This window comes from Clavelina lepadiformis, chromosome 8 (genome assembly GCF_947623445.1).
Source record: "Clavelina lepadiformis chromosome 8, kaClaLepa1.1, whole genome shotgun sequence".
In the NCBI taxonomy this organism is placed as follows: domain Eukaryota; kingdom Metazoa; phylum Chordata; class Ascidiacea; order Aplousobranchia; family Clavelinidae; genus Clavelina; species Clavelina lepadiformis.
Genome location: NC_135247.1, coordinates 5373494 through 5513619, shown reverse-complemented (window position 1 = coordinate 5513619; position 140126 = coordinate 5373494). Strand labels below are relative to the sequence as shown.

Here is a 140126-nt window from a genome sequence, read left to right as displayed (position 1 = left end):
TCCAACGTTCTCTCAAGATTTGTACTTCTGCCACTATGCAAAGACCTTAACAGCTAGTCTTTAAAAGTCACGGTCTCTTGAAATTTCTTAGTCTTCCCCAAAGCCAAACCTTAAAAAACCTGACCAGGCCTAGAACTAACTGAAACCTGTTAAATGAGTTAATACACAACAAATTAGGTTATGCCGGGTGCAATTATGCTCGGTCACTTTGCCTTCAAGCAATATAATTGATAAAGAGTTTGGAGCTATGAGGTTCTTTTTTGACAACACGACGATGTCTACATAGACTCAGCTTAAAACCGTTAGGCTTGTCAATATGTTTTGTTGTGGTTATTGTTGACGATTTAACTAAATGCAACTCAACGCCAAAAAACACCCATTCATTTTCGTATATGCAGTTTATATCCTCTTAGAGCTGTTGTGCGGTTCCCTTTAACAAAAACCGAATCAACAACCCGTTTGCACAATAAACGCGGGTCCGTATGAACGTTTTTATTCGAATTGCGTGCTTCGTACGTAGTAAGCGGTGAGTTACGTGTATAGAGTTATTCAACGTATGCACAATGTTGACGACGTCCGGCTGTATCGGGTTGCGAACGATCCCGTCGTATATTATAGAAGCACGTTTCAGAGGAGCGTCAGGGTTTACTTTGCAGAAATGACTAATTAATTGAACGTTTGCATAAGCAATATGGGACCAATGACGTTATAAGTATATACACAAAGGTGGTGAATACAATAGCCCACCATCTAGATTAAGTTGTCTCTAATAGAGCTTGTGCATTGAAAACTATTTCTTACGTTGTGGTGGTTCCCGACATCTAATCAGGAAGGAAGTCAGCTCAGTAAACAGAACATTCCATCTCTTTCAGAGCGTATGTCCCCACGCAAAGAGCTTCAATACGCATAGCTGCAAGTCAGTAAAATGCATGTCAAAAGGCCCGACGAGAAGATTGCGTGTAACGGTGCTGTCCATTATGTAACGACGGCATCGCCGCCCGTTTTCTCGGTTATGTAAAAATAGCAATTCGAGGGCGGGCGGGCCGTCACACGGAAGAACACAAACGTGGGTAGATTCGACTTAGTAATATGTTTACGCGACGATCTCTAACTGGCCTTCGAATTCAGCCGTTATATCGACTGTGTGCTACATTTCAAAAAGATTATCAAAAAGACTTGTTTTCCATATCGGAAACAAAGCTGCGGTCATGGTATCTTATCTTAAAACCATCTGCTGGTTCCATTGATGGCGGCAAGTGCGTCAACCGTTATCTCCTTGCTTTTAACCTGGATGCAATAAAGAGAAAAAGAAAAGCCGAAGTAAGCTGAGTCCGAGTTCAAATCGAACCTTTCTTGTTCATTTCCGATGGCCTTCGATTCATAGCAAGCAATAAATAGATCGGCCTATGGCGTTTAGAATACTTCGGGCATCGAGCGGAAAAGAAAGGCCATGCGGGTGAAGTGACGTGATCGAAGTCCAAAGCTGAAACAAAGAAGGTTGCGGGAACATAAATATGTTTGCATTAGGCCATAGTAACTACAATTGTCCGGGTATCGCGACAAAAGTACACCTATTTCACGTCGTTACTATTAAACGATGTAGGCGTAAGACATAAAATAGTATGTTTGAAGGCAAAAAGCTCTAGCTACCCCGAGTCAGTGAACAACGTAGTCACAATAAATCAACTTCAAATGCCTGGACCAGTTTAGATAATTTTCAGGCGAAGGGATAACGTATTAAGTTATTGGCCATAACTTTTTCCATACAGTTGGTAATTAGGTAAATATTTTCTGTGCAAAGAAATGATAAGATTATTTTTTAAATTTGGTTTACATTAGATACTGGAATGTTTTGGAAATCAGATTTGGAAATGTCACGTTGAGTGGAATCTTATGATTGGACATTTAGAGGTCAAATTTGATCGTTTGTTGAGCACATATGCTTAGTTAAATTTCATGCAGTCTATGTACAATGTAAATCTACTTCAAAGTCGCAGAATCAGAAATTACAGTAAGCGAATTTGTTTTCGAAGCAAAACTGCTGGTTTGCTTAAAATGATAAAGTAAAACAAACACGTACGGAAAGTGCATGATGTGTATTGCGTCACACAAAGGGAGCTTGTTTTTAGCGGTTTAATCAGGGCGACACTTCTGCTGAATGCAAGCTATCGTGTTACGTGTTTCTCGGATAAACTTACGCACTAACTAACGGTTTCAAATAAATAAGGCTTGCATAACTGCTAGGCATCACGCGTTAAAGAAACTTACAAAGTTGCAAGCTGTTTCATAGAACTTGTCGCAATGACCTGTGGCATGTGACAGACCCAAGACGGCGAACATCACGTTGTGAAAATAAGAATATGGCTTCACAAGACTTTGTAAAGGGCTAAAGTTCAATTCTAAATGATTGTTTTCTACGTGAGGATTGGGGCAATAGTTTTAGCTCTGTTGCGCAACATAATTGTTGAGTTTAGTGCAGACGGCCAATTGATTTAGGACATGGCTGTAACTTTTGTTATAATCTATACTTAGGTTTATCTGGGTTATGTTAACCCTCAATGCTACTTTATGTGTTTTCAGCTTGCAGTTACCGTTTTTTATTGTTGCAAATAGTCTTTAAACTGAAGCGTAGATATGTCTTATTTGTCAAGCACTCACCCAGTGACAACTTTTTTGGGATATGACTTCAGCACAGCAGGAAATTTCAACGTTTTTAACGGCACCGAACCCGAATTAAAGTGCAAATGGGATACGTTCAATACAATGCTACTGTGCTTACTCCTGCTGACTTTGATAATGAATGGTTTTGCGTCGGTTGTCCTGTTCAGGGTTCCCTTGGTAAACGTTCGAGGGCGAAGCAACCCAGTGTACCTATGCATACGATTCCTAAATGTTACTGACATACTACAGGTACAGCAAATGTCTTTATTTTTTTAATCTATTGCCATATCAAAATGCTCCTAAACTAAATGCATTAGTTACACCTATAACAACGATGTGAACATAATGTTAATGATGCATAGAAATTCAAAATTACTTGTTATCTTACAATATATGCTTATATGTGATCTGAAACATGTGTCAAACAGTAAGCATCATCATTGTACGTATAGCGCACCAGGAATGTTTGCAAACATTTTTGATAACTGGTTTTACGATGTCTAATGAGCAATAAAGCTGCTTAATGTCATAATACACAAACCGTATAAAAGGTTGTAAATGCGCGCATAGGCGATGCCAGGATGTGGCGAAAGGGGCCATGCCCCCCTCCCCAAATGTTTGTGTCTATAGGCTTCTATATCAGGTGGCGGTGTCTTAAAACAAACACTTTGTAGTTCCCTTGAACTCATGAAGTATTTGGCCACCCACAAATTTTTTTTATGGCTACGCCACTGAATGCGCGTATGACTGGTATCAAGGTAACTGCTGACTACGTGTTAAATCGTACCCATGTTCAACTTCAATATTTTCTTTTTTGTCTTTCGTTTTACTTTTATCGCGAAAAATTATTAAAAAGTGTTGTTGGTTATAGCATACACACTGCACAGCTGTCCGCGTTATTTGCAAACTTCATTCTTACACCCCATTTTTTGCGGAATTTGGCAATGATGTTGCCCATATGGCAAACGCCAAGTTCACATATTGCCAAACATTCATTTTTGTGTCTTTTTATAGACCCTTCTGTTGCTTCTGATGCCAATATTTGCTCGACCGGATTGCGGATGGATAGGAGGAGCAATATCGTGCAGAATCATGGGATTCATGGCTCTTTTCCTTCTCCTTGCGTCACCAGTTTTCACCATCTTGATGGCGTTCGATCGTGTGATAGCTCTTTATCAACCGTTTAAGTATCGCAGTAACCTCGGTTTGAAGGTGGGTTCAATGACGGTCTCTTGTATGAAAGGAAATTCTCCACAAGGTGAACAGTGACAGTGTAATACGCGAGGTAGATAGATTGAGCGTCCTCTGGTTGCGTAATGTCCTATTCAAAGTTGAAATGCTCAGGCGACTTGCACTGGCTGCAAGGGCAATGTTACCCGTAAGCAATTTATGCTGCAAGCCATTCTTTCTCAGCATTAATCGATGTAACAGGGTACGTGTCGCAACAATACATCGATCTGCACTGACGTAACTCCTTACCCCCAGTTAACAATGGCAGGATGACTATCGCTGGGTGTAAATCTAAATAAGCAATGACTAATACGAAATATACGTGAGCAGCGACATCGATCAAACGGAAAGTGCGAATCGCTCATCGTGAATGTTGGGAAGATATCGTCGTGACTGGTAATCGTGAGGCAAGTGTACGATAAAATTATCTGAGCGTAACGGAAGGAAGTCCACCTGATTTTGTTCAGACCGCAGATTTCATTATCTCTCCATCCGCGCAGTAGACTTTAGCTATATTCACAATGCTATCACGCTGGGTTTTAATAAAAAAAAAAACTGCAACAGCCTATTATACACTAAACTTCGTGCAGCGCTTACATCACCATAAAGAACCGGTGTAAGCTGTAAGCATCCTGGACTGACTGTGTCAATACACATGCTTTTTGTGAAAAATTCCTGCACGTACAAATGATGAAAGCGTACAGGGATGTCGTGAGGCACGCCAGACCGTTACGCAGTTTTGCTTTATGCTGTAAGCTGATGATTGTGAACTTGCAACGAATATTATTAACTGCTGCTTGACTCGGAGCATTCTTTGCTTCGGTCGGTGACAGACGTAACGTCACAAACAAGGCGTCTGGTGGCGTGCGAAACTTCTGTACAGAGCGAATGATTCAACGTAGAACTTTCCACTGGAAGCAATTGATTGTCTGGCTAGGGTTAATCATATATACGCTTCCTGAAGTTCTAGGAGAATCTGTGTTTTTTAACGTTTTTAGATTGTTAACGATATAAGTGCTGGTTTTGTGAGTTATGTAAACGAGTTTTTGCCATGTCTTCGTCTAGCCATTTCAAATGCAATCTCTTTTACAGATGTTGAAGATCATGCTACCAATATCTTGCGGTCTGGTTCTCTTCACCACCGTATTGCCAATATTCGGCATCGGAGAGTACCATGTGGTTACTGGTAGACGCTTTTGTCTCCTCGACACAATTACAGGTATTTTGAGTTCATATTTATGCAAAGCGCAAAACCTTACAAGTATAGCTGAATTTGAAACTCTCACGACTATGACTACTTTGGACCGATAGAAAAATGTACCTGGAACTCGGTAAATTATACAAAAAGAGCACGTTTTGTAAATATATACGCAATGTGAACATAAACATGTATTATTTGGGGAAGATGTGTCCATGTGAGCATCGTAACATATAAAAGAGCAAATACAAGCGCTATTTTAGTAAACTACCATTCCGTTCCGAAGCAGCTGTTGGAAACGCAGTGACCCACATGCTTAAAAAAGCTCTTGTTTCTAAATTTATGCGGCAGGAAATCGCTCTGGGCAATCTGACAGAAAAATTGCTTGATGTGGGCGTTGAGTTTCCGAGATAAAATTCTCCTGTTTTTTTTGCAGACGATCCGGTCGATAGGGCTTACGTGGTCGCTATTCACGTAATTATCCTTCTTGCTTTGCTCTTTATGGCTGCCTGCACCGTTACATTCCAGATCAAATTGTGCTGCATGTCGTTTGAGAAAAAGGTAAGAATTTTTCCGTTTTTACCGTAAAGTGCAACGAACATGTGGAATAGGTTAAGTAGTATAGTATAGTCTTTGTATGATATAACTTATAATAATACTCCAGCTATAAGGTAAATATTAGCCTATTTAAATTTTATTACAAAATGCCCAACATTGCAACACAATTTGACCATCCTATAATTTGCCTATATATTTAACACCATTTACTTGAGATTTTAAAATATTGAATCGGTTTAAAAGTTGCCATAATGGCTATAATAGCACGATTTACGCAAATCGTATAAAGTGATATACGAAAGTTATACTACCATGCAATTCTTTTCTGCCTTTCACCATATTTTAGACTCTATGCTTTAAACACGGCAAGATTTGAAGAGTCATTTTCAAACAACGTTACCGTTATATAGATATGCCTAAAGCAATACGAAAAAAGTGTTTTAACACATTTGAGTTTCAATTTGGATTTTGTACTTGATAATGTCATATTAGGGAGTCAATTACGTTACGTAATTCTTACTCCGTGTGAACTGTTATGATTCGCCTGGACTACTTCCTAATTGAGTTTATTGTTGATTATCACGTTTGCCAGTCAGATAATCTTACATTCGTATTCGATTTTAAGGAATTTTTCACGATTATTTACGTAACCCCATTGTATTCGGATGCTGGGCATTAGGTGTGCAATAAGCAACAGGAAATTATGGCCCTTTCACCTAAGCACGTTCCGATAAACAGTAGGAAAGAATGCCATGAGAATTCGTTTGCATGCATATGATTGGCCTACATTGGTTAACGTGTTGATTAATCAATTTTACCAGTAAAATCTTGCTATAGCTTTAGTTTAATCGCCAGTATTACTCCCTTCGCAGAAAAAGGAATTTTGTAGAGATAGCAATGGCAAGTGGCTGTAACGTCAATTGTCCACTAGGTTGCATATGTTCATTGTAATCAAACTTTCAGTTGCAATATTATGTTTTTTGCTCTATCTGTTTGAACTAAGAAATGGACAATACTTATATCAATCGCATATCAACTTTTCGAAAGACAAATTTTTGTGTCGTATTCTTCCAATAAGTGTGTGTTTATTTGTTTGCTAAAGTACCAAAGAGTTGTAATGAACTAATGATACATAATCTACATAGGCCTAACTCTTAATTCAGATCATTCGGCTAGAATAATTTTCAAACGTTTAATAAAATAGACACGTGTGCAAACCATATGTAACTATTTGTTAAAAATTGAAAAGTGGAGAAACACTTTGCTGAAACAAACGCGTCTTGGTATCACAAGAATATTGTTTTCAACAACTTTCTTCTATAGAACAGCTTTTAATAAATTCGTGGAACTCGATGTGTTTTTGCTCGCAATGCAGGTAAAAAAGCAATATCGGAAAAAATACACAAATCAAAAACACGCATGCATCCCATCACTTTAAAACCCATTCAAGCTCAATAGTCAACCGCATTGGACTATAAATCTTATTCTTCAACCAAATTGCGTGCAATACCACTTTATTTTGGTCGACGACTCACTCCACCATGGTCATAATATCTTCCTGACTCGATGTACATTCCCAGGATTGTTTTCATTCCCTGCTCTGCTTTTCTTTTCAACCTATTCAGTGACGTTTGATGACGTGTGTGACGTCAGCAAAGACAAGTTGTAGGTCGTAAGGAAACCACAATAGCACACCGCGTTCTGTTGAATTGATTTCATTGAATGTCTTCATATTATTCCGCGTTCATTAAATGTCTTCGTATTATACCATAAGTATTTGTTTATGCGATGAGGGTGCCGGAATGGAAAGGCCGCGAACGAACCCGCAGCAGTTACGAAAATCCCCTGTTCAAGGGATTATTCCAAGATTTGTGCAATTACATTTGCAGTAATCAGTCTTTGGCATACAACCGCACAGTTTTTTAAAATTTTTGGTTGAACACCATATTGACAGCATGACCTTACAACGTCGGTCTGCAAGCATCATTCTACGAATTTTTAATTATTATTCATATGCGCTATTCAACCGTTCGGGAAACGTTTCGCCCGAACCCGAAAATTTATTAATTAATCCAAATTTATTTAAAGCCCGAGTTAGGCGCAAAAGTTAACTGTCATCATTTTCTGAGTTGCGCTTTGCTTGCTGCAGGAAGTTTTGAGCACTCCGCGTGCCTGCACATTCGTGTAAAGAAAGTGAAATTACGACGCAAATGTGGCAGAGTGTGAGTATAAATTCAGGCCTGATTCAAACTTAAGCACGAGCCCGAACCTGACCCGAAAAGCCCGGCCCGACTTACAACTCTGACGTGGGGACTCGTAACTTGTACAAGAATCTTTTTTGCCGCTGTTATAATCGATTAAATATTGCAATAGTCACTTTTACTGCTTGCCCGATTTGGATGATTAGCTCATTATGAGAATATCACTTCCTCCGATAATCGTCCAACTGCAAGCTAGCTCTTGTCTGCTCTGCCTTTTCCTGTACAAGATAATTTGATTTCGTGTCCAGCTCTCAGGCCAGGAAGCCAAAGACATCGCTATCGCTTGTACGAGCAATCGGCGCCATTTTTAGCACTTTATCAACTTTTGTAAACTGCGCAAACTGAATACAACATCAAGATCAGGCAGCAATGAAAGAAACCGCACAACAAGCACGAAGTGCACTGACGAAGTGTTCATTAACTCATGCGCCAAATTATCCATTATTTTATTGACAAAACTGACAGCGAACGGTAGGGGGATGTTCGCCTTTTTGTCAATTATTTTCCGTTTGGTGAAATGCTTGCATGGTAACCAATCACTATGGCGACATTCGATTAATCCCTATTGGAAAAGAAACGGGATATTAATCAACTACAATACTGCACGTTGCCTGCTCATTATGCACATAATTACTTGCATATAATCCAAACAAATCTCATCATCCGTCTGCGTGGTTTGAGTTGCTTATACATAAAGATTTTGTTTACAGAACCGAGAATATGGACTGAGAATATTATTGTCTAAGTAACGTTACTCACACGTTAAGTCGGTTATGCAACACTTCCTGTAAGCTATAAGTTGTTTTTTGACCTTTATCAAGTAATTCCCGTTGCATTACAAATGACGAAAAACTGAAATGAAGTTATCGAGCTTAAAATACGAGGTTGGCCTGATGCAATTGACACCAAAATCACAGATAATTTTGATGTGACGCTTGCGCTAGCATAAAAATCCTTTGTATTTCGCATGGAGGAATTGCAAAGGAAAATGCGATTATAAGTTTAACTTTATTTAGCTCCAAATATCCAAAGTGCTCCAAGAAGTTGCAGTTTCGACAAAAGCATGATAACTTGTGCTTGGTCAGATGTAATCGGAAAGCAATTGGGATTGGGGATTGTATGGTTTTCAGTTGTCTCCTTCTATAGACATTATTCCCCACGCAGGTTTGATACGACTGCTTGGCGCCTAATTCCTTGCTAGGGTTGCAAAATGGCGTCAGAGAAGACAAACATTTTTGCATTCGTTGACACAAAACCATAAATGACCAGACAAGTTGGAGCAAAGCGTTCCTAATATAGCAAGTTTGCTCATACCACGTGAAACAATGTTTAGTACGCTGCTCACTGCGGACAATAAAACATTGTGCAGAACAACTAGTGCATTACATTGTGCAAAACAACTAGTGCAGAGATTGCAGACTGCATTTTCATTCGAACTGTGGTCACTATAAGTCGTCCTTGCTGAAATTGATGAATTGTTTTGTGGAAATGCATTTTTGATTTTTGTTTCAACAAAATATTGCACCACGTTAAAGTTTTGTACACTTTAAATTGTGTCGAATTGCAATAGCCTTAAGTGGCACGGCGTCAGAGCACATTCAATGAAGTTATAAATTATATTTGCGACAACGTTTTTGCAAAACTTCACTTATCTGAACGCACGCGCATACATCCTTTTAGTTTGACAAAATATCACTCACATCACTTTTCCAATGCCACCGCAGGACCACGGCTTTTTGAAAGTTTTAGCTTTTGGTAATTTTTTTCCATTATAAGATGTTTTTGACAAAACGTTATTGTTTTGTCCGCTTCATGGGGGGGGGAGGGGCGGGGTCCAGTACCAAATTAGTAGCAAAACTTCTTAGCCGCTTGTTGCTTGCGTACAATGGCAGAGTGTTTACGCTCTTATTCGCGCATAGGGTTGGTGAACTCGTTCATTTCTCGTTTTCATTGCAGCACAGAGAATTGCAGAGCAAATCTGCCGCACGGAAAAACGCATCAAGACGACGCACTCGAAACGCGACGATCACAACGATGGCTGTGTGCGGAATATTTATCCTATGCTATTTACCTTACGTGGTAAGCAATTTGTTGTTTTGAAGCTATCGTAAAGCGCGCTTTGTTGTTTTGGTTTACCGAAACACCATCCATCATTACTAGTGAAGTGAGTTTGCGTGCTGCTGGTATACATCCCCTAAAATGACACCATTGCATGAAAACAGCAAGCTTCTGCTTCATTACAAGGTCGCATTGTTACATCTGAGGTCGCTGTAATAGGTGAAATATTGTCGTGGCAAATCCAGTGTGTAATACGAACTTCAAAAAACGTTGTAACGCTCGCGCAGGACGCAAATTGTTTTCTAAAGTTTGCTACGAACCAGAATTTTCTTCATGTTAAGTAAACCGCTCTTCCTTAACATCGCGTGACCATGTCACATTTAAATACTTTTTTGTGTAAACTTGCAATGAATCATATGCGCAATTCTTCTTGCTTTACCACGGAGATGTGTATCCTTTAGGTTAGGACACGCTGACATCGTCAGCCTTTTGCAACGTTTCCTGAACGTCTTTATCACACGTAAGACTATTGTTTTGGGTAGCTGCTCCGCTTTTGAAAGTTAACCAAACGATCATGGGACAAAGGTCGCTGTTTTTGAGTTTTCCGTGTCCTAATGAAATAGGTCGTAGAGGCATTGAACATGTATTCAAATGCCCTATGTACTTCAACCACTGACCTTTATAAGCACGTGCTTGACTATGAAAACAGGAAACAACAACTCTGTCTTGTGAATCTTTTGGCGACGGCCGATTGTTCTCGACGCCTGTTTTAACTTTGCGGCAATCTTACATAGGTAGAATTATAAAACAGGACCTTTTCCTTAAGCTCATAGCACATTGTTGATAACTCTCAACCATCTTGCATTGGACAATACTGGGCGCATATTTTTTGTTTATGATCATTGTTTTCACAGAGCCGTGTTTTGAGTGAGTCCTCATCGGGAAACAAATCCTCCTCTTGGGTGATATGGATTACCTTCGGTCTTGCTTTCACGCAGCCCCTGCTTAATCCTATTGTGTACGTCGCAACTAATGTAAGATATCGGCAAGAAATGCAGGTACAGCCTCATTCTTCACTCAGTAAATGTGTTGAACTATAATCAACATAAAGCCATAAGTGCAAACGTTAAACAACTTGATTGTATACTATATTAGAATCTACTTCGTCGAAAAAAAACGCGAGAGGTTGAGTCCACGGATAGTAACACAGCTACTTCACGTGGTGCTATTAATGGGTTTCGTCGACGCTGGTCAAATTCAGGTATATAGCTCTTGACTAAACCTTTTTTTTGCAATTTGCACCAAATTGTGTAACTGTTGAAACAAGTGATGAAGTTTTCTTATAGCTGTATTATCGTACAGTTTCAGGATCACGCAAAAGTAGTGCTAGAAGCAGTATACAGAAACACAAGGAATATCATTCTAAAAAGGGCCATTTTTCTCCAAGATCGTTGCCTGGCAAAAAGGACAAAGACTACAGTAAAAACAGCGACGTTTTTGATGACGTGAGCTTAACTTTTATTTATTCCATTTAAATTTATAATATTGTTTAAAAGAGCGCGATATCAACACGACAAAAATATATGCCTTATATAAGCAAGCATAATCATTTGCAATAAGGGACGCATGACGGTTATTTGCAGACAGTTGCTTACAAACCGGCTTACGCTAACCTTGAGCAGAGAGCCATAGCGAACGTGATGAGACGTGCTCCTTCCTCCAGCAGTGGAACCCGATCCATTGATAGCCATGAGCGTTTAACTCTTCATCAAAATCATCGTAAATCCGAGCTTCTTTCACATCACACTTTCGGTCGACTCGGAAGAACAAGTGAGGAGGATGTTGATCAGCTGGACTCCGGAAACAGGGAAAGATGTCACACTGTATCCGGAGATGTCTCCCCCGCCGCTTCTATTGCCACAAAAATCCGAGAGCTAAGAGCATCGCAATGCAGCAACAGCGTGCCCCTATTGAACAATGACAAAGTTGGGATCGATGATGCGGCGAATGAGGAGCTAATCGTCGCGTATGACGAAAGTCCGAAGCTGAACAGGCGAGCTCTGGAAAATTCAGGAAACGACAGATCATCAATGAAAAACGTTAGCATCACGACTTTAACAGATATCAAAGCGTTAGATAACGGCGTCATTTTAAGCAACGGTATACACAATCAGGCGACAAACCACACAGACGACGATAAGAATGTAGTCACTAATAACAAGTCCCGTCGAAGTAACGACTTACGAAAGCCAAGTCACCGTGACAGTGGAATGATTGACATCAGTGACCATTCTACTTGAGAGAAACTTGGTCTTAATGCGAAAGTCCAAGATGGAACGCTGCGATAGTACCTTTGCGGCCATATGCACTTAACTGCATTACTGCACTGTGATATGTGCTTGGTGTCGGGAAAATTCCGCAGTGGTTTCAAGTGCTCTTCATGATAGGCCGACAACTTGCCAGAGATTTTGGGTTGATTTTCAAAAATCATTGATTGATGGACATTAATTTCTCAGTACACTTTTACAGAGAGCAATTTTATTTTATATCAACTATTTTGTAAATTTATACTCATCAATTGTCATCATCTTTAAAACATCGGTAAAACCGATAAAGAAAACAACTGGTAAAACCAATACTTAACGTTGCTTTATTAAACTGTTGTCAAATTTTCAGGTGCACATATACAGTACATGTAGCAGCATGTCTGACAAAACTTTCAAATACATTGACTTTATTCGTTATTTCCAATAGGCCTAAACGTATTAGCGATGTACATGGCAAAAGTGTAAGTTATTTTTATCGCGAATAGGCTTGTGAAATAAACATCCACTTTTGTTCTCTTCTGTGCTACCACAACGGTTCGTAACTATAGTCGACCAAAGGATCAAGTCGTATACATTGCCCATACTAAAACAATGGAAAATGCTTGAATGAATGAGATATAACTTGCTAAAATCCGTAAATAATTTCTTAAACCCGTCATTAAAAGTAGGCTACTTCCAAACCCAAATCCAAAAAATTAAGCCCGATATGTATCATTTTGACTCCACAGAACATATAGGCTACCTTCAGAATAATAACATCGACATCATCATGTTGTTGTGTAATGACAATTAAAGGAAAACTATCTGCTTATAAAACTTGAGCTTTCTATAGGCAATATAGGCCTACGTTTTACTTCATATTCGTCTGTTCAAAAATTCAAATGCGATATTGCAAATGCGAATTTAGACTAACGTAAAAATAGCCAAAAAACTGAAAAAAGAAACCCTTTCAATGTTTACATAGTAACGTAATCGTTACTTTTTGTTGTCTTGGGCGCGGAGCAGTTAGAGCGGCCAGCATAACTCGTAAAAATGCAAACAATGTTCGATTCCCAGTTGAGCTACCGTTGTAATATCTTTGAGCAAAGTATGGTTGATGCTTGCTTCTGTTTATAGGTACTGATGAACGCAGTTCCAAATTTGGGTAATATAAAATAGTCAAAATAACAAACAAAAAAATGTGTATCCTCCAGACCTTGCGCAAAGATAATCTCGGTAAGCAGGGTGAGGCTAGAGCGGTGAGGATTCATCGCAGAGATCAAATTCGTGCAGCGGCAATATCTTATATATTTATCCTCAGTCCGTGCGGGTAAAGATTATGATGGGCTTGCTTCGGTCACTATGTTGTACTGAAATGGCTCAGATGGTCAATATCACCATTTACAAAAACGAAAAGAGCATATAAAATAGCTGAAATACTTATAGATATAGATGTGGCTGAGATATTTACTAAAAATACACATTTACGAGCCACGATGATAAAAGCACTTCCTTATCCCAGTCAGCCACGTCTAAAATAATTCATAATCCAGCTGCCTTGTTGTACGTGACACGTCGAATCAATCAGCCGAGGGTGAAAAACAAGTGTACGGTGAAAAGTACGGTGCTTATCGCAAATAAGCAAAGGCGATGAAGCCCCAAGAGTTTGATACGTGTAACATGTATCCTACAATAGTGGTTTTTTGTCCTACAACAGAATTGTGAGATGACATAATTAATAACTCTGCAATCAATGCTCTGCTCTCTTTTGGGTTTGGTAGTTTTCCTAGCTATTAACCTTCCATCGTTATAGCAATAGGGTACTGCATAGTTGACACCCTGCACGTCTTATGCTTTCGGGCTTTACCGCTTTTTTCCCGCTCGTTAATTGTTTGTGAGCATACGTTTTGTAATTTTTCTCGGTGGTCGGACGATTCAACCCACGGACGATTCAACCCCGGACAATTCAACCCACGGACGATTCAACCCAGGACGATTCAACCCCGGACGATTCAACCCACGGACGATTCAACCCACGGACCTTTCAACCCACGGACGATTCAACCCAGGACGATTCAACCCCGGACGATTCAACTCACGGACCTTTCAACCCACGGACGATTCAACCCAGGACGATTCAACCCCGGACTATTCAACCCGCGGACGATTCAACCCACGGACGATTCAACCTCGGACGATTCAACTCCGGACGATTCAACCCACGGACCTTTCAACCCACGGACGATTCAACCCAGGACGATTCAACCCAGGACTATTCAACCCACGGACGATTCAACCCACGGACGATTCAACCCGTTTATAAAAACGTCTACGCAGTCAATGTGTCAATTTGGTCAATCAATATGGTCAATTTTTTTTAACCTGCTCAGAATGCTATCACAAAACAAATTTCAGTCTTGTGCGACGTGTAGTACAGAAGTTATTAGGCTAATATAAAGTCAATGGTTTCGTTAGGTCAAGATACGGTCAATTGTGTCTTTTAGGTCAAAATCTATTAAACTTGTAATTTTGTAATATTATTCTTCCGTTTTTCTCTTTTCTTGTACCGCAAACAATTCCAGTGCCCCAAATTAGAGGCCTACTTGAAACAAAAGCCACCAAGAGAGGGAAGGCCTTTCAGCGCGTCTGGTGACGTCATGGGTTGAATCGTCCGGGGTTGAATCGTCCGTGGGTTGAATCGTCCGCGGGTTGAATAGTCCGGGGTTGAATCGTCCTGGGTTGAATCGTCCGTGGGTTGAAAGGTGCGTGGGTTGAATCGTCCGTGGGTTGAATCGTCCGTGGGTTGAATCGTCCGTGGGTTGAATCGTCCGCGGGTTGAATCGTCCGCGGGTTGAATCGTCCGCGGGTTGAATCGTCCGTGGGTTGAATCGTCCGGGGTTGAATCGTCCTGGGTTGAATCGTCCGTGGGTTGAATCGTCCGGGGTTGAATCGTCCGTGGGTTGAATCGACCTGGAACCGTTTTTTGTGACAATTTCACACGAAGAGTATTTCGAAATTTCTGGTACCATTAAATACATGACGACAGATTGTAGGTTAAAATTTAAGTATGTATAACGTAATATCAAATCACTTAGTAGCCTACTATTGCATGATATACCCACAATTATACGTAAGGGGCTCCTGGCTCAATTTTAACCATGGGTCCCACGCAGTCTAAATCCGACCCTGCTTCCATATCATTTCTATTTCTAAGATTTATTTTTATTTTCGTGGACTGCCGTAGAAATTATTTTTGTCCTTACTTCTAACAAATAACCTTAATTTTGATTTGTTCCTTATTTTGCCTTATTTTTAACAATGTAGCAATTCTAAATGCAAGTATTCTTTCATCTCATATCCCGGCATCTTTAGCATTATCAGCTGATGAGGGGAGTGCTTTGCTTGTTTTGATTTTGATAATATATCCATTGCTTTGCCACCAACATTTTGTGACATCATAAAAAGCATACCGCAAGCAGGACACAAAAAATTATCGTAGGCTATCGTTTATTTTTTGCCATAGATTGTAGGAAGCGAAAAGAATGATGCAAACGTTGTTATAGAGAAAAATGTATAGTAGGCATCATCAAAAATCATGCAATAGTAGGCTACTAAGTGATTTGATATTACGTTATACATACTTAAATTTTAACCTACAATCTGTCGTCATGTATTTAATGGTACCAGAAATTTCGAAATACTCTTCGTGTGAAATTGTCACAAAAAACACCTTTTCAATTTAATCGATCAATCATTCTGGCTGCTGTAAAATGGTTGCAAATAGCTTTAGTGATTTTGTGTAGGCAAGCAAAAAAACAGATTTCTTTAATTCTCCAACAAACTTGAGAAATTATATATATCTGTTTGATTCCTTTGCTCTTCATTAGCTATTTTGTTAAGTTGAAAGTCAGCAGATTCGGATTTGCAGAAATATCAAAACCTATCAAAAATCCAAATTTTTTTCAAATTTGGCACGAGGTTTTATTAATGCTAAAATACTGCGGTGAGTTGCCAATTCTACAAAAGTAAAACTGATTCGTCATCATGTTGTCGGGGTCATAAATTTGAACGACATAGGCCTACAGGCTCTTTGTTTAGAAGCAGTAAGGTATAGACGCAATTTTTCTGTTAAGTAAAGTTGGTAAATTTATCGTACGTCATCCAAATGACATATTAGGATATTATCGGCTTTAGCTCCAGGACTACCAGTAACCCAAGTTAAAACGCAAAACTTAAGTTGTCTGTAAAGACCTTCGATTTGTTTTTGCCAAAATGTTGTTTTTTTGATGCGGAGAATTTTACGACTTAAATCGCAATGGTGTTTAACATTAACCAACAAATACGACAACGTTTTTGTTTAGATCTTAGTTTGACTAATTGGTATTATTATATTTCAAGAATAACTGGGAAAATTGCAAATAATGAATTTGTTTAGAACCAAACAGAAACGTTGGTCATGACGTTAAAACTTTACCTTCATACTAGTCGGCCTTTGAATGTGTGCAGCACTTGATGAGTAGGTACCGTAAAATAAAGAAAGTGACGTAATATTGTCAAGAGAACGGACAAATGTAAGAAAATGACAGATGAATTTTCTCGTAATGAACAGACTCAGACGAAGTCTATTTAACACCAAAATTACGTCATATCTGTGGTTATAAGCACGTGATTTTCAACTTACTGCCCCTTAAAATTTTGACGGCCCCCAGCTGGAGCCTAGTCAGCCACCGCCTCTATCTGTCATTGCATGAAAGCCTTGTGTATAAATACAGTATGTTTCTTCTGGTTTAAATATTTCCAGTTTACTAATTGTTTTGTGTAATTGTTTCTATTTTTTTTGTGTTTGTAAAATTGCAATTTGTCTTGAAGTGAATACTAATCAATGTAATTCAGGTTTATTGCAGAAATAATGAATCATGTTTGAGTTTAAGTGATGCAAGGACTATTGTTGTGCACTATTGCATTGTGGACTATTTTTATTACGTTAGTAAGTGCGCAACAAATGGATTGGTCATTAGGCTACAGGTATAGGTCTATATGACGTGAAAGAATCATTATAAAGAACTTTATAATCTCGTCATTAACATTGTGTAACAATTTGAGAATGTGTAGACTACTGCGCTACTTGACGTATAACAATAACATCCATCAATGTTACATGCCGGATTGGCGGCTTCTGTCATTCTTTACTCGAACGAGATGGACGGTGTAGTTGATGCTGTTTCGCAGCTATTCCTCGATACTGACGAATCTCATCTCAAGGCGTAAATAATCGCTGGTTAATAGTTGTCTTAAGAATGACTTGCATACGTTCAGATAAACACATACTCATTTTCCAGCTGTTTTATTAGTTCGACCGTCAGAGGTAACAAGCGTGGTATGTGTGGTCAATACAAATTACTACATCTTTCACTGTTGAAAACTAGGTGAATCAAGACAGAGATACAATTCTTTTATAAATACAATTTGCCTGAGAATAAATAGTTATGTAAGCAAAAACTGTGACGGTTACGTCACAGTTGTTACCCGTCTCATGTCTGGTTTCTAACCAAGCAATGTTATCTGGTCAAATTATATAGGGCTATGCAGTTAGCCACATCAATCCACAACGAATCAACCGTTTATATACTTTTACTCAAAGTTTTATATACATCATGCAAAATGTATGCCACAAATTGGCTCGGTGCAAAGGCATGTGGTAGCCTCACTAGACTGGGCATTCTGCATTAAAGTTTAGACAAATGCATTTGCTCATAACAAAATGTACAACATGCAGGCATAAGTAAAAACCTACAATTTTGACAACCTAAATTATTATTCAATACTCCTTTTAATTTACTATTTTATCTGTATATATATATAGGCTAGACTATTGGTTATAGGCTATATAGGCTTAGCATTATTATTGATAAACGGACAGATTGGGGAAAATAAGGAATCTGAGAATACCACGCTCAACAACAACGGGGAGTTACGGAATACTGTATTTCATTTTTTTCTTTTTCCGATTTTAATATTCTGTATTAAACCAGGACATTCTAATTAGTAGTCAGCAATGTTTAACAGTTTGTAGGTAAAATCCCAAATAGCAGTTTTAATATGCAAAGCTACCAAAGCTTTTGGCGTTTTCACAAGATAAATTCAGCCTACTTTAGCAATACCCTATTCAAGTATATTCTTATAACCTTGCCCTAATAGATTTTCGGGTTCCTTAGTGATTGCACCCACGAGTGATTGCGCCCAAGGAATCGCACCCACGGATTTGCACCCAACGTAATTGCACCCACAACGAATTACCACATTGTTTTATTAACTGATTAATCTTCTAAGTTATCTTTGCTGCCACACGTGGCGCTGTAGGTTAATGTTATTAGCTTATGTTGTGATGTCAAACAAAGGTTTGTTTTTCGTGCTGGAGGCCTAACTTGGATTCCATAAAAATAGATCTCCAGTCTTCCACGTGGACCACGCTCATGGTGGAATATGTTGTTAGCGTTATGCAAAACTCCAGCAAAAGACCGAATTTTGCTTTCCCTAGCTGTCAAAACTATATTCCCGAAGTTTCATGCCTGATGGTCCGATGCATAGCAGCAGCAGCAGCAGCAGCAGTGAGACAGTTTTTCGGGATCTAATGAAGAAGTGTACAACCAAATGACGTCACAATTTGAGTAGCTGGGGCATAAACTTACTGATTTAGCTTATATTGAGGATCGTTTATTGTTATTTAAAGTAAGAAATGTGATGATTTGTGACCAGAAATCGTACTTGCAGAAAGTCAAATCTGTAGTGGCCTGGGTGGCATTTTTAATACCATTATATCTGATCATTCTTGGGAAAGTGTTTGCCAGTTATTGATTGAAGTTTTGTTTATTGCTAACACTGCAATTGTCGTTTAATATTTGGAAACTTGCTCTAAATAACTTCATGTGAAAACGCCGTTTAGTACGTTACCAGGTGATTTCAAAACGCCCTAGTTTTAACTGAATGTAATCCCCATTGCCAACGCTTTATTTTTATCGTTCGCACGTTCTGAAATGTTCGTGTATTTTACGTCGGATATTTCCGCTCACACCGCTCCACGCTGATATAAGCTCAAACTTCTACGCGAGTAAACGAGCAGACAGAGAGATACAGAGTAGTACGAACGTATTACGTTAGTCGTGTTGATTGCAATTCTTTAGACCTGTTTTAAACGGTGATTAGTGATTACTAAGTTTGTGTGTAATATTCGGAACCTGTACAGTTCCTACAATAAAAGGACCGTTTCTGATAAACTGTATCTGTAATAACGTTAGAGCTTTCGGCTGACAAGAGGTTAGAGAATTCTAACCGCACGCAACCACGGAGTCAGATCATTAATTCAGCAGGCAAATTAAGTCTGCACAACAAGTTAAGACAGATAAGATCAGCATCTGCAATATCAACCTCTGCAAATCTACTTAAGCCTCACATTAGAAAGTTTGCCAATTGTGCGGGGCCATAGTGACATCTACACGCATGAGGTTCATTAACCTTTTAACCAAACTTTTTTACTTTCACGATGATTTGTAATAAATGAAGAAAATATAGAGTCGTCTTTGCACGCCATCACACCAAAATTTTCGGCTTTGAATGCATGAATTCTCATCAAAAACTGCCTCACTTTCTAGTCAGGGCGCTGGGGATAAAAATTTGATAATGGTTATTGTTTCATCTTGATTGCACGGGGGATTTCTCACCCAGAAACAGCAAATTTCCAATCTGGCTTAAAAGCCCATAAGCCTCAATTTTTTATTTGTTTATTGTAAATTGGAATGAATGCGAAAAGGTTAGCATGTAAATTGATCAGTGTTGTGCGTGTGTGCCGCTTTCCATAGCATACTATAGAGTATAGACCATGCAGCGTCATTGCTTAGGCCTATAGTGCAAATGTGCAAAACCACGTGTTCTATAATGAAAAGTGTGACACCTGCATGCACAAGATTCATCAACATTCACGCCACATATTTTGCTCATCACACTGAATTATCATAAATAAACAAAGAGTTGAGGCTTCATCGCACGCCTTCACACTAAAACAAAATTTACTTGTTTGCACGCACAATTTCTCATCGAAAACTGCCGTACTTTCCAGTTGGGCTTGCGATACATTTGTATAACTTAAAACTACGCTTCTGCTACTGTGCTACCCAAATTATGATGTCATTTGGTTTTTCACTTCTGCATTAAACCTCATTTGGCATACCAAACTTTTTTATTCTCATGTCATGTTTTCATGTTTATAATAAACAAAGTTTAAGACCAAGTTCGTGTTTGAAGTTTTTTAAAAAAATGAACGAAGGTTAAAGTATATATATTAGGATGTTTCATTTTTTCACCATTTTGGAATTTAAAAAAGCTTGGGGTTTGCCTAGGCGGTATTTTGTGCACAATGAAAGAATCTAAACTTTTTTTTTATTTATGACGTCATTTTGAGGTTGCACCCCCTTGTTGAAGTTTCAGTGGAGGTGCATTGTTTTAATTTGGCGATATCTTGGTAACCGATTGAGCTAGGGCCATTATCAAGGTGTCAAAAGATGCAGAATGGCTGGTTTCCTATAACCACTCAATACATTTTAATTGCATTTTCGCTCTAGAAAAAAAGTTATTTGAGAAAAACCTAAGTTTTGACATATTTTTTATGCAAATCACAATGTAGTTCCCAACATACAAAATATGTCAAAACTTAGGTTTTTCTTAACTTTTTTTCTAGAGCGAAAATGCAATTAAAATGTATTGAGTGGTTATAGGAAACCAGCCATTCTGCATCTTTTGACATCTTGATAATGGCCCTAGCTCAATCGGTTACCAAGATATCGCCAAATTAAAACAATGCACCTCCACTGAAACTTCAACAAGGGGGTGCAACCTCAAAATGACGTCATAAATAAAAAGAAAGTTTAGATTCTTTCATTGTGCCCAAAATACCGCCTAGGGAGACCCCAAGCTTTTTTAAATTCCAAAATGGTGAAAAAATGAAACATCCTAATATATATACTGAGGTTTAATGGTCATGTGAAAATTTGTGTTTCTGCGTGCATAATTTCTCATTAAAAACTATGATAGCCTATTTTCCAGTCAGGGTCATTATGTTGATGACATCATAGTACATAGCAACAACGAGTGTTTTTATTTTATAGTGCCCAATGTCTGAAGGTTGGATTTTACAGGGTTTGACTGTAATTTATTGTACATGTTTACTTTGTTTTTATTTGTGTGTTTATGTACATAGGCTGTACTCATAAGTAATAACTTGACTACTCATGACATATTACTGATGTACGAATATTGGAAACTGAAAACTAACACTGAGGAATGAACAAAAGACAAGAATCTTATTTTGCACACACAAGCTGAAAATTTCTGACACAATTAACCTTCAGACCTCGTAACACTTCAACAATGAAGAGAGAAGTCATGAATATCAACGACTCCTGTGAAAAATCAGTATCTGGTTTTCAGGACAATAAACCAGTTTATCGAGTTGTGTTGGAAACTTCCACAGTTTCCTGGGAGTTTTTACCAGATGACTGTCTTATAGAAATCTTTCAGTTGCTTAATTACAAGGATTTAGCTCGAGCAGGTTTGTTGAAAAATAAAAATACATGCTTGCCATTTTCAAATATGTCATCCACCTTTTTTTCTACAAGTGCACCCCTTAGCAATGCTGATTTATTATGAGATGTCTATTTTCATAGGTCGAGCTTGTCGCAGATGGAAATCATTTGCAGACCTAGAATTTCTTTGGGAGCGCAGACTAAAACGAGACTACAACGTTAAAATAGAAATTCCATTGAGACCAGGTTAAAACCAAATACCAGTAGATAATTTTTGCTTTGCATGTGTGAAAAACCTTAGAGACTGCTATCAGTTTCAATGTTTCAATTATTTCTATTTATTAGTAAACTAAGCACCAAAATTTCATCTACCAACCTAGGTGCAATATGTTGGAAGGAAGAGTATGAACGATTAGTCGACAGAGTTCCATGTGTGGAGCTTGAGAAAATTGAAGAACATACTGACGAAGTGTTACATGTTTCATTCTCCAACAATGGCATGATGTTCTGCACGTGTTCAAAAGATGCATATGTGAAAGTAAGTATATCTAAAGTACAGTAGGGAGGTCCCAAATTGAACACGAATCCAAATATTATTCCTAAGTGTCAACTGTTTTTGCTCCCAAATCTTACAAGTCGCAACAGTATGAGTTTTCTGTTGTATGATTGCATAAAAAGATAGTAGGATGGTTGCTAGAATTTTCAGGGATTTAGCACTAGCAAAAAACAGAGTGATTTTTTTCTTTCATATACAAAGTAACAAGTTTTCGCACAATTTATTAGCTTGGCAGATAAATTAATTATTATGAAAATATCTAATTTGAATGAATATCAAAATCTATTATTTGCATCAATGTGAATTGTTTTGTTTGGCATAACCTTATCAAAAAGTCTATATATTTATATATTAGAATAGAAGTGAATTTTAAGTTAATTTTTCTAACGTGGAATAAATACGATATGTTTTGTTTTGAAGGTATACAATGCTGATTGGCCTTTTGACACCGTCTTTAGCTCCCACCTGGGTGGGACAAATACTCTGTTTTCATGGGAATACACACAAATGTCTCAGTTTAGTCCATGTGACACGCAGCTTCTGGTTTCTGGACGCTGTGCTGGGTCAGAACAAGGCGGGGAAATAGTTATTTATAATATCTTTGCCGGAACGTTTACAATTCAGGTAATGTTATTGAAATTGAAAAGTTCACGCAAACTTGTTTCAATATCTTTGCTACAAATAATGCTAAAATGATAAACTTGAAATTATATGTACTTAAAATTTATTGCTGTTACTTCCTTAATGATTTTTGTTCAATTGTTTAGGCTCGCGTGCGTATTAGGCCATATGATGTCATGGGCACCTGGTTGAATGAATCACACATCCTATCAGCACGAGCCCATGTTATTTCATACTCAATGCAATGTCTATGTGAAGTAATCCTGAATAAATCAGGGCAGGTAATGAAGGGGGCCAATATGAGTCACATCTTTTAAATGTTAAATGATTCTCTAGCTAGAGTGTAAATTATATCATTTGTGGACTAAGAAATATGTCTGCACCATTTAACAACGTTGGCCTATTTTTTTTCACCTGTGAGTATCCAGATCTTGTTAACTCATAGCTAACTTCTTATTGACGTAAAATCATTTAGATTATACAAGGTGTATGCAGTCAATTCTCTCCCACAGTTTATAATAACAGACGCAATTTAACACTGTTTAGCCACCATACAAAGTTTTCTGTTCAAATGTTCTTTTAAAATTTGAACAGCTATAAAAGTAAAATATCTTAACCAAGCCGTCATAATGCAATTGTGATTGTGCATTAAAATATGGATTGCATGTAATACCATACAGCCGTAAGTAACTACATAGTTTTTGCTACTACGGTGTGCGTTTTTTATAGTAAAACTGTGCTATCTTGGCAAAGTTCATTAATATCACACGTTGATATTTAAAATTGAGTTTTTATATTGCAAAATTTTCGACTGTTTTGGTAGCTTTACTAGAAAAAATTGTTCATTCTATGGAAGAAATTTTCTCCACGGCTCTATATTGTACCTTTAACAGCATAATATGTGATCGACTTTTGTACGAAGCAAACAATCTTCCTCATTTGCTTGTGTATAATGTTATCACTTTGACGGTATCATTACCACATTTTCAATACGTACTGTACATAGTTGATTTATTGTAGAAAAATTGGCTGTAACAAGTGCGACAATGAAGTTACAACAGTTATATTGTAAAGATTCATAAAGTAATGTAATGCAGATATTGATGATAATACACAGTTGATAATCCTTGCTATTTTTTAAAACAATACTTTTTAGGGAGTGACTATTACTCCGAAGTAGGTGGGGCACAGCCCATTGTTAAGTTACGTCAGGGGAATGGATATGCAAAGCATTGATTTAGATTTTAGGGTACATTAAGGTTAGGATTCTGTTCCTATATTATAACAGTCATGTTATTTTAATGAGAAACTGTGAAAATCAGCTTCAAATGTATGATTTTTTCATTGAAATAATGATGACGTAGTTTTTGTCCAAGGATATTTTTTTTAAATTGCATTTCAAACTCGTTTTCTGCCCAGTTTTGGAAAATGACAACGTGGGCTGGGCCATGAGCCGAATGCAGATATTGTAGGCATTTAGTTTTGTTTGCGCAGTACACTCAGACAGATGAAAAATCTAGTTAGCGAAGTTTTGTGTGAATGAAATATACAAGTTCAAAAAGTAAAATATGTGTATCATAACATGATTTATACCACATGTTCATAAAAGTAGCTCTACTATGCATGCTTCGTAATTACTGTCCGATCTGTGCAGCATTAACTCACTCAAGATGTTGTGTTTAGGAAGTTGAAGACCTTCATCAATCCACTGTGACAAGATCATTCTTATTCAGATGTGATAATTTTGCAACTGTTAGTTACCTACATGTTGCAGATCTCACAAAACCATTGCGGCAGGTTGGTGGTGTGAAGAAGATATGTATGAAGTATGGTTGTCTGCTTTAACATAAGATGTTTTGAACACAAATCAGGTTGTCAAAAGAAATGTCTCAAAAGATGTGAAGGACCTATTGCACACTATTCACTATCAGTATCTTCAAAAACTACCACAAAGTTACTCACGGAATCAGCAAGTTCCTTGCACTTCAGAAAATACAAGAGGTTTTTGTAATTGTTTTCTAATTACGGGAGACGGGCGGGTCACATATTTTTAATTTACAATGGTTATTTATTTGTATAGGTTTAGTTTGTGAAGTATGTTCAATACAAGCATCACCAGAGCGGAATGTAAAGCGGATGAAAATGACATCACTTGCAAAACTGAATTCTACAACAAACTGTTTTAGTTTTTGTTCAAAAAGAACTCAGTGCAATTCACAAGATAACCCAGAAGTTGAAGAACATGATCCTAATGGGTTGCTTAAATCATGTGGGATCCAAGGAACAGATACAGACAGCTTCACAGAAATGTCTAATGCTGGAGTCATCAGTAATGCAGTTACAGCCCAGGGTTCATTTTCAACAAACACTTCTGGAACAAGCAATACATCACCTGTGGTACCAGTTTGTGAAATTTGTAAAAAACAACTCCTGCTCAATGGAAAAAATCAGGAGTTAGCAGGCAGTGAAATAGACACAAGGTGTTTATTATTCACAATTTGAGAATGAATCTAGGAAACATCCAGTTGCATAAACTGAAGAAGTATTTTATGCGTCACATAAAATTTCAAATAAACAGCTTTGTATTATGAAGCATTAAGACTTTATTATTTTCTAAACTTAAACAGGTGTATACTCAAGTAAAACGCCTTGTTACTGTAAGTTTATTGACTATATGAATGACACATTGATCATGGCCAGGGATTGCAATTACGATGCTATTTAAAACTCCAGTGACGTGCATTGCTGATAATAGTCATTTCTGCTTTAATCCTAAATATAAAATATTGATACTCCAATCTCATAGTAGATTTGATTGTGTAATTATGCTAATGAACGTTCCTTTTGTACTAAAAGTTCAGCTACAAGCGCAGACGAAGAAGTGACATTTGCTTCCCTTCCTGCTCGTTACAAGTTGTTTTTGTGCTTTACAGGAAGTCGTGTGTGTGTACCACACCAAATAGGTTTGTACAAGCATTACATTCAGTAAATGATTGTTTTATGTTTTATGTAAGTAGAATTAAGACAAGTGTATTGTATTGCAAAATCTTATCCTGTTATACTTCTAAGAGCTTTTTGAATATCATTCGATTATTATTATAATTCAGTACTGGATTACTGAATGAGTCATATTTTGAACCATAACCAGTCATAGACCCAGACTAAATAAAGCACTGTCAGATGCGCAGTTAACAGTCGGAAATTAGTTGGTGGAAGTTATATATAGACTGCATATCAATCATTGCTGTTTACGAATGAGTGTAGTAGTTTCATTTTCTTTGTTGCGTTTGTATCAAAATAACCCATTGACTTGCTTGCTGTCATGCATTGAGTAATAGGTGCTTATAATACTAGCGCCTGATAAATGCACACAAACTTGGTTAACTACTGTATGATATGAGTAATACGAAGTTTCTACAATGTATACAATAACATACTTTTCCTAGGTGTTAAAATACTTCATCAAGAAGAATGCAGCAAAGTTGTTGAAAGAGATATAGGTCAGATGTTATCACACCATGCTCATGATTACAGCAGGTATTACATTTAAATGGTTTTATTGTAATTATTTTGAAAGGTTAGGTTACTACTTTATTAAAAGCGCACATATAAAAGTCACAGTTTTTTAGTTTAACGAAAATATAATATAAAGCACAGTCTGTATAATGCAGACAATGTGGTTTGATTTGGGACCTTGTCTTGAATATGATAGCTTTAAAAGGCAACTAAGTAATGATTATGTGTGAAAAGCGTTCTGTGCAAATCAATACTTAATTTCCCCCATGTCAATTACAGGCCAGAAGTAGATAATTGGGACCATGTGTTGGAATTACATGGCCAGTGTGTAGGAATGACTTTGTCCCCATGCAACAGGTAAATAAAACGTATTTCAATTGCTGCGAAAACGAACATAGCATCTGACTTGCTTTCACGCTTAGGTATTTGTACGTGAACGTGAGAAGGTGGATCGGTCAATCAGAAGTGGACATTTTGCCCGACCAACCACCGCCAATATCGACTAAAATTGAAATGTTCGTTTATGACCTTATAACTATGAACAAGGTAAGTAGAAAGCAATTAGCACCCCATAACCACACTAATCTTTAAATTATCATTTCTTACAAGTCTTTCCACCCGTGACAGTGAATACGCTATGCAAATATAAGAAACACGCCATATGGACCTTCTAGAACCTTTGCGTTACACTGCGTGATATTCTTACATAGCATATTAGGAGTCACGGACCAACACGTACTCATGTTGAGGATCACCTACGCTCCACAATCGTAGCTCGTTAAAGTGGCCCGCGCAGTGTGCTATAGCCTATCGTAAACAAATCAGACATGAATTTTGAAAACAATTATAATGAACTTTTGTTGCTTTATGTTGATAGATTGCTACCCTTACGGGCCACAACGCTGAAAGCGATGTATTTTTTCTTCACCTTAGTAGCAACGATCACTACGTGTCAAGGTAAGCAAATCGGAACAGGTACAATTTCTTGACTAACAGAAGATATGAGCCGCTCCATTTCAACGACAATCGGTTGAATACTTCTGTCCTTGACATATTGAACCATCATCTCTTCTGCGTGCTTGTAGCACTTGAGTAGAACTAGCTTGATTATGGCTAACGAAAAACGAGTCATTTTGCATTTCCTGCTTTTAGTGGTTCTGAAGACGGTAGGGGCTACATATGGGACAGACATTATCATAGCTGCGTTGCTTCACTCTCTCATGACAACGTCGTCAATTGCGTAGCGGTGAACCCGCGTGACTCCTCTATGGCGGTTTCTGTGAGCGACGACAACAAAATCAAAATCTGGCGCTCAAAATCTTTCCACAGGTAAGTGCAGCAAAAGCGTTTGGTACTAACAGCACGCTTCGTTCTCTGTGCGGTCTCCTTGCCATTGACGAAAAGTAATTTGTTTAATTTATTGTTTTTCTTTAGGTTATTTAACGGAGCTCGGGCGAAATCGCGAACGAAATCTCGCATGCATCCAGTAAAACCGACGTCTTTGTAATACCTAGATCCTGTGGGATTGTTTGTCGAGTAGTTGTTCCGCTCCAGTGTTCGATTTCTGTTTTTTGTTTCGTACTTTGTACATTTTGGTGGCTAGTGTTTCCATTTGAATAAAATTATAATGCAAAAATTTGCTTGCAATTTTAAGACGCATCACATTCAACGACCTGAGGTAAGAACGACTATTCTACAGAGTGTGTCATCAAGCACACTGTACTGGCTTTGTGATTTATACAGGCAAAGGTGTTTCGTTTTGCTTAAGCATCTTGTGATTTTGGGTTCTGTACTCGTTTTTCTTGTCGCATCCTTCATTCAATTGTTCATTTTATAGGACATGCATGTTCCAGATAAAGTTAACCAGTACACAGTATACACAGGTCGATGGCTCGCAACGCGCAAACAATACGCAAGAAACTAAAATCCAATACCAACGCATCTGACAGACTAAAGCAAACAGCAATATTCGCTTTATTGAGCACAATGCAACAGCCGACAAGCTCCACATGAGAATGAAATTGCCAAGTCTAAGGTATCTAAACTCGGTCAGAAAGTCAAGCCAAATGTACCAGTCACGCTTCTATAACCTACATTAATCATGATATCGTATTGAGTTATAAGTTATTTTTATCGTTATACGAAATACAGAAGTTTTTAAATTAAATTATCAAACAGCCGCCTTACGCACGTTCTTACGCAACTTATTTTGTAAAGGAAAAGACGTATACTACATACAGGCAGTGATGGTTAACGTCACTAATGTTTTGACCTGGAGTAACCTTTACCGAGAGCATAATAGCGGCAAACATTGCATTTGCAGCAGCATCTTTTATATAAAAACTACCGGTACCGACAAAGTATCAAACTACTTTTTAAAATAGTACCGAATACCTGAACCGTCGGTACACTTTTTGCCAAGTACCGGTACCGACGGTACTTTCAAAATACCGACTGCCCACCTAAGGTTACTTAAGCAAGAGTGTTGTTACTCCCGAAAAAATGTGCTCCACTTCAAGTAGAAGTATTGCTGTTCAAAACTATTCAAGTATAAAGTGGATCATTATAAACTACTCTTTGAAAGTACGAAGTAGTTATCGATCTAAAGTATCAGGTTGTGAAAGCACAAATTACCACAAGCCTGCTGAAAGCAATACAACTGCAAAAAAAGCATAATTTTATGAAACTAACTAGTGTCAGACATACTTTTGTCCTTCGTCAGAGCATTGTTATGTAAAAATCAAGTAGTAGACTGTATATAAACGGTTTGTGCAGATTTGCTTGCGAATGAAAATTACCGCAAATTATCTTCGAACTAAAACACTGACTACTTTATACTTGATAAAACTGCTGTAATTCCGTTACTTTTGCCTAAATACTACAAGTCAAAGTAGAAATATCTATGAAGAAAACGACCTAAGTAGCCAAAGTAGAAGAAATAAACTACTTTAATAAAACTACTTCGTTACTGACTACCACTGCACACAAGCTTATGTGCATACGTATATTGTATAACGTCTTGCATCGGTTGTTTTTGTAATATTCAGCTTCGAAAACATTTTCTTTTTGTGCAATTAAAATAGTTTGCAAAGTTCTTTCAGGTGGGTTGAAAGTTGGCAGTGCACAGCCATTTTAACGTACGCCATGTGTTAAGATTCTTTTTATAATAGTAACATGAAACGAAACGTATAGAACAAAACACGAAATGGGCAGATAACAGCAATTTTTTGGGCATAGTAGAAATCATGGAGTATTAAGGGGTACAAAGAGGAAAGAAAAGATATTCACAAATTGACTGCATCTTCGTAGGTGTTGGCATCGACCAAGCAGTAAGTGACGGACTGAGGTGAGTTCTGTTGCGTTCCTTGTAGGACGAAAAATTTCTGCCCTTCAACCATGACTGAAATCAAGTCCCCGTTGTCGTCCGTCGCCAACACTCCATCCACCATTGCCAAATTTTGCTCTGTGCTGCTCGACTGTGGAGATACATCGTCAACAACCTGACAAGTAGAATGGGTTTTCTCTTCCCCATCTAACTTTACGGGACTCGGCGCTACAGCAGATGTATTTTGAATCGGGTTTAATGGTTTCGTGACGATGCGGCGAACTTTTGGTAAAGGAAGATTATTTTCCCTGACAGAATTTAGTAGTTCTCCTGATGAACCTAAAAGAACAGAAACATTGAGCCTTTCGAACGTCATTACCGTTCCCTTGCGCTAGGAGCACTGTATGCTGAAGAAAATCTTTCTCAGAAAAATCATACATATCATTTCCAATACGTTTAATGATATAACAACCTACTAATCCAGTCTACCTCGTGATACACAGGCTGCCCAACTGTCAAGTCCATGAGCTGACTATCTACAAACTGTCGTCTATCACTACTACTCGAAAAACTTTGGCTGAAATCTGCGTTTAATAGTATGCTTTCACATATCACATTAAAATATCCAACTGATGCCATTCTATTTCTTAGTATTCCTGTAAAAACATTGCACTTTCTAAAATAACTGGTCTAAGACTACTCTGACTGTAATACTGAGTATAAAACTTGACGCGAGATTTCTGTTTTGATGAAGTAAGCTCCTAGGATTTATTCATCTTAACGACATTAAACCGTTTGCGTTATTAGCAACTACTTACACTAACTTCGTATCTACCTAAACTATAAAACCGCTAAAAATTAAGTACTAGCACATCGCTATCAACAGTACTACTTTTGTGGACAAAAATTGAGTAAGATCAACAATAACTGCTCACCGTGATCTACCGCAGGAAGACTTAACGTTTTCATACTTGCAAAAGTGATGGAGCTGCATATTTAAAACACGAGGTTATTTGGTGAAGCTAAGTATTAAATCACTAGTCAGCAAAGTTTGCACGATGAGTACCTGGTACCAGGATTAGAATCGACTATTACTTGACTTTTTTTCTTCGAACGTGTTCTTCTGCTTCTCTGAGGCATTGCTTTAGGTTTGTTTTTTCCTTGAAAGCAATTGGTTTCAATACATACAAAATTGAAATGGAAAATAAGAGACCTTACAAGGTGTGTAGGAGGTTTATAGTCAACAAACAACTAGTGTTGTGTGTTCTGATATTTACTTACTACGAGCTTTTTGAATAAGCAATGATGCAGACCGAGTGGTGATTGTCGAACCACCTAACGGTTTGGTGGAAATTTGCTTTTTCTTTTGTGCAGTGCTCTTAGATCTGGTCGAAGGCACTTGCAGAGTACGTATCTCAGCTTCAGCGCTGTGACAATGAGACCGGTGAACTTTCAATTAAAGTAGAACTCACTATGCGACATTTACTATAGAGGTTGACTAGATCGGAATAAAAAGATAACTGCTTAATACTGACCTAGTAGTTTGGTCTTCAACCATCAGTTCTTCAGTAAGTTCAACACTTTCGAATCTAAATGTTTGCAGTCGAAACAGACCATCATCACATTCTTTGTATCTGTAATACAGAATGTCAAACCCATTTGAAGTGGCGTAGCATACCATAATGCTACTTTAGTAATAACAAAAATCAGTACAGTCCACACAGTGATTCACAACGTAAGCACAAAGCCTTATGGCACAGGTTCCCAACGTGTTTGACGATCTCAGACTATGCCACATTTGCCTGATTAGGCTTTACCAGCACAGTAGCCTACTCCGCAAAATAAGTGAACCTACACTTGTATGACAAATACTAATGTGCGATTTATGCGAGTTCCACGTTTTCAAAATTTGTATTTCCAATGCTTTTTTAAAATTTTCGTTAATGCAATTTCTGTTCAGGTACATTCAGCAATTCCAACTGAACACCTCATGAAACGTTGTTTTCACGTTCTTATTCTGATTGCAAAGTTGATCTTTTTGGGAAGACAATGGAGCATTTGTTGTACAGTTACGATTTAAAGTATTCTATGTGCAAACGTTACAAATATGATACTGACCAAATAAGTTATCCGTAACAATCGACCAAACCATCATTCTGAATTATCCAGACATTAGCTAACTAGATGTCTTGTGGACAATGCAGCGTATGCAAAAGATTCGTATCTGCAAAGTTTTTCTTTTTTGTTTGTTGGTACAAAATCATTCGTGTTTTGAAATGAAACAATCCATTACTTTCTTTTGTCCCATAACGACAAAAAACACATTGCAAAAGGTTTACTTTCAAGCGGAGTTGCCTGTTTCAAAGTTTAAAAAAATCGTTGCTTTTTGCTTACTTTTTTCCACTATTAAATGACTAAAAGTGCCATATTCATGCAGATAAAACTTTTTAATGAACTTCATATATCAACTGCAATTTCCATCACTAGAATATGATTTATACGCAGAGTAACCCTCGATAATCAAAACATGAACAGGTCAAAAGCGACCTGTGATTTGTTTGGGACCGCACATCATGCGGTAGCTTGGTTCCGTTTTAAAACCCCAACGTAGTGTATTTTCAATATCAATCTATTTGCCTCCCCCTCATTGATAGAAACCGTGTTTGGAGAACATATCGTTAGCAGAAATATTTATAGTCGTCACCTTGATAATCTTATGAACAGCGTTAGCGCGTCGCTAGTTAATAGTTTGGGAACTACTGCCTAAGGGAAAAATTACTGCTACACAATACTTCTACTTGGAGAATAACTGATCCCACTTACTTAAATCGAGAATGACCAGGTGGCCATTGAAAGCTGTGTGCTGTGCGAAGGTGATGTGTTAGTTGAAATCCCACTCCATATCGTTTACTGCAGAGGTGGCAAGCATAACACTTTCCTTTACCAACCTAGAAACAGAAGTGCAGCATCCCTTTGAAATGATATAGATTGTAGATCGTTATAATATAAAAAAAAAAATTTTTGACATGTTGTCTTGGACGTCAGTAACACTTACTACATGCTTTGTTCTAAAATGATATCGCAGGTTTTGTAATGACCTAACAGCGTAATCACAACCTTCTATGTGACATCTGTAAGACAGATCACTTTGGTGGAAAGTCATGTGTACTTGAAGGTCATAAGCCGTTTTTGATCTACACAAAATACATGTGAAAAATTTACATATTGCCCAACTGATGACATGGCAGTTGGCAATATGGGAAAGCATTAGATATACTCACAAATCTATGAATCAATGGCTACCACTTAACCAACCGATTTATTAAATTATGCACTGCTCTACTGGTCAACGTACAATCATGTTTAGTGGTAATATATGTTACTCTGCAAAGAAGTAAAATAGCCTTACCTGTATGGGCAGTATTGACAAGAAAATGGCCTTTCATCAGAGTGCTTATAACGCATGTGATGCTTCAAGCCAGACGGATTGGGACAGGTCATTGCACACTTTGGACACTTGTAGTGGTTGACTGTGTAAAAATTATACCTCACAATCATAAAAATTTAGTCTGTTAAAAGCAGTTTCAGAACTCTCTCAACCTTTCAAGATAATGAAAAACTTTTAATGGCAATGAAAAGTATAGTCACCATGATGTCTCATGTGATCCTTAAGAAGTCGTTCAGTGGCAAAGGTTCTTGAGCAATGAGTACATTGAAAACAGTGACCTAAGAAATAGGCAACTGATATGAGCAGAGTAGAGCAGTATCACTTCCAAAGAGTCATTTGACGTATTTATATGTAACAAATCTTTTTTTAGTGATGTTATAGGTAAATGTTAACCCAATGACCCTAGAGTTAGAAAAATTTTTGAAAAACTTGCAAGCACTTACTTCCAACACTTATCTGTCGATTTAAATGATCGGCAAACTTTGTCCGATTGACGTACAGATTGCCACACCAAGGACAGGCGTAGCAACGTTCTTTGGTGTGTGTTCGCAAATGTTCTCTCAGCTTGAAACGTCCCGTACTGACTTTTCCATTTGCACGAGTTTCATATGTATAGTTACAACCTAAAATTTGAAAGGTCTAAGGTAATACTAAACATACTTAAAACTAAACAGTTCAAGTAATGAAACGTATCTATATCTGCAATACCTTCCCAGTGACAAACATAACCCATTGCACCATTTGGCAATGGTTCTTCTTCAGCGAAAAGAGCATGCTCATATACATGCATATAAAACTGGTCTGGGATATCACAAAGCTGGAACAAAATAAAATGCAATGTTAGACACAATGAACTGAATGAAGAAATTTTTTTTCAAATACAGTATATTGACAAGTCATAGCAATGACAGAAATGTATTGAAGTATGAAGAAGTACACTGTCCATCCTTCATAGACCGAACCATACCATCATGCAATCAGTCCATTCACACTGAAAGCCATCAGGTAGCTCAGGGATGATGTTGCGACTATGCAAGGCTCGACATTCCCCCAGTTTTTCCTCTTGCTGGCATAACAATCCCCACCATTTCACCTGCCAAGGACCATAAAAAAGCAGACTTATAATGACAGTGATCCTATTATACATCAGTTTATAACGGCTAACAATAAAATTTATGCTATATGGTATGGTATGCTACCAGACAAGAATATTTATCCCTGGACCCAGAAATGTCTTTGCATGACTTCAACTCAACGAATAATATTCATGGAGCTTGCTTGCATGCAATGTTTTAATTCAGATTTTTAATTTTTGTGGTCTTGTTTGTATTTGGAACTAGTCATTAGAATTACTGAACAAAACCTAGCACCACAAATGCATTGCCAAAGAGAACTACAATGATAATGTCACACCGACAAATTTGTATCAAACCTGGTACGCATATTCGCAAGTCCGACACTTTCAACATTACACTACCAAGTCAACTTTGTTTCACCTTAGTATGATAACCATGAAAATACATGTGCCGTAGCATATCTTCTCGCGACTGTGTGACATAGGTACACTCATTCCACTGACATGCCAAATCACCATCTTAACAAGGATAGTCATTTTAATAAGAAAATTAAATTTATAGCTTTAGATTGTGCTTATTCCTTGAGTATCAATACTAAAAACCAACAAACTAAAATACAATGTATAGAAAATGCTTTTTGTTTTTCCCGTGTGGAATGACATGCTTACTTGTCAGCGTTCTTACAGCAAGCAATACATATCTACGCTTTACCTTTGTCCTCATAATGGCTATTAAGGTGACCATAAAATTCTCCCAAATCGTTATAGATATCACGACACTTAGCCCATTCACATTGCAATTTCAATTCTTCGTTCTTCACACATTTTCTTCCCCCCATTGGAAACTAATACCTCATCACAGTTAAGCTTAAAGAAACGAGATAATTGAGCACTTTAAATACAATTAAAGCTTTTATATACGCCCATAAAATCTTTATGCCTAAACCTTTTGGTATTATCTAAAAGAAATTTTGTACCGGTAATTCATTATTTTAGCACCTGGAAATAAAATATCTACTGGATAGAGTGGACATTGTAAGACATAGTAACAAAAGTTGACATTGTAAGAGCCATACAATAGTTCATGGTTGTCATTGAGGCTTTTAATAAACAAAACAATACGTTAACATAGTAAAAAAAGGTGGTGATATCACCTGCTGGTTTTTACTTCACATGTATTGTGTCATTTTCATACAAAGGACCTCACTTACAGAAAATATAACGATGCATGTGTATCAGAAATTAAGATTTATCTGATTTTGTTAGATGCTTACATAGGCCTTTAAAAATCCTATGTCGGCCAATCAAAGAGCTTTATGGTAGGTGTTGTTTTTTAGTGTGGAAAGTCACCTACCAGCTGGCATGCTTCAAAGTTCCAGGTCGCGTGCATACAGTGTTTGAAAACTGGGTTTGAAAATAGGCAAAATCAGGTTTTTACATCAAAAAATCTACTTCGAGTTTAGGCATGTGTTGCAAGAATTTAGAAAATGAAAATTTAGTCTTATTTCAGTATGATATACCCCCAGGCTTGCTTAATCCATATTCAGAATTTCAGGAAGCCCCATCCAACATTTTTCCAGTAATTGCATTTTTAATAAATTCCATATACAGAGAAATAAACAAGGAAATTGGCATTTTTTTTCTGACCCACAAGCCCCTTATGACAAATAATAGTATAAGTCTCGTCTGGATGATTTCCATTTCTTATTTAGAACAATTTATCCTTGAATATAATGTATGGATCCGTTATCACACCATACAAAGCATTTAAAATTTCTGGTCTCTTTGGAATACAATAATGCAAAATACCGTAGAGCCCCGGTAAGTCGACTACTAGTGGGACCGTAGTGAAATGGTTATGTTAGCGGGGTGGTCCTGTTATTGGATTTCGCACTGAACTATGATGTCACAATTGTACACAGGACCATATTACTTATATAGCGTAGCCTACGCCCCTAAAGTGCTAAGCGTGTTTTGGTGATCCTGTTGTGTGTGACATTAATTTAATACGCAATAGTAGGCATTATTGCACCACACATCTAATAAATGTGACAAGGGATTAATCATTTTGTATTGTGCTTTAAGAATTATTTGATAGATGTATGACATATAGAGGTATGAAAATCGACAGTGAAACAAACATTAAATATAATAATGACCTCAGTAACTATGTTTGCATTAAGCATGCTCACAAGATATAAATTTCTCAGAACATGTCATAATTTCTAAGCAGCCAGCAAACAATTTCCTATTCAATGTTTGTAGCTTGCGTTTCGTGTCGCTCTTGCGTTTATTTCTTTACGACGTGTTTTGCTGTGCTAATTGACGCGACCCAATGCTGCTATGGATTAACATCTAATGTCTTCAATACAATTACTATTCTGCAAAGACCCAGTCAAGAAGACATTGTTATTTTGCTGACTCAACAATATGCTGCGTTTCATCATGTTTCACCAATGAAGAATCAACATAATCAAAACAAATTGAAGTGAACATTTATGCTTATTGATTTCAATTTAATTAGATATTTCATAACCGGCTATAGCGGTTTACCGAAGTAACTTTTTTTCAAATTCCGTAACCGGCAGCCAATGAAATAGACACTGTCTTATTTTTAGCCCCCTCCCCCGCACTTAGCAAACATTCCAATTTGACCAAAATCCAGGGACGGCCGGCAAGTTAAGCTAACGCCACTACGCCACTATGTGTGTATAAAATGTCATGTTAGCAAAATACTGAACTATTTCAAATTACTGGTAATGCAGTAAGAGCATTGACCTGACTTGACCCGAGTCATATTTTATTAAAGCTTACTTGATTCAAATAGTCTAAGTTAGTCATACTTGGCAGGGTTGCCATATTGGCTCTTTTGACGCCAAATTCTTCGAAATTGGCTCTTTTTATTACTGTTTGGCTCCCAAAATTTTGCTTTGGCTCTTTGGCGTTTTTTGGCTCTTTTAATGAAAATTGAATTTAATTGCATAAATAATAATCCCTAATTTAGGAAGTGTGAAATATATAATTATCTTATTACTTATAATATTCTTGTTGGTTATTTCTTTAGTAGCCAATTAATATTTTCAAACCTATCATAACAAACTTTACAACAAATTGGTTTTTTGATTTTAATATAGGTTTTACAGATGTTGAGAATATAGTGTTAAAGATGATGTACAGTTGACTGTATAGTGTTAGGTGCATATTTTGGCTTCGGAATTCATTATTTCTTGCTTTTAAACCCATCATCATGCCGAAGTGGAAACCATCATACGATGGCAAACGAAAATATAACATTGGATGGGAAAAAACATTTGTGTGGCTCAGTAAATCAACTGATCCCTCGAATTTAGCATATTGTAAACTGTGTAGATGCACTATTGTGCCAAGACTTTCAAATCTTACTAAACATGAGGAAACAGAAAAACACAGAAAGAATACTCCGTCTTCTTCCCAAAAAACACTCTCAGTGTTGAAAAGGAGTGCAAAAACTGATGATAAAATTAAAATAGCCGAGCTACAAATTGCTGTTAGCATATCTTGCCATAGCGCCATAAGCACCATTGATCACATGAGTGAAATAATGGTAGCCCATGGAATTGGCAGCACCCTTGGTCAGATAAAATTGCACAGGACAAAGTGTATAGCACTAATTAAAAATGTTATTTCACCAGAAATAAAATCTGATTTGATTCAAGATCTTCAAAACAAGAAGTACACACTTATCGTTGATGAATCTACTGACGTTTCAACTCAAAAATATTTGTGTATTTTAGTTAGGTACCTCAGTGATAAAACAAATGAAATTACTACCAGTTTTCTCAGTTTGGTTCTGGTTCAGGAAGCCACTGGAAATAACATATTCAATTTGATAAAAAATGAGATAGAAAGCTGTAATCAAGACTTGAAAAATTGCATTGGTTTTGCATCAGATGGTGCTTCAAACATGGTTGGATGCAACAATTCTGTTTGGACCAGAATTAGAGATTTATCCCCTTCATGTATACAATATAAGTGTGTGTGTCATTCACTGGCTTTGTGCATCAAATACGCAGTTTCAAAATTACCTTCAAACATTGGATTTTTGTTGACAGAGATACCAAATTGGTTTCGACATAGCAATCTAAGACGAGAAGCATTTAAAATGTTGTTTAAAATTATGAACTCTGCAACAGAATTTCAGCCAGCTAGAACGGCACCACTACCATTTGAAAAAACTTCTTCAACACGTTGGCTTATCCGAGGAAAAGTGATGTTTAACATCTTAATGAATTGGGAAGAGCTCAAAGCGTACTTCATTTCAGCTGAATTAGCTCAAGATAACTTTGACACTAAATATAAGGCAAGAGTTATAAAGGAAATGCTTTTAGATCAAACAAATTATCTATACTTTCATTTTGCAACCCCTTGTGTGCAAGAATTTGAGAGATTGAACGCCCTCTTCCAGAAAACTAAGGCAGATCCACACGAACTACATGATGAGCTATTAATGCACTATAAGACTCTTAATAGTAGGATATATGATACTGGTCACAAGAAAAAAGATATTCATAATGTTGATTTTGGCACTAAATTTCTGTCAGAGTGTGATAACTACATCCAAAAAAATTTGAACAACTTTAATTGCCAACAAGTAATCATGGAAGTTAAACAAAGATGTTTATCCATGCTGGAGGAAGCCCACGATCAAGTTAAGAAGCGACTTCCTGAAGCTAGAAATTTATTTAAGGATCTGATCAATTACAGCCCTGCAATAATTTTAAACCAAGTTTCAAGACCAATATTTTCAAAATTACCCTTTTTGCACTTGGCTGGGAAACATCAGACTATTATTGAAGATCAGTACCGAAAATTGCCCTTTATTGATTGGAGGGAACAAAAACAATTTAAAGAAAATGGGATACCCCAAGACACAGAGCAGTTTTGGAAGGGAGTAATGCAGCATCCACAATTTAAAGAACTTGCTACATTTGCTCTTACTTGCCTTATAACACCTATAAGCAATGCCGTAGTGGAGAGGGTGTTCTCTCTATTAACTTGCATAAAAACTAAAGCAAAAAATAGACTTCAGCTGTCTCTATTGGAAGCAATAATTAGAATTAGAGCAGAACTCTTGACTTCTAATAAGTGCTGTAAGGAATTTGTTCCTTCAACCAAAATGTTGAGTAGATTCAAAGCTGATATTTTATATTCGAAGAAATTCTCTACTGAGTCTGTCAACAATGAAGAGGACAACCGTTTTGAAGAAGAAATTTTTATGTAATTTATGTGTAACTTGTGGTTAACCCTAGAACTACCAGAATCTTTTTATACGAGAATTACCAAAAGGGTCAATTGACCCTTGCATTTAATATGACTGCAATTTTCGGAAATAACACCATTTTTCTCATATCTCTTTTGTGGAAATTAATTGGACTGTGTGACCTTTGTCTGATTTGACGTCACACTGTTTTACTTGTTTCTCTTTGCATATGCACAGTTATAATATCATTGTGTGAAGTCACTGCTTTCTGGATTGAAATAGTTCGTTTATTTTGTGGAATGCCTACCGTGATTTAGAGAGAAATTCAGTAACTTTTTGACACCGCAAACTTTTGTACATTCATACATTCTGTAGCTATTTGTCTCAGACACAGGTTTTTGTTTCAGATTTTAGTGCTATTGCTACTGTTAGGGCAAAAGCTATAGTGTAATTTGTAGTGTGCAGTTATCTACTATGTCTAGGTTTACAGCAGATAGAAGGTACAATCCACAAGAAGTTCTTCGAATTCTTCGAGTTGACGAAGACTCAGATGAAGAAGACTTTGATGAGCCAGAACCAAGCATACGTGAAATTGACAAAGAGTTTGACATAGAGCAAGATGTTGTACAAGAAGAAAGCAGTTCGGAAAATGATGTCCCTACTTCGCCAAACAGAGAGCAGATAGTCAGTAGAGATGGTACCGTTTGGGCACCTGAGTTTCCACCTCAAAATGGACGTGCAAGTAAACGAAATATAATTAAAACAAGGCCAGGTACTAAACAGTTTATTCTCGCACTATGAAAAGAAAATTGCAAAAGGGTCAATTGACCCCTCTGGTAGTTCTAGGGTTGAATTGTAATTTTGTGGTTAGTAAAATTATTTGGCTCTTTTTGGCTCTTTTTTATTGTCATCTTGGCTTTATTTGATCACTGGGATCTGGCAACCCTGATACTTGGCCCGGCTGGAAAGTATGGCAGTTTACGATGAGAAATCGTGCGTGCAAAGAGGCAACTTTTGAGGTAATGGCGTGCACTGAAGTCTCAATTCATAGTTTATATAGGCTAATATAAACTGGTGTTCAAACAACCAGCTTTTCTTTGTTTGTTTCTTATAATTTGGCGTGCAGATAAAAAATTCGGCGTACTCGTTGATGAATCTTGTGCGTGCAGCCTGCAGGTACTATACTTTCCACTATGGATAGCCTTCAAGCAGACTACTAGATAAGTTAAAAAAGGGTATGTGGGCCACCGTATCAAAGTTTTTCCCCTATATCCGTATGAAATTTCTATGACCTTTTTTGTATGTAAGAGTTTGGTTTAACCATCGACAACTATAAAATTTACAGTTCAAAAGTTTAAAATTAGCCTATATTTTTTAATTTCAAACTTTTGCTTCTCTAGGTTTTGACTTGTTACTAAGCGGGGGAATTCCCCAGAGTTTTGTCTCGTGACAATATACCATAGACATCGTGTGTATAAGAAAATCTAAATACACGATTTCTACGCAATAGAGTTGCGCCAATGACACTTTATACACATGTATGTGTATACATGTGTCCATAATATCACGGCTTTCACAAAACATAACCAAAAACTTTGCTGCAGTTTCCTTCCATAGTAATAACCAAATATATTTTAAAAGGTGTAGTTTTCTATCTTTCCAAAATACCACAATGGTACTGCAACACAAAAGTAACAAAAAAATTCGCAATGATGTGAATGATGCAAATCGTGAACATTACAATTAATTTTTTGTTCGTGGTTGACATGGGCGAACACGGTATTGAAAATAACAACGTTTTGTCATTGCGAAATATTTTTCCTTTAACAAAAATTTTAAAACTAATTTTTTAAGGCAATGCAGAAATAACTGCATTGCCTAAACCTTTTCGTGGCTATACCGGTAAGCCTAGGTTATTTTCGCTAGAACAGTAGTAAAACAATTTTTTGACACTAACCAGCATTTCCACTTTGAAATACATTCGTGTGAATCAAAGTCTTTATATATTAACTATAAAGACTCTAGTGTGAATCAAGCTTGTCTCCAATAAAATGTTGACAATGATTCTTGTGACGTTTTTTCCCTCAACCCTGTGGGAAAGACCTTTTGCATCATAGAGATTACATTAACCACTAGAATTAAGATGTAAGTCACGTGTTATTTTTTGATGACACAACCAAAGAAAGAATCGATTTCTCGTCGTAAACTGCTATACTTTCCAGTTGAGCGCTATATCACCGACTACTAGTAGTCTGGTAGCTACTAACACGTCGGCTAGTTTTAATTTTGCAGCGCTTTAAACCCCACGACGTTACGTACGGTGACGTGCAGCATGCGACGTAAAAAGCTTAGGAATTTGCGTGGCATTAACTGCGCGTTTGGGCTACGCTTAGTTGCGAATTGCACGTTTACTACACTTGTCTTCAAACAAAATTTTTAGTGAAATCTTTGATATTACGTGACCAGCAGATAATTATCTGCTAATTATTTATTATAATGTTTGGAAATACTGTTTGTCTATTCAAACTGTTTTGCAAAGTTTTGAGAGTTAACGAATTATGAATTTGCTTTAATCATTGAAGTCTAATAAAAAGAGAGGAATGAACCAAAGAGCTGGTAAGCTGTTCCATGACTTAATACAGTATAAGTTACAGTAGGCTATGTTTTTTGCGTTTACCTCTGCATTGTGGCCTTTGGGAGGTAATGCCTTTATGCTTAAAGGTCGAAGTAGGCATATAAAGAAAATGTTGTGTAACACCAATAACATATCAAAATCAATGCCAATTAAAGCAGACGTAATACACATTTTTCTAGGACTGTGTAGGTTTGTGATTGTAGGAAAAACAAATAGTGCACAACTGCACATACACGAACCATATAGCCTACCGTAGGCTATAAGGCAGGGGTGTCCAAAGGAAAAGCCAAAGGACCACATGCGATTTAGGAATGATTGCTCGGGCCACTTGTGTGTTTACTGCTAATTTCTAATTAAAACCCTCACACCAAATTTCTGATCTTAAATATAAATTGTGATGCAATAAAATTATCTCGAACAATTGTGCACCCCTGCACTAAAGACAAAAGTATATTATCTATCTATTGCTCTTTTATCTATTATTTCTACCAACTATTGCTCTATAGTCTATACTCTATAGTATAGACTATAGAGCAATAGACAAAGAAAGCAAACAATAAATGCCAATTTCTCGGAAGGTAAGTTCGCCATAAATTACGTAGGCGATTCAGTTGATAATATAAGTCATTTCGAAAAATACCGCGCGGGCCACTCAGAACCTTCCCGCGGGCTGGACACCCCTGCTATGGGACATAAACCAACAACGGTTTAAGAAAAAAATAATACTTGTTACAGAAACAAACGCTGATAAAAAAAATAGTGAATAATAGTGGCAAACAGTGAAAAATAATATAACAGTGAAATCAGGTTAATTTAAAATAAAATAGTGCGGTTTGCTTGCTGGTTTGTGCGGTAACTTCAACTCAATCCAAGATGATGATCGTTAGGTTCCTGATGGGATAACCCACGAAGACGTTTATGAATTCTTCGGTCTTTGCAGGTATATTGTAAATTTGACAATAGTGAAAAATAGCTTAAACTACAGCCTTACGCCATAAAACCATAACCAACGAATTGGTTGATACAATATCAAAATCGAGTGTTTAAACGCGTGTGAAAACGTTCTGTGACAGATCTATAGCCGCTATTATAGACTATACTCATTATGACAGATAAAAAAAATTACGATCTTCATATGTTTATATGTATTTATCATATAGCTAATAGCCTATACAAGTTAAGTTTTTGTAAGATTTTTAGAGCTTATATCTCCATTTTATAATAGCTCATTGTAAAACCCGGTAAACTAGTCGTTTTGACTATAAACACTGAACAGGCTTATATTTTCTTCCTGTAATGTCTTGCTATTTGGACACAGTTCACTTTTTATTATTCCTAATCGCAGTTTGGAACCGTTCTCTTAGTTATGAAATTTTAATGCCAATAGGCTACTACATAGAATTTACATGGCCACGTGACATATAAGCTGACAGCAAAGGTTATCTCGAAAATATCAGCTGTCCATAGGGAAGATTATACATAACAATCTGCAGCTTAGGTTTGCATTTTCCCCTTTAATTCTATCGTTAAGGGAATTGGCGATGGTGCTAAATATCCCAATGGCGAAGACCGTTAGTTCATCAACAATAGGATCGAGAAAAACAGTATAGGGCTATAGGCTATGCTAATGATCATATGAGAAGTGAAAGCTAAAATTGAGAAGAAGCGTAATTCATGGTATAGGGGCTATAGACTATATGATTACAAAATATAGCACGAAGTAATTTACCGTACAATTAGACCATTGATTGAGTAGGAAATATATTTAGGCCTTATAATGTAAATATTTGCAAAAGATTTGTGTTGTCAATTCTTATGACAATTCCGTATAGGCTGTCATAGAACAGGGAAAACATCGCTGGGTGCAAATATTATCATGCCGAAAGCTGATAAACTCACTTCAACTCCAACCTATTTATTGAGTCAATTTATTTAATGAGCAATATCACTCGTAATGTGTTTTGTTCCTTACGCATTTATATTGCGTATCGAAGTGGTTTTTAATGTAAATCGATAATGCATTAGCACATAAACATCGATTGGATAGAAAATTGCAAATCGACGATCAATAATAATAGCCCAATGCTACTGTAGACGTTGTATGAACGTCATATAACGTACTTCAGTGGAAACAGGATAGCTGATTACACTACAGCAGCCGTTAGAAGCGAATCCATCACCATGTGGTTTGTGAGAAAGTTGTTTATTGCGTACCGTCTATAGATGGTTGCTTGTCGCATGAGACGCACGCAGATGGAAGGTACAGTGATGTAAGATAAGACGACCAATGATATACTTATCTTTTTGTTACTAGTAAGAATGGTAAAATAAAAGAATGCTCGTAACAGATTTATTATTTAATGTAATTATAATTAATTTAAAATTATGAAATAGCCAAATAGCCTGCGCTGACTTCATTAAGGACAAAAGATGGTTTCACTAATGTAGAAACTACGGTCACCGTGCTCTCTGTTTCCGTTTGTGTCCAGGTGTCTCATTGAAAAAAGTGTATGAAAAAAAATAGTATAACGTAGGAAGAGTAGAAGTCGACTTTAAAAACCACAAAGCTTCAAACAAAGCAACTAGCGCAGAAAACATAAATTTTTAACAATGTACGATAACTAACATGTTTCGGACATGAACATATGTTCTTCATCAGAGTAAGAAACAGATGTCAATGTTAAAATGAAAATTGTTTAAAGATTCATAACGACTCCGTACGGATGCTGTAATGAAAAAGGACGCGAAATTTAGAGTTTACAGACAATACGATACAGTAAACGATATAATTAATAGGTGCAAAAGCATTATTTAAAATAACAAGCTACAGTGATAGCAGAGGTTGCGAAATACATTGACTTAAATTACAAAGAAAAATTTAAAATTTTACGTAAATGCAAAACAGATTAGGAATGCAAGATTGACGAAGCGCTTTTTATTAAGCAATTGGATCCCACCCTTAATAAACAAGCCTATGAAAATGGTTCATCGTTTTTATTAAAAGTTTATAACAAATCTGCCTATCCTACGTCCGTAATTACTTGTGTGTTCACTATTTCCACCGTCATTCGATCAGTCAATGCTATTTTTGCATCTTGCCTTTTGCAATGTCACCACAACTTGTTATTTTTATTAATGCTTTTGCACCTACATTTAATATATTGTCTTGTCTGTAAACTCTAAATCTCCTTTTTCTTTACAGCTACTACCGTAACGAGCCGTTATAAATATTTACAAAACTTTGATTTTAACATTCACATCTGTTTCTTACTCTGATGAAGGACATATATTCATGTCGGAAAGATGTTAGTTGTCGTACATTGTTAATTATAAAGTTGCTTTACAAAAAACAGTATTACAAAATTTTAATTTCTTTAAATTTAATCAATTGGATGATGTATATGTAGCTTCACATAAGACATGAACTTAAGCATGTTTCGGAAAGATGTGCTTCTTGAAGTTTTGGTTAATGACTACCAGACATCATTCAAAAATGGTCGGTCAAAATGGTCGGTTTTCTTCCAAGTGTTTTTCTACTTAATTTGCTTTGAAGCAGCGATTGTCAAGGCAAGCGCGTATTATTGCATCAATCACACCTGTATATGCACGAAAACAACTGAGACTATTGATGGTAGAAGTGAAAGTCTTTTGTTTGTTGATTGCCATGATCGTAATATCTATGGGTTTCCCAAAAAACTGCTGATGAAGGATGTTTTGGATGCTACAACGGTGGACCTCAGTGAAAACATGATAACTTCGTTGCCAAAAAATATGCTCTTCGACCAAATATATCTAAAGCGATTTATATTATATAATACCACTTTAGATAAAGTAGACGAAGCCTGTTTCAACGTGTCTCGAGGACAAAGATCGCCTATGAGTTCTCCGTTGCAACACATTGATCTAAGAGGTAGACTGTAAGAGTATAAGTATAACGTTATGCACTGTGTATTCGGATTCGGAAATGTTTGATAGTTTTAAGTAGTTTTGTATCAGCTAAGGATTATCTATAATTTGACTTGTTTGTCAATCAATAATCAAATTAAACAACTTTTAAATGTATTGTTTAGCAAAAAAACGGACCATATTATAACAAATTTTCCATTATTTTAATTTTGCACTTGCAGACAATAACTTGAATGCAATACCTTCTTGCTTTGGGGAACGTAGTAGGTCCGACAGTATTTCTACAATGGAAAACGTGAAAACATTACTATTAGGCGGAAATTTCTATCTATCTGGCATGAGTGATCAATCGTTAGCAGGTGTTAGGTAGCTTATACACGATCCTTATTCAAAACACTTTTGCAAAAAGGATTGATTTTTTTCTTAATTATATGTTATATCAAACCAGGAATATCCAAAGACTTGATTTATCGAGAAGTTCAATTCGAATTTTACCTCACTTACTGCTGAAATTTCACGTCCAACTTGTAGATGTTGATCTCTCTCACAATGCCCTAAAATCAATTCCAAATGTTTTCTTCGTCCGAAATACAAAATTACTTTTGGTTAGGTAAGGGTTCGTTGTAGTAAGCCCTACAAATTAATCGCTGCAAGGAATCATGGTCTAAGATGGAGTAAAAGTAAGAAGAAGTAGGAGTAAGATGGTCCAGTAGGTTGATTGTAGAAAAACAAGAAAACTAACGTCGCAATATAATTGATGCATAAGAATTAAGTTAGAACAAATGCTACAGTAGAAAACTGTATAGAAAAAGACAGTAGACTAAATTTGCCAAAATTTGATTTAGATATATTATAGGTTATAGGTAAAACATTTAATCTATTTTGGCAATATAAACTTTATTCTCCTTTAGAATCGTTCCTTGCATAATTTTTAGAATGGCGTTTAATTTTTAGGTTATAATGTTACACGTTTCAGTGGTTTCAGATATGTTCCACATTTCCTCTCGAAGATGTAATGTAATTACATTAAGAAGATTATTTCTTGCAGGTTGAATGCCAATTTATTACGGAGAATCCCTAGCAAGCTCCCTAAAGGTTTGGAGGAGTTACTACTGGCTTTAAATAAAATTACTTTTGTAAATACGCAAGATGTAGTTGCCCTGCAACGCTTGCAAAGGTTAAAGATTCTCGATCTAAGTCAAAATGGAATACAGTTCATCGCTTCTAGCGCATTTTACAAACAGATTGAGTTGGTGTACTTGGATTTATCTCAAAACGCTCTTGATTCTATCGGTATGTCAACATTTGATGGAGCTAACAAACTAGAATTTTTATTTTTGGAAAATAACAAGCGATTGTCCTTTGTTGCGAAAACAACCTTTTCTGTTTTGCCTCGGCTTCAATTCTTGTTTATCTTTGGATGCTCTTTGACAACACTTAATTTGATCGAAGAAACTGAAATTGAAAAGGTTTCACCATTAAAAAGTATCTGGTTTTTTGACAATCCTGTTATCTGTAACTGTAAAATTATTCCTTTTATTCGTCACCTAAAAAACAATAAAATTGAACTCGACAAGCCAATCTCGGGGATAAACATTAGTGTTACAAATCCCCGAGTAAAAATGGCCGTAATGGCAAAATTGAAAGATTATTCATTTAAGATTTCTCCCTCTGTCTGCATAAGCCCCACAAACAGATTTAAAACTGTTGTTGGTCGTAAGATTTTAGAAATTCCAGAGAACTACATGACATGCCCGGACGAACCATTTTATGTAATTGTTTCAATACTTTTAGGGATAGCCTCTTTTGCTTTTGTTATTCCTTTGATGTACATATTGATTGCATTGTATTTGTTTATAATAAAATTAGGAAAAAAGCACTTCGGTTGGACCTTGCACGAGAAAGAAGACTAAGTTTTCTCAGAAGATATTTTTGCCAAATCAAAAATGCCATGTTTTTTTAATAAAGAGATTTCTTACTACTGTACTGTATTTATTTATGACTGTTATACAAGTTTGTTGTTTTATAAATTTCATGGTGGTGTTTTTGTCTTTTGAAGTCCACGTCTTTTCTATTAAACCATTTTACTTCATAGAAATAAAATAGTTCGTAAACGTTTCCTCTATAATGGTAAAGTCCCTCCACCAAGACTAGTTGGGTTGAGTCAGGACTTCCTGGAGTTCACATCACATTGATCACCTGCTGGAAAGTTTGTATGAAGCGCCAGATTTCTCCACCCAGAAGTGTTGGTTTGCCCTATACTCTATGTTATAAATATTACGTTAGCGTGGGGAAAATTTTGGTATTACATTTTTGGGGCATTTATCCGACGCACTGAAAGCATTACTTTCCAATAGGACATCACTCTTTGTCTTTTAGCTAAAAATGAATTGCGTGAACCTGTTGATTGGGAATGTGGTAGAAGAAGCAATAAGTCTGAGAAAGGGTGCAAGTTAAAATTTAGGCTATAGCCCATTCATCAGGAAAGTAAGACAGCTTCAAGAATTGAACATCTTGAGTAGCATGGCTTAGAAGACATGTATAATGTATAGAGGTATGAAGATAGTGAAACAAATGTCAAGTAAAATTATGTAACTTCAGTAACTAAGTTTGTGTCACTCGCAAAACATAATTTTCTCAGAACATAAGTTGTAATCCATCAACGACCTGCAAACGATTTCCTGTTGAACGTTTTCACCACATGTGGTTTTGCTCACTTGTATGTGTGTTTTGTTGTGACCTGTTTTCCTGCTAACCAAGAAAAAAGCAGTTGCATATCCCTGTGACACCCAGAATTTTTCATTATTGTTCAAAAATGACCCAATTGAGAAGACGTTAATATCTTGGTTGTCTCGACTCAATGTTATGTTTTTACCATGTTTAACCAATGAAGAATCAAAATAATTAAGAAAAATCGAAGTGAACAATTGTACTTATTAATGCTGCAACAATTAGACCGCAACTAGCGATGGTTGTATAGGATTCAATGCCGAACTGATTGTGTAAACGGCCAAGCTTACATAGGCAGTCAAATTACGAACAAACTGAAGTGACTATGCTACGAAAATGTAATCAGGCAAGAATAATGCAGCATGATCAGTTTTCACAATGTTCTGGTTGTGAACAGTGTGCGCTACCTTGGTGGCTCACAATCGATAAACCAGAAATCACAATGAACTTCCTACTGCAATTTTATGACTTCATGATGTGTACAACAAGAAGTTATAATTTATAACTATAACACTCCACCAATCGTCATACATGAATCACAAGTTATATTTGGCAAAAAAGGAAGAGCAAGGTAGCCAAACATTAATATATCTAATTCAAACTGCAGAGTGGCAGTTTTTGCCAAGATCCGGGTGTGCAGAAACAAAATTATGATGTGCAGGTGTGCACTGCGCCTCGTGGCTCAAGACTGCCCAGCATCTGTGCAGGCAAGGTGCACAAATGGGTTGGGAATGTTTATTGCTATATGATAGAAATTGGGGGGAAAATCCGTGTTTCCTGTTTTTTTAGAGATATCGGTTTTAAACACGAATATTGCAATATAAATCGAAGCAAAAGTTAGTATCTCCTGTTTTTTTTTGGATACACCAGTTTGCTGTGGTGTTCAGTGCTGTTTTACAAAATAAATCCGGATGTGCTCTTGCCTACTCTGCTGACTGATCTCTAATGACTGCCATTTATTATGTAAAAGCATAAAATGTAACGCATGAAAAGATGAGAAAGTGTTTTGTTTAGAGCAGTGGATCTTAAACTGGGGAGCGCGTCTCCCTTAGGGGGCGTGTAAGATTCATAAAGGGGGCGCGAAAGATGACAAACTGTCTATTATATGAGCTATGTCTAAACATGCTTTCTTGACTTTCGCTATAGGTTCATTTTTACTAAAATTTTAAAGTGTGTCACGATGGCAATTGTATTTTTGAAATTTGGATTCTGAAATACGTCAATTGTTACGTCATAAGATTTGGTGTCTCTCCGCATTGAAGCGTATTGTTTTCGTTTACTCATTCAAGCACTCCTAGCTTGACTAACTGTTCTCTTGTGTTCTCTTTTTGGGGTGACCTATTTTTTTCTCACAACGGGGGGCGGCGTAACAAGAAAAACTTTTACAAATGTATCACTTGTAGAAATATTTAATTTACACTAAATTGGTGTTTTTAGTCAAACTGTGTTTTGTCACCATGACAGTAAGCATGTTACTAAATTTAGCTATTACGTTTTTTCCAACCAAATCGCAATCGGCATTTCAAATACTGCCACTTTATGCTACTGGTGGCAGAAACAATCACTGAAGGTGTGTTTTATATTAGCATTGATCAAGCGATATCAATTTAACAATGTCTTAATTTTTTAGGATTAAGTTGTAATTTTATCTGATCAACTTTATGTTATATTGTCATTATTTCTGTAAAGAATACAGATACAACAAATGCAAGAAGTAGACCAAGTGACACGAAAGCGAACCAATATTGTCCAGTTGTTGCAAAAAGATGGTCCAACAAAGATATGTGCTCCAATGGTTAGATATTCCAAACTACAGTTTAGAACTTTAGTTAGAAAATATGGTTGTGACATAGCTTATACACCTATGGTAGTATCAGATTCTTTTGTCCAATCTGAGGAATGCAGAAAGGTGGAATTTATTACAAATGAGAATGACAAACCTCTAATAGTACAGTTTGCTGCCAACAATCCTGAAGATTTTGCCTCAGCTACAGAAATGGTGTTCCCCTATTGTGATGGTGTTGGCCTTAATTGTGGCTGCCCACAAAGATGGGCAATGGCAAAAGGATATGGGGCTAAGTTGTTAAGAAACCCCGAACAACTGGTTGATTATATAAGGTTTACTCGAAGCCGTTTGCAAGATCCAGACTTTTCCATATCAACTAAAATAAGACTTCATGCAGACCCGCATAAAACTGTTGAAATGTGCAGAAGATTGGAAAATGTTGGAGTTTCTTTTATTTCTGTACATGGCAGGACTACTAAAGAACGTCACCAACCTGTACATTATGATCAAATTAAATTGATAAAAGATGCAGTGTCTGTTCCTGTTGTTGCCAATGGTGATGTCAAGTCACTTACAGATGTTTATAAAGTCTATGAGGAAACAGGTAACCTATATCCTGTTACATTAAGGGCCGTTTGTATAATTTAATGAGTTGTTTCTAATTTAACGAGTTGTATTTTTTACATTTCCTCAATCATTTAATTACGAGGAGGCACCATGCTATATGCAGACTGAAAAAATAAAGCTGATAAAAATAATTCCCAGGAACAGGGATCAAAATGGTTTGCTAGCAAATTCCAAGTATTCCTTCTTGATAAAAATGTTCAACTTATTAATGTTCATTGTTTTGAATTCAACCAATAATAGATAATAAGTGATTGTTTTGAGGACAGATTTAGCTACATATAAAAAGGATAATTACATTCTTGGTGTGTAGGTGCAGATGGAATCATGGTTGCGCGTGGAATTTTGAAAAATCCTGCCATGTTTGAAGGATATGACAGAACACCAATGAAATGCGTACAAGACTGGTTAAACATATGTTCTCGGCATGAAACATCATTTACATGTTTTCATAACCATCTTATATACATGTTAGAGAAACGTGCAACAAAAGAAGATAAACAGATATTTAATAATCTGCGGTCAATACCTGCTGTTATTGAATATCTGGATAAATATAAAGATGATGAGGAATCTGTCATAGATGAAACATTTTCTAACATGAAGAATCTTGATGTATCATAATGAAAACACGAACATTCAATGAAGGATTCAGTTTGGAATAAGTTGCCATGTTAAACATTAGTTCAAGAACGCAATTTTTATTCTGGTTTTGTTAAAAATAACCATTTTGTGTCTGCACAAAGTGATTTGTTTGATAAATGATGTTCACTCTTTCAGCATAAAGCATAGCACTTTTCAGGAATAATATTTTAGCAACTGTTCATTTTACTGTAGTAAAATTAAAATTGCAAACCCTACCATAATATGAAAGCATGTGTGGTTAGTGAGCAATGCTGTTGGCACAAAGGAGTGACCTACTTCGAAAAAAATTTGATGTTTTTACTTATCGTTGTGGCGGTCATTATAGTAGCCTAATTGCAATAATTTATATAATTGGCATTTTAAGCGTGTGTGCTCTCCAGTCAGATGTAAATTGAATATTTAAACAAGTGTATTATTCTTGCTTAGTTTCTTATTCAAGCAATCAAAGTTCAAACCAACGTACTGACCTATAGTTGAAGTGTTTCAAGTAGCAGTGTGTTTCACGGCGTAAAGTTTGATGGTACTTTGGTGAAAAGCTCGGTGATGTAAAATGACATATTTATACGTAGTAATGAAATAACGTGTATTTTGCTGATTGGCTGGTATGTTTCGATATAAAAGCTTAAGCTTGGTTAAAATCCGGGGCTAGTCTCTTCAATTCGAATGTGAAATGGTGATGGAATTGTTTCTGATGTGACCACACCAATATATTTCGGACAATCTAAACATATAGACTTTATGAAAGTTGTGTCACCACAGCGTGATGCATACAGAAATAGATCTATCAAGGAAAAGAATAACTACAAGCAGTTAAAGAACATTTCGATTTTTGTACATAGGCCCTTAATGTTAAAATTAGCTATACCTGGTCCATAACTGAGGTTAACTTGGGATCTAGTATACAAGTGCACAACCAGATGACGTCACAATTTCAGTAGCTGGGGTCTAGTATACAAAGGAATCCTGTGGTTGTGCACTTGTTATACTATATTGTTATATACGAATATGTTCACTCGGTGGCTGAGTAGCCAGATTATAGCGTTGGGTTTCGCAATAAAGCGGCCCGTGTTCAAAGCCGGTGGCGCTGCGGTTTAACCGCTGTAATGCCCTTGGGCAAGGTTCACTGGACCTGGTGGACAGGTACGATGTAAATCAAAATCCAAATAAAAACATGTGTGACAATCAGAACCTGACAAACGGTCAATAACTGGGGACGTCTGGGGTACAAGCTATGAGAAATCATCCATAGAAAAAAACTAAAGCATTTGATTTCTATGACACATGTTATTCAAATTTCCATAGAAACTTGAGGACGCGTCCACAACGCAGTTGATTGTAGTGGTCGTTTAGTATGCCTTATTAGGTTTTTATAAACATTTATTTACGTAAACGTTTTTATTTACGACTGAAGAGAATAACTATTTTATTTATAATAACAATTCAGCATTATAGCTTATAATAAGCCATGTAATTCAAATATTGTTTTCTTAAGACAGGCTTAATCTAAAATGGCTGAACTACCGGTACTTAATGAAAATTTGGCAAAACTTCGGTTTGCAAACGATCTGGCCAATAACCTGCTTCAAAACAAATCAAAACCTTCAGTACTTCCGAAAAATGTTAATGCACACAAATCTGGTAAGTTTATCATCGTTTGCTAGCAATGTTTGGATTTGTAGGTTAGGCTACTTATCATAGCCTACCATATCTGGGCTTAGTAGGCCTATACAAGTGTACAACCACAGAATGGTTTTATATATTAGACCCCAGCTAATCAAATTGTGACGTCATTTACTTGTGCATTTGTATACTAGATCATGATATTTAACGCTCTAACAAAGCTTTGGTTCCTGGAGCTTAGTCTGTAGGCCTATAGACCTAGCCTATAGCTATGGGTATATGATACTGGGATCCTGCAATAAAATTTCACCATCACATCGAAATGTGCTTTAACAATAGACTGAGGAAAGTCCAAGTCATTGCACAACACAACTTGGTGATGAAACCTCATCACTCAAACTTTAGCTATCGAGCTAGTCTGTGTACATTTTCCAGTAAATGCATTTCTTGTTAGAGTTTTTGTATGATTTTGCTTGACTTTTAACTGGTCGGTATAGGACTACTGAACAGGAGAAAGTATTGCTGTCAGATAAACTGTTCTCCTTCAAATGCATGTTCAACCTTTTAAATTATTCCACAAATGCATGGTGAATCATTTCTTTAGTTTGACGGTGAATTTATTGCTAACAGTCTGTTAGTTTTAATCTAATAAATTTATTTGTTTTGTAATTAGAACATCTAACTAGCACTGATCGAGGCCAACATTAATTGTTATGACAGCTCTGGTCCTGTTAAATTTATGAACAGTGTCATGAACAACAATTTTCTCAGTCCAAGGATATGTCAGTCCCATACAAGTGTTGTAGAGTGGTTTTAAGTGTTGCTAAAAACTGTTCTATTGTTGCAGAGAAAACATTACTTACCGACAATGACTCAAACCAATGTGATGACAAAAGCTCATACAAACCACTCTTGTTTACAAATGATATGTGGGGAGCGGGCGAATATTTAAAGAATGATAGCCGGTTTGATTTTGTAACAGACTATCTAAAGCAAAGTGAAGAGCTTGAAACCATGCGAAGTTGTATCAAAGCTTTATCTACACCATCATCTTATGAAGTTGTAGACTCTACTACTGATCTTCTAAAAGTCTCATTCCAACCTTCAAAGGAAGATAAACTTGTTAATTTTTCCCACCAAAATTTTATGCCAGATAATAGCCAATCATTGGAAGAAAAATATGGTTCCGCAAACTTCTGTGTTTTATCTTCTTCACAAACTAGTACAGATCAAGTCGTTGAAGCAAAACATGATTATTATAATGAACTATCTCTTCAAACTCATCGACCAGCCATTGAAGAAGAAGCAGAATTAGAAGTGTTTTCCAATTCTGACCACTTTAGCTGTCCCAATGTTAGAAAAGTCTTTGATTGTGGAAATAATAGTTTTAAAAAAGTTGCAGGTTATCATATTGACTCCCCTACTGCAAAAATAGACCATTTTAAATCAGAAAACAGTCCGAAGGAATTCAATAACCAACGTACTACTAAGCAGCATGTAAAAACAAGTTATTCTTCACTTAAAAGCGTTGGTAGTTCAAGCAAAAAATCTATAGAAAGCATAATAAATGACGAAAGAAGCAAAAGTCCTGTATGTGATGGTGAAGTGTTGGATGACAATAATGATTTCAGTACATGGAAACTTTTTCCATTAAAATCTACTAATCCATCTGTCACAAACACAACCACAAATGGTCTCACAAAAACCGCCAGTATGCCATTAGTAACCATGCTGATGGAAAGCATACCTTCATTATCTACCACTTCTCAACTTGATGTAATTTATAAGAGACAAAAATGGGACAATGGGAAATGTGGACGAAATTCTGATAAAATATGTGAATTTTTTGTTGAAACAGCCGAAGAAAAATTTGAAAAACTACAAGATGATGTGGAAAAGGTTGTTTTCAATGAGGACATAGTTGAGTTAATGGATATTACGCACATTGACTCTAATGCTGATGAAAGTGACAAACATATATCAAGTTTTATACCAAAACTGCAACTCAGCGATGATATTGAAGAGGTTGAGGTCACTCCAATATGTAAAGAAAAAAGAAAAACCAATAAAAAATTTTCAACCATGAAAAAGGCCCGCCCTTTTAGTGCTGGCCGTTTTGATAAAAGAAGACCAATTTCACCAGTTCGCAGACACTTAGTAAAATCAAATATTATCCCAATGTCTCTTTCTGATGGGGTGGATCCAAAACCCAGTGAAAAATCACCAAAAAAGAGAAGACCAGCTAGTGCTGGCAAAATATCGGAGGGTTTAAAGTCTTCTGAAAAAATTCATACTAGTCCAAAGCGTGTGTGGGAAAAGTCAAGTATTGCTTGGGACTCCTACGGACCAAATCAGCTAAGGACCTGGACATCAGTCAAGCAACCATCCTCACCGAAAAAAACAATCAGTAAACATTCCATTGAAAAGATATCTGCTGTTGCTTCCAGACCAATACCATTACCAAACAAATTCGGTACGCATTTCTCTGAAAATGTTCTAAATTCTCAAAGGTTTTTTGAAAATATGTGGACAAGTCTGCCAGATGAGATTTTGATTCATATATTTGCATTTTTGGATGCGAAGGACTTGACAAATGTTGCCCTGGTTTGTCATAAATTCCATTGTGTAGCAGAGGACTGTCATCTTTGGAAAGATCTAAATGCTAATGCAGTAACTTTGTCTGACTATTGGTTAGAAGCAATGGGAAGAAGGACACCAAAATCTGTAAATTTTGTCAATTGCAATGGAAAAGAAGTTTCTAATAAAGGTTTACGAGTTTTCTTCCGAAGCTGTAAAAATTTACAAAGTTTGCACATTAGCAAATGCACAGGAGAAATTTTATCAGGTGATTCAGTTCTTCTACATGCTTCCTGTCATTGTAAAAACTTGAACAAAATTAAAGTTCCATGGAGTAAAACCACAGACAATGGACTTACTGCCATTTGCCTTGGCGTAGTAAATATTGATAGTCTTAATATAAATGGGAATACATCGATTACTGATGAAGCTTTTGATGTTTTGACACAAAGGCACTGCGCCACATTACTTGAACTTGAAATGGCAGGTTGTTTTGCTGTTTCATGCGGTAGTTTATTGTCCTTGCTCCAAAAGACCGAAAATCTTACGTCACTAAATGTTGGTTTATGCAGCAAAATTACTTCTGATTGTGTTAGGGATTTCTGTAAATATTTGAAAAACTTGCGACATCTTGATATGCACGGTGTAAAATCGGTGACTAACAATTGTTTACATGAAATTGCTAATAGCTGTCAACAACTTTGTACACTTATATTGTCAAACTGTACCATGGTGTCTGATATTGGCATTGCTGAAATAGCTACTTATCTGCCAACTCTAATTCATTTAGATATATGCGGTTGTTCTCAAGTAACTGATCAAGGCATACACAATTTTGTTTCAGTGTCCAAGAAGATTCAGTATTTGGACATTAGTCACACAGGTGCCACACACTTGAGTATTGACATTATTACACAGTGTTGCATTGCAAGTTTGCATACTTTGAAAGTGAGTTTTTGCCACAATATTACGCAGAAATCTGTTGAGGATATGCTTCGAGCCGCAGTTTCCTTGAAGTCCTTATACTTGTATGGCTGCAAAAGGCTAAAACTGTCAGAATTAATGAAATTGAACAATAATGTTGTAATTGAAATGTAACTGCTTGTTAATCAATGTTATTATTCTGATATTTATTTGCACTTTTTCTGACCTGTTTTTGATCATTGCTGTCTAAACTATTTATCTATGCATAAGCTCCAAGTCATATATGTGATTTACATTGGAATTTTTGTGCAATATTTTCACACGTAGTAGTAGATATTCACAATAAAATGTTTTTAGGAAGCCCAGCAACATCTTGTTTAGAGAACTAGTCATAACAAAAATTAGGTACCCTAGCTTTTCTAAATTAGTACCTTTTTGATATTAGTCGTAAAAATAGAAAAGTTATTAGTTTCTTTGAACAACATTGTGTAGCATGCCTACTCGTTGTAAGTAGGTTAAAGGTGCAGATTAGTGGAGCATGAAATAAGGGTTGAAGTGAGTGTAGTCCTTTCTGAAACAAAGCCGTAAATCCTTATTGGAAAGTTTGCTTTCAGTGCACTGGATTTTGCTGGCGCATCGCACAAATCTTTCCAGCAGGGCCCGAAATTTAAAAAAAAAAACAAGAATTAAATGCACACTGACACAAGAATATGCAAGAATAGCCTACATGGTATTATTACAATGTTTCTGTAAGCGATGTGTTTTTTGTTAACTTTTAAATTCTAAGGTTATCCTTTTACGGAAATCAGGAGGTTCAATGAACGGGTAGTAAAAAATGGGTTTAGCATGCCTGTAAAGGCTAAAAACTACTGTTAGAGACGCTCAGAAATACACCTTTTTTGTATTAATTGGTACATATTTAGTACACTTCAGTATATTTTCATAAATTTGCGGGTGGTCATTATATAATACGCTTGCTTGACATAATCATCATCGGTAAAATGCTTTTCAATCCCCAAAAAATGTGGGCGTGGTTTGCATCATAACATGTTTTTAAACAGTAATGTTTGCAAAGTGGCAGTTTACTTGGATCTGAAGACACGATTTAAAGTGAGGCAGGATAAACACTTATCGAAATTTAACAGTTAAATTTTGTGGAGATGGGACAGCAGCTCCAAGACGCCTTTCTTCACAGCTTGGTATTCTTGCCCAGTCGAAGGTGGTGTATTGCATGACTGAATGCCTGGACTGCAAATTCATTTCACGTCTAATGGTCTGTCAATACAAATCAGTGCTTATTTAATTAAAATAATGCAAGTCATAAATAATCCCTATAAAAAGAAGGAATATACTGGTGACCAATTAACCTGCACATTGTACTTTGCAGGAGTAATGGTGGATCTTGATGGTTGATATCTGTTTAGAGTATGCAACAGTGAAGGATTTATGTCAGCTCGCCTTCCAAATGCAATAGAAGCTTTCACTGCTTCCCTGTTTGCTTCGTAAATTTCCCTGGCTTGTTTTTTCTCTTTAGCAGTGACTTCTAAAGTAGACAATGGCGCTTACTGGCATTTCAGTATACTGCGGTTCCAAATATTTCCTCTAACATCTGATTATAGCATCGGATACATGCATGTGTTGATTATTATAAGACAATTTCTGTTAATGATACTGTACCTCGTCTATCTAATCGTTCAACTGATGGAAGTGTGTGTACAAGAAGAAGCCTGTATCCAGGTTCTTGAGCCAAAGGATTATCAAATAAATCTAATAGTAAAACAATTAACTCAGTATTAGCACGTACATGAAATATACATATATAGCATAAAACAATTATGGAAACTGCACTATAAACAAGCTGTTATTAAGCTATATTATGTTTTTTTTAACATCAAAACCTACTGCTCACTGAGAACGTGTAGTGCCTGTAAAGGAAAGAGCTCTTGCAAAACCTCATTCAAATTGGCTAATTGGTTTTTCTGCAGCATAAGAACTTGGAGATAGCGCAAGTGTGAAAGAGTTCCTCTTATTTCACATAATTCATTATTTTGCAAATGGAGTTCTGTTATCCTGTACAAAAAGATGTTTTGGAGTATGTTATAAAAGTAAGCAAAAATATGATGTACTGGTATAAATTATTATACAAAATAGGGTAGGTTAGCATGAATATCAGTGACAACAGATTGCCAAGTTTGTAGTGTGCGCAAAGGATATTTCTTGCCACAGTTTTACCTATCAGTTTTCGTGGGCATACTTAACAACTGGTATCCTACCATTTGTCACATATATTTTAATTAAATGGTTTGTGTTTGAACAGCAAAGTTTTCAGTTGATCAAAAAATAAACTAGAATACTTTGAAAAAGTTGGTATTCCACGCACATTTTGCATAGTTAGTACTTATTCTAACATCTGATTATGACATTAAATAATATACATAACAGTTTGCTGCTGAGACATACCTGAAATTGTGATGAAGAAAACAGTGTTGTGTTAATGGCGATAGCAAGTTTCTCAATTTGTTTGAATTTAACCAAAGCCTTTGAAGCATTCGAAATCGCCGCAGCGAGTTTACTGAAGTTAGACTTTGCTTACCCAAGTAAAGCTCTATTACATTTATATCTTGTTTTATATTCTGCCTTTTCATAAGGTTATTTACAACCTGTAAGATATAATATCTTGATCACTGTAAATTAAATTGTAGGCTTAATAGGCCTATCTCACTGTAAATTTTACAAGTTATACCAGACAAAAATTTCATATTAATAACTAAATATTACCTCATCGGAATCCATCGCGTTCCACAGTGACAAGAGTAGGAAAGCAACTTATTGTTTTTACCGTAAACCAAACTCATGAAACTTCTGGCCTTTTAAAAGACCTGATGGAGATGGATGCATTACCGTTGTTACGGCAACGCGTTCGATGAAGCGTAATAAACCATAGAGACATCTTAAACTACTAGATGTTCATCAAATACAAGGAACTACTAGGAAGCACAGAAATTTATTTCTGCCAACTCATTCTGGCTATGTTTTAGTTTCATCAGGGTTTATGTACTACATCTTCATCGAGATTTACTAGATGCTCAGTTTATTTCCTCCAGTGCATTTATGAAGGACGGGCTGTAGAGCTTCCAGCTACGGTTCTCTTGCACTATTTTGATATTCCTCCTTGGACAGCATATTCTATTTTTTATTCCATGCTCTTGACATTACAAACACAACCATAAAAAGTGACACATAAAATTCTAGTGACCGAAAAACACTTAAAGCATTTTTTTGCCAAATTATATTCTGTGATTTCTGCAGGAGCAATATTGAATCTAAGACCTGCGGCACTCAGAAAGTTATAACTCCGTGATAACGAGTACGAAAGGTTGCGTTTCTTCTCATTCAGCACGTCCCGAGTGTAGCCTACTAGTAAACAATTCCAATTCTAAAACCCAACTTGTATTGTTGATATTGTCTGCCAAAAAACTGGTACGCACCATATATATATATAGCGAGCAAATACCACTCAGAGCAGTAATCAACGCAGACACGATTTAAAGGAATATGTCTAAACAAAGAAAACAGAATCACCGCGTGTTGTCACCATAAGCGCCACAGATCTAAATTGCACTTATTGCGCAACTGCATGGTAAACAGCAACTACATTTTGATTTCAAAGGAAATTCTTCTTATTTCACCTACAATCAATCTATCCTTGAAACCATGCAATACATCTAGACTCTAGAGAGTGCGAGATCCCATAAATTAAAAGATGTGCTAAAATCGCTCATCATAATAATCATCTGGGTTGCGTTGTTGATGGTTCGACTCCATACCAGTTCTACTTTTGGAAAAGAGTGGCATCATCGCTTCTTTTAACGAATTAAATAAACGTGGATGAAGTATTTCTTGCGATGCTAACAGCTGCTTCATTCTGTGACGCTCCTATTTAAAATCATAGCAACTTTGGAGCAAGTAAAACACCAGTGCAGAATTACTAAACAAATTGTAAAATTCTTAACAGAAAACTAAAAAGGAAATACCTAAACAGAAAATTAAGAAACTGGTCATATTCAAACAGGAGAAGAACAACTTGTATAATTTCTAACAACATTTTGCCACACAACCTTTTTGACAACTTTGAAGTGGGGTTTGTTTGATATGAATTTTTCCGGTTTTGCATTTTTCGATTTGGTTAATCCTGTACTATAATTTTCTCGCTTTTACAACCTTTGTTGACAAATTTTATCTATTTGTAAACAATGTTTTTGCAGCAAAGAAAAAAACCAATGCCAGAAACGTTTTCCACTTTAGATCACTAAGTCTAACAACTGACCTTGGGTGCTTCGAAGCAAGCTGGACAATTTTCAGGAATTACTGGAAGCTTTGCTTGTTGGGCAAATTGTCTTGTATCAGTCTCTCTGACGTAAATAAAAGGTCGTATCACTCGAAGATCGCCTTCCCTGAAATGCAATGGTAAAAATTGGTCATCAATATATAGTGGACATCACTATTTGAATACAGATATTGTAACATATTTAAGACAATGTAAAAAATTGGAAAATGTTGAAATCATACTTTACGGTGTAGTTCGCCTTCATGGTCCTCAGAAAACCATTATGGAAGGCTGACATCAAGAAACTCTCTGCTAAATCATCTAGATGTTGTCCAAAAGCTAGAACGTTCCAGCCTTCACGACGAGCGCAAGCGTACAAACGACCTCTTTTCATTCGAGAACAGAAAGAACAAATGGAAGATGCTGAGATTTCTAATGCTTGGTCGAGAATACCTACACCATACCGAACAAGTAACACAAAAGTATAGCTTGTTACTTCGAAAATGTTTCAACGACATTGTATGCCACAGACAGGCCTAAAACTTTGCCGTTAGCCTGATTATGCCAGTTACCACCTTGTTTTTCATAGAAGTAAGGAACCTCTAGCTCTTTCAGGTATGGTATGAGAGGTGACGGATCATATGATGATGTCATGGGATCGACAGTAACCGCTCCAAGCTCAAAACCAACACCATTCTTCTTCGCGTAATACTGGTATTGACGAAGAACGTGCAGAAGGGATAAGGAATCCTGCAACACGACGGAAAGTGTTAACTGTCACATAAAAGTTTATCCCGCACACAAAGAAACGTTTCGAGAGGTGGACTGAAATCAAACTGAATTAAAATATAATAACGCTAAATGTACAAGTATATCTGTAGGCATGACGTAGAGCTTACTTTTCCGCCAGAGAGACAAACAAGTATGCGATCTTCATTTTGTATCATCTTTAACTCTTCTATTGCTTGAGCTGTCAACTTAAAAAGTTTCTTTGGCGGCGACTTAAAACTAAATCCTTGTGAAATATTTGTTAAAGCGCCTTGTAACCGTGATTTATTATCAACGCAAGACAATGTACAGTTGGCTGAGCAAGACTCATCCATGGGAGGCAGGTCAATGTCCTTTACCAATGAAGGTGATGAATTTGCGTTGTTTGATGTTTTACTTTCATCAGTAGATTTTAAATAGTTCTCTGAAGCAGAGCCTTCCCCTATGGTAGAACTCGAACATTTTTCTGTGTTTTGGAGGTTTAACGATTTTAACTTTGAAATTATATCCAGCACATGTTTTGGAATTTTAACAAGTCTTTGCATTTGCTTGTGAGATAGCTCGGGGGCATTTTGGCGAACTGAAATAGCACATTTAGGAACTGTAGGCGCAGGGTTTTTTCCTGAGATATGGAAGCTCGCTTCAGATGGTACAGCAAACCATCTTAAATCACGAACATTATCTACAAACATAAGACTGTGATCTGGGAGCTTCAATTCACCACTCTGAAAAATGTAAAAGTTGTCAAAATTATAGAAAATTTCGTTCACGTAGGACTTTATAAGAAAAGGCTGGTAACAGCTTAAAGTTCTGACCTTGAGTGGGGTAAGGAAAATATCACAGGCTATTTCGAGAAGATCTTCATAATCTTTTGGTGTTACATCATTATGTTTGACTGGTTGTCTAATATCCAAACCATTTTCAGTGAAATCAACATTTCCCAGCCAGCTCCTGCCTTCAAATACCTTAAAAACGGACAATTACAATTGTACTATTGTAAACAGAAACAATTTTTTCCCATGCAGAAATAAATACTTATAAATTTTGCGAGATAGTTACTCTGTGTTGTGTATGCCTCCATTCTCCAGTCTCTGAATTAAACATGTATTTGGGAAGCATTCTCCAGCCATCTCTTGCAACCAAATCAACGGCCTTGATGACAAAATCAACTTCTTCATCACTCATAAAATATGGAAAATTCAGTCGAACAAATCCAGGTCTAAGAACTTCCTGGGCAGAGTATTCGGTCTTTCGACGCAGGTGAATACGATCAAGGCGACTACAAAATATCAAGTTTAAGCAACCACTATTTTGTACATCACTTTATTGATTCAAGTAACATATGCAATATTATTCATTTTGTACCTATCTTCAAGTAGTGCTTCTTCAAATTTTAAAGCAGTTTCTTCATCAATCCCAAGAAGATCTTGGGCATATGGCCCAGCGCAAGCACAGCCTCCTCTTGCCTACAATTTTATGTTACAAAAAGTGAGTAAAGTGTTTCTTACAAGTTACATATAAACTGAGAAAAATATTTTTCAAAGATATTGGCTAAAAAAGAAGACATGATTTGACTTCAACCTGAACAAAAATACCTGGATTCCAAACATATCGTTCAAGAGGGCAGCTACAAAATTATGATGAAGATACAAGTTTGATCCTGGATAGGAAATAACAAATGAAAAAATGGCCAAGTGATGTTGCGCTTTATTCCCGGCTGCAGATGAGTGATTTCCAAGAAGATGAAGATTTGGACAATCTTTCCAACATTTTATGGCTTTCTTGTAAAGTTCATCTTCACGCGCCATGATCACCTCTATTCCAACAGACTACATAAACTTAAGTAAATAGGCTACAAATAACAAAACATTCTCAGTTGAAATAAATACTTCAGATCGAATACAAGCAAACTGTAAATCAGAAGGTTACGTCAAGCCACTACTACATTTACTTTATTTCACTCATTTAGTTACTTTTAAAATATGAAGATACCTGTTTTAATTTCATGGCTAAAGCCGCCCTCACGATCCCAACCACACGAGGTGTACCACCTTCCTCCCTCATCTCTTCATCCTGTAAGTAGCGGTGGTCTTTACGTGTAACAAAGAACACTGATCCCCCTCCTCCTCCACATTGAGGAACTTTGTTGCTGAAAAGAGAGCGTTTTGCAACGAGCACACCTGCACAACATTATCTCATTGCTTATTCCGAAGTAGTTTTTTATGAAATGTGTGGAGAAATTAGGTCACCAAGCGGCCACCCATTATTGTTAGAGTCAAAAGATAATAAATATTAAAGAAAGTAACTCTCTTTGGGCTAACTCTAACTGAATTTTTTGTTACCAAACTGCAAATTTTATTGTGACAAATAGAACAAAAATTATTGAAGTAAATGATGTTTGGATCTATGATTAAAATAGACGTTTGAATAAATCTACTATTCAAATCTAATCCAAATTCTACAAATTGTTTTATTCACCTGGAGAATCAACGCCTCCTACAAACTTGTGCATTGAAAAAAACATTGCATCCATGGATGCCATGCTATTAGAGTTTGGATGCATATCAATATTAAGATATGGTCCAGCAGTTGCATAATCCCAAAACCCCAATGCATTGTACTGATGCAGGAGTTCATTTACAGATTCAGCATTGGTTACAACACCTGAGCCAAAATCATACATGATAACTGTTAATTATATTCAGTTATGCAAGCATAACTTTATCGTGATCAAAAATTTCACATTTTTGATTTTTAACGAAGTGATATACTTTTTATATTTCATTATACCTGTCACATTTGAAGCAGCAGAAAAGCATCCAATCAGTTGAAAACCAGCTGAAGACCATTCCTTTAAAGCTAGCTCCAAATGAACTAAATTTACACCACCACTGTCCTTTTCACTTATGGGTATTATCTGTAAAAACAATTGGATAGTTTTAATCAGGAAAGTCAAATTACTTTAGTTCAAGGACAGTATGCAGACTATTTGAAATTTATCGAGTTGGTCTAGCAACTTTATAACTTTTACTGTGGCAACTTTAAATTAACATATGAGATTTATACTTCAATTAAGGAGTTAAGGCTACAAGAACCTGAAATAAATCATACAGTCATTGCATATTACAACATCACAATAGTTACCTTACTTGAAGGTAAATTTTTCAAAAGCAAAAATTTGACAATAGCATGAGTTAGTTTAATAAAGCAACCCTTTTGGATACAAAACAAGTTTTCCATTAATATTGCTACATTGAAACACGCTGAGCCTTATTCAAAAACTGGTGCTTTTAAAAGCAAAAGGAAACAATAATAGTCCAATCTAATCACATGTAATTGGGACAACTTGCAATTACCAACCAAGCAAAAGTTAGAAGCCCAGGCCCTAACTAACTTTTTAAGTCAAGACATATAGTATGCCTACGACTAAAAATCAAAGTGCATGGTAACTTGAAATAATGCTCCAACTTTCACGTAAGCAACCGCGGAACTTATTACAAGTAAAATTTTTTTCCCTAAAGACAATTTATTTACCTAGACATATCTACTATGTCATAAATGTAATTCACAACATTTACTTCCATGCAATGTTTTCTGACCATGGCTACAAAAGTTCAATTAAAATAGTACATAGTTACTAACACAACTACAAAAATTGTGTTTCTGTGATGTCTTCAACATTAAGTTAAATCATTCCGTGAGAAGGATCCGGCCTGCAGACCACATGTTTGATACCCATGGGCCCTGGTGTAAATGTTTGTAATAAGTTAAACACGTAAAATACAAATGTAAACTTACATGAACGGCAATATTTCGCCAAGGAAGCAAATTTGAATGGTGCTCGTAGGGTCCAACAAAAACTACAGGTGGCCGTTTAAAGTCTAAAGCATTAATTAACTTGTGGATGGCACCAGTTGTTCCATTCCCAGTAAATATCACAGCATCATATTCACTTGCTCTAACTGCATTTCGTATGTTCATCCTGCAATATGTTTAAAATAACTCTCAATTTTTCTATGGTAAAAATGATCAAAAGACCATAAAATAAGATGTTGTTCACGTGTTATATAACAAATATATATATCAATTTTGGTATAGATAAGCCCATGTAAATTAAATCTCACCGGGCCTCCTCAACAAATAATGATGACTGCAGAGAAGTGACAGTTGTGGATGTGTGAGTATTCCCATATAGAGGAAGAACATTTTGAACAATATAGGATTCAATTGAGTTCATTGCTCGACCAGAAGCAATGTAATCACAATAAACCACCTTGCGCGAACCAAAAGGTCCAGAGAACACCGCATCCTTGCCAATTACATTTCGTGAAATGAATTTCAACATTTTATCTGCACCATCTGGGTCCATATTTTTGGTTTTACTGAAAGTGCTTTGTGATTCAATAGGCATTTCATAAAACTTTCTTCTTCCATGTGATTTCTTGCTAACATCATTGACAGCCATCTAACACCGTTATTTTTAAACTTATAAAACTCAAATGCTCTTTGGAAATAGTAAATATTTATATTAATTTGTAATGTGTAAGATATTAATACATTACATATTCAATTCAATGCATCTCAAACATGCGTATAACAGTGGAAATATATAAATCCGAATTTTAAATAAATAAATAAAAATAAATCTAACTTTAATAAAAATTTATAAGATCTGTTAATGCGGATAACATTGTATTTGTACATATACAACTATTCAACTTGCCATAAGGTTTATTTAATATCAAAATACCAGGACTAAATGCATATCATATCATATGCATATCATGTACGTTTCACTCAATTGGTTTGATGACCATTGTTGTTTACAAACTTCGTTCTAACTCTGCATTTACTAAATACTAACGATAGAAATGTGGCTTTGCTTAAAATAAAACCAAGCATGGTGGCATGTGTATCAAGAAGACACTTACAGAATTTTAAGAATCAAAAGGCAACATGCACATAAAACTCACAATCTTCACATTTCACTGAAAACGTTAATACGTTTGTCTGCATATCGTGTGCACACACATGTATTTACTTTTTTTCATCATTGGTGCAGTAAGGATAACAAACAGGGTATTAACAGTTAACATTTCATCATCACACATCATGTGCTAATGCAAGATGAAAAAGAGATAAACCCTTAAAATATGCATGATAAAAATGATGGTATTGATTTGCTGATGATAACTAGCACTGTAATTAACTAAAACAAAAAATCTTTGTAGTGAAAAAGGAGTACAACATTGATTATGTTTTAATTGGTGATTTTATATATTTTTCTGAAAAGTATCATTCTACAACTATTGTTACTACTTTCCTTCACAAAAATATCAGCTAATAGCAAATCAAAGTTTAAGATTTGGGAGTTTATTCAAACTCACATTTGATGGTAGTTTTCCCTCAGTATGTAGGTCAGGCTATGTCAACAAACCACCTCTACATTACACACAGCATCCAAGTAACAAGTTAATTATCAAGATCGTCCACATATGGACCTCACTGGAAAGCTTTGTATGAGAGATTCTTTTTACCTTACGACCTTAAGATAACTCTCTTATACTCTACCAGCAGAATTCTTTAAAAACAGTATAAATCAGTCACTCACAATATAAACTTTCCGATCAAGCTTAAAGCTACTACTGCTACAACATACCATAGTTTTATGTCACTGAAATTGATTGCTAATCGCTTAAGCATTGGAACTTGAAAGGTACCATTACGAACAATGGATCAATCATATAATCAACGATTTATAAACGAAGTTGTTTTCATTGCAGTTTAAAACAGTTGTACTCACGACTGAGTATGAACATATTATCTCCATTGTTGCATGAAATAATTAATCTTGATAATTCCAGCAATGTATTAATAACCTTAAATAACTACAAATAATAGAGTTAATTTTCACAATTTAGGCATATGAGACCAAGGTTTGGTACAATGAGTGAATTATTGTATACAGTGAATTACCCAATCTAAAGTTAAAAAAAACATTTGGTAAAAATTCGCGATAATCAATATAACGAAATGATCTAAAAGTTTTCTTTTCGTAGCAAAATGATACATGATGCAGAGTTTAGCTTTTCGTTCCGAAAATAATTTACTGATTTTGTTACTAACTAAAAGTGTTTAAACATTTTTGATTATTTCTCGGTGCTTCTTTAGGTTTATTCAAAATTTGTTTCAAAACTTTTTGTTCCCAGGTTGCTAATGGTACACAGTGAATCAAGCCACATTGGATCAATGGCGGCTATTAGTCATCATACAGACAATTCATATGTTAAGCAGACCTGAAATAAACTTTTTTTTGAAACTTGTTTTTGCTCAATTTCTTTGATTATTATCTTTTGTTTATTTCAATTTGTTAATTATTTTTACTGTAAATAATAGAATGCAACGTGCTTTGTTTCTTGTAAATGACGCCATTTATTTATTATTCATTGAGTATAGAGGCATAAAAGTTTTTTACCTTAAAAAAATAGCCAAGTTGCGAAAATGAATGATCCAGCAAATCTATCCAAGGTAAGCAGATGACAAAAAGCAAAGCTGCAAAAGAGATTTACAAAACTACGAAAATAATTGTGCTCGTATTCATACTGTATGTATTGCTTGCATTGAAACACTTTCCTAACCAATAGACCTTTTCCAAGTTACGGTCGCCATTTTCTTGGGGTGGCAAGATAGTTTCGATCGCCTGTAGCTATTGAATACAAAGTTGACGTTGTCTGAACCGTGTTAACTAGATTTCAAAGTAAAATAAAAAACAGAATATAGTTTGGCACTCTGAAGGTTAAATTCATATTTTTCGACACGAGCTTTCGCAGGCATAAGCTTGCGTCTTTAGGTGTACTGCGAAATGAACATATATATTATATTGAATAGAAATCGTTGGCCTCCTTTCATTATTTTTTAAATTAAAAGCGTTCTTGACATAAAGATCCTGGAAATTCATTACCGAATTTACGTCGCATGCTTCGTTAATTACGAATGGAGACGTCATATCGAACAAATTTAATGCGTAATACGCAAACGGCTGTAAAATAAGATACTGTATACATAAGATATAAAATATTTTTTCAAAATTGTTTCTTTATTACGTTGTGACGGTTACGTCACGAGTCATGAGTTGTTTTCGAAATGCTTGAATTTTATTTTGAGATCTTGCAATTCAGTTGTTGACCAGACTTGAATTCTCCTTAATGACGTCAGATAATTTCCTCGATTCAACTTGTGTGTCACATATAAATACTGATGTAATGTGTGCAATCTTTCCTTTTTACCGTTCTCACATGTTACCAAGCACAATGTAACATTCAGTAAGCTTTGCCCGAAGGTGAAAGCCTTCGTGTCTGATAATAAATAAAATGGAAACTTTATTATTTAGTAATATGTATAGACAGAAGTAAGCAACTAACAGCATAGTCACGCCGTTTGAGAAATGAGAACTCATATCATCGAAGCAGAAGTAAAACAAGTTATCAACCATCAACCGTCCTCGCTCATATTCAAACAATTACCGCCAGCTTACGCGGTCATTATGACAGATGAGTTTGTTGTGTAATACTTCACACAAGTAATACACAAGCGAACTAAAATTTGTCATAACGTAAAGGAATTCACATGCTACCCACCACCTGAGCGAAATATTTACAATCCGATGCCTAAAACGTTTGTAATTTAAAAAATAATCAACTTGAGTCGACAATTTCCATTGTTATAAGCAGCCTATGGCGATAGGGCGATCAGAAAAATCTTGGCCAGCAGACCCAGACAGTGGACACGGAAAGAAACCATACTGCGCATGTCGAATAGGGAAGTCCCTAAAAAGGTACATTAACAGAAAAATCATTAATTGTTATGATTATAAAATTGTTTTAATTTAGCTAATCAAAATTTTTGTCTTAATCAATATATGTACGCACACTAACTTCATTTTAGCATTAAACATGAGACAAATCGATAATATTCCTTTTAAGATACAATACTTTACTTGCTACGATTGATTTTATCACGTAAGCGTCCCAAGTTGCAGTTTTAACTGAGCCCATCCTAAAATTGTCTTGAAAAGTAGCCTGCTGTTTTGTACATTCCACTGTTTGCACCATTTCTGGAAGATATCTTTTTGAGCTGCCAATACCCAGTAATGATAAAGTTGAGTTAACTGATAGCTCCCAGTTAGCTTTTCAGCCTAGGCCACACGTTAATTGTTTTGTAATGAAAAGTGGTATATGGTACCTTAACCTGTAAGGTTTGCCCACTTCCTTACAAAGTCTGTTTACTTGTGTATATCTTAATAGTGAACTTTGATAGACTTCAGCAATAATGACACAGGAATGACAACTGTATAATCTGATTATATTTGAAGCTTCTTTGAACGAATACATTTAGATAGAACATTGGGACAGCTACATAATAAAGTCGACCACTTTCTAGGGTTAACTACGTAGACTGTGACGCATTGAACAACTATGAATAACAACACACGCAATGCAGGCATGCACGACATTTTTGTCACGACTTAATACGATAAACAGAGAGTAATTGATTACGTAACGCAATGCTTTGCTTTGCCGATTTCCGTAAACAAGAATTCTATGCAGCATTCGATTTGCAAGCAATTTTATATTATCATCACAGTTTGATTGGGTGAATTTGATTTTTTTGTTAATGTTCGTGAACAGTACAAACAAGACGGAACAAAAAGAAGAATATGCATGTTTGTTTTTTACAAAATTTAAATTTTGAAATGAAAAACCTATGCAGTTTCGCGTTTAAAACAGATAGATTTACGAGCACGTCAGCGCACCAGACTGCAGAGTTTGGCATGGGGCCAGTGAAAGCTGTTTTTCATTGGCTTCAGTGCATAGATTGCATTTAATGCTCCGAAAAAACTTCCGCGCACTCAATTTTTAATTGATTTGGAGATTGAATTAGTCAAACATTGTACCCCAAGTACGTCAAAGCATTTTTGTGCATCCGCTTTTGTCATTTTTGGTTGTTTGGTGTAAACAAAGATCTTGCTGAAAACGGCCATACCCTGCAGTTCGATCAGCGATTCAGGTCTGAATGCGATTTGGCATTTGTCTGCGCACAAAATCTGTCCATGGATAAAGATTGTAAACTCAAGATACCATGGTACACTGTATATGTATGTATGTTAAGTTGTAAGTAGGCCTATGTAGCGGAAGTGGTCCTCGCCAACTGTCAACTGACAAATAGGGTATAGGTCCCAAAGGGTGAAGGCTTATTAAATGAAAAATATTTGCTTTACACACTTAACTTACGGTTGCAATAGGGCGTTTGACTATGTACCGGTAAGCCAGTCAGCAGAGTACCGGTATGACCGTTTTCAGCAAGATATTGGATGAGCCAAACAATTAAAAATGACAAGCGCGATGAACAAAAATGCTCAGATTCAATGAAAGTTAAGTGCGCAGTTACACTGTATTGTACACAGTTTGACTTATTCAAACTTTAAATCAATTGAAAACTGAGTGCACAGAAGTTCTGTACAAGTCCTTAAGTGCAAAATATCTCATCTTAAGTACGACACTTGAAGATTATGAAATACAGTAGGCCTACTGCGTGCGTCTATTATGCCAAACTCTGCAGTCTAGTCCGTAGACCTACCTAGATTCTTTGTAATCTAAATAAATTATCACCATCAACGACTTTGTTGTTATAAAAGGAAAATAAACATTAAGCAGCTAATTTTTTTCTCATTTTTGACATAAGACTACCCTCGCAGCCATCTTTTTTCCAATAGACTCTTTCTGAATTACCACCACCATTTTTTTTGGTGGCAAAATTTTTTTGATTGTCTATACTTAATAATAGAACTTGTTGACCCACTTTGATTCTTTTTTAAAATTACAAACGTTCTGTTCGTTGGATTAATTAACGATTTCACTCAGCTAAGTTGCATATGAATTGCAAAGATTTCGCTCACGTAGGTATCATATGAATTTTTTACACAGTAAAACGAAATCCAGGACAAGTTGTCGGTTATTATTTTGCAGCGCTTTGAATCCTACACATTCGACATGAGATCATGATGCTTAGTTAGCATAGCATGTGATGTGAAATGCATAAACGTTTGCGTGGTTTATTCAAAATTGCATTTCAAGCAAGGTTTAAAAATTAGACTAGTAGTAAGTACAAACTGAATTATATTTATTACAAGCACGGCAGAAACCACACAAACTCTTATGCATTTTACGTCGCAAGGTTATATCCAGATCATATGGCGCAGACAAGAAATTCTTCTTTTAAAAGTACCATTGCTCGTACAATTTAACGTGAAATGCGGTTTTTACTGAATTTATTGTGTGAACATTGAGTTTGCAACGTCTTCTTTCTGTGTTTAGCTAATTTACTGGTAAGTGTACTGTATCATATTATGCACATTATGGTCGTTTTTTATAAAATGAGTGCATTTGCTTTCATATTCGTTACTTTGTTTGTGAAAACAACCACTGCAGCTCTGATCAATGATTTGCCTGGTCTGCAAACTCCTGTCAATTTCAAGCAATATTCTGGTTATATTACGGTTGATCCTAAAAATGGCACTAGGTTATTTTACTGGTATGTCGAGTCTCAGAATGATACAGTCAATGATCCGCTTGTTTTGTGGTTGAATGGTGGCCCAGGCTGTTCATCACTGGGTGGGTTTTTGGGAGAGTTGGGTCCCTTTTATGTAAAGCCGGATGGCAATCTTGGATTAAACAATTATAGCTGGAATAGAATTGCTAATGTGCTTTTTCTCGAATCACCTGCCGGTGTTGGGTTTTCAAAAACAGATAAACCTATTCCATATAATGATGAGAAAACTGCAAGTGACTCTTTCGTGTTTCTTCAAAAATTTTTTGAAATGTAAGTTTTTGTGTCCCGACAAATTTTATTAAGATTAAAATGACACATACATTTTACTGTGGTATGGTTGTTTTAATTTATTAATAAATTATTTTAATTTGTTGTGATGGTATTTATAATACACTAGAAAGTATTGTTTTGTAGTTATCTATGTTTTTGATACGAAATGAAATTTACAATCTCAGGTACCCTCACTTGCAAGACAGAAAGTTTTGGATAACTGGGGAATCCTATGCTGGACATTACATTCCAACACTTGCCACAAAAATTGTTGAACACAACAAGAAACTTCACTTTGGCACTAATACGATTAATTTGCAAGGGTTAATGATAGGTTTGTTTCCTGAATTAATCTATTAGGCCTAAATATATAATCGGCGTTTTTCTTAATCCATTTAAATGTTTTTTACAGGAAATCCTTTAACTGTTGCGTCAATCAATGCTGGTGGTACGGCAGACTATTTATTTGACCATGACCTTATATCAAATGAAACGCATGAGGGCATCAGACGCTACTGTAACTATACATTTCCTGATGTAAAGTCAAAAGAGATTAACATAGAAAAATGCAATCAGTATGAAGACTCTTCCACAAAAGACATGGGAAACATCAACCCATATGATATATATGCTGATGTGTGTCTTGCTGACAGTAACAAACTCAAAACCGATGGAGAAGCATTGCTGCATCATATTGCCAACTCCAAAGGCTTACAATCGGTCTATGCAAACAACATTTTGCGAAATTCCAAGCCTGCTCGTGCTAGAAATTTAAAGTCTCCTTATTATCCATGCCAAGATAACTTTGACCAGACATACTTAAATAGACCTGATGTGCAAGTACGTGGTTCAGAAGTTACAGCGAGTTTGATTTGTATGGTTGTAGATTTTTCAAATAAAAAGAATAGTTGTGTTATTTAGAAAGCAATTCATGCTGAAACAACCAAGTGGGCTGACTGCAGTGATGAAATTAATGTGAAGTACTCTAAAGAGGATTTTGCTGCATCCATGCTTCCATATTATACTAACCATCTTCTGGGAAATGGATTAAAAGTATTGATTTATTCAGGGGATGTTGATTCAGTTGTACCGGCCACAAGTAAGTCGTTTTCTTGCTATTCATAATTCAAACTATGCTTGCTATCAAATTATCCATACACAGCATATACCACAACTAACATGGTACCACCCGTTAGCTATGTTTATTTTTGTTTGGCAGCATTCCTAATTTTCTGTTAAAAGTCATGTGAAGGTATTGCGTGCAAACAATAATGATTTGGCGAATTTTTCATCCAGCTAACTTGTTTTTCAAAAGATATGTTGCTAAACAGTCAGTAATTTACTGTACTTTGTAGCCAGGTTTGTTGTTTAAATCAATGCCTTATTAGCTTCAGGAAATGTAGCATTTATACAAAGCAAAGTTGCACTTTGCCGGCATGACAGTTGTTGGCAGAGTTACAATCTCTCGATTGGTGTTTACCTTTGATTTGCTTAAAATACTGTGAAACAACTTCAAAATTTACCTGAGTAAACATTTGTTTAATTTCAAACTTAATGCTACTTTATGACTTAAAACTGATTAAGATGTAATCATTAAAGGTATCATATATAACAGGTACACGTCGCTGGTTAGCAAAGCTGAACTTAACCAAGCGGCACTCTTGGAGACCGTGGACAGATTCACGTGGCCAAGTGAGTTTTAGAAATACAGCTTTTTTAAATTAAATAACTTAAATCTAAATTATTTAATATAAGTAAAATATCCTTAGTTATGGCTTCACTTGTAATTATTAAGCAATAACATCAGAAGAAGTTTACAGATATGTCAAATAATTTATTTTAGTATGATTGTAGATATATATTTTGTGTACAACGCCATCATCAGTATAGATATATATTTATAGGAGTAAGTACAGAAACAACAAATATTTCAATCATTTTATTTTCATCGAAAGTGCGGTGAAATACAAAAAAATCAGGCCTGTTGTTATTAGTCCAATGAACGGGAAAATTGACAAAACCTAAAAGGATTAAAACGTTCTCAAAACTATTTAAGGTGATGATTCCTGGTAACAGCTAGCACGGCCACTAAACCCACACATATATATATATAGTGCAGATATCTTAGATAACACTGTAAAATAAACTAGTTAATAGATCCGTAAATTTCTTCTGACATTATTGTTAAATTACGTTGATGATAAACAACACCAAATCAGTACAGTAGTAGTTTTCAGATAGGTATCATAAATTGTGATCAGGATTCCGTATTTTGATAGATATAGATGTAACTTGAATATATGTAGAATATTACAACCTTTACATGAAATATAACATTTTAAGTTTGCAATGCTGACTGTATGTATCTAGGTTGGTGGTCACTGGGTGGTTTATGATGAGCTAGTTTATTCAACCGTAAGAAATGCTGGTCATGAAGTTCCTGCGTTTCAACCCCAAAGGGCTTATGACATGTTCTCAAATTTTCTTCGGTTTCAAGATTGACAAGTTTATCAGGAATATATTTCAAATAAATTCGTGAATATGCTATTCAAACTTTGTAAATATAGGAAATTAGAAGTACATTCATTATTCTTCTTGGTGTTTTAAACTTTTTATTTTGATGTTAAGTTTATGATTTGTGAATTTTATTTTGCTTTCTGAGCTAATTTGTTGGCAACTTGACTTTAATAGATTACCGAGTGTAACAGGCCTGTGGTTTAGTACAAAAGCCTCAATATTGACTCAGACTCCAGTATTGCAATGAATATTGTTGCCTCCAACGTTACAACTTTGAAATGTAATTTTATCATATAGATATGAGATCTGTATATAATCTATTGAGGATCATCTTGAAAAAGAATCTACACCTCAAAATGTTTTATTGTGTCTCATCATGTTTTTATCAGTCAGATATTCAATGTATTACCTTATGATTTGTCAATCTCTTCCAATAGTTTGTGTGATGTTTAAGCATTATTAAACATCAATTTACATCACCCATGCTTATCATCTCAACCATTTAAGTTTCATCATACTTGTGCTTGTAGATTTCTACTTTACACGTCAGATCAACTTTTGATATGTACTGGAATATTCTCTCCAAATTTCTGGATTTTATTTTACTTCATGACCTCAAATTTGTTTTTGACTTTTTTCTTTGATTTGTTCACCCTGAATCTGAGTTTAAGTAGCAAAAGTATTGGTAGTTTTTCCCATGTATTTTTTTGGCTAAACAATGGTATAAAATGTGTATAAACTGTAACGAGATTTTTGTAAAAATATTTTACATTCATATCCACATTTATCTGTAGCATACAACATATTTATTGTCATTTATTTGGCAGTTGTATAAGCATGTATTTCTTTTGTTTAATGTAAAGATAAACTCAATAGTAGTCAGTTAATTTGAGATAAACTTAATTGATATGTTGAGTCAATGCTAAAGTGTTATTTTTGGTTATATTGTGGCACATTACAAAAGTGTAACTAAAATTTTCTTGTTAGTATTAGGGTGATTAGTATTACTGTATTGCAATAAAGCTTTATTTGTGCTTACAGGTACTAAGTGTTATATATGAGAAATGCATTGACTTCGTTTCGTTTCAGTGATGCTTGTAAATATAAGCAATTTTGCTGAATTCCTGGGTTGGTTTGGTATTGTACTCTTCTCAGTTGGACAAAGGCAAGTCCATGCTCAGCCTAACCTTGGTAATGATTTCTCATTGGCCAAACCCCAGTCAAGAAGCTTGTCAATCAGCAATGACTTAATAACCTCGTTGCCTGGACTGGAGACTCCTGCGAATTTTAAACAATACTCTGGTTACATCTCAGTTGACCCCGATAAAAACTCGAGATTGTTTTATTGGTATGTGGAATCACAGAACAACCCTCGTAAAGATCCTGTTATCTTGTGGTTAAATGGAGGCCCAGGATGTTCTTCAGTTGCTGACTTGCTTGGAGAACTTGGACCGTTTTACGTTCAATCTGATTCTACGTTAGCAGTAAACAAATACAGCTGGAATAGGATAGCGAATGTGCTTTTTCTTGAGATGCCTGCTGGTGTTGGATTTTCAAAGTCAGATCCGATCGAACACAATGACGATAAAACCACCAATAATTCTTTAACGTTTCTCGTCGAGTTTTTTAAACTGTAAGACCACTATCTCAAGTAGTTAAAGAAAGTTAATGAAATGGTTTACTACAAATCAATTTCCAGTCTCTTTTTGGTATCATAGCCATCCTTTGCAGTTTTTTTTTGTAATAACAGATACCCTCATCTGAAGTCATTGCCATTTTGGATAACTGGAGAGTCATATGCCGGGCATTACATACCAATACTGGCTACCAAAGTTCTTCAGCATAATGATAAACTTCACTTTGGCGAAGAGAGAATCAATTTGCAGGGATTGATGCTGGGTAGGATCTGGATAATAATTTAATCAGTTACAGAACCTAATATTTGTTATGAGTTGTGCACTTTTCCTGCAGCCAGTTGTTTTTTTTACAGTATTATATGTAAAAATCAAGCGATTATTATAAATCAGCATGGTAACTGATTGTGGTAGGCATTGGATTAATAGTCGTATGCCTCTCAACAGATAACCCACTTACGGATTTCCAAATTGATGCTGGTGGAACGGTAGATTCAGCATATTCCCGTCAACTCATATCTGAAGAAACACACAAGGCTTTACGCGATTTTTGTAACTATACTTTTCCAGGGTTATCGCAAAATAGATCCACCCTGAATGCTGAAAAATGCTTGCTCTATGAGGCAAAAGTGTCTCAAGAGATGGGAAATATAAATAAGTACAACATATACGTTGATGTTTGCCTCAATAAATCAGAAAATCATTTCCCATCTAAAAATGACAACATCGAGTCACCATACTTTGCATGCCAAGAAAATTACATCATTAATTATCTCAATAGACCTGATGTGCAGGTTAGTTACTTAGGAAATTTTATGTCACCCACAATGCAAATACGTTTTCATGTAGTGTCGACTGTGTCGTGGCGTTTTATAGGTGCTGTGTTTTTCAGAAAGCGATTCATGCTGAAAGTACTGATTGGACCGTTTGCAGTGGTTATGTGCAGTCAAAGTATTCCAAACAAGACTTTTTGGCATCGATGATTCCTTATTACAAAAATAATCTTCTAAAACATGGATTGAAAATCCTCATATTTTCTGGGGATGTTGATTCCCTTGTACCTCCAACAAGTGTGTAAACGGTAGAGAAAGATTTCGTTGGCGTTAAGTGGCGTTCTATAGCAGTTTCATGTTGGATGGACATATATGTTAGCAGACCGAAGTATAGTATTGAGTTTATCTTTGGAAAGTTACTGAGTTTTTACTTGCATTAGGTACTCGTCGTTGGCTGCCACTACTTGGCTTGAAAGTGAAAGAAACTTGGAAGCCGTGGCTGGATTCAAACCACCAGGTTTGACGAATAGCATCGACAAATGTTTATCATTTATAGGGTGTGATGTCAAATTTATTATGCACCATTGAAATGCTTTGTATACTTATTTTGTGTTTTGCAGGTTGGGGGATATGCAGTCGTTTATAAAGGCCTTACTTTTACAACTGTGCGTAACGCGGGACATGAAGCCGCCACGTACCAGTCACTGAGGGCATATGACGTCTTCTCGCGATTTCTCTTCACGGGATCGCTGTCGAGTCCGCAGCACTAACTTGACTGATTTTTATATCTCAGGAAACCTTTGGAAATGATTTTTGCTCTAATTGCTTCAAAGCACTTAACTTTTATTTTCATCTTCCATAAACCTAATGTTGATCGTAGAAAATTTGCCGCATTTCTTTGTGTATATGTGCCTGAGTGTGTTACTCACATGTTGTCGGTATTTTACTGCAAACTGTGCAAATAATATGCCGCCTTTGGAATTACAATATACTTAATTAATTTTTGTGCTATTCTATTTATTTCTTTGTTAAATGTAGCGGCTCTAGGTGTCGCTAAAGAGTTTGTTTTGCGCACCAGTAGTGGAGAGAAAAAGGTCGCCCAATGGTGGCATATTATACATTTTCCCGCCTAAAGTAAGTTGTTTTCGACTAAGCCGATTTTCTGAATGAGTAGTAACTTATTTATAAACCATAAAAGTTGATTTCCTGTTTCTTTCGTTTCGTTGATTCCTTTCGTTTACCGGACGTTTATTTGATTTTTGTTGTCTTTCTTACACAACGCGCCCGGATCCATTGTAATTAACCAAAGAAAGGATGATAGACATGCGCTTTATCTTTGTTCGTCACACTATGTGCTAGTTTTGTTTCCTGCATCGAGACATTGTATTGTAGAGAGACTATTGCGTATGAACAAGACTCAACTACTCAATTGCCAAAACGTCTCGGCAGTGCGTACTTTATGCATCGATGCACGGAGCTTATTAATAAACAATCATTGACATTCGTGTCTGACATTCCGAACAGTTAAGGATGCTACTTCAAGTTAAGCAAAAAGTAATCATTTTGACATAGTAATTAAGTCCTTACATTCTTTCACTGATCAAGCCCAGCAAAACTTATCGCCAAGCAAACAAGATTGTCCGCTGTAAGATGTGTGGCGGCTTGGCTGGCTTTTGTAAAATCATTACGCCATTCTTAGAAATGTGTTTTCCAGAACAATTGGAGTTTTTAAACTTTCAGTTCCGCCACACCATTCTTAGGAAAGTGTTTTCCAGCTAGTAATTGGAGTTTATAAAACTTGCCTTTTCAAAACACTGCAATTATCGTTGGTATATTTTGAAAACTTGCTCTGAATAACTTCGTGTGAAAACTCCTTTTAGTACTTTACCAGGCTTGTTCCAAGAAACTATTTCTAGCTTTAACTGAATATAATTTGCATTGCAAACGCACTGTTTTTCACGCCCACACGCCTTGAAATGCTCATGCCTTTTTTTGTCATATATTTCCGCCACAGATGAATGATCGTTGTCTGTCGTCCATGATTGCTGGGTCACAGTTGAATTCGTGTCTGTACCGACTTTGCACTTGAATAACCTATGCCAGGTTTAGCTAATTAAACGGCTCACAAAATACATTCGATAAAATCGAAGTCGGTATAATGGGCCACGCCTGCAACCGTCGTTTGACTATGAAGCTCATAAAATAAGACTGCACTGTAAAATTAACGACCACACCTCAGCTTATAGCTAAAATGAAGCGTGAATAAGCGTTGGCGCATGCAGCTCAATTTTAATTACATTTTCTAGGCTATGATTTCAGTCAATTTCGTTACACCTAATTTAATAAGCTAGTTGTTGAAACCGCAGCGCAAACTGGATCTGTGAAAGTAAAGTAATAAACTATAACTGCTGCAAACATATAGGTTATTTAAACGTTTTCTTTGTCTCTGATCAGTTTCAATTTAACTATCTGTGATTTCATGCAACTGCGTATGCATAAAAGCAATACTTTTCTACGCAGAGAGGAATGTTTTCTTACATTCCTTACTTAGTTACTTATTCTTATTTGCAGTAAATGTCGACTATCTGTAAGTTGATTTGCTACCTGTAGTAAAAGTCATGATGTTAACCCTATCTACACTATGTTGTGGCTGTTCCTGCATACAGTCACAGCAAAACGTGGCGTAGCCTACAGTTGCACTTTTGCTGTAGAAACTTGAAATTTCGTGAGTTTTCCTAAAAAAGGTTCAGTTATCTTTCCACGTTTGTTTTATAAAATTTGATTTTGTAATTTTTGAAATACTGTCATATTTTTATAATTTTGCTCTCTCTCCGCATTGAAGCGTATCGTTTTCGTTTACTCATTTACAAACAACTAACTTGTCTTTGTGTTCTCTTCTCTCGGTCAGCTTGTTTTCTGCACAGCGGAGCGCGGCGTAACAAGAAAAACTTCTAGAAATGTATCACTTGTAGAAATACTTAATTTACACCAAATGCACTTTCTTTAGTTTTACAATTATGATGTATGCAGGAAGCCAGATAGTTTTGCTACTAACCTGTACAAATCCGATCAGTTTACGACTTATAGTTTTTGAGTAATTAACGATTGAAAATATGTGTGCACTGTCAGCCACACCTAGTTAAAATAGTAACGTCGCGCACCCGGTTTAGATAAGGTTAAATTTAATCCATTCAAATCAGAGTGATTTTAGTAAATTAAAACAAGTTCAAGAAAAATCATACACGTTTTACTAAATTATTTTAATTTGGGATGCTAAATAAAAAAGTATAAAAATTAAAATAGTTTTCAACAAATTAAAAAATTAATATAAACTCAAATCAATTCCAATAAATTTATGTAAGAAATAACGTCAATAAAAATCAAAAGAAATACATTTACAAAATTCAAAAAATTGTATACAAAGTCAAAAACATTCATACGAATTTAAGTGAATTTCAATAATTCCATACAAATTGAAAGCATTTTATGCAATATAAAAATATCTTAAAACTTCAAATATATGTGTTCGGGTTAATTTAAATTTAATTACATTTATATAAACTAAAGTTGCACTAAATATAAGACAGATAACCGGGCCGATTAGTCAAACATATTTGGTAGAATCAACCGATACAAATTAATCGATTTCCAATTATAACTAAATTATATTAATTATTAATCCAATTATAACTAAGCCTAAATGAAGTCAGTTTGTTATGGAAATAATTTAAAACATATATACTAGGTAAATTTTAAAATTTTTATATAAATTATTGACGATTTTCATAAACTTATTGAAATTTACCAAAATTCGTCTGAATGTATTTGACTTGTAAAATCGGTTGGCTATTTGACTTTGTATAAATATCAAAGTTTTAGTTGATCGTAGTCTACAACAAAAACATTTGCACCAAAAACCCAGCAAATTCGCAAAGTTAAGAATGTTTCTCTGCTTTGTGTAAATTTTTGTGTTAACTTCGTCACAACTCAAACGAGATTTAAAAAAGAAAACACTGTAAAAGAAATGTTATAAGCATGATGAAAAATCGTCCTGGAATGTCCTTTCATGATGGTTATTAGATCACAGTTGAATAGTTCTGCACTGAATCATCCGGAAAAGCTTGTTTTCGTAGATTTTTGGCTCAATTACTTCAAGAGAAAGTTAAAAATCTCGTATTTTATAACATTGTTCGAAGTGATACCACCTCATTTGCATACCGCAGAGAGACTCATTTTATGCTTGTTACCTCTGATAACTACCGTTTCAGAGCTCATCTATGTAAGCTACAGACTTTAACAACTTACTATATCAGCAAATTATTTCTGACCTTGGACGGTAAGGTTGTCTTGTGGGTTGGGTTTCGACAGCAGTGCGTGACTTCTCTTTGATATTCGAAAGGGAAACATTTGATGAGGTAAAGGGAATATCAGCACCGTTGGCAACACTTTTTGATGTTTCTTTCTGCATGTAACGTAAAATGAATAAACGTTCAGAAACGCAATTGCCTTTTAATGGGACAAGCCAATTATTCCTGAACTCTGCAACTGACCGTATCGATGTCGATCTGTCGCACTTGTAATTTGAATGGTCAATGTAAACCTAATTTACATGTCGTAAATTACGTAACGAAAAGGTCAATCTAAGTTACATGACCCATTGCGAAAATCGCTTCATACCGTATTCAATGATTTTTATCATGGAACGTACATAGGCAATTATACGTAAGTATTATTAAAAAATTCGATCACGTTTTCTTGTTTTGGTTTCATATTCCGATTGCTTAAGTTGCTGCACTCGTGGTAGTTATAACTATATAACATTATAGAACATTATAATGATATTCGCAAAACTGCATCCAAGAAACTCGACATTTTTTCCTTTGAAATTGTAGAACATTTTCGTCATGGTTCTGACGTACTACTTCTTTGTTGCGCTTCCAAAATAACTAAAAACAAAACCAAACCAACAAATTTTTCATCTTTGTAAAATACAACACAAAGAATTACTGGTCGCTGCAAGATGGATTACCAAATATGGAAACAAATATCAGTTTTTGACTCTAGGCAACAGGAATCAGTGATGCTGCAATACATTTGAAACAAAACGTCTTGGCATAAACGAGGCGGCGCAGTGTAATTGACCTGAAGTGATCTTCAAGCATATCAGTCAGGCAAATCACACTTTACGGTCGCTGAACTACGTCGTAAATGAAATATTGTTTATCAAGACGAGTTAAGCTGTTCCTGAACAGATAATAAGACATATTTATAGAGCAAATACTGCAACAAATGGCTTCCTCATCAAGCTGTGAATAACAAAAAAATAGGAGTATTTTCCTTGATCGGAGTTTAATTGATTTGTAAGTTTTTTTATTGACAACTGTGAATAAATGCTCGCTTTCTATTGCAGTGTCACACTGTCGAGGTTTATTAGATTTTCAAATTTAACGTTTTCAGCGAGTTATGATTTCGATAAGTCAATTATTGCACATGTTTTCACCTGAACTTGATTTAAGAATATTACCGAGTACCATCGCAATTGTGTTCATGCTGTGTATGACAAACGAGTGAATAAAGGTGCCAACGCTTGTACTGGAATGTCTGTTAAATGGTCAATAGTTTAAATATTTTGACCTTAGCGAATCACTCCCAATGTGTGACCAAATTGGGCGTTTGACAAATTTATTTGCCAGGTTACTTGTGCAAGCGTGGTGTTATCTGGGTAAATGTTGTGGTGTGGTATCTACCAGCAACACGTGTGGAGGCATATGCTGTGGTTACTTCATGTTTGTTGCTAAAAATTAGCCAAAGCTGGTTTAAGATCGCTATATTTCGGTTTTTTCGGAGTTTTGCTTGCAATTATGTTGTTTAATAAACCATAAAATTGGAGAGATTTTGCGCTTATGTCACAGGTGTTGGCTGTCGCAGGGAGTATTTTTTAAACATCGTTTGTCTAATACGGAAGATTATTTCTGTGTGTAAGTGTGTCAGTGATTTGCCAATATTTCTTTTGAAAAGTTCCTTTTTTTGTAACGTCGAAAAGTTTTGTCCAACGCACGATTGCTACTGCGCGTAAGTTAACAATCTAACAGGCTTTTCGAAACCGAAAAAAGCAGTAGGCTATATGGTTGCAAGAAAAAGCTTTTTGTCCAGAATCTAAGTTTATTGAGCATATAGAGAGCGCGAAGATACACGGTTCAGTTTCGATAACATTGCTGAGTTTGTTTTTTGATAACGTTGTTATACAGACTATCATATTCCTCCTTGACTGTAGGGAGATCCTAAATAAAACTAGAAGTTGAATTTAACCAATACGAAGAAGAACGTTTTTTTTTAACTTCAGAATCTTATCTGGTGTGTAAACATATAACGGTGTGTACGTAAACCGTTCAAACAACATAGCTTGTTGTTATGAGAGGGCCAGCAATACTGGAAAATCACTGACATTTACCGCGTTTATATTTTCAGCCACAAACTCCATGTGTTTTCGGGATACATTGGCAAAAGGGCTAGGGTTGTCACGGTTGGCGGTCCAATTCTTAAACGCGGCGTGAATATTATAAACGTGGACCGTTTTACGTTCAACAAATGCATCCCCCTGAACCTCTGAACAATGAAGCAATCTCCTTGCTTCCAAGTATATCTTTCCCTCCCCAAAATGGGGCAGCAGGGAACCTGATATCTGATGACTAATGAGATCTGCTTTGACATGCTTTATGCTTTCATGAACAAGGTAAATTTTCTCATCGTGGTCGAGTAATATGTTCCATGACTGCACGAAAAAGCTGTGATAGGCAGTGAAGAAAAATAATTTTGTGTAGATACATAGCAACTACACTTTACTGTTAAATTACACAGATCTTTAGGCATGGGCGCATATAATCAATTTTAACTTCAGTTTTACGATGTTGGTCTATTTTCTACATTTTATTCAGATAAAATCCGACCATGGTATTTAAAGTGTAAACAGAACCAATGTATGGATGCACTCTAATACAGTTGTACGTATGAAGATGAATTGTTGATCTCTTCAAGATTTCGTAAAACTTTTCTGTACCAGTCCGTCAAGGTTTACCACCTCAAGGGTTTGATATCATTGCGTATACGTAAAGGCATTGTTCCGCAAACATATGCCTACCCACTACAGCATAAGCAAATGCTGAGCGTGCTCAAATGCTCAAAATGTGCTGAGCCGAACCTTCCAAGTCTGCTTGGTTTAAAAACAAAGTTGTTTGCTTTGTGATATGTTTTGATCTTGACTTTTAGAACTCAGAGTTTATTTTTGACTTGAGCAGGTTTCAACGAATGTGTTGCTTTGTGGTCGTCAGCGGAGAAGGATGGTGTCTCTGCAAGCTCGGAACGGATCATCAACATCGTGGGGAGCGTTTGGAAAACACCTGACCGGATGCTTTTACGACTGATGTCACTGTGAGGGAAGGGCGATGTGAACCTCCGCTGCATGATTGCCAGATATCGAGGTGTACTTGACTCAAACAGATTTTGCGTGTCTTTCTTTAATGAAGCAATTTCGACAAGATGAATTTATCAACACGTACAATCGTACATACGTCGTTATTGCACAGACATAAAATCTAACTAAATAAAAGTAATGAATGGACGGAAAACGACTAGAAACAGCTGGTTATAAAAAATAAGAAATATAGTTAACGGAGGGAACGTAAAGTGTTCGACGAAGAGAAGGGTGAAGGGTGAAATGCGCTATAGAGTCGTGCTTCTTTGTACCACAGCTTCTCCCACGCGGCAAACTTAATTTATCGCTTTTGTTGTTCCCGACCAATCACCTGTGTCTGGGCAAACAAACAATAATTTTGCTTAATCGTTTGTTGTAATGGTTTGTTGATGCTTAGAAGATGTTTATGAGTGAAAAGTTAACTTTTTGTTGTACTAGCCCTTTTCAAACGTTTTCTGTAGAAACATGATTAATCTTGATCATAGCCGACAACAGGAACGTCTTTTTCCAAAGCTTATCTCAAGTTATAACACAAGTAAAGCAGCAAACCCTGGTCACGCAGCAATGAAATTATTTGCTTACTCTGTGAAAACTGTAACAATAACTTTCTCACAACATAAACCAAGATTTACAGCAAAATACAGGGCGCAGTGAATGATGTGATTAAAAGTTAATGCAAAATTGTTTGGAATGCCGCTGCATTGTTAAAAAATCACAGTCAAATAGTTCTGCATTGACTCACCAGAGTGTTTTTACGAAAATTACATTGTCTGTAACATTGTCCGAAGAGATACCGCTTTTATATTTGCATACAACATAATACTCGTATCGGGATATACAGTATCTTCACAATTGGTAACCTGAGATACACTTTTAACCGTTTCGGGGCTCCTTCTCCATAGGCTATACTTACCAGCAAATCATTTCTGACCTTGGGCAGAAAGGTTGATTTAATTTCAACCGCAGTATACGTGACTCTTTGCGGCATTTGAAAGGGAAACATTGAATGAGATAAGAAAAATATTCCACGTTTGCAGCTCGATGTATTCAGACATTTTTTTATTTCTTCCTGGATAACGTGAACTAAACGTTCAAAGGTACTTGAGGTTCAAAAGGTATGGCGGATCTCGAAAATCACCGTACCATCGAGACGTTAAACGTGTTGGCAGGATTTTTAATACATATAGGTATCGATTTAATTACAAAAAAATGTCCAAAAATTTCATCGCGTTGCTTGGTTTCTTATTCCGTTTGCTTAATTTGCTGCACACGTTGAAGTTAGGTGATATCTGCGAAAATGCGTCGAAGTAACTCGTCATTTTCCTTTGAAATTGTCTGCATAACATTTTCTAAATGCAACTGAGATATGATGGCGTTTGTAACGCTCTGGAAATAAATTTAATTAAAGAAAAATTTTTACAAAACAAATTTAGAGCATTTTTCGACTTTTGTACAGTACGTAGCAACAAAATAAATTACTGTTCGCTGCAAGATGGATTACCAAATATGGAAACAATAATCACTTTTTGACTCTAAGCAACAGGAATCAATGATGCTGCAATACATTTGAAACAATACGTCTTGGCATAAACGAGGCGGCGCAGTGTAATTGACCTGAAGTGATCTTCAAGCATATCAGTCAAGCAAATTGCTCTCCACGGTCGTTGACCCAAGTCGTGAATGACATATCCTTTGTCAAGACGAGTTAAGCCGTTAATAAAAATAATAAACAAAGCACCAGATTGCTTTTTTAAGTTTATGAATAAATCAAACTGAAGCACTTTCATTGTCTTTACGGTGAGTGCTGTATTTCTACGAGCAGAAGCCGCTGCTACTATTCTTTATTTTTGATCATTTTGCATGGCTTCTACTTTTTAATTCGATCTGACCAAAAAGGTTACTTATGGCGGAAGCTCGTGCGTGTGAGCGACTGTCAATGGAGTTATACTTAGCATCATTCGTAGCGGCTTTTATTCTACGAAATATGGTATATACTTGATTTGTTTCATTTACAGACAAATGTAAACACATGCTACTTTTCTATAGCACTGACTATACCTATACCTTCTAAAACTACCGAGTTTAATTCAATTTTCAAACTTTGAATTTTCCGTCATGTCAGAAAAACGATATTTATTGCACATATTTTCAATCGAAATTAATTCAGAAGAATATTATCAGACATCTACATGCAATATTGCGCTCATCGTGTATACAACAAACAATAACAATCAATAACGACACCAAAGTTATCTTGAAGTCTTTAATTCGTTGATGCACTAAAAGGCATTCAATTAGTAAAGAAATGCAACTTGAGTTTTTGATAAAGGCGGATAAACAAGATACAGAAAGGATTTGAAACTTTAAACATTGGCATGGAAACGAATTGCATCCTTTACCAGGGAAGATTTGCAGTTAAACGAGCTTACTACGTTAGCATTATCTTAATTAATTGGTAAGTGAATCACTCACGTGCTGTACTTGAATGTCTGTTAAATACTGATTAGTTTGAATACATTTTGGCACTATATGCAAAGTATTTCGTCCTTTTTGAAACACTACCAATGCATAGCAATCCCCTACGGACACTGCTGTCCAATAAAGCGCTTGATAGACAATTCATTTGTCGAGTGTTTCTTATCTTGATGAATGCTGTTGTGTGGTTTTGACCCACGCGTGTGGCCACATATGCTTCACAGTCACTTTATGTAGGTAGTTCAAAGTACGCTAACACTGGGCTATGATCAGAAATATTTCGTGTCTCCGTCAGAGTTTTGCTAGCAATCACGTTCAATCCGCGATAGAATATGTGGTCCACGATTGCCCTTCTGTTTCTGAGTGTGGAAGGGTGGTCCATGCTGGAGTTGAAATGCAGGGCACATTTCAAACCCAACGTTTCGCGCATAATTTCCAGTTCTGACTCAAATGGGTTCAAATTGAAATCGCCCATGACAATGACAGGATCACTGGCATTTAACGTGTTTACTTTTTCAGCGACAAACTCCATGTGTTTTCGGGATACATTGGCAAAAGGGCTAGGGTTGTCATCGTTGGCGGTCCAATTCTTAAACACGGCGTGAATATTAAAAACGTGGACCGTTTTGCTTTCGACACGTACATCCACCTGAACCACTGAATAATGAGGCAATCTCCCCGCATCGTCTTCGGGAAGAATATTAGCTTCGTGATAAGTTACATTCATCTCGGTTAAAATTCCGACTCCTAAATTGGAGTCCAAAGGAGGAACACCGTGGTAAGATGTCAAAGCTCCCCTCGAAAAGCCCTCCAAATATCCCAGTATATCTTTCCCTCCCCAAAATGGTGGCAGGGCATCTGACTCCTGAAAACCAATCAGGTCTGCCTTGACATGCTTGAGTGTTTCCCGTAAGCATGGTAAATTGTCTCTTCCGTTCATGTCGTGGCCAAGCAATACGTTCCATGATAACACGGAGAAAGTTCTTGAGTTGAAACTAATTTCACGGCTTTTAGCGTAGTTGAGAATTTCAGATAGCGGCTCCTTGTGTGTTGTAAAGCATTGATTAGGGGTATAAGTTGGTCCCACGACGAGTCCCACAGCTAAGCAAAATATTGTCAAGAAACTGAGGGTTACAGGCCGTTTGTAAGGCTCGATTTTGCGCTGGACACATCCAATGCAGGACGACGGGCCCTTTAGGTTGCTGGGTTCCTCTTTGTTGTCTTTGATTTCTTTCAGTGACCACCCAGTGAGCAAGAATGCGAACAATGATAAGGAGGCGATGGCAAGTTGGGTTGATAAAATGATATCCATTCTTCCGAGGAATACCGAAAGGATTTGGGGGTTGATGAACATAACATAGAATAGATAAAAACAAAAGAAAGCGCAAGCGCCTGTGAAAGCAACTGCGCCTGGCAGTATTGTTAAGCACGTGCTTGTTGCCTGAGCAGTAAATTTGGCGATGATTGTAACTGCGTGGAAGTTGGTGGTAAGCATAAAAGGCAAAATAACACAGAGCATGCTGGCTCCCGCAAGTCTCAATGACGAAGTCGTCCCTCCCACAAGAAAATATACTGAAGTTGCGGCTGCACCAACGATTATCGTTATTATAACCGTCTGAAACACCATCTTCCAAGTCACCTGAAGGCATGGAAAAGAGGAAAATTAGAAACCGACCTAAGATATTTAACTCTAAATTATAAACAGCATTAAAATAATACAGCTTATTTTGCAAGGTAGGTGTAACTTAGGCACGACCGTTTATTTTACACACCGTCAATTATTACAATTTAATCAAAAGTTAGGCGGCTATGTAGCTTACATGTCTTGCCAATTTTGTTGTGTGCGGTGCTTTATTGCTCTTTACTTTCTCCCAAGATGGCGGTTGAAACGCTGATATGACCACGCCGACAGCATAGAAAACAAGTATGAGAGCCACAAACGGGTCTGGTGACACTCCTGACCAACGACATAACAAAACTGGTGTACTAAAGACCCAAAGAAAGAGCGCCAATAATGTTCCGATGCTCAGTCCATGGATTATTCCACAAAACCATAACACGACGTATTGCTTTGTACTTATGAGCAGCGGTGTCGCTTTTCTCGATGTTATTGGCGTAGGGGTGCTTTTGATGTCATTTGGCGATTGTCTTATTATTGACTCTTCGTTTCTCGAGTCGTGCATCAGGAGTGGAGGCGAAGGATTTACGGAGTCCAAGCTATGCTGTAAATCTAACGTTTCTGTCTCGTCCTGATGACTAATTACAGTTACGTTTACTTCATTTACAACAAGACATGGCTCGGGTGAGCAATCCACACTCACAACGGTGGATGCGGTAGACTTCCTGGACGCGCTGCTTTCCAGATACTTCTTTTTCGTCAATTCCATGGCAAATCGGATGACGGCATAACTAAACACGCATAAAAGCAAGACCAACGAGGCCTCCCACGTTTCGTATAGAAGATTCACCGTAGATGCACACCATCTTATCGTCATCGATAAGGACACAGCTATTAAAAACTCGACACCAGGATGCGAGAAGGAAACTCTTTCGCTATTCATCAAATCGTTATTGCTGTCAGCCTGCAGGTAAGCTGCTGAGCCAAGAGATCGTGTCTTGTTGTTACCAAAATCAAGAGGTTCGCTTGATGCATAACAACAGCAACAATTCGTCGATCGTCGAATCATGCAGCTTTCTGGTTGAGTCAAAAGCAGCCAACAAACGACTAGTGGCATAATGAAAACCCCGACAGCCAATAACCCGGTACGTGCAGCAGGTGAAGTGGTTAACCAAGGTAATGATGCGAAGAACAAAATGAACGGAGAGAACATGGTAAACACCAAAGCAGGCGCAGGTGGAAGCTGCACCTCCCGTACGGCCTTGGAAAACAATAGGAAAGGTGAAAGTAGAAACGTGATGAGTAACCCTGCCGCTGCCGGAATATTGATACCAGTGTTGGCTGGATCGGTGAAATGCCACCAGTTTGCTTCTATGAAAGACGATAGTATTGTCCAACTTGTCAAAATAATCAATATTTTACCAACAGCGTTGCAGAATTCGGACAGTACGCTTCGGTTCTTCGGTTTAGCTTCCATCTTGACGTAATACTTATAGTAACTTTTAAATTCACTTTGGTCGTCTTTTTACTCTGGAAATAGAGGAACAGAGTTTGATCGTTGCCAATTTAATGTCATAAACATTTCATACAAAGTTTATTTCTAATTTTTTTACGCGTTGTCTGAAAGCTGACACGGCCAAGTTGAATTTACTACTATTTTATCACAGGGCAGATATTTGTGTTAGGTCATAATCGCTTTGTTATTGTTTACTTAGTTTGTGGTCAACTGAACCCAATTAGCTTGACGTGATAAGCTTGAGAAATATTTCGTCATTCTTTGTTCTTTAACCTGAACAGTTTTTAACATAATGTTTACCTATCTATTTCAAATCAAACTTGTGCTTGTGCAGAAACCCCTATAAGAGTAAATGCTGTAAATTTTGCAGTAATGACGCATTTAGCGCGAACGTTAATTTTTGCGCTTATAAAAACCCTAAACAAACTGACCGGCGCGCTATGTACCAACTTTGTTTCACCAAAAAACAGATCTAGCTCCGAGCGCGTTTTCCATTAAAACATGTCATTATGAGATCTATCACTGATATTATCTTAAGTTTAAAAGGGTTTAAGAACACCCAGAAGCAAAGTTATCTTTTCGCGCCTAGAACAGGTCTTCAACCAATTACAGTCCATGTGACCTGATCATGAATGCAGATGCCTAAAACAACCGACCGCTGTCGACCTATTATACTGCTATTACACAAAAGATTGACTAAATGCTGTATCCGTTTTGGACTCCAATTCTTCTGTTTTGGAAAAAATCGTGACAAGCAGCAAAAGTACTTCACTGTGCAGCAGATTTTCTCCATATTTTTCGTTCGTCAAACCACGTTGTTCGTGCCAAAGGTCAAATACTGCAATTGCCCTGTGCAGCTAGCGTTAACTTTGTAATACGGGAAGGGAAGGCAGCGTATCTTGCCGCCAAAATTACTTTTAAAGGCCGTATCTGTCATTTATATTAGTAGTGGTTTTCCACTTTTTGCAAAAGCGACCTTTTATATAACAGGCGCGTATACTTGACGTTGCAAGCGCTTCCAAATCGTCAAACTGCAACGTAACACGGAAATTATTAAACTCACTTAAACAAGAAAATTGATACCGGATTTTAAAACGATCGACAACCTGGCACCAATGGGTTGCTTCATAGTTTTTCTCGGTACTTGACCCAAGTAAAGTCTTTTCTGGGAACTGCATATATTACTTTCACCGATTAATTAATACACTCTGCAACAGCACAAAGTTTATAGACTATACCGTCTACTTTAATGAAGCCTCAAGGTACAGTAGCTAATCATTTTAGCCGTTTCCACGACTCTAAATCAAAAGTTTAAATAAAATGATATCATGTTTTGGATATCGCTTTCTTTGTTATACTTCTACATGTCAGGCATTGCCCGAAGCGGCCATAAATGTTTTCATTGCATAGATGGGTTGTTATCTTTCTCGTCGTTAAGAAGCGTTGTGTCCTATGATAATCCATGCCGAAAGAAAGAGATCGATTACAAGGCATTGAGCCACATTATCACGGATTTCACAATTCACCACGCTACATCGCCATCTGGATACTTTTGCTCACCTTTGCAACAGCTTTGCAAACGGGCAATCCGGTCTGCATTTAGCTGGCTTTCTGTAGAACTAATTCTCTGGCTACACCACACGCACTTATCTAACATATAGATCAGTATATTTTCCTCTTTGATCAGACAACCGCAAACAGCGATAGATTTTCCCGAAATGTGTTGACCATCTTGACTTTGGCATGCCTTAACGTGATAATTAAAGACGAGAATTTCGTCAATTGTAAAATGTCATCATTTTTCCACGTCAATACTAACTAAGCGTGACGGGACCACATATTTTCGGCAGAAATGAGAGTACATCTTTATGCGTTGCTGCAAAGCCTGTTGCGGGTCCCAACATATTTACGTCTCTCACTGGTTTCAATTACACGGGCTTAGAACATATCAACTTCAAAATGTGTTTCTTTGTAATTTGTAACAGTTGGGGCATCGTGGCGTTATACTTCGTTCTACGCAAATAAAAAAATAATTCATCCCGTGATAGGCATGTAGCCTGAGAGCTGAAAGATGAAGCATACACAAAACTCATGAGAACGTGATATTCACCGGCATAGACCAGAAATGACGTCACCATGGAATCTTTATCTCCCAATTAATAGCCTAAACGTTAACGTCCAAAGTGAAATAACTCACAACTGACGTGGTGCTTGACACGTGTACCGCTATACGGTAATCACCTAACAAAAACACACCCTGACAGTTAATCAAATAATCGTACCGTAACTAAAACAGCAAAAGAAGGGGTAGTGCATGTTTTGTCATTAGCAGCTGCATGTGCAGCTAAACCGTTGCCAATCTATCAATAGGTAGATTAGACAGGTTCAAAATCTGTGTATATTTCTCGCAACGTACTTAACCACTAATACGGTTCTGCAATCACAACACAGTAACTCGCTTTGCGGCAAATCTGAAGAATTTAATGGGCCCTAGGCTGCTAAAGTTTTTATGCATTGACCTCTTCGCAAACAATCACGGTAGATTGGGACCACCACCACGAACGGACTTTTATTGGCGGAAAAATTGACTGAAGTATAGGCAAGTATTTAGTAGGAAGACCAAATCGATTTTAATAAGGTCAAAAGTTTTCCTGCTTCACATAGATGCGAAATAACCAAGCCAAATAAAGCAAAAACTTTGCTAGCGTTACTACTAGGCCGTATCAAAACTAAGACCAGCGATTTTCAACGTCATCAATATTCTTTTTCGGTGACGTGACAATCTATATGTTCACCTTTTTGACCATAGCTATAATTATAAAATACAAAACTGACCAGTTGTTATTACAAAATTTCATCAAGGCTATTGTTGCTGTGACAGTCAATAGATGTTCTTTGCCACAACTACCTCACGGCAAGACTTAATTCTACCTTGTTATTTAAAGTAAACTATGAATTTATTTGGTATCTTTGATTTTGGTCAAGTAATCATCAACATATATCATGCTTTCATGTTTTCAACAGTTTTAGCCAACATTGTCTCACTTAACCCATTCACTGTTGTATATATGGTCCAAACCGAACAAATATTTACAATTGTCAACGGTTTCCTTCGCTTATATATATGACCAACCGCTCAGCGAAACAGCAATTCCTACATTGCTTTTGTAGGTGCCGTGTTTTCTTTTCGCTATAGTTTTCTTCACAAAAGATCAAGACAAATACCTAGTTAGCAATCGCATTAGTTTTTTGTTCTCGTTGCTCTGTTATCCTTCTGGTAAAAAACATACGCTAGGATATTTTCTACAACAGTGCTCACCCAGTTCTACCGCTGTTTAGTGCTTGTGATTTCACACCGCTGTTGCTGCTAGCTGCATTTGATTTCGGGTAGCGATACCACGTGTCGGTATGATTTCCGTATTACGAGTTGCGCGTAACCTAGCACTGAAAACAATTGTGGAGATTGCGGTATGCGCTTGTCTGCTTCATGCGGTTCAAAGTGCGCAGTCAAATACTACTGAAGAAGGCGACGATACTTCAAAAAGCTTGCGCTGCTCTTTTCTTCTGCACATATCACTCACAAATTGATAAAACCAGTTGGTGGTATACCTACCCTCTGAAAATCGGGAGCGTACATTTAACACTTATCTATGTGGTTGGAAACAAAAATTTAATCTCGGGTTAATACGTGTATTCTGTCAAGAGTGTCTTTGATGCAGACGCGACCAAAACATAAGTGGGTAATAATGTAATGTCCGAACTTGTCTGCTTGTCTAGCCTACGCTATAATAATTGTTTGTCATGGAGACAGTACCTAACCCTTATTCATCTTCTACCTACACTCACTTTTATTTTACTAACATAAGTATTAAACCGTACCTGTTCATATTTTGTCCTTGATCTAACTTGCTTATCTTCAACAATGCAGTGTCTTAAACAAATAACCTATTCGACATGGAATTGAATTAAACGGTCAATATTTTGAAAAGTTACGTTTTTCAACGTGAGTGTTGTTACCATGAAACATGAATCACTAAGCTTGTTCAATGATTTAAACTTTCTTTGAATCCTAATGTATATTTTGATTGTTTTAGATTCAACTTAACCTGAGTTCACTACAACTTCCGGGGCTATAGAAATATACTTATGCTACAGTTTTCTTAAACAATAGGCGGATGTGTTCCTATTGTGCTTAGCTTAGTCCAGCTATCAACTCCGACTGAAAGCTACAACTGCAACGCAGTAAGGCACGACCCAATTGTAGTTTAACAAGCACTACTTAAATCAGCAATCAATTTCAACGTTTATAAACAGGGATTTCCGCGTTAGTCTAAAACGGGTTGATTGCACTATTTTAACAATCTTGTGATGTTGATTGTTCTTTATAAACGTGCAAGACGATATGCGTCGTAAAGACTAAATATAGTTAAAAAAGTAAATCATTGGCACTCTCGTGCATTGCGATTTGATTAACATAGGGAAAGTGAATCTTATGACAAAATATTAATGACGTAAAATATCCCAGCATTCACTTCCGGGATATCACGCCACTGAATCAACTGCTATTAATAAAGAAAAGCTCTGCTTATTAAGAAAAACTTTGTGTACACCAACAATTGATATACGTAGACGAAGACATCTTCTGTGAGAAATTTTTACGATATTTCATTCAAGTTTCTTACCTGACACGGAACTACCCATCGAAACTTAGAAGCTAATCGCTGTAATCTTTCATCACCTGCTTTCACGCAAAGTTTTTGGAATACTGGTGAAAGTACTGTATTCTTTTCCTATGCAAGAAGGAAGTGGTGATTTTTAGTCTATCCTTTTTTGAAACTTTGTTCTCTGGGTACGCGCGAATCGTACTATAGTCTGTAATATATCTTTGGTTTGAATCATGATTGCTAAATGTTTAATTCTTTAATTCTTTAAAGGATTAATTCCGAGAGACATAGACTAAACAGGCATAGCATACTGTACTTTTAAACTTGGTATAACGCTCCTACAAAAAAGCTTTTTGTGACTACGTGGTTCTTTTTTTATTTGCATTTTCTTCATTTATATTTTCAGGCGAAAAAATCCAGATAAAATTATCTCTAGTCTAATGCACAAAATATAGCAAATACGTGATTAGAGTAAATGTTAAATCATGATATGGGATTTCCACGATCTGAGACCCAATTTGCGTCATATTTCATCCGGGCCTTAAGGCACCAAATGCCGCTATGCATCATTTCGAACACGTTCCGGTACCTCGATGGTGTCTGAGGTCCCGGTGCCTTGTGTTCATGTGTTCCGATTAATGACATTTAGCCTTTAGCGATGGGCAAAGTCTGCATATTTCAACTTGCGGTGTCATTGACAAGAACAAAGGATATCGATAACGCGCAAGCCTATAATAAGACTGTAATCTGCTACTTTACGGGATTCTGTAGAGATGATCGATTTCTGAAAGTGTGTTTATTCAATCTGAAATGGCAAAGAATTTTAAAAGAAATTCTCGATAAACAGTAAAATGTGTATAAGACAATTCATGTGGTTCTTTTGTCTTCTTGTATTTTTTTGATCGAATAATTGCGATACAATATAATATATCCAAAAATATAAGGTTTTACGAAAGATAAACACATACTGGTCCATAGGATGTATTTTTTTCTTATCTGTCTACTATTCTTCTTTATTCAATCCCGAAGGGTGTCCATGCAAACAAGCCTGTTAAACAAACAAGGTTTTTAACAACGAACACCGCATTGCAGTGAACTCAAGACCATATCTTGAAATTATGCAGGGAAAGTGCATCAACACATTGTCCATACATATAACGCGTTGTTATCGCTTCGTACCGCAAATGCCGTTAGCCCAATTCAAAGTGTATATGGTTAGCCGATCCCAAAAATGGCTTCTCACGATATTCTAGAAAAAAGGTAATTGTAGTGTATATGTTCTTTAAAGTATACCTGACCCATTGTTTTATGACAATTGTGTTTAGAAATTATTGAGTTACTGTTATAGTAACAAAACTAAATGAACTAACTTGATTGGCTGGTAACTAATTGCTAGACAAATATATCTACTAGGCTCCAGCTGAACTACATCAATGACGAATGACTATAAACATCCTTGTCAAACTACAGATTCCGTTTATGATTTATAAACTGTGTGCACAGCGACAATGACGAGTTAAACTGAAATGTTTCTATATGCTGACGTCATTGGTTTCTGTGAAAGCATTCGATGGAAATGTCAGTCATTGTGCTTATGTGTCCTGCTCCACTGCTATATACCTGTAAGCTAATCTAACACCAATTTCACTGATAGAATGTGTTATACTGAACAAACATACTGTATTGAGAAGAAATTGGAAAGCGATTTTAATACACCAAAATTGAAATTTATTTTAACGTCTGACTTTAGTGACTTACTGGGCTAAAGGTTTAGCAAATAATCGCATTTGATGAATAAGTTCTTGGTGGTTCTTGGTGTGAAACAAACGCAACACGGTACATGCTGCAATCAGTTACAAGCGGATGAGAACAAAATCAGCCATTTCCGTAGGTACGGCAGCAGGTTGTATTATTTTGCTGGTCGTCAGTTCGACAAGTGTTGTATTGCTATTGAGGTATTTGTAAGTTATGACGATTGTGGTGTCCTCTAAACGCATTTCAAGCTAATATTTATATGAGGTCCGATTTTTGCAATGACGTGTATCTATTTGCGCAATTTTTCAGAAATTTGAAAGTAATTACAATGAATGTTAATGAACACAAGATATTGAAATATGTAGACAGCCAAAAAATATTTACCAGCAGCAACTCTGAGTGCTCAGAAAATAATGAAGCAAAGCCGAGCCCCCGCGAAACAAGGATTTCTACGTCGAGTTCTGAAACGAATGAGAGTGACGCTGTGACTTTGGGAACGTACAAACGAAGATGGGCCGTTCTTACAATCACTACTTATTTTCTAATCACCGTTGGCTACAATCGAGCGTGTTTTGGAGTTGTTGAAAACGTGTATGCGCATTATTTCAAAGTAACCGTTGAAGCCGTTGATTGGCTTACTCTCAGCATGAGCGCTGTTAGCGTTATTGGATGTGTAGGTCTGCTTCTCATTTTGCCGTTCCGTGACCTTGGATTTCGCTCTTACTGCCTTGCCACGTCATTGTTCATTGTAGTGACACACGGCTGTCACCTAGCGGGCTCGTTTCACTGGAAACTTTTCCCAATTTGCGTGGTAGGTCAAATCACAATGGGAATTGTTAACACTATCGCCCTAGTCTTGATACCTCTAACAGCAGCTTTGTGGTTCCCCAAAGAAGAAATCGCAACAGCAGTTGGCATCTCCTTAGGAGGTATTGCTGTAGGCAATGTCCTTGGGTTCAACGTTCCCGCCCATTTTTTGGATAATAAAGATAGCTTGCCTGATGACGAGTGGTTCACGTTGGTTCGCAGTCGACTTATTGCGATATTTTTGAGTTTGCTGGTCATAAGCGTTTTGGTGTTTTTTGCAACTGGTTTTATTGTCCGCGACAAACCGGAACTGCCTCCAAGTTTGTCGGAAGCTGCAAAGAGAAAATTGAAGCTCTACGACGAGATCATGGCAATTCAATCTCTATGGTGTCGAATGGCGTACTATTTGAAGATAGTATTCTACGAAAAAACATTTTTTGCTTTAGTAGTTTGTTTTGGAGTGGTGGAAACATGCTACATGCTCGAAGTGTTGATGATGGCCGATATTCTACGTGAAACCCGCTCAGAACTGAAGAATTCAACGCAAAGCAACGTTTTAGCCGCGCTGTTTTTGTCGCTTTATGCTGCTGGGGCCATCGGAGGCGGGGTAGTCAGCGGAATAATTTTGGATAGGACAAAGAGATTTAAAGCAGTCGCGATTATCACTGGGCTTTTAATGGTCGTTTTTGCTAGTCTCTTTTCGCTAATGATATATCACGACAACATTAATGGAGGCCTCGCTTCCAATTTCTTTTATGGCTTTTTCAATGCGGCTTGCTACACCGCCCTCTACGAAATAATAGTACAGCACATGTATCCTTGCAGCGAGATGGCACTAGGCTCTTGGATTACCCTGTTTGTGAACATAGCCGCATTATTTGTACCTTGGTTTGGCCGATTTATTTATAACACGTTGTCAGCAATTGGTGTGCTAGTATTGCAGGCCGTTGTGCTTTTGCTTGCAGCAATAACAATTGCCTGCTTAAAACCAAGATACGAAAGGTATTCCATCAACAAAGAGGAAAGGGAAACGTCTTCTCTTACCACCCCACTTGTACAAACAAAGGAACAAGGAAGGGTAATCAAGTAAAGACATGATTATCTCGATTTATGGAGTAGTTCAGTATTGTGTTGTCTTTTGGATACCTTAGTTTATTCAAGTATTACTGTATATACCGTCATATTCGTTCGTTGCATTAGAATTGGGAATACATCTACAGAAAATCAAGATCCTGTTTTGTAAGGATTTAGCACAAGCGTAACGTAACTCTGTTTAACTGTAACGCTTTTAACGCACCATTCAGAAGACGAAAACAGAAGTGCCTTCTTCAGAAAGGTGGAAAAAACCATCATGCTTGCCGGCCTATAGGTTTAAAATCATTCGATTGTACGCAAGCAAACTTTTTCTCTTGCGCCTTCTGAATGGTGTGTAAAGGGCTTTCCAATCATACGCCAACGTGTACTTCGCATTAAAGAGGACTTTCAACCCTTGGCTTTGTTTGCAAGCGGCGAGAAAGTGAAACGTTTGCTATCTTACACCTTTATTTTTCGAAAATTATAACACTTGCTAAAGAGGTGTATGTAGATATACATATATAGGTAAAATAATCTTATAGAACACAGTTCACGTTAGTGTAGCGACGGCAGGTAATAACGAGATAACACAATAAAAACGTAAAATGCTCTGTGGCCAGCAACATAATAAATTTCGTTACGATTTTCCTGATAAATGCAGAATGCTTCGGTATAATTGGTGGGATGAATTTAATTGCGAATGCCACAGAAACATATTAACAAGCAGCAATTTAAAAGATTAAAGATTCTAACTGTTTTATATAACAACCCTCATAGCAGAATCCACGGCAATACATGTAGCTCTAAATCAGTGACATAAAAAAGGTTTCAATGTAATTAATATGCCGATTACACGGAATCACACTCGTGCAAATTTCTGCTGCAGTACAAATTGTCGAGGTCAGTCACAAGACAGTGTTGATAAAAGTTGCTGTGACATGTCACACCTTCCAAAGTAATCATGAGATCACCTTACTTCGACTTCAGTTTAGCAAGAATCTTGACTGACAAATGTGTCATTTTTATATGTGTGAGATAAAAATACATTGCTTGTCCCGTTTATCGTCAACCCAAGTATTTGGCAAATGAAAAACGTAAGTAACACGTACCAATAAGCACCTTTCGCATCACCTTTTTTTCGTTTAGCGTTAACCTCGGACATGAATGTGGAAACTGTCGTGAGACAAGCGGCAAAACCACTGGAAAATGCTGTAGCAACGCCTTGCCCCGCACAGTTAAGCTGACCCCACATTTGCAAAACGTGAGTCAATGCGACTAAAGTTGATCCCAAGGCATTGACAAGTAGTGTGCCCAATGGCAGCTTGTGGCGCTGATTTATCGGTGATAAAGCAAATCGCAGTCCTGCACCAAAAGGTGCAAAAAGAATTGAGAGCATAACTGCAAATGCTGTTTTATTGCTTGCTCCGATAAAAGCAGCAACAAATGCGCATAATGTGCACATCAGCATAACTAAAGTCAGTGTCAACGGTAACGTGCTTTTGATCGGTTTAGTTCTTGCCACTCGCTCGATACTTTCACATTCTAATGCTACATCGCAATTGTGTTCCTGGCTCATAGAAACGGTTTCGATGGAGCGACGTCCTCTGGCTGCAAAACGTTTTGTTAACATTTTCATGACATCGTTTCCAAATGTCAAAGAAGCCGCGGTCGTTGCTAATCCCACAACCATTGATACAATAGCGACCACTTGCGGGGTGCTTGATGCAGATGCTTTTGTCAAGAAGAGCAATGAAACGTGTTGATTCCATCTAGAGTAAGTTGTAATGGATCCACAGAGACCTGAAAACCAAGGTAATCAACGTTATACCACATACACTACGTGAAAATTGAAAACAATGCGCATATTGAGTTTTGAATTATTTTTGAATGGTCTAAAATTAGAATAAGATAGCAGCTTTAAAACATGATGTAGAATCCCTTTGTGTTCACCATAACTGTAACCACCTGTCGAAATCCCTGTATGAAGGACGGTGTATCTTCCACCTTTGGTAAGGGGAGAAGCAGTTAACATTCCAAGGCAGAAACAACCGAACATATTTGCGAAGAAGGACACAAAGATCACCGATGAAAAATTCTCTAGCCCTGCGGCATCCTTACCCATCATGAAGTCCACGCCGAGTCGAATCAAACAGCCGAACATTGCAAATAAACTGATGTGGACGTATAATGAAAACCGCTCCGTTTTCGTCCATGTTTGCCTCTTAATGAAGGACATGCATGCGCCTCCGTGATGTGACTGGCCGTTGGCATCACGGATAGGCTCCATTCTTATATTATATTACCTGGTAAATATGAAGCTGGATTCGTATGTCTCAGAAAAGAAGTGCATACCATTCACTTTTTAGCATCATTGAATAAGTCAAATAAACTTATTACCTAAAAAGAATGTTTATTGCCCATAGATTAACCTTCAAGACAACTTTACTTACTTAAATCATAGCAATTAATAAACTTACTGAAATTCCTGCAGTTTTAAGTGCTAGAAAGATTAGCCTTATCACGTTATACGTCATATCACGTCATTGCATGAAAATCACTAAAAGACTATGAATAAGCGTCTGCCGTCTGCTAACAAACTGCCTAAAGCACTCTTATTACAGTTTAAACAATGGTTTACTTCTACCACCGTGAAATCTTTTTATACTTTTTACTTCTGACTACAACAATCACCAAACATTTGTACATTGAAACAAATAGTTTTCTCTGAGTAAACTCCCTTTAAAAATGGTAATCCTAAAGCTAAAAGCCTTCTAAGCTACAGGCAGTCAGTTGTAAGAGCGTTTACTTTAGGCAAGATGAACGCGCTACTCTACTGTACTGTGTGTAGCTGGAACAGTCGTGTACAACCTCATTCAAAACCACTTTAACAATCACCCGCTCGATACAATTCAGCCGCTTGCTTCAATTCACTTCCTTTATAGCCATTGCGTACAGCGTATATAACTCGCCAGTGCCAGCCTCACAGGCTACAGCATGGGCATCGTTCTGTAAACGACACTATGCTGTAGGAACTATGATGAATAATTGATTGGCGTGGGTTCATTTTCCGATTATTATGCACGTAATAGGCGGAATATATAATTGATTTTCCAGTCAATATTCTACTAGATTTCTTGTACTGGCTTTCGTTTTGTCGTTAAAACAAAGGAAACAGCTGAAACCAGACCGTCATAACCTTCAAACCAAATACCTCAAGTCGTATTACAGCATTAGCGTTCTTCGCTTTATAAATCTTAACAGTTATCGATTGAAATAATGACGTCTTGTTAGGGCAGACTCCGCGTTTCAAATGTCAGGCCATAGAAGCTGTGGCAATTATCGTTGTTTTTATGGTACAAATAAAGAGAACAACAACTCCCTGCGGATCTGTAAAACTGTTTTTTGTTGGAAGGTTTTATTATTTTGTAGACCGCGGGAGTGGTCGTCAGAAATTTGGTGATATATCATTACAATAGCGTTGTCAGTTTGTCACCACATTTTGCGCCGATCACCATTGTACTGTGTGCACGCTTCATTGTTCCAATTTAGATGAAAAGTCGTTTTTGATTGTCCACTGTCGAAAATATTGTATTGGCAAACAACTTTACCCGATATACACTACCGAGTTTAATTGAATGCTCTAATATAGCCTAATACAATGGTAACGTCATATTCTAATAATTGCTTGTCTAAAGAAACACAATTGTCATAATATGTACCTGATGGAAGGGAGGTGTAAAACGATAAATATTGATCTTTACGTCTATTCCATAAATATTCAATGCAGACAATCAAAACAACGCTATCAATACATTGCAAGGGTGAATACAATAACTTTTTTTCGATTGCAGCGTCGTTTATTCAAACAAACTCTGATTTCTTGTTGGCGTATAGATAACAAGTTCGGTTTTGGTATGAGATGTCTTTATTCTAAATCACTAAACTGGTTTCGCAAGGTTTATGGTTACACTTGTTAGATAGTGTGTTTACACGCACTGGAACGAAAGTTTCTTTTTTTTTCGGAAAGAAATCGTATGACGATATCTTGCAATAACAGAACGTTTTTGTTTTCTTGTATTCGTCGCGGCAATTTTAGTGATAAAATCTAATCATGCTGTTAATGTAAGACTTTCGTGACAATGAACTTCTAACTGCAACCATTATGACTATCCTTTTACAAACACAAGGTTACAACCACGTCTGTTTGCCATGTAATAGGGTTTTAAGTGGTAATAATCTTATTTAAGCTGTGGTTCAAGTAGATATCTGAAAGCTGTTTTACGTGTAAGATTTGCAGATAGAGATTTGTACTAGATACAGTATCATAAATGTCACAGAGGTTGTCAAAAAAGGCATGTGCTGTGCGTCACCTTTACCGTTGTACACGTCATTACTGTTGCTCAACTAATTTGCGATAAAGGTTACGACTTTTTCGAAGTTATAGTTTTGCGAAAATCTTTTTGGGTATAAGAAAACCATTGACATCACCTTGTATAGCAGCGCTTGGTAAGTTACTTGGTGAAAGCGTAGTTAATAGAAGATTATGGCAGTTGCTCAAATCGCTGGAAGATTTTGCGTCTCTTGATAATGACTTACCAGACAGCATAAAGGCATTATCAGAAAGTTTTGAAAAAAAGTTAAAAAATATTTGTTTTAGCGATCCATAGCTTTTTCGTTTTACTACATTCAATCTTTTTTTCATTGATAGATCCAGAAGCTGTAAAAGCTAACCGCTTTGTCGACACACATTACAGACGTCTTATTTATGCTTTATACGATTTTACCTTGTTTCTTATAGACCTCCAGCAATAACTAATGAGTGTGGAATCGGCAGTGTCAGCTTACGGTTTTGCTTATTGCAAAAGTTATAACTTCACCTTTTCTATTGAAAGTTAGAAAATTACTTATAAAGCCTAAGGATAATTCAGTCTGTTTGATTACAACCAGCCCTGAGCTGAAGTTCAACTATTTATAAGCTTGGTTTAACAGTGTTAAAGTACAACTGATGTAGCCTTAGAAACAGGTACAACCACTTTCTAAATGTTATATGAACGTAAGACTGGAAATAAAGCATTAACTTCAGACAAAAAGCATCAAGTTCAGATTTAGTCACCGATAACAAATTTCTTTATAACGTCAACAGTAAAAACCAAGAATTTAGTACTAAAATTTATTTAACCAAGAATTTAATACTTGCAGTAACTGACTGTATTGTGAGGCGAAAAAGTGATTAATTTTGCTTTCACCAGCAGTGTAGTATTCAAAATCTGCAACAAATTTTAACTTGCTATTTCAGAAACCTATACATAATGAAAGCACTGTTTTGTTTGTTGTTTTTTGCCGGTTTCGTTAGCTTCCGAGCGGTTGCAGGAAATAGATGCCGTCGAGGAATTCAGTTCTGTGCTGTGAACAATACTGAGACCGGTGAAATAGAAGACGTCCAATATGACGATTGTGTACAATTTTGTTGCGGTGAGTTGCAATGCACAAACACAAATAAAGTGATTTTTGGGGACATATTTTGACATAAAATCCGGCTCACTTTGGCTGATCTTTTTTTTTTACTTTTAAACTTAACAAGTTTTTGTTTTAGGTGGCGTTCTATACGAACGAGATATTTATTTTGAATGTTGTGGAGACAAGGAAGCAGGTGTCCCGTACAGCAGAAATACTCAGCTCTGTTGTTCATGGCCAGCAGGAAATGAATTTGCCATCTATGACCAAGTGGAGAGTGTATGTTTTTGTCACAGTCTTGATCTTTTAATTGCGTTAAACAGATTACATATTTATTGATTATCCGATTACATCATGCAGGGTGTGGTTTTATCATGACTTATGTGGTAGCCTGTACATGTGATGAGTCAAAAAATCGTTTCAACCAAAAACATGCCGTTAAATAAGAAGTGTTAATTAAAAATAAATTGACATCTGCTTGCTTGTAATTCAGTGTTTATATGATGGTTTTAACTCCGTCTGGCAATTAAAGTTTTCTTTTTCTGGGATAGTTGCTCTGTTAGTGAAAATGTCTCTGCTTTATTTAATGCTAAAAATCTATAATACGCATTATATTTTTTGCTTCTTCACACTACACAGAATACACTGTCAATATATAGCCTAACCGTTAATTTTAACAAGGTGAACGCCGCAGGCCATCATAACGGGAACTGTACAGCTCATTTGTTTCTAGCTTTGAGATGAATTGCTAAGTTTTATAGATAATAATTAATCAGACAAGGCGTAAGTCTTTACCTTTTCAATGCCAAGATGATTATGATTTTAAAACATGGTGTTACGGTAAAGAACGTCATATTATTGTAGGTTGGCGCGTATTGCTGTGGAACTTCATTGATGCGTCAAAATATGTCTAGCACACATTCTTGTTGTAACAGTTACCAAAACCGACCGCAAACCTTTAATCATCGAACCGAAATGTGCTGCAATGGGAACGTTGCTTTTGCAGGTATGTCCAGAAAATCATCGCGTATTTTGTGTTGAGTATGTTTTGCTGTACTGAGCACAGCTGATTTCTTTATATTAGCCGATACCGCTTACACTTCTTGCTGCGGTAATACCTCGTATGATCGTCGCGTGGCGTCGTGTCCGTGCCACAATGGTGTTGTCGGTATTGGTATCCCGAAGGTACATGCCGTTTGCTGCAGCAGTCCAGACCATCGCGTTAGAAATCCCTATAACTTTCTTACGCAAAGCTGCTGCAACGGTTTTCCTTATTTTGAAGAAACGCAGTTTTGCTGTGATGGACAAGTCGGAACCTCTTCAACTGAGGTAAAGGATTGCCCGTATTTTTGAAACTCTTAAAAGAAATTGGATTCCAGTTCTTTTTTATAAGACGATGCTCTCATCGAGTATTACTTCATTTAGATATTAGATAATTGCATGCGCTGAATTGATAGAACGTATTTGTTGTTGATATGACTTCATAGAGATATCTTAGCGTCATTGTTTTGCGTCAGGTGTGCTGCGGCAGCACAATTGTTTCAAGATCTACCGACTTCCTTGATGCAGAGGTTGCTTGCTGTGAGTTACTGGATGAATCAAACGTTGTATACGACGTGCAGACAAGCGTTTGCTGTGCCGGTGCCCTATCCCAAAGAGATCAAGGCGTATGTGTCATTGATTTCTGCTTAAAAAAAAACTTGTGTATACTACTTGTTTAAATGGTTATCTATATGATCTAGCTTCTCGGCGATGTTATCTGTTGTGGAGACACAATATACAACGTATCAGAGTCGGGAGACGCTTGTTGTGGTGACGTACCCTATTCCATCGCCGGTAGTGTTTGCTGCAATGGCCTTGAGTTTGTAAGTTGAGAAAATAACTGTTCCTGTTGAACCGGATTTTTTCCTGCTTGGACCCAGAATAATTACGGTGACTTTTTTTCTAGCCCGGGGACGAGTGTTGTGCTGGAGAAGGTTTTTCTTCTGCTGGACAGCTTTGTTGCGCTGAAGGCGTTGTTGTAAGTTAACAAACTTCTATATTTTACATGTACTTTTACTATACTTGTGTTTGTCCTTCTTTGAATACGAAAATACTTTCATGAATTACTTTTAGTCGCACAACTTTGAAAAGCCAGGATGTTGCTACAACGAAAGCTTTAACGCTGTAGCCCAAACTTGTTGTGGTTTCACCGTTTTTGAAAATCCTCAAGTTCAAAACGAACTGGTAAATTTTGCTATATATGTGCGAAGTACATCTGTACCACTGACGTTTATGCATGCACGTTGTTAATAACTGTTGAAGTGTTGCTCAATTCGCTAACGAATGTTTACCTTCTACCTCAGGGAGTTTTTGAAACTAGCCGGCATACGAGATGCTGTGGTGATTTTTCGGATAGTTCAACTCTGATACCGTACGACTACTTCACGCAAACGTGCTGTGCAGGAGTAGTTGTTGATTTAGGTAAGTTTGATTTTTCTGTGCAAACCCAGCACCATGTTGCGAACATACAAAATATATAAAATAGTATGGGGGAATTGGGAAAGGTGTTTATAAAATTACACATAAACCTTGAAAAGGTGAGTTATCGAAACTATTAGTCTTATTCATCACGCTGACCCATATGTGAAATGACAACAAAATCTTCAAGGAACAATTCATGATGTTACGTTTTTTAAAACAAACATTGCTATCATTTGCGTGCAGTAACACTTATAGCCTTCGAAAAAATTGTTATACAGGCGATATTCCATGGTCTAGCGCGCAATGCTGTGGCGAGGAATTGCAAGACAACGATCTGTACACCTGTTGTGATGGCAACCGGCGCATTGAAAATATTTTTGGAAGTGCCACAGAGTGCTGTGGCATCGACGCCATTAACGTCACTAGTAGCATCTGCTGTAACGGGGTCGGAGTGTCACGCACCGGTGGCACCGAAGATGAATGTTGCGGTGAGTCAAAGGACTCACTTTTATGTTTGTATAACTTATTTGCGACGTAGCTCACGCATCGATAGTTATAGCCTATACAGTCACGTTATCAAGTCAATATTCCGTTGAAGAAAAGAATTTATAAAATGAAGTCCTGTCGAATAGATAAATATTCTTAACAAAACAGGTTATAATACCTGTAGTTATCTTATCTTATCGTAGATAGTTTACTTGTATTATATTGCCAATGCGTGCAAAATCGAAGCTTGCACCGGTACATAAACTTGTTTTACCAATTTACGGCAGGGCCAGCGGCAATTAATCCGAACGTTGACATATGTTGCGATGGAGTTCCGCGCTCATTAAATGGTGTTTCTCGTGAAAATGCTATCTGTTGCGGTGACGGCTGCATCGATGGAATGCTCTACTGGTGTTGTGACGGAAAGCAATATAGAAAGGGTTCATCCGACGGCATTGACGTCAGTAACCTTGAGTGTACTGACCTCTTTCCTACGGTTGAATAAAACCTTCTGCTTTTGATGAAACACTTTGGCACATTTTTCTTTTATTCGCCAGTGCATTCCCAGCAATGCTAAATCCTTTAAAACTGAAACTTCATTAAACTTTTATCTACCGGGCAATTTCTTATGTTTGTTGCTATTTTCACTAACGTACTGTGTTTTGTCCAAAAGGTCAGCAATTGATAGTTTAATTCTCGAAGATAATCAAACTTTTGATTTTTTTCATTTGAATTAAGCAGGCTATGGCGATACGGTAAAACAATGCACTCAATAAAAAATGTTTGACGAATTTGAGATTGCTGGAAAGCGCAGTTATCTTAAACGTGAAACCAGAGTCGTAACCGAGTCATCAAACTCGAGTCTCAAATCAAATCGTTTACATTTAAATCAAGTATAGAGTCTTTTGGCAAATATGACTAACGTCAATCGATATCTGAAACCAAGCCATATACTAATGACTTCGATCTCGACATATAGTTTCTAAATAACCGTAAGTATTTTCTAAAAATATTTAGATATAGCTCACTAGGAAGCCATTTTATTTTCTCTCTGGGGTTACTTTTTCATGTACCAAGAAGTTGCTCGTTACATTAGTGTTTCCCGGTTACACGTTACCATTCTGGAACAGTATATTGTAATAGTGTTTTACCAAAAAGAATTTAGAAGATTAACCAAAATGATGGTCGGTTCAGTAGTCATGCAGTGGCGTAGTAGCCATTGCGCAGCAGCATCACGTTTGGACACGTTATAAGCACCACGTAGTGTCAACCAAGCGTCTATTAAAGTGCAATAGGCCTACTTGTGGAAAGACAAAATTAATATTTGTCAAATTTCTGTAATTTACTTCAGAGTACCACAAAACATCAATTAAATAATGAAAAATACTGCATTCACTCGCTGACGTCACCTTTGCTGCAGAAAACATGACATTTTTGATCAAAGTATTCTTGTGTGATGTTTCATGAACCAAGTTCAAACAAAAGATCTTGTTACTTAGGCAAATCGTTTTTCGTTTACGTGAATTAGTTATGGAAAGTCAACATAGTCTTAAATAAAATCTTCAAAGTGATTACCAGGAACGTGTAGGAAACATTTTGATCGCTTGCGGGTGTTTCCTAGTCAGAAAACTATTTAAAATAATTGAAAACCAGTTGTTGGTTTGTTTGTTGTTTGCTTTTAACGTAAGCTTGATAACAAGTCCCTTGTCCTTATGCATGTATGATAACATTTTCTTAAGTTCACTAGATGAGTCAATTACCTTATGTATATATTTTCTAGTTTATTAGCAGCTCTTTCTTTTTGCAATCCAAGAAATGTTACAGTGTGTAGATTTTGGACCTTTTTCTTAGAGACTTCAGATCAAATTATCTTTAGACAAAGGATCGTTTTAACCTACTAATTTCATTATTTGCAAATACCAGAGTTGCGATTTTTTAATATTTCTGTGAATGAAATCTTCAGCGAATAAAAAACTGCCTCGACTCTTTAACTCTCCGTAACACGTGCTTTGTACCATTTATCGTCTAAGTATTTCGTTACGTTTGTTGAAACTTTAGTGGATGGGCTTTATGCTTTGTCTTTTAAGTATAATGAGCCATGCCATATATAGCTAAGTCATATCGTTAACGAACAGCAGATGGTAAAACTTCATTTGGTTAATCATTTATGGATTAAGTTATAGTGTCACTGGCAAAAAAATCAGAAAATATCAAAATAAAACTGAAACGCGATGTTGTTGACTTTTTGGAAGTTCAAGCATTGATCTCAAGCAGCACATGACTGTTTCAGTGTTGAAATTAATAAAAGAAAACGCCTTATGCTGATCTTTGCACATCGTTGTTTAAACCAATGTTTATCGGCCACTCGAACACTGTATGTACTGATGGTAGAGCATTGAAGAGATTTTCAATCAGCTGTTGCTTGAACACACCACTAGCTCGTCTGCTTATTTTCGCTTTTTTCAACTTATGTTTTGTAGATTTAACTAATTATGGGTTTAGTGGCCGTTCTAGTTGTTACCAGCAATTATTACTTTAATTATGTTTGAGCACGTTTTAAACTTTTTCGGCTTTGTCACTTTTTCCCGTTCATTGGCATGTGCTAGTAGCAACTGGCTTGATTTTTCATTTCCACCCCGCTTTTGAAGAAAACTAAAATGATTGATTGATAAATAGCGTATGTTTGTGTCTTCATTGCACAGGTTACAGCTCTGCTAAAACCACTTTTATAAATACTAGTGTTATAGGGTCTAAGACTCCTTTCACTCTAAACTTAGTACTACTAACACTAATCTTTAATTGATTTTAGAAAATAGGGATCTTTTGGTGGCTATTGTTTAGTTCATTTTTGGTAAGAAAAGACAATGTTATTTAATTGAGCATTCGTACATAATGTACAATATTTGGTTTCAACTTGATCATGAGATATTGCGCTCGTTTGATTCGGCAGCGTCTGGTTTTGACTGACAAGAGAAGTCATTACTGTTGGGATTATGCAGTGAATAGTATCTAGCAGGCGTGTGAGTTACAGCAAGTTACATTTCTTCTTTATAGCGTTGACTGGTATTGGCTTGTACTGCACTACATAAGGAAGCCAGTAAGCCCTTTTCAACCATTCTCCGTGTTACGGTCTTCCTTTTACATTGTACTTTCGTACATTCTCCAGTGTTTCTTCAGTTTACCCATTGTTGAGGCTTAATACGTTGACGTTCTTGGTTATACCACATGTATATTTTTAGTGTAACTCAAAAATAAAACAATTAGATTGATTTTAACTTTTATTTTATCTTTAGCAAACGTCGGTTGTAATTACATGTACTTTTAGACGTAGCATTCAGATTCAATGAGAAGCATTTTGGTTATGTTGTTGCCCAAGCCACCATGCTTTCAACGTTGCAACCGTGTTGTGAGCTTTTTGTCGGACATTTTGTTGAAAAATTAATACTTCTTCAGGAAGAGGATGTCCTTGAGCAAAGTTGTTGAAATATTCCCTTCAAAATGTAAGTTTATTAGTTACAAATAATAGATACTATAAAGAAGTTCTCTTCGCGTTTTACGTTTAGGTTTAAATCAATTTTGAAAATTTTGCTTACTTTTGTTGTCGGTACTTCTTTTGAGCTTTTCCACACAGTTTGCTCCAGTATCCTTGTGTGTTGTTATCATTATCTTCTCCAATCGGATGAGCGTTGACGTACACAACGAGAATCAGAATGAAGGCGACCACAGCAAGTTTCATGTTTAATTTAGTTGGTACAAAATTTGTCAAGACTTAGCCCACGAGTTTCAAACAAAGAACAAGGTTTAAATGATATTGGCGAAATAGAACTTCTTTTGCAACGTTAGGATTAAGTTAAAGCGGATGAAATAAAAAGACATAACCAACAATAAAACATTTCAAGAAAAAAAAATATCTAAGATTTTCATTGAAACATTAGCATGGTGAAATATATGCTGTTAACTTTTGCTGAAAATACTAAGTTACCTAAAATTGTATGACTACTTCTAATACCAGAAATTTCATCTGTAAAATAAAACTAAATTACAGTTTGGTTACAGTGAAATTTTTCTCATATTACAAAAACATGCCACTGCTGAAACGTGCGACTGCTCCCCTTTCTTATCACTTCTTCTGTCGTGCAAAGTTCTGTTACGGGATATAAATAGTGCCTTGTCGCTAATTTGCTGCTGCATGCATAACCATTTGACCAAAGTCCGTGCTTGTCGTTGTTAGTTAAACTGAGTAAGCAAGTTTGGTCAAACAAACATATTGCTGTGGCCCACGTCCTGTATTTATCTACTTCAAATGTTGTGGAAGGTAATAAGCGTTTTAAAGTAATTTAAAGTTTAATACCAATATAGGAAATAGTTATGGTTCTTTTGCAAACTGTGCAAAATTTCTGAAGATTAGGAAAAACGATCGCTGCCTTTATTGGCTTTTGGGCGTATATGCTTGAAAACAATTTTGTTGCGCTTTTGTGCAAGGATTGTGTTTATGGCCATGTTCCTCAGGAAATCAATGATTTATTATTTATCAGGAGAGTTGTTTCGGCAATCAAGGCTTGACAAAATCATGTTGTTACAGTAATTTCTGCGTGAAGAGCATGACCAGAAGACGTTAATATTGGACAATGTGAATTTCTCAATAGCTTTTGTTTATTCACTTGTCGTTGTTGTTGTGTTCCATTACCTGTTTCCATGGATGTTTCTGCTTTTTAGTTTGATCCAATTGTCCTACGCCACGTATACAGAAATCACTTATTGCAAAGATTATTCTCATAGCAGACATGACAAAAACTTCATTCCTATCAGCGTGATTATCAAATTTTTACATTTAACTTTTTTATCACTGGTTTATCGTCTGTAATGGAATAGAGCAATGTATTTACTAGATTTGAATCAAACCCGAGGTTTCGGTGGTGCGTATTTACAGCACGACTTAATCATACTTTTCATACATTCGTACTGTTATTTACTGTAATAAAAGTGTATTACACTTGTGTAGCGCCTTATGTACTCATGTAACCAAACTTTTTCTCAGCCAGGAACTTCCCGCTCGACAGCTAGTCAATTAGCTCTGTTTGCTTTAATAACTTTTAATAGCATTTTCTTAGGTAAAAACAATCATCTTCTTGCTATAAAACCCAAACGTAACTAAACCTCCACTCCATACCCAAGCGCAACACCACACCAAAACAAATTCCACGCAATCATAGAATCAACGTGGGACGCTAAACACCAATTAGGCCCTAGGGGTCGCGATGCGAGACGTCACAAAAGGTCGACTAAAAACACGTGTACAAATAAATAAGTAAAATACAGCATCACGTGAGCAAACCTAAAACCTGACAAGCATGCATACAAAAGACACAACGCGAATAAAAATAAGAGCTGACTCACACATTTAACTAGATTAAAATATAGGAGTGGTGCGAACAAACGATACGGTGGCTATAAAACGGGTGCATAAAATAATCCCGTGACATCTCCCCCCAACGCGCATTCTTTCCGTCCCGGAAAGCTATTCAGCGTCTGGGTAAAAACGTGTCCGCCTACGGACTCGCCGCGGCGGCAGATTTCCCTCTGTCATGGTTGAAGTGGTCTCGTTGGGAATGGGGTCGTTATCTTCGAGGGCAGCTTGGCTTGTCTCTATTGTCTCGTTATTGCCTTCCTCTGTGATCCTAGGTTGCCCTCCTGTCGATTCTTCCAGTCCCTGTTTATTGGATGATTGCACAGTCGTGCTTGTATCGAATGGTGTAGACTCGGATTCTCCGGCGACGACACCGGTTGAATTTAGTGGCATGAATACCAAACCTTCAAAAGGAGAACACTGGTTAATGCCATTATCCGAAACATGACTGTGCGGAAGTCGATTATCGCGTTTATCATCACTATGAGCCCTTAATTTCATTCTGTTGTAGTGAACCGTTTGTTCTTTGCCGGTTTTGTCTTTTATATCATATGTGGGATGTCTCGCGTTCACTACCGTGAAGGGGCCCTTGTAAGGAAGATGAAATTTACGGTATTCTCCCGGTGGGATCACTGGATCTTTCAGCCATACTTCTTTTCCCACTTCAATTGGGAGTCCCCTTTGTCGTTGGTTGTAAAGATCAGCCATTTTTGTTCGTTGTTTTCGTAGCGTTTCCCGAACCGTCTTTTCTGCAATCTTCAACCGTGTTTGTAAGTCCTGAATAACCGACGTTTTCAACACTCCACCGGTCGGTGTGCCCAATAAATCCGCAGGTAAACGAAGCGTACGACCCGTTAATAAAAAATGTGGCGATACACCTGTGCTCTTATGAACACTAGCGTTATAGGCGGCCACGACGGCTGACAAAGCTTGATCCCAACTACGTTGATCTTCCTGTACGTAGTTTCGTAACATAGTGATAATAGTCTTGTTGTTTCTCTCAACTCCCCCGTTCCCTTGTGGGTGATAACTTGTGGTCCTTGTTTTCGAACAACCCATCAGTCGTATCAGCTCTTTGAAGACCTCACTTTCAAAATTCCCACCTCGGTCGCTGTGGATAACATCTGGTACACCATGAACTGTGAACCATCGGTGGAACAATACGTCCGCTGTGATTTTTGCTGTTTGATTACGCATGGGCCAGGCCCTTACATACTTGGTAAATAAATCGCACGCCACCAATATGTATTGAAAACCTGATGATGTCATAGGTAGGGGTCCCACGACGTCTATTTCTACTCTTTGCATTGCCCTATCCTCTGTGGACGGGACTAAACTCGCCCTTGGTTCGGCCGATGGTTTCTTGTTTCGTTGACATAAATCGCAGTTCCGGCAATATTTTTCAGTGTCCTGTCTCCAACCAGGCCAATAAAATCTTTCTTCTACTTTTTGGCAAGTCTTCGTCAACCCTAAGTGCGCCCCGCCAAGAACGCAATCGTGTAGCGACTGCAAAACAGACAAACGCATAGATTCTGGAGTTATAAGCCGATAACAGTGGGTTCCCGGTAAACTGCGATTACTATTTACCCAATATACTGGGCCGTCAAGAGTGCATAAACTTCCAAATTGAGCCCATAGATGCTTAGTCATTCTTGACAAGTTTTTAACGTGTTTGTACGAAGGTCTTTTCCCCAACTTTAGCCATCCCAAGGCGGGAGCAATCTCTGCGTCCGCTTCCTGGAATTTCAGTACTTCATTCGGAAGAAACCCGATGTTGCCTCTAAGATCTATGTTGTTCACTGTTTGTTTGGAATCTTCGAGGCTGGTGGTAATCCGTTGATCATACAATTTGTACGGGAGGTCCACCTGTGTATCTTCGTTAGGGCGTCGACTCAATGCGTCGGCGTTTTTGTGTTTTTGTCCTGGTCGATGGAGTAACTCAAAATTGTACTCGGCAAGGTGTTCCACTCACCGGGCGCATTGTCCATACAACTCTTTCGACTGCCATAACCAACGCAACGATGCATGGTCCGTCCTCAATAAAAACCTTTGACCTAGTAGGTGACACCTATTCAATTTTGTGGCCCAGACGACTGCCAGGAGCTCTTTTCGAGTCGTGGAGTAGTTCTTTTCGGCTTTTCCTAAAGATCTACTACAATACGAGATCACACATTCTCTGTTATCTGTGACTTGTGACAGCACAGCGCCAATAGAGCTATCGGATGCATCGGTGTCGAGAATAAACGGCTTGTTGTAGTCTGGGTACGACAGCACTGGCGCGGTACACAGCAAACGCTTCAAAGTAGTGAAAGCGTCCTGGTGTTCTTCGGTCCACTGGAATGTCTTGTTCTTCTCAGTGAGTTTGTACAACGGCGAGGCAATTTTGGCGTAATTTGGAATAAATTTCCTGTAATATGATGTTAAACCCACGAACTGTCGAACGTGTTTCACGTTACGAGGTATAGGCCAATTCGCGACTCTACTTTCTCAGCGTCACACATCACGCCTTCCCTAGAAATTGTGTGCCCTAAAAACTTCACTGATTCTTGAAAAAGAGAGCATTTGGACGGTTTCAAGGTTAAACCAGCTTCTTCCAGTCGACTTAAAACATCGCTTAAACGAGACATGTGTTCTCCAAATGTGCGACCATACACTATCACATCGTCTAAATATGCTAAAGCGCCGCGCCACTCCAATCCATTTAGAACGATGTGCATCAACCGTTGAAATGTGGCTGCAGAATTGCTAAGACCCATTGGCATAACATTCCATTCATACAACCCCATGTGGGTGGTAAAAGCTGTAACCTCGCGGGACTTGTTGTTCATTGGTATTTGCCAATACCCTGAACGCAGATCCAGAGTAGAAAAATAAATGTTACTCGACAATTCGTCCAGGCTCTCGTCGACACGTGGGATTGGGAAACTGTTCTTTTTCATCAGCTCATTTACCCGTCTGTAGTCAACACAAAACCTCACCTCACCAGATTTTTTTCGTACGAGAACAATGGCGCTGGACCAAGGGGATGTGGATGTGCGAATCAAGCCTTGCTTTTCCATTTCGGTAAGGATTTCTTCTACCTTACCCTTGTCTCGAGGGGGTATTCGGCGATGAGGCTGCCTCACTGGGGCGCTAGACCCAACATCGACATGGTGTTCTATCAAGTCGGTTTTGCCTAAATCGAGTTGACTGGTCGAAAAACACTTCCAATACCTCGATAATAAATCCAGTACTTCGCGACGTTCACTCCCCGACAGCTTCGCCCCCAAACCTACTCCTTCAATTGCTTGCAAGTGTTCACGTCGGGATATAAAACTATGTTCTTCTACTGACGCTACAGCGCATCTTTGCTTGGAGTTCATAATGCATCGGTTATTATTGCAGTCACACGTGGAATTTAATTTCGAAACTAACGCGCACGTGCCGGGCTGGCAAACATCATCTCCGCCAATCATAGAAACTGGATACAGGGTAGCGACCCTGGTTCCGTTGACTAACCTGACTTCGTCATCGCTAAAATTAGCCAATCGAATGGGGACTTTTCCGTTACGAACTTGTGCGAGATAGTTACCCGCTAGTACACCATATTTATCATTCAAACGGGGATTACCTTCAACTAATGCCGGAAAATCAACGCCGGACATTTTAAACATCGGATCTCTACAAAATAAGCCCAAAGTACACACCTCGGTGGAAGCGGGGACGATCAGGTCTTCAACGATGTAGACTTCGTTCCGCTGTAAGGTCACTTTCTCATCAAGTAGGGGTGTCGACGACGACCCAGCTTCTAGAATTTTGTCTTTGTAGCAAATCCGACATTGATGATGTTGGACGAAATCCAAACCAATGATGAAATTTTCTGCGAGTTGATTGACGACGTAGATTTCACACTCTGTGATCAAACCAGCCACTTGAACTGATAACGTGACAAGGCCTAACACCTGTAGTGCCGTCCCACTAGCCGTTGTTAATTGTATGTCCAACATGTGGGTCAGTGTAGTACTCGGATTTTTGGACAAAACTTTATCGAACAAAGTCTTAGACATGAGTGATACGCTGGCTCCCGTGTCTACCAGAGCACAAATGGGCATAGAACACAACATTATATTTACATATTTGCATAACCTTTTCCGGTATTGTTGTTGAGATGATGTTGCGGTGACTGGAGTGGTCGGACGCGATCGATTCCAGCTTAACTTTGATCTGTTTACATCAAATGATTTAGTCCGAGGGTTATGATTCTTAACTAGGCTTTGACGGTTTAAACAATCCCGCCTAAATGAATCATGTTTAGAAAAATGTGTACTTAAACGTCGGTTGTCTCGGACCCCGTGTGCTTTGTCAGATGGGAACTTACAGTTTCGGTACCGTTGGTTTCTACCGTCAGACGGGCCTTGGGCACGTGGTTCCCAGTGGAGGAGATCCACGTCTCGTTGTAAAGTGTTCATCTGTGTTTTCACCGAAGTAAGAGTTTCGTCCATAATGGAAATCCGGCCTTGGATACCGTCGTTAAACGATTTGATTTCGCCACTTATCTTTACAAGTTCATTCTTCATCGAAACCGTCGCTTGGTCCTGGCGGCTTTCGTTTCTGTGTGGAAGCTGAGTGACGGCGAACACGTCTGAACACGGAGTCTTTCCAGAGATGTCCAGGGCAATGGCTCGGGCGCTGGTAGAGAAGAAGTCTCTGCCGGTCTCTAGGTCTGCGGCTAACGTTTCCGATATTTGGCGGTTTTTCAAACCCCGGATCAACGCCAAATAGAGTACCTCATTTTTCACAGGTGATTGATCGGCACCGATGTACGCCATGTCGCCCTGCTTCCGTAAAGCGTAGACAAATGATCGTGTAGATTCATCGTGTCCTTGCACCCTATCCAAAATGCTGTTTTTCAATCTGCTGATTTCGGCCTTTGATTTTCCCGCTTCTGAAGCCCTTTTCACCAGCTCGTCGAACTCTAAGTCGTAGATGGAGGCATCTTTTCCTTGAATTTCCCAGACAAAATCCTTATCGAAACTTTCGATGAGGAGGTGCTTCTTAAAATCTTGATTCGCATTAACGCTGGCGCAGTAAGATTTAAAAACTTTGAGAAAGTCCTGAAAGTCTTCATCGGACTTATATCTCGGTTGAGTCAACGTCACATTCAAAGCCATACTGTTAAATAATCTCTTGATACCTTTTTGACTGCGGGATCCTGGCGCGCTCGCCAATTGTAACCAAACTTTTTCTCAGCCAGGAACTTCCCGCTCGACAGCTAGTCAATTAATTAGCTCTGTTTGCTTTAATAACTTTTAATAGCATTTTCTTAGGTAAAAAAAATCATCTTCTTGCTATAAAACCCAAACGTAACTAAACCTCCACTCCATACCCGAGCGCAACACCACACCAAAACAAATTCCACGCAATCATAGAATCAACGTGGGACGCTAAACACCAATTAGGCCCTAGGGGTCGCGATGCGAGACGTCACAAAAGATTGACTAAAAACACGTGTACAAATAAATAAGTAAAATACAGCATCACGTGAGCAAACCTAAAACCTGACAAGCATGCATACAAAAGACACAACGCGAATAAAAATAAGAGCTGACTCACACATTTAACTAGATTAAAATATAGGAGTGGTGCGAACAAACGATACGGTGGCTATAAAACGGGTGCATAAAATAATCCCGTGACACTCACGACCTTTTTATCCATCTTTGGTGCGCAGAATGCCTTGGTCAAGTTGTTTTAAGATGTTTTTGCCTTATCATTTTGTATTTAAAAATGTTGTTTTTTGTAGATCAATGGATTCCCTTTAGCTGTCACTAGGTATTGGCTGATACTAACCCAAACACGAATTCAATTCGACGAATATCGTCTTTGAGGAAAATTCGAGCAAATACAAACAATAGCGAATCTGAATTCATTATGACTTATAAATTTACTGACTTTGGCAAAAAATAACGATCCACTTTTTCCTTAAAATAACTAAAATAGAGTGAACAGTAGGCTACTTACAATGAAGGACATTTTCTTTATGATTTTGTTTTTTCAATGGATTTTCAAACATTATTTTTGGAGCAAAGCGATTTATTTAGCGATTTCATCTTGTTAAAAGCATGATTTGACAACTTTTGGATGAATGTTTTTGCTTGGCTTTAATACAAATAGATTCTGGATCCGTTCGCGTCGAACTTCATGTTATTCGGGTTCGCACGAGCCAAAAAAACTTTCTTGCCGCACATCCCTACTTGTCACATTACTCTTTTCTCGAGCTATTGCGACTTTGTGTGTGCTTGATCAATTGTGGTTGGAATAATAACGAGAGTATTTTAATTTGTTTTTAACCTCTCCGCTTGTCGCTATAATGGGTACCACAAATGAGAAGTTTCCTCAAAAGATCACTTAATAAATGCACGACTGCTTACATTTTTTGAGGCGTGAGTTGGTCACAAGTGTTTTGGGTTACAACATGCCAACGGCTGGCGAGGATCAATCCCGCTACAAACTTAATTCATCATAACCAATAGATACATAGACAAATAATTTCAATGGAATCATTTCAACTGCTTTCAAACATCTACTGGTTATAGAAATTGTTGTTATTAGTAAGCTACATGTCCCAGTTTTCTGTGTAGTCACTTTCCATCGGCTACGTAATTATTAATGTTTGTATTAAAAGTGTAGCCCATATCTATAGAAAAACTACAATGCTGACATTCTACCACATTAGTTGGCAAATATTGTCAAAAACGCACCGCAGAACGACGTGCTTATGCGGAAGTTGAAAAATGTGAGTTTTATTAATTGTTGACGTCGTGTAACATTCACGGAAAACGTTATTTCAAGACAACACGAATATGTATATATGCTGAGTATACAATCGTTCGGTGTTCGAACTGCACTTTGATGTTGTCTGTATAACATTTCTTGGACACTATATTTCATCAGCTATCTTAAATGTGAAACCAGAGTCGTAACCGAGTCATCAAACTCGAGTCCCAAGTCAAATCGTTTTTATTTAAATCAAGTATAGAGTCTTTGGCAAATTTGGCTCAAGTAAATCGATATCCATATAGTAATGACTTCGATCTCCACATATAGTCTCTAAATAGTCGTAAGTGTTTTCTAAAGATATTTAGATATAGTTCACTAGGAAGCCATTTTATTTTCTCTCTGGAGCTACTTTTTCATGTATCAAGAAGTTGCTCGTTACATTAGTGTTTTCCAGTTACACGTTACCATTCTGGAACAGTAAACAATAATAGTATTTTACCAAAAGGAATTTTGAAGATTTACCAAAATGTTGGTCGGTTGAGTAGTCATGCAGTGACGTTGTAGCCATTGCGCAGCAGCATTACGTTTGGCCACGTTATAAGCACCACGTAGTGTCAACCAAGCGTCTATTAAAGTGCAATAGGCCTTCTTGTAGAAAGACAAAATTAATATTTGTCAAATTTCTGTAAATTACTTCAGAGTACCAAAAAACATCAATTATATAATAAAAAATACTGCATTCATTGGCTGACGTCACCTTTGCTGTAGAAAACATGACATTTTTGACCAAAGTATTCTTGTGTGATGTTTCATGAACCAAGTTCAAACAAAAGATCTTGTTACTTAGGCAAATCGTTTTTCGTTTACGTGAATTCGTTATGGAAAGTCAACATAATCTTAAATAAAATCTTCAAAGCGATTACCAGGAACATGTAGGAAACATTTTGATCGCTTGCGGGTGTTTCCCATTCAGAAAACTATTTCAAAGAATTCAAAACCAGTTCTTGGTTTGTTTGTTGTTTGCTTTTAACGTAAGCTTGATAACAAGTCTCTTGCCCTTATGCATGTATGATAACATTTCCTTGAGTTCACTAGATGAGTCAATTACCTTATGTATATATTTTCTAGTTTATTAGCAGCTCTTTCTTTTTGCAATCCAAGAAATGTTACAGTGTGTAGATTTCGGATCTCTTTATTTGAGACTTTAGAGTTCAGACCAAATTATCTTTAGACAAAGGATCGTTTTAACCTACTAATTTCATTATTTGCAAATGCCAGAGTTGCGATTTTTTAATATTTGTGTGAATGAAATCTTCAGCGAATGAAAAACTGCCTAGACTCTTTAACTCTCCGTAACATCTACTTTGTACCATTTATCGACTAAGTATTTCGTCACGTTTGTTGAAACTTTAGTGGATGGGATTTATGCTTTGTCTTTTAAGTATAATGAGCCATGCCATATATAGCTAAGTTATATCGTTAACGTACAGCAGATGGTAAAACTTCATTTGGTTTAATCATTTATGGATGTTATAGTGTCACTGGCAAAAAAAATCAGAAAATATCAAAATAAAACTGAAACGCGATGTTGTTGACTTTTTGGAAGTTCAAGCATTGATCTCAAGCAGCACAAGACTGTTTCAGTCTTAAAATTAATAAAAGAAAACGCCTTATGCTGATCTTTGCACATCGTTGTTTAAGCCAATTTTTATCGGCCACTCGAACACTGTATGTACTGATGGTAGAGCATTGAAGAGATTTTCAATCAGCTGTTGCTTGGACACACCACCTGCTCGTCTGCTTATTTTCGCTTTTTTCAACTTATGTTTTGTGGATTTAACTAATTCTGGGTTTAGTGGCCGTTCTAGTAGTTACCAGCAATTATTATTTTAATTATGTTTGAGCACGTTTTAAACTTTTTCGCTTTGTCACTTTTTCCTGTTCATTGGCGCATGCTAGTAGCAACTGGCTTGATTTTTCTTTTCCACCCCGCTTTTGAGGAAAACTAAAAGATTTATTGATAGATGGCATATGTTTGTGTCTTCATTGCACAGATTACTACTCTGCTAAAACTACTTTTCTAAATACTAGTATTATAAATTTATAATGTCTAAGACTCCTTTCACTCTAAACTTAGTACTACTAACACTAATCTTTAATTGGTTGTAGAAAAGAGTGATCTTTCGATGGCTATGGTCTAGTTCATTTTTGGTTAGAAAAGACAATGTTATTTAATTGAACATTCGTACATACTGTGCAATATTTGGTTTCAACTTAATCATGAGATATTGCGCTCGTTTGATTCGGCAGTGTCTGGTTTTGACTGACAAGAGAAGTCATTACTGTTGGGATTATGCAGTGAATAGTATCTAGCAGGCGTGTGAGTTACAGCAAGTTACATTTCTTCTGTATAGCGTTGACTGGTATTGGCTTGTACTGCACTACATAAGGAAGCCAGTAAGCTCTTTTCAACCATTCTCCGTGTTACGGTCTTCTTTCTACATTGTACTTTTGTACATTCTCCAGTGTTTCTTCAGTTTACCCATTGTTGTCACTTAATACGTTGACGTTCTTGGTTATACCATATGTATATTTGTAGTGTAACTCAAAAATACAACAATTTTATTGATTGTAACTTTTATTTTATCATTAGCAAACGCCAGTTGTAATTACATGTACTTTTAGACGTAGCATTCAGATTCAATGAGAAGCATTTTCATTATGTTGTTGCCCATTCCACCATGCTTTCAACGTTGCAACCGTGTTGTGAGCTTTTTGTGAGGCACTTTGTTGCAAATTTAATATTTTTTCAGGAAGATGATGTTCTCGAGCATAGTTGTTGAACCATTCCCTTCAAAATGTAAGCTTATTAGTTACAAATAATTAATAGATACTATAAAGAAATTCTCCTCTCGTTTTACGTTTAGCTTTAAATCAATTTTGAAAATTTTGCTTACTTTTGTTGTCGGTACTTCTTTTGAGCTTTTCCAAACAGTTTGCTCCAGTATCCTTGTGTGTTGTTATCATTATCTTCTCCAATCGGATGAGCGTTGACGTACACAACAAGAATCAGAACGAAGGCGACCACAGCAAGTTTCATGTTTAAGTTAGTTGATACAAAATTTGTCAAGACTTAGCCCACGAGTTTCAAATAAAGAACAAGGTTTAAATGATATTGGCAAAATAAAACTTCTTTTGCAACGTTAGGATTAAGTTAAAGCGACTGAAATAAAAAGACATAACCAACAATAAAACATTTCAAGAGAAAAAAAAATTATCCAAGTTTTTCATTGAAACATTAGTATGGTGAAATATATGCTGTTAACATTTGCTGAGAATCCTAAGTTACATAAAATTGCATGACTACTTCTAATACCAGAATTTTCATCTTTAAAATAAAACTAAATTACAGTTTGGTTACAGTGAAAATTTTCTCGTATTACAAAAACATGCCACTGCTGAAAACTGCGACTGCTCCCCTTTCTTATCACTTCTTCTGTCGTGCAAAGCTCTGTTACGGGATATAAATAGTGCCCTGTCGCTAATTTGCTGCTTTATGCATTACCATTTGACCAAAGTCCGTGCTTGTCTTTTGTTAGTTAAACGGAGTAAGCAAGTTTGGTCAAACAAACATATTGCTGTGGCCCACTTCCTGTATTTATCTACTTCAAATGTTGTGGAGGGTAATAAGCGTTTTAAAACAATTTAAAGTTTAATACCAATATAGGAAATAGTTATGGTTCTTTTGCAAACTGTGCAAAATTTCTGAAGATTAGTAAAAACGATCGCTGCCTTTATTGGCTTTTGGGCGTTTATGCTTGAAAACATGTTTGTTGCGTTTTTGTGCAAGGTTTGTGTTTATGGCCATGTTCCTCAGCAAAATCAATGATTTATTATTTATCAGGAGAGTTGTTTCGGTAATCAAGGCTTGGCAAAATCATGTTGTTACAGTAATTTCTGCGTGAAAGGCACGATCAGGAGACGTTAATATTGGACAATGTGAATTTCTCAATAGCTTTTGTTTATTCACTTGTCGATGTTGTTGTGTTCCATTACCTGTTTTCATGAATGCTTTTGCTTTTTACTTTGATCCAATTATCCTACGCCACGTATACAGAAATCACTTATTGCAAAGATTGTTCTTATAGTAGACATGACAAAAAATTCATCACTATCACCGTGATTATCAAATTTTTACATTTCACTTTTTCATCACTGGTTTATTGACTGTAATGGAATAAAGCAATGTATTTACTAGATTTGAATCAAACCCGAGGTTTCGGTTGTGCGTATTTACAGCACGGCTTAATCATACTTTTCATATATTCGTACTGTATTTACTGTAAAAAAAGTGTATAACACTTCTATAACGCGTTATGTACTCACGACATTTTTATCTATCGATAGATCTTTGGTGCGCAGAATGCCTTGGTCAAGTTGTTTTAAGATGTTTTTGCCTTTTCATTTTGTATTTGAAAATGTTGTTTTTTGTAGATCAATTGATTCCTTTTAGCTGTCACTAGGTATTGGCTGATACTAACCCAAACACGAATTAAATTCGACGAATATCGTCTTTGAGGAAGATTCGAGCAAATAAAAACAATGGCAAATCTGAAGACATTATAACTTATAAATTTACTGACTTTGGCAAAAAATAACGATCTAGTTTTTCCTTAAAATAACTAAAATAGAGTGAACAGTAGGCTACTTACAATGAAGGACATTTTCTTGATGATTTTGTTTTTTCAATGGCTTTTTAAACATTATTTTTGGAGCAAAGCGATTTATTTAGCGATTTCATCTTGTTAAAAGCAACATTTGGCAACTTTTGGATGAAATGTTTTTGCTTGGCTTTAACACGAATAGATTCTGGATCCGCTCAAGTCGTACTTCATGTTATTCGGGTTCGCACAAACCAAATAAACTTTTTTGACGCACATCCCTATACTTGTTACATTACTCTTTTCTTGAGCTATTGCGACTTTGTTTGTGCTTGGTGAATTGCGTGCTAGTTGTGTGTACTTTGCAAAGCTTGGTGTCAGCGGTACATTCATTCCTGTTTTTTTTGTTATGCAGTAAAGATAATTTTTGTATGCTCTTGACATCTCGGCTTTATCAAGGTCGTGCCTTCTATACAGGTTATGTAATTTGTGGCGTTTGTGACGGCTTTTACGGATGCCTCGTCTCAACAATGGAAGCAAAATCAGACTTGCAAACTGATCTTATTTTTCAGAAAGATATCCTGGCAATATCAAACATACTACCAATCCACATCAGTCCTCAACATGCTGGTCAACATAAACTAAAATCCTTGTCTACGTTTTAGTGTTGGTCATTTACAGCGTCATTGGGAACTATTCAAACCATACGTTTTGCTTAACAACGAGATATGTTTCTGACCCATATCTAAAATTTCTTCTGGCAAAACGTGCTTATTCTGGACACATATTTCATCAAAGAATTAGTTCGTAACGAGATCAAATTGTGAAATAAATAAGAATAAATACATATGTGGTTGGAATAATAACGAGAGTATTTTAATTTGTTTTTAACCGCTCCGCTTGTCGCTATAATTGGTACCACAAATGAGAAGTCAAAAACGCACCGCAGAATGACGTGCTTATGCGGAAGTTGGAAAATGTGAGTTTTATTAATTGTTGACGTCGTGTAACATTCACTGAAAACGTTATTTGAAGAAAACACGAATATGTATATATGCTGAGTATACAATCGTTCGGTGTTCGAACTGCACATTGATGTTGTCTGTACAAGATTTCTTGGACACTATATTTCATCAGGCTGACAAGCGTTGCATGAGAGAGGACAGATTCTTTTTAGGTATACGCTTCTGTTACAAAAGGACTTTAAAACGGTACATTCAGGTATTTGGTCACAACAATCTGGAATAAAAAAGAGTTTTTAGCATATCACATACATTATATATATATACATTAGTTGAAATAAGTTACGACGGAAAATTTCATAACGACAAATAAGTAGTACGAGAAAGCCAACGGTTTAACAATTAAATGTAGATTTATGGTGTTGAACGACTACAGGTGTGAAAGGTGATCAACGCGAATTTTGGTAGTTAATTAGTTACAAATGTGCTTAATGACGTATGCTACTTTCCTCATTGACGCTTGCCACTTTCGTCACTTTATTAATCACAGTTAAACGTTAAACTAAAATAAAGTAAACTGCAATTCATTGATGCACCTTGTTTTATTTGTCTTATACCTGAATATTTGTGGCAACTTGCGCAACAGTCATCAATCATTTCCGACAGGTTTATATCACATTGGCAGAGCCTGGCTTTTGTTTCACAATCATCAAGGTTGTCTTCACAAATGGTGTCCGGTCCTCTTAGCTCTCTACATTTGTAGACAGCGTTGATTTGATTTATGTCTTGATCGGAGAGGTTAGCACTTTGTGAACAACAAAATTTTAAACCAGCACATAATGTACACGTTACACGACTTCATAAAAAACGAGGGGATAACTGATGACAAATGAACCGGATTTATTAACATTAGGCTAATTTCAACGGTGGATCTGTATTTAAACTATCCACTAAGCATTCCAAACAATTGAACATCATTAACACTTTGATAACTATACTTATCTACAAGTAAAATAAAATCTTTGAACGAAATTATTTCATAAGTAGGCAAACCTTTCTTATGACATTGTATCTTTCATATTTTTATACTTGCAAGCTATTGTAGGCTTATTATAACAATTATAGTGCTTAAATGCTTATGCCAACCTGTGTAGCAAGTAGGCTGCCATTCTTGTCAGTAATGGTAGGTAGGCCGTTTTTGGAATAAGCGTACGAATCGTAATGCATTATAGATTGTACATCAAACGGAGTTGTTAACTTCTTTTTATCCTCACGAACCATCAAGAAGTTGTGTAGCTCATCTGGAAAAGTTACAAAATGTTTTAGGTTTAATGCGGATCACGTTTGATGCAGCTCGGTCGTTGCTGACTGCTACCAGGCTCAGGATGAAAATAGAGGCGAGTCGGGAGACAACTTAGAGCCGCTCAGCCCGAAAAAACAAAACACCCGACCCCATACCACACTAACTTGATTGAAAAGTGCCCTTCATCAGAAAGCACATTTAATAAGATAAGATTTTGCTAAAACGTTTCTGTACTAGAAGACCAGTGGCGTACGATTTTGAAGTGTAAAACCATTGTTTTGCCTAAGACTCAAAGAAGCGAACGTAACTACCTTAGCACATAACTACTGATTAACAGGATAAGCAACACTATAATTGTAGTGCATATGCAGTACGCGCGATGATTTTCTAAAAGAAATAAAAGCCGTTACTTCTATTAGAATAAATACGATATCTGCATAGGGTCAAAAGCGATGTAACAGCTATACAACAGCTATCCCAAGAAGGCTATATCCCAACATGATTTTTCTGTTTTTGAACATACTGTAGGCAATACTTTAATATCTATAATTATACAGTAAGAGAGCTATTTTCTCTAAACCTTATAGCTCATATATATATATATATATATATATGTATATACATGCAGTAGCCTACATATAAACATACGAAGTCTTGCAACTACACCACCGCTTAGTTTACCATTTGCTATGTTGTGCCAATGGATGCTTATATACTGGTCACGATCAGGGCGCCAATGCTGATGCAAGAAACCAAGAGCGTGCATCAGTAAGTGTAAGATATGTCCTTTAGTTTTGCAGCCGAATGTAATTGATATCTAAAACAAAAATAACGTCATCGATTTAACGTTAAGGTGCGGTTCTTTAATTTAGCCTAGTTTTAACATTGTGTACCTCTTGTCGTCCACCCTTTCTTCCTAAGTAAGAATTACAACGTCCTTTGTTCACAAAATGTAAGTAATCTTGCTCTTCCGGTTGCATCATCATAAATGTTATGCAGCTATTCACTTCTATATCATTGATGGCAGCATATATTTCTTCTTTGGAGGCATCGTCTTCACACAGTGTTAAGATATTTTTTATAGTTTGCACGTTATTTAAAAGACACAGTTTTTTTGAATAAACATGACAATCAATTACAGCATTTGATTTTCGTTTATATTGTAAGAGAAAGAAATCAAGTGCTACGTAATTATACATAAGTATAAAATTATGAAAACAAGCTTGCGTTTACCAATATCTGGGGAGATTGCGTATGGAATTACGTGGTTTAAGTCATTTTGTTTATTGTCCCAAAGCGATAGTTTCCATTTAATGATTTTGCTTCTCATCCCGCTATTTTGCAATAAATAATTCTCCGATTCGTTAGTCAGCTTAATGTCGCCAAAATCTGTTAATTGGACAACTTTTTGTTCAACAAACTACTTTAGAATTTGATGATAACGTCAAAATACTATATATTTCTTACCACCACATTCACAATAACACAATTTGTTTTTCTTAGATCCAAATGAACACCACGCACTGTTGCAATGCACGGGAGGACAACTATACTGAATTTCTTTATCTAAATGTGCAGTTTAAAATAGAATGCTCAATTTGATGATTATATGATCAAAGATTGCTCTTATTATGAAATTCTTTATTAGGTTGTTATGTTTCTAAAAAGTATACCCGCGCATATATTCACTTCTTCTATGGAAAAACTTTTGTTCGGCTGCATCATCAGCTCTGCACAAATTATCCCAGAACCTCTTGCTGGGGACATATCGCTACAACTATTTGTGACAAGCACAAATAATCCTAACATAAGAGAATTTTGTCAAAAGTTGTGTATTTAAATATATTTTCGACTTCCCGATTTATGATACATACCGAAAACTGTCACCAGCATATTTTGTTGTTCTGTGTTGTCACAGCAGTTGCTATCACCAGGTAGGCTATAGGTTAGTCTACAATTTTATGCAACCTCTCTAACTCTGATAAAGCTATGGTTTCTCGCTTTCAATAATCATTTGATTGAATGTTATGATTTCCGATTTGCTGAGTAATATCTTTATATAATGACAACTAAACATGGTCAGCATCCGGCCGCAAACACGTGACTATTGTTGTAGGCTATATTGCTTCTAAACATTGCCGGGGAGGAGTTAATACACGCAGAATGCCGCCGAATTGATTAATTAATAATGTGGCATGAGTAGGTTAGCTTCTATAAATAATCTATCTGACTCTTTAGAGTTTAGAAGGGCGTCCACCCCAACTCACAGGCGGCTTTAAATAGAGTAAGTCGAAATAGATAACCTATGCTGTTACCATGAGTGTGAATAGCCTGTGTAATGGGTATATGTCATGTCCTCTGTAATTGCGCGACGCATACAATCAAGGCGCATTCCAGTTGAGTCAAAATTACACAACGCACAAGAACATCTTACAATATAAAACTAAAACTGATAGGTCGATGTACGCTATTATGTCGTCACTCGCAAAATATTGCAGCGATTTGTTTCTAAAAGTCACAACCAACCATTTGCTAAATTCTTTTATGATGGTGCATTATATTAAGCGTGGCTATTTACATGAAAAAAAACTTTTCTGCCTTTTTAAGTGGTACAAAAATGAATTTGATATGTCTATTGCAACCATCAATTGATAAATCACTTAGCCTAATTACAAGTTTTCTGGAAATTTGACCAAGATCAATCCAGCTTGTTCCCGAACATCTTGTGCTTTTTATTTTGGCGCCACCTGTGGTTGAAACTTTAATTGTTATGGCAACGAGGGGGAATCACCTTCAGTAGCTGTATCAATGAAATAAGTTAAGCCTAGTTCCTGTACAATTCACTAAAAGGCCTAGAATTGTAAAACCCACTCCATCACAAACTTTTTTTTAATGTCACTAATACAATGCAGTGAATTTCTGGTATCCCGATACCAGTTACTAGACGAGTTGAAACTTGAAATGGTTACGCTTTGGTATTTTAATTAAATTATTAAAGTTTGAGCATGAAGTTTGAGCTGATGTACAAGTAGCCTAGGCTAGCCTAAATGGATTAGGTTATCTTGACTTAAGTTGTAGGTTATCCAACTTATGGTAACTTATCAGCTACCATACATCAAAAAACAGTTTTAATGTATTTTACAACCCTAAGGTAGCCTATAGCCATTTAACCAACTGTTTTGATTAAACAGTTTGGTAAATAGACCGCTTTGACCTATTTATTGTTTATTCTATTTATTTTTTATTTGTTATTCTTAGAAACGTAGCTAGGCTAATTTATGCCCAAAGGCAAAAGGTTGGGTTTATTTTTAGGTTGTTTTGTAGGTTTGTTGTCATTGATTTATGCTTTCTTAACATCCCCATAACCATTAAGGACACAGGTACAGACTATATAATAATAAACCCTAACCACTGCCACAATTTGACAATGTTCAGCGTTTTATGAAACTTTGTTTAGCTATTGGTTCAAAACTATTAGGTACCAGAATACCAGTTTTAGGTTTAATTATGCCATCATTAGATGATGATAACGTTTGTGAAAATGAACAACCTGAAGTAATTGATGGTGGAAATATTGTGTTCCATTGCACTTTACATGGGGATCATGAACGCTTGTCAAAGTATGTTAGCAAATGAGTTTGTATTTGGAATTTATGTAACCTACAATGTTTGTTCTTGTTATGAAAAAACCTTTAGTTATAAACTTTTGCCAAAAAAAAATGTCCAAAATTGTTATATGAACTTATTATAGTGTTCAAACTCAGAACAAAATGTAGGATGACTATTGAAAGATGACTATTATGAAATAAATATAAAACATACATTTTAACATAAATTTTAAAGAGTTTTTGATGATGGTGAAGATCAGCAACATGAAAATGCAACATCAACATTGAATGAAAAAAATTATATAGGCAAAACACCTATCCAACTTGCTTGCATATTGGGAAGAGTCGATGTTTTAAAGGAATTGTTAAAGCGCGGATGTGACATTCAACAATCAAATTCCTCAGGTATCAATCTGCTTCAAAGTTTTTTTTGCATTTGTATCTACGACATTCGTCTATGGTTTACCCAACTGAAATGTCAGAGGTGAAATCTAAACTGCACCTTAGGTTACACCTTAATGCATTTTGCTGCCTGCTGGAATAAACGGGCGTGCCTTGAAGTTCTGTTTGAAGCTGGTGCAAAAATTGATTGCAGGACTGAGAATGGAGAATCAGTCAAACAACTTGCACTGAGGTATAACCATCAGGACTGTGTTGACTTTATGGATTGGGCAGGTAAGTTTTTACTTCGACGTATCACTGCTTTGTTTATTGTAGGTCCTTGTTAACCGAGCAAAACAGACTACAGCATCACACCATTCCTTGATTGTTAGGAAAGCATTGTATATTTTTTACTTTCCCCAGAGGTAGAGCAAGAGTATGAAATGCAAAAAAAGGCCAATAGAAGAAAGAGTGTAAAGAAGTGGTAGCCATGTCACAAGTTAAACTATTAAGAGAGCGAGGGAGAGGGAGAGGGAGAGGGAGAGAAGTTAATAGTGACAGATTATGAAAAAGGAAAAAGTTTAACAACACTTTTAACTGCTTTACTTTTACGTTAAATCTTTAACCGGATTTGTATATGAAATATGAGTAGAGGTGTCAATTTGTACCAGCATATTTTGCAGTTATGGACATATCAAGATAATTACCTAAGTGAGTTAACATGTTATAAATTGGAACAGTTTTGTTTTGGTTTCTTTAAATCTTTACTAAGCTTTTATTGTACCTTTTCATATTTGTTTTGTTTGTATGTTATTTGGTATGTGCTGATTTTCAACAAAATATATGTGCTTTTTGTGTTTTAAGTACTTCAGTAAGAATAAACATCAGCTGCTTATGCTGTTTATTTATAGCTGCTCGCCTAACTTTAGTTGACTTTATTGCCCATGTTCGTGCTATGGTAACCGATCCAGAAAAACTGCAAGGTGTAAAGCTTAGCAAAGAAGAAAAGGTATTATTAGTGTCATTAAACTTTGAATATACAAATGGCAGCATATTCTTGTGTGACGTATCATGTGAGATTCATTGAAATTGTACCGGTGCTAGGCTTTGCTGGTATTAATACGATTTGGTATTAATACAATTTGGTATTCCAGAATACTACATTAGGTTCTTGCAGTGAAAAACAGGAATGGTTGGAAAATACTTCTGACGCTACTCTGCAAGATTTCATGCTAAAGAAATTGGATCTAGAAAAGCAAGTAGAGCTTATCCTTGACAAAGTAAATTCTCCAGGTAATCTATCAACCACAAATCTGCTAGTTGTGTTTGCCGCTAGTAGGCGCTGCTAGTCTATTGGCGATGATACATCAGTGCAAGAAAATTCTCTATCACACCCTATGTTACCATTGAAGCTGAGGTTTTGGAATATGTTAAAGTCTTGTTGAATCCTTCCATGTTAAGTTTAATCAAATTGCTTATAAATTCTGCGAAATGATCTAAGCTACTTCATTTTTTCCAAATAGCAATGGTTATGGGTCATGACCACAGGCACTCATTAGTTTTCATGCGGTAGCAGGCTTATGATTATGATTTTTATAATTCTCTTTCAACGGGTCAACGACATTGAACGTATGTCATTCGGTATTTAGTATTGTGGCAAAATTTACGTCACGTTCTGGCAATCAAATGTCTGAGATAACGCTTTTGTGATTTTACGGTTTTGATGTAACACTTAAGCTGCCGCTTCTCAAAACCTATTGCTTAAAATCTATGAAAAGAAAAGCACTAGTTTTACCAAATATAGCTTCGTTTTCATTAATTAATTATTAAGTCAAGAGGCTAACTAAGGTTGGCTTTGAAAAAGAAGAACAATTCACTTTTAAATGCCGACTGAAGATGGTAATTTTTGTGAGTGTTTTTTCTCCTTTATACCATTTCTTAGGATCCCACGTAACCTATCACGTGAATCGTTCTTTTTGAATATTTTTTCACGGTGGTATATTGATCTGGAACATTTTCTCAATACGCGTTGTTGTAATAACAAGTGATCATGCATTATTACATCAAGCACAGTTTACACTATTTGACAACCACCTAAAAGAATAATAGTTTCGTTGAGACATTGATGATATCTTGAATGACTTTGCACATTTTGCGGCTGTTTGTAGTAGTGTCGGTTTGTTGTGCGTTGGTTGGACCGTAACACACAAACCGTAATCCCGTCCCGGTCAGATGATGTTTTGTGGCAGAAATGTTCAATATTTTGCTAAACTGTGACAGTGCAGCTCTGTTCACAAATCTGAAGCCACCGTGAAGTGAAAGATAACAAATAAAGCGTCCGTGAAACTGCTAAATGCGCACTTAACAACCGAGACACTTTCTCCAAACTTAGAACGAGTTTCAATAACTTCTACGCAAGTAATTGAAAGTGTAATTCCCATGTGACGTTATTATCTATGGTTTAGTTTAATGTTTATACCGACTGGCGAAATGTGGTAAAATCTGTGTGATTTACTTCAAACTTTAGCATCCGTTTTTGATTGTTTATAACAAAATCACAGCGTTATTTTCCGACTTATCAAAACGCATGTTGTTGGTCGATGGTAGAGCGAACTTATTTTTCATTTTTTTGATGTAGCGTGGGTATAGAGTATCTTGCTGGCATATGTGTTACAGCCTAATTATAAAACTTTATTACAAACTGACCAGTGGCCATGCCAGTTATTAATGCAATTTTTCTGAAGCCGTTTTTGGTTCAATCGGTCTGTTTTGTGCAGCTGATTCATCTTTGCACGTTTTGCAAGTAAGTTAATTTAACGAAAGTCTAAATTTCAACGTAAACGGTTGCGTAAGGTCGTAATTCAGTTAAACGTTATTTGAAAAAATTAGATTCAGATTTCTATATCTGAACGTTTATTTATATAACGTATGGCACAAGTTTATTGGGGTATTGGTAAATATTTACTTTTTGTTTCAGCACCGCCTACCGGTAACAGTGGGAAGAAATGAAAAATGATTGCTTCGATGGTTTTTACTTCATTTTTGCAACACGCAACAGCGCTATGTTTATGTCAATGACATATTTGTGGCAGTTCAAGCATGTCTTTATTCGGAATGTGGCATGAAGTGTGAAAATAATTTGGTTGAAATGACGTATCAGAATAACTGAATGAAAACGTTGTGAACAATTAGGTATAACTTGTTGTTAGCTGTGTGTTATTTTGAAAATCGTTTTATTTATTTAACTTTTATTCTTCACACTGTTGGTTTGGCATTTCTTTACTTAAATCATAATAGGCTTCGTCATGACTTTTTATAGTTTTCTTTCTACACATTTTTTCCTACATCTTAAGATGCGCCAAGGATCATTATAAAAAACACAAGATGCACTTTGTATTCTTTTGTCGCCTCATGAAGATTCTGAATAAAAACATAATAGCCTGGTTTTGGTGTTGTACTCTGTAACAGTTGTTTAATAAGACAGTGGTTCCCAATCTTCTCTATACACCGGGGGACCGGTAAAGATTAAAAACAAATGTTCAAGGGGCCGGCAACAAAAGACCGTACGTAGTGAATAGAAAAGATATTTCTAATTTTTTGTTAACGAAAGCTTTCATTGCGTAACATAATGCAAGATTTTGGCATAAGCTATGTATTTAAGACTAAAAATTAAAGCAAAAGAGCTATCAAATCACCTCAAACAGCAAAATGTCAATCCATATACATACAAAATCAATGTTAGTGGAAAATTTGTATCACAAACGTTTTTGAAAACTAGACGCAGTTTATGACAAACCAATCATAAATAGCAAAAAATGTAAGACATTTTAGGTCATCGGAAGGTTAGTCTTTACATAAAGCAATTTTTCGGTATCAACGAAAGCGAGATGCACCAGTTTTACTCCTGTGAATCGGTCAAGCCTAAAATGAGTTTTGGAGTGAGTAACAACTTTGCTATGCTGATGATTCCATATTAAAACTAGCTTGGCAAAGAGTAAGATACTTAGCGGACCGGCGGTTGGGAGCCACTGGTTTAAGAAACTGTAGAATTTTGAACACCGTGTTTGATTTCACTTAACCTCCCAATCAAAGTTCTGGAACTTAAAGGTAATATTATAGCGGATAGCCGATTCACTCAACTGTGGAAAATCCCAAGTATACCCAAGTAAACCCCAGTTTACTATTTCGCATGCAATGTAAGTGAGAGGAAATTCAGTTTTGGGTGGTATGACGCTTATCTGAAGCACTTCACATCATGTTAATTATATTTTGCGACAGCTTACAACTTGTACGGACAAATCGCCGACGACCATATCGGACTGTTTTCATGTAAAAACATTCCTTGCGTGACTAGTGCTGTCAAGGTAACTATGCTGTCACAACTTTTAAGCAACGGTTGCGATTGCCGGAAAGAAAAAATGTTACCCCGGGTGTCAGGGAGACTTTTCAATAACACTGCAAATAGAATGCTTAACGTGGCGATAGTATGAGCATCTTTATCATCGGACTAGAGAAACTCGTTGCACGAATTAAAAACTAAGCGATAATTATTCATAGCTCGAACCCAGGTTACGGAACTAACCGCTTTGTGTATCTTCCGATTGACACATTCATTTTTTATTTATAGTTTTTTTCTTTTTTATTGTCTGAATGTGGAAATCTTCATCAGTAGGCTACCACTGAATAAAAGCAGGTGTTGTTGTGTTTAGTGTTTAATGCCTTGTCCATGAGCTTTGAAACCGTAGCGCAACTGGGTATCGAACACGGCCCTTAAACCCTCCACTGCCGAGAAGAAGACCCACGTACAAGACTCCATTCCAAGCCTGGAAAGAAATAGAAACCAACTCATCGGGACAAATGCTTTTGTATTTGAAGCGTCATCCTGATGTTGCGTTTAATATTATTGTCTGTGTTAAAATCTGGACATTTGTAAATAAACCAACAACGAGATATTTGTTTTCGTTTGGCCGTGGGCGCTTACAATTATGCGATAAGCACTTGTCGTATGCTTTGGTCTTATTAGCTGTCCTTAAGTCCAGCCATTGACCTCTTGTGGGCTTGTTATTCGTATGATGATGCCTTTTTTACGTCGTATAACTTAAACAAAAATGTTTTATCTCTAAAATCATCTGCTAAAGATGAGATTGATTAGAAAATGTATAGGCACATTTCAATGTTTTAAGGCGATTACTTCCGCGTTTTGGAAATCTATTTTCAGCGTCTGGATAGTTTGCTGACCCCAGCCTGGACGTCAGATCACGTTTTTGACATTCTGGTCTGAGATCATCAAACATTTTCAGATTAATATGTCAATGTTAACGTCACGTGTTTACATGACATTCTTCCTGCTTTTTTAATTTGAACTTGAGTGAAATTTTGGAAAAATTTTAAAAACAACATTTTTACCTTATTTTGTATACAATGCTTATAAGCCTACTCTGCCTGTTAGTTTAAACTACGTTTGTTACCAGTATAGGCCAAGCACATTTTGGTTTTTGCTTTTAGTTCATTGTTAACTTTGCTATTATTTCTAACTTCATTCCAGAAAGTCATGGAATACACTTTTTTCGCTATAACATATTACAGGGGCCGATATAGGCCTATTTTTCGCTGGTGGACTAGCGACATGACAACTTAATCATTTAATAAAAATGGTTTTATCATAATCTGACAGAATGTGGTCTTGTATTATAGTTTTTGTTGACAATTTGACGTTACTCTTGGTATGTCAAAATTCTTTTCAAAACTTGTTTTGTGGCCGACTTATCAGTTTTTCTGCTGATGAAGAAACCTTTTGACAAAGCTTTTCATTATTTTTACCTCCAACGAAACTTTCTTCAAAATTTTTTTTTTATCTATCACTCGTAAGAGTTTAGTATCTTTTAATCATGCTTCGGTTAGCAATGTTAAGAATTACTTGTTTTGGCTGGCCGTAGCCAAGCCATTTTAACTGGTCTATCCGATTTAACGTAAACAACCACAACCACACTGATCTTCTTGACACTTTTACCAAAAATAAGCTATCTCTGAAATAAACATGAAAAATGAAACCAGGTGCTTGATCAAAGAGCAAACAACTCCATCAAAGAACTTTGAATGCAATAATAAGAATTGCAAACATATGCATTCTGAATATGAAGGAATGTAAAATATGTAAAATGACGGGCCTATCTTGTTAATACGGCAGCAATGGTTATATTAATTATATTTATAACTATAGTTAATTTTTAACCATGTTATGTGAGCAGACATGATAAGTCATCACTTTCTTGCTGTCATCACTTCATATTTCAGTTCAAAATTACAGGTGCGTAAATTTAGGTGCAAACGATAAAGGTATTTTTGGCCTATTAGTTTGTTAAAGTGGGACTTATACTGGGGTTAACGGCAGCGTTTTCACACCCGTTGTTGGGTTAATATAGCTTGGTTATATTCTATAAAAAACAAATCAAATGGAGCATATACCTGCTCTTGTCATATGCAGGCATCTTTGTTCATTTTGTGCTGTCACAGTGAAGTAGCCTTGTCATTAGGCGTATGATTAGTAAGTGGATAGCCTGACTTTTGCTTTAGCCAAGTTCATACTCCGTTATTTAACAAATAAGGCTTTTGGCTTCTCGTCCAAACGTGTAAGTGCAAATTCGTAAGCATTTATTTGTCCAGTTGTATTTATTGTTTAAAGGCCTACCAAATTGTTTGTCGAAGGATGTATACTAGATTGGTATACACCTCAGATGTGCGAGCGTAAGCTATTTCCCAACCAACTCCGAGCCAGAATAAGAATGAATGTTAGCAATTATAACCAACATACAATTTCCTATTTACGTCATATATTTAATTGTGAAATGTCATAAAAGTTAATATAGGTTACTACAGTTTACAGCAATGAACATATCCATTTATACACCAAAATTGTTAAACACTTATTTCCAGGGAATTCCACCGGATACCACAGCTAATCGATCAATATCAAAAAGATACAACAACAAAACCTATGCTCTATATAGTTAAATATGAACAAAATTGTCCACTTGAAACATCTCAGAACTTGTTTTGTTCACTTGTAAAATAACTTTTGGAATTTGTCAGTTTAATCTTGGCACTTTGAGGACAATAAGGTCATCCGCAACCGTGTTCGATGGCACTTTTTACCTTTTTTTGTTCATAACAACGTACAATGATCATTATATAAAAACGTGTTATGTAATGATCATTATTTACCAAAATTTTTTGACCATTGAATATCTCGAAATGTACAAAGTCCAAAAGACGCTATGGCCTACGCCATATGGGTTAACTCTATCAGTGTCAAACGGCGTTCATTTTAAAGGTTACGTCGGCAGATCATCTTTGTATGCTGATGTATGTTCATATAAATTTGTTTTCAAAACGAAGTAAGGTCATGGATTAATTGATATGATATAATGAATAAAGCAACTTTTTTCATTTTACGTTGGTTTGTGATAACGCACCCATTTTAAACAGCAGCTTATACATTCCGATCCAAGGTAAAATGATGATGATTAATAAAAGAAGATGTTTTCGTAGTGATACTTATACTCAGTCTATTAGACATATACATAAAACTGATTGTATTTTTTTCGTTGTATCTAAAGTTCAAGGCTCATTAATTTTCTGTTCAGAAAACATGTTATGGTAAGTTGATTAATGGTTTGGTCAAGTTATTTAAGTTTTTAATATTTTTATATTAAATCTTTGCCAAATATATTGTTTGCTTTCAAATACAGTAAGGTTAAATGTTAATTATAATTCTAAACGGATTTGTACTTGTAAATTGTTTTTAGCTTGAAATTTTATTTTATGCACTTGGTGCTCTATTTATCCAACTTTATGCAACGCAAAATGGAATGATGAATTAGACAGTTTGTAATGTTTAATCTCTAAAGTTTTTGTTTGCTTTCGAACGCATTTAGGCTATTAAGTTAAGGGTTATAATTTTAAACAGAGTCGTACTTGTAAGTTTTTGATAATCTTAACCACGTGGGAAGCAGCTGCATGGTATAGCTTAAACTTTTATGCTGTGCTTTTGTCGTCCTACTTTACTCTGCTTATATTGCTGTTTGTTTTATAACTCCTCGTATTTTACACATAACACAATGTACATTTGTGCCATGATAAACTTTAGCCAGCAGCAGGAAAAAACTTTTCATATATCTGATCATCGTTCAGAATTGTTTGTTACTTTATTTTACCAAGGTCATCGCCCATCTTATTTCCTCTCAAAAGGCTTTTACAACAAGGGATTGGTCCAAAACAGTCTTGGGTTGCGCAATTTATACTATGCGTGCTTTTCGAGCAGATATGGTTCATAGCAACACTTGTTATGTATAAGTTTTACAAATAATAATATGCAATTCGTAGAAAGTTAGTTTATCGTTATTCCCCGTAAAGTTCAGGCTATGGTGTAACCACAAGCAAGAGCACATTGATTATTGTCTAGTGTTTCTAGCAAAACCTATCATTTTTTTGAAGTTTCTAAAATGCAATTCCGCTGTATGGGTCAAATGTTAACTTGTGCCATGCTTTTACTATGCGTAAATTTTTTTCTCAGTTTGTTGTGGTGACAAATCCAGAGAACGATAAAAGAGACATCGTGATATGTTGGAGCTCGACCGACAAGGTTAAGGCTATTTAGATTTAAAACACAAGTTTTAATCTTTGCTGGAAAGCGACATATCCACGTCTTCATTACGCACGGGTCTGTGAGCTTCCATATTTGGTGTGGGGCGTCGCTTACAGCTTGTTTGTTTGTGTTGGTAGTTTTAAAGATAATTTCTAGTATTTTTAAACCAATATCTCTCCATCAGAACAAACAAATAGCTTGCAGTGATAAGATTGGCAATGGCACCAAAAAAAATTTTTAAATGATCTTTGTCAGTGTGTCGTCGGAGGTACATTTTTCTATGCTTGCTAAAGATACGTATCTGGTAAATTGCTGAAATACTTCTTTTTCGGCTGATGTGTCGTGTAAACTGCTGAATTGCGTCCTTGTCGAACGTTAGATGCCTTTTTCATAGAAAAAGTATCATTCTACCAGCAATGTTGCAATATATGTAGCTTGAAAAAATACAGTTACAGTTAATTTCTAGAATTTGCCAGACAATGTAACATTTCGATTCTAACATATATAGACTGCTGTCTTCTCAAAAGTGATTTTCGTGGTTTTGCACCAACACGCACATTTTTAGTAATCTAAAACTTTCCAGGATTCCAAGAAAATCTAAAAAGCAACGAAAGGAATGCATTCTTTAGAGGCTCGCATATTTAATG

The 140126-nt window shown here is 36.6% G+C and overlaps 17 protein-coding genes and 2 long non-coding RNA genes across 22 annotated transcripts; 11 read left to right on the top strand and 8 right to left on the bottom strand.

The window, feature by feature from the left end:
• Positions 1-2584: 2584 nt before the first annotated feature.
• Positions 2585-12807, top strand: LOC143469255 (uncharacterized). Of its 2 annotated transcripts, none has more exons than XM_076966893.1 (9): positions 2585-2910; positions 3676-3873; positions 4984-5110; positions 5526-5650; positions 9865-9987; positions 10881-11024; positions 11122-11227; positions 11329-11471; positions 11649-12807. In XM_076966893.1, exons 1-9 carry the CDS (start codon positions 2635-2637, stop codon positions 12264-12266), a joined length of 1860 nt encoding a protein of 619 aa, XP_076823008.1. In that variant the 5' UTR covers positions 2585-2634; the 3' UTR covers positions 12267-12807. The 2 variants fall into 2 exon arrangements, with proteins under 2 accessions (XP_076823008.1, XP_076823007.1); XM_076966892.1 differs by having other exon boundaries at positions 11610-12807.
• An 8475-nt stretch (positions 12808-21282) lies between these two features.
• LOC143468346 (F-box/WD repeat-containing protein 5-like) lies at positions 21283-28176 on the top strand. The gene is made up of 15 exons (XM_076965501.1): positions 21283-21873; positions 21989-22093; positions 22228-22385; positions 22824-23027; positions 23171-23305; positions 24708-24821; positions 24896-25025; positions 25105-25504; positions 25881-25987; positions 26471-26561; positions 26820-26897; positions 26963-27086; positions 27418-27497; positions 27693-27869; positions 27975-28176. Exons 1-15 carry the CDS (start codon positions 21693-21695, stop codon positions 28045-28047), a joined length of 2157 nt encoding a protein of 718 aa, XP_076821616.1. The 5' UTR covers positions 21283-21692; the 3' UTR covers positions 28048-28176.
• A 1511-nt stretch (positions 28177-29687) lies between these two features.
• LOC143468349 (histone H4 transcription factor-like) lies at positions 29688-35372 on the bottom strand. Of its 2 annotated transcripts, XM_076965504.1 has the most exons (15): positions 35101-35372; positions 34810-34907; positions 34281-34406; positions 34022-34130; positions 33757-33936; positions 33514-33591; positions 33275-33395; positions 32921-33059; positions 32689-32813; positions 31401-31499; positions 31147-31292; positions 30932-31025; positions 30801-30853; positions 30355-30449; positions 30035-30204 (listed from the first exon to the last, which is right to left on the bottom strand). In XM_076965504.1, the coding sequence occupies exons 1-15, from the start codon at positions 35225-35227 to the stop codon at positions 30184-30186; spliced, it is 1611 nt and encodes a 536-aa protein (XP_076821619.1). In that variant the 5' UTR covers positions 35228-35372; the 3' UTR covers positions 30035-30183. The 2 variants fall into 2 exon arrangements, with proteins under 2 accessions (XP_076821618.1, XP_076821619.1); XM_076965503.1 differs by lacking the exon at positions 30355-30449 and having other exon boundaries at positions 29688-30204; positions 35101-35371.
• Positions 35373-37236: 1864 nt separating this feature from the next.
• Positions 37237-40035, top strand: LOC143468347 (zinc finger BED domain-containing protein 5-like). The gene has a single exon (XM_076965502.1). It carries the CDS (start codon positions 37636-37638, stop codon positions 39646-39648), a length of 2013 nt encoding a protein of 670 aa, XP_076821617.1. The 5' UTR covers positions 37237-37635; the 3' UTR covers positions 39649-40035.
• A 5647-nt stretch (positions 40036-45682) lies between these two features.
• On the top strand, positions 45683-48286 carry LOC143468651 (uncharacterized). Its single transcript, XM_076965981.1, has 4 exons — positions 45683-46172; positions 46390-46534; positions 46617-46778; positions 47217-48286. The coding sequence occupies exons 1-4, from the start codon at positions 45683-45685 to the stop codon at positions 48079-48081; spliced, it is 1662 nt and encodes a 553-aa protein (XP_076822096.1). The 3' UTR covers positions 48082-48286.
• Positions 48287-50533: 2247 nt separating this feature from the next.
• LOC143468851 (tRNA-dihydrouridine(20a/20b) synthase [NAD(P)+]-like) lies at positions 50534-52630 on the top strand. The gene is made up of 2 exons (XM_076966291.1): positions 50534-51288; positions 51622-52630. Exons 1-2 carry the CDS (start codon positions 50604-50606, stop codon positions 51930-51932), a joined length of 996 nt encoding a protein of 331 aa, XP_076822406.1. The 5' UTR covers positions 50534-50603; the 3' UTR covers positions 51933-52630.
• Positions 52631-53417: 787 nt separating this feature from the next.
• On the top strand, positions 53418-57434 carry LOC143469642 (uncharacterized). Its single transcript, XM_076967399.1, has 2 exons — positions 53418-53591; positions 54421-57434. The coding sequence occupies exons 1-2, from the start codon at positions 53462-53464 to the stop codon at positions 57246-57248; spliced, it is 2958 nt and encodes a 985-aa protein (XP_076823514.1). The 5' UTR covers positions 53418-53461; the 3' UTR covers positions 57249-57434.
• Positions 57435-57578: 144 nt separating this feature from the next.
• LOC143469645 (leucine-rich repeat-containing protein 72-like) lies at positions 57579-60228 on the bottom strand. Its single transcript, XM_076967403.1, has 6 exons — positions 59853-60228; positions 59535-59734; positions 58984-59144; positions 58752-58841; positions 58442-58617; positions 57579-58349 (listed from the first exon to the last, which is right to left on the bottom strand). The coding sequence occupies exons 1-6, from the start codon at positions 59865-59867 to the stop codon at positions 58203-58205; spliced, it is 789 nt and encodes a 262-aa protein (XP_076823518.1). The 5' UTR covers positions 59868-60228; the 3' UTR covers positions 57579-58202.
• A 280-nt stretch (positions 60229-60508) lies between these two features.
• Positions 60509-66697, bottom strand: LOC143469641 (uncharacterized). The gene is made up of 14 exons (XM_076967398.1): positions 66294-66697; positions 65968-66151; positions 64960-65086; positions 64648-64833; positions 64162-64349; positions 63765-63998; positions 63535-63635; positions 63229-63448; positions 62985-63134; positions 62301-62894; positions 61977-62151; positions 61644-61854; positions 61402-61528; positions 60509-61010 (listed from the first exon to the last, which is right to left on the bottom strand). Exons 1-14 carry the CDS (start codon positions 66632-66634, stop codon positions 60843-60845), a joined length of 3006 nt encoding a protein of 1001 aa, XP_076823513.1. The 5' UTR covers positions 66635-66697; the 3' UTR covers positions 60509-60842.
• Positions 66698-70368: 3671 nt separating this feature from the next.
• On the top strand, positions 70369-76605 carry LOC143469644 (uncharacterized). Its single transcript, XM_076967402.1, has 6 exons — positions 70369-73047; positions 73233-73381; positions 73460-73887; positions 73969-74146; positions 74663-74739; positions 75418-76605. Exons 1-6 carry the CDS (start codon positions 72575-72577, stop codon positions 75547-75549), a joined length of 1437 nt encoding a protein of 478 aa, XP_076823517.1. The 5' UTR covers positions 70369-72574; the 3' UTR covers positions 75550-76605.
• A 46-nt stretch (positions 76606-76651) lies between these two features.
• On the top strand, positions 76652-79472 carry LOC143469643 (uncharacterized). Of its 2 annotated transcripts, none has more exons than XR_013119169.1 (6): positions 76652-77197; positions 77315-77463; positions 77646-77992; positions 78091-78279; positions 78412-78488; positions 78592-78652. XR_013119169.1 is itself a non-coding variant. In XM_076967400.1 (6 exons), the coding sequence occupies exons 1-6, from the start codon at positions 76656-76658 to the stop codon at positions 78739-78741; spliced, it is 1443 nt and encodes a 480-aa protein (XP_076823515.1). In that variant the 5' UTR covers positions 76652-76655; the 3' UTR covers positions 78742-79472. The 2 variants fall into 2 exon arrangements, 1 of the variants encoding a protein (XP_076823515.1); XM_076967400.1 differs by having other exon boundaries at positions 78091-78268; positions 78592-79472.
• An 8088-nt stretch (positions 79473-87560) lies between these two features.
• On the bottom strand, positions 87561-93748 carry LOC143469291 (uncharacterized). Its single transcript, XM_076966931.1, has 2 exons — positions 89738-93748; positions 87561-89556 (listed from the first exon to the last, which is right to left on the bottom strand). Exons 1-2 carry the CDS (start codon positions 91010-91012, stop codon positions 88147-88149), a joined length of 2685 nt encoding a protein of 894 aa, XP_076823046.1. The 5' UTR covers positions 91013-93748; the 3' UTR covers positions 87561-88146.
• Positions 93749-97348: 3600 nt separating this feature from the next.
• On the top strand, positions 97349-99499 carry LOC143469050 (choline/ethanolamine transporter flvcr2a-like). The gene has a single exon (XM_076966599.1). It carries the CDS (start codon positions 97730-97732, stop codon positions 99365-99367), a length of 1638 nt encoding a protein of 545 aa, XP_076822714.1. The 5' UTR covers positions 97349-97729; the 3' UTR covers positions 99368-99499.
• Positions 99500-99801: 302 nt separating this feature from the next.
• Positions 99802-102553, bottom strand: LOC143469751 (uncharacterized). The gene is made up of 3 exons (XM_076967558.1): positions 101829-102553; positions 101317-101654; positions 99802-101151 (listed from the first exon to the last, which is right to left on the bottom strand). Exons 2-3 carry the CDS (start codon positions 101636-101638, stop codon positions 100340-100342), a joined length of 1134 nt encoding a protein of 377 aa, XP_076823673.1. The 5' UTR covers positions 101639-101654; positions 101829-102553; the 3' UTR covers positions 99802-100339.
• Positions 102554-104627: 2074 nt separating this feature from the next.
• LOC143469497 (uncharacterized) lies at positions 104628-108370 on the top strand. Its single transcript, XM_076967210.1, has 11 exons — positions 104628-104823; positions 104945-105084; positions 105670-105811; positions 105890-106134; positions 106323-106472; positions 106548-106670; positions 106754-106825; positions 106921-107031; positions 107151-107268; positions 107547-107756; positions 108042-108370. The coding sequence occupies exons 1-11, from the start codon at positions 104661-104663 to the stop codon at positions 108257-108259; spliced, it is 1692 nt and encodes a 563-aa protein (XP_076823325.1). The 5' UTR covers positions 104628-104660; the 3' UTR covers positions 108260-108370.
• A 2654-nt stretch (positions 108371-111024) lies between these two features.
• LOC143469228 (uncharacterized) lies at positions 111025-111616 on the bottom strand. The gene is made up of 2 exons (XR_013119086.1): positions 111348-111616; positions 111025-111245 (listed from the first exon to the last, which is right to left on the bottom strand). It is a non-coding gene; the product is annotated as an uncharacterized LOC143469228 (long non-coding RNA).
• A 10924-nt stretch (positions 111617-122540) lies between these two features.
• Positions 122541-123152, bottom strand: LOC143469739 (uncharacterized). Its single transcript, XR_013119193.1, has 2 exons — positions 122878-123152; positions 122541-122771 (listed from the first exon to the last, which is right to left on the bottom strand). It is a non-coding gene; the product is annotated as an uncharacterized LOC143469739 (long non-coding RNA).
• Positions 123153-126216: 3064 nt separating this feature from the next.
• Positions 126217-128854, bottom strand: LOC143469368 (astacin-like metalloprotease toxin 5). Its single transcript, XM_076967040.1, has 7 exons — positions 128721-128854; positions 128520-128648; positions 128314-128412; positions 128080-128235; positions 127740-127900; positions 127528-127663; positions 126217-126844 (listed from the first exon to the last, which is right to left on the bottom strand). The coding sequence occupies exons 1-7, from the start codon at positions 128737-128739 to the stop codon at positions 126672-126674; spliced, it is 873 nt and encodes a 290-aa protein (XP_076823155.1). The 5' UTR covers positions 128740-128854; the 3' UTR covers positions 126217-126671.
• Positions 128855-129706: 852 nt separating this feature from the next.
• LOC143469821 (ankyrin repeat domain-containing protein 45-like) lies at positions 129707-134278 on the top strand. The gene is made up of 6 exons (XM_076967652.1): positions 129707-130466; positions 130690-130859; positions 130962-131129; positions 131747-131844; positions 131990-132128; positions 133813-134278. The coding sequence occupies exons 1-6, from the start codon at positions 130288-130290 to the stop codon at positions 133842-133844; spliced, it is 786 nt and encodes a 261-aa protein (XP_076823767.1). The 5' UTR covers positions 129707-130287; the 3' UTR covers positions 133845-134278.
• Positions 134279-140126: the final 5848 nt, after the last annotated feature.

What these genes read in the sequence shown, in the direction of transcription:
- LOC143469255 (XM_076966892.1), top strand. Translation starts at nt 2,635, where the DNA reads ATGTCTTATTTGTCAAGCACTCACCCAGTGACAACTTTTTTGGGATAT. An exon ending in TATGCTATTTACCTTACGTG is followed by an intron (nt 9,988 to 10,880) that starts GTAAGCAATTTG and finishes TTGTTTTCACAG; the next exon opens with AGCCGTGTTTTGAGTGAGTC. An exon ending in TCGACGCTGGTCAAATTCAG is followed by an intron (nt 11,228 to 11,328) that starts GTATATAGCTCT and finishes ATTATCGTACAG; the next exon opens with TTTCAGGATCACGCAAAAGT.
- LOC143468346 (XM_076965501.1), top strand. Translation starts at nt 21,693, where the DNA reads ATGAAGAGAGAAGTCATGAATATCAACGACTCCTGTGAAAAATCAGTA. An exon ending in CAAGGATTTAGCTCGAGCAG is followed by an intron (nt 21,874 to 21,988) that starts GTTTGTTGAAAA and finishes CTATTTTCATAG; the next exon opens with GTCGAGCTTGTCGCAGATGG. An exon ending in TCACAAAACCATTGCGGCAG is followed by an intron (nt 24,822 to 24,895) that starts GTTGGTGGTGTG and finishes AACACAAATCAG; the next exon opens with GTTGTCAAAAGAAATGTCTC.
- LOC143468349 (XM_076965503.1), bottom strand. Translation starts at nt 35,227, where the DNA reads ATGGGGGGAAGAAAATGTGTGAAGAACGAAGAATTGAAATTGCAATGT. An exon ending in GCTTATTCAAAAAGCTCGTA is followed by an intron (nt 31,026 to 31,146) that starts GTAAGTAAATAT and finishes ATTGCTTTCAAG; the next exon opens with GAAAAAACAAACCTAAAGCA. An exon ending in GATTCTAATCCTGGTACCAG is followed by an intron (nt 30,854 to 30,931) that starts GTACTCATCGTG and finishes TTAAATATGCAG; the next exon opens with CTCCATCACTTTTGCAAGTA.
- LOC143468347 (XM_076965502.1), top strand. Translation starts at nt 37,636, where the DNA reads ATGCCGAAGTGGAAACCATCATACGATGGCAAACGAAAATATAACATT.
- LOC143468651 (XM_076965981.1), top strand. Translation starts at nt 45,683, where the DNA reads ATGAACTTAAGCATGTTTCGGAAAGATGTGCTTCTTGAAGTTTTGGTT. An exon ending in GCAACACATTGATCTAAGAG is followed by an intron (nt 46,173 to 46,389) that starts GTAGACTGTAAG and finishes TTGCACTTGCAG; the next exon opens with ACAATAACTTGAATGCAATA. An exon ending in ACAAAATTACTTTTGGTTAG is followed by an intron (nt 46,779 to 47,216) that starts GTAAGGGTTCGT and finishes TATTTCTTGCAG; the next exon opens with GTTGAATGCCAATTTATTAC.
- LOC143468851 (XM_076966291.1), top strand. Translation starts at nt 50,604, where the DNA reads ATGCAAGAAGTAGACCAAGTGACACGAAAGCGAACCAATATTGTCCAG. An exon ending in TAAAGTCTATGAGGAAACAG is followed by an intron (nt 51,289 to 51,621) that starts GTAACCTATATC and finishes CTTGGTGTGTAG; the next exon opens with GTGCAGATGGAATCATGGTT.
- LOC143469642 (XM_076967399.1), top strand. Translation starts at nt 53,462, where the DNA reads ATGGCTGAACTACCGGTACTTAATGAAAATTTGGCAAAACTTCGGTTT. An exon ending in TGTTAATGCACACAAATCTG is followed by an intron (nt 53,592 to 54,420) that starts GTAAGTTTATCA and finishes CTATTGTTGCAG; the next exon opens with AGAAAACATTACTTACCGAC.
- LOC143469645 (XM_076967403.1), bottom strand. An exon ending in ACAGGCACTACACGTTCTCA is followed by an intron (nt 58,842 to 58,983) that starts GTGAGCAGTAGG and finishes TTTTACTATTAG; the next exon opens with ATTTATTTGATAATCCTTTG. An exon ending in TGAACGATTAGATAGACGAG is followed by an intron (nt 58,618 to 58,751) that starts GTACAGTATCAT and finishes TGTCTACTTTAG; the next exon opens with AAGTCACTGCTAAAGAGAAA.
- LOC143469641 (XM_076967398.1), bottom strand. Translation starts at nt 66,634, where the DNA reads ATGGCTGTCAATGATGTTAGCAAGAAATCACATGGAAGAAGAAAGTTT. An exon ending in TGCTGCTTCAAATGTGACAG is followed by an intron (nt 64,834 to 64,959) that starts GTATAATGAAAT and finishes ATTTTGGCTCAG; the next exon opens with GTGTTGTAACCAATGCTGAA. An exon ending in TTTGTCTCTCTGGCGGAAAA is followed by an intron (nt 62,152 to 62,300) that starts GTAAGCTCTACG and finishes GTCGTGTTGCAG; the next exon opens with GATTCCTTATCCCTTCTGCA.
- LOC143469644 (XM_076967402.1), top strand. Translation starts at nt 72,575, where the DNA reads ATGCACATTATGGTCGTTTTTTATAAAATGAGTGCATTTGCTTTCATA. An exon ending in CTTCAAAAATTTTTTGAAAT is followed by an intron (nt 73,048 to 73,232) that starts GTAAGTTTTTGT and finishes TTACAATCTCAG; the next exon opens with GTACCCTCACTTGCAAGACA. An exon ending in TTTGCAAGGGTTAATGATAG is followed by an intron (nt 73,382 to 73,459) that starts GTTTGTTTCCTG and finishes TGTTTTTTACAG; the next exon opens with GAAATCCTTTAACTGTTGCG.
- LOC143469643 (XM_076967400.1), top strand. Translation starts at nt 76,656, where the DNA reads ATGCTTGTAAATATAAGCAATTTTGCTGAATTCCTGGGTTGGTTTGGT. An exon ending in CTCGTCGAGTTTTTTAAACT is followed by an intron (nt 77,198 to 77,314) that starts GTAAGACCACTA and finishes TTGTAATAACAG; the next exon opens with ATACCCTCATCTGAAGTCAT. An exon ending in TTTGCAGGGATTGATGCTGG is followed by an intron (nt 77,464 to 77,645) that starts GTAGGATCTGGA and finishes GCCTCTCAACAG; the next exon opens with ATAACCCACTTACGGATTTC.
- LOC143469291 (XM_076966931.1), bottom strand. Translation starts at nt 91,012, where the DNA reads ATGGAAGCTAAACCGAAGAACCGAAGCGTACTGTCCGAATTCTGCAAC. An exon ending in CAACAAAATTGGCAAGACAT is followed by an intron (nt 89,557 to 89,737) that starts GTAAGCTACATA and finishes CCATGCCTTCAG; the next exon opens with GTGACTTGGAAGATGGTGTT.
- LOC143469050 (XM_076966599.1), top strand. Translation starts at nt 97,730, where the DNA reads ATGAGGTCCGATTTTTGCAATGACGTGTATCTATTTGCGCAATTTTTC.
- LOC143469751 (XM_076967558.1), bottom strand. Translation starts at nt 101,638, where the DNA reads ATGGAGCCTATCCGTGATGCCAACGGCCAGTCACATCACGGAGGCGCA. An exon ending in TCATACAGGGATTTCGACAG is followed by an intron (nt 101,152 to 101,316) that starts GTGGTTACAGTT and finishes CTTGGTTTTCAG; the next exon opens with GTCTCTGTGGATCCATTACA.
- LOC143469497 (XM_076967210.1), top strand. Translation starts at nt 104,661, where the DNA reads ATGAAAGCACTGTTTTGTTTGTTGTTTTTTGCCGGTTTCGTTAGCTTC. An exon ending in AGGAGTAGTTGTTGATTTAG is followed by an intron (nt 107,269 to 107,546) that starts GTAAGTTTGATT and finishes ATTGTTATACAG; the next exon opens with GCGATATTCCATGGTCTAGC. An exon ending in CACCGAAGATGAATGTTGCG is followed by an intron (nt 107,757 to 108,041) that starts GTGAGTCAAAGG and finishes AATTTACGGCAG; the next exon opens with GGCCAGCGGCAATTAATCCG.
- LOC143469368 (XM_076967040.1), bottom strand. An exon ending in GTGTTATTGTGAATGTGGTG is followed by an intron (nt 128,236 to 128,313) that starts GTAAGAAATATA and finishes TCCAATTAACAG; the next exon opens with ATTTTGGCGACATTAAGCTG. An exon ending in TTGGCACAACATAGCAAATG is followed by an intron (nt 126,845 to 127,527) that starts GTAAACTAAGCG and finishes TAACTTTTCCAG; the next exon opens with ATGAGCTACACAACTTCTTG.
- LOC143469821 (XM_076967652.1), top strand. Translation starts at nt 130,288, where the DNA reads ATGAAACTTTGTTTAGCTATTGGTTCAAAACTATTAGGTACCAGAATA. An exon ending in TCAACAATCAAATTCCTCAG is followed by an intron (nt 130,860 to 130,961) that starts GTATCAATCTGC and finishes ACTGCACCTTAG; the next exon opens with GTTACACCTTAATGCATTTT. An exon ending in AGCTTAGCAAAGAAGAAAAG is followed by an intron (nt 131,845 to 131,989) that starts GTATTATTAGTG and finishes TTGGTATTCCAG; the next exon opens with AATACTACATTAGGTTCTTG.